This window comes from Trifolium pratense, linkage group LG3 (genome assembly GCF_020283565.1).
Source record: "Trifolium pratense cultivar HEN17-A07 linkage group LG3, ARS_RC_1.1, whole genome shotgun sequence".
In the NCBI taxonomy this organism is placed as follows: Eukaryota; Viridiplantae; Streptophyta; class Magnoliopsida; order Fabales; family Fabaceae; genus Trifolium; species Trifolium pratense.
Genome location: NC_060061.1, coordinates 21,195,661 through 21,337,468, shown reverse-complemented (window position 1 = coordinate 21,337,468; position 141,808 = coordinate 21,195,661). Strand labels below are relative to the sequence as shown.

General features: G+C 34.2%; 14 protein-coding genes, 3 long non-coding RNA genes and 1 pseudogene across 30 annotated transcripts; 15 read left to right on the top strand and 3 right to left on the bottom strand.

Annotated features, from left to right (window-relative positions):
* The first annotated feature begins 10,697 nt into the window (after positions 1 to 10,697).
* LOC123913114 (protein TIC 62, chloroplastic) lies at positions 10,698 to 15,023 on the top strand. Its single transcript, XM_045963721.1, has 15 exons — positions 10,698 to 11,098; positions 11,183 to 11,294; positions 11,378 to 11,450; positions 12,268 to 12,313; positions 12,394 to 12,570; positions 12,672 to 12,753; positions 12,834 to 12,906; positions 12,997 to 13,107; positions 13,196 to 13,348; positions 13,461 to 13,612; positions 13,701 to 13,889; positions 13,963 to 14,133; positions 14,223 to 14,411; positions 14,610 to 14,695; positions 14,801 to 15,023. Exons 1-14 carry the CDS (start codon positions 10,903 to 10,905, stop codon positions 14,662 to 14,664), a joined length of 1,779 nt encoding a protein of 592 aa, XP_045819677.1. The 5' UTR covers positions 10,698 to 10,902; the 3' UTR covers positions 14,665 to 14,695; positions 14,801 to 15,023.
* A 10,613-nt stretch (positions 15,024 to 25,636) lies between these two features.
* Positions 25,637 to 28,247, top strand: LOC123913113 (EEF1A lysine methyltransferase 4). Its single transcript, XM_045963720.1, has 6 exons — positions 25,637 to 25,835; positions 25,917 to 26,152; positions 26,799 to 26,881; positions 27,018 to 27,152; positions 27,231 to 27,335; positions 28,063 to 28,247. Exons 1-6 carry the CDS (start codon positions 25,765 to 25,767, stop codon positions 28,192 to 28,194), a joined length of 762 nt encoding a protein of 253 aa, XP_045819676.1. The 5' UTR covers positions 25,637 to 25,764; the 3' UTR covers positions 28,195 to 28,247.
* A 4,704-nt stretch (positions 28,248 to 32,951) lies between these two features.
* Positions 32,952 to 43,168, top strand: LOC123913105 (probable E3 ubiquitin-protein ligase ARI1). Of its 3 annotated transcripts, none has more exons than XM_045963710.1 (6): positions 32,952 to 34,116; positions 34,205 to 34,481; positions 34,569 to 35,049; positions 35,220 to 35,780; positions 35,894 to 36,030; positions 43,032 to 43,168. In XM_045963710.1, the coding sequence occupies exons 2-5, from the start codon at positions 34,226 to 34,228 to the stop codon at positions 35,991 to 35,993; spliced, it is 1,398 nt and encodes a 465-aa protein (XP_045819666.1). In that variant the 5' UTR covers positions 32,952 to 34,116; positions 34,205 to 34,225; the 3' UTR covers positions 35,994 to 36,030; positions 43,032 to 43,168. The 3 variants fall into 3 exon arrangements, with proteins under 3 accessions (XP_045819666.1, XP_045819665.1, XP_045819668.1); XM_045963709.1 differs by having other exon boundaries at positions 42,963 to 43,097; XM_045963712.1 differs by lacking the exon at positions 43,032 to 43,168 and adding an exon at positions 36,126 to 36,376.
* Positions 38,964 to 43,610, top strand: LOC123913103 (probable E3 ubiquitin-protein ligase ARI2). Of its 2 annotated transcripts, none has more exons than XM_045963704.1 (7): positions 38,964 to 39,282; positions 39,853 to 39,885; positions 39,984 to 40,260; positions 40,712 to 41,192; positions 41,401 to 41,946; positions 42,031 to 42,167; positions 43,032 to 43,610. In XM_045963704.1, exons 1-7 carry the CDS (start codon positions 38,989 to 38,991, stop codon positions 43,148 to 43,150), a joined length of 1,887 nt encoding a protein of 628 aa, XP_045819660.1. In that variant the 5' UTR covers positions 38,964 to 38,988; the 3' UTR covers positions 43,151 to 43,610. The 2 variants fall into 2 exon arrangements, with proteins under 2 accessions (XP_045819660.1, XP_045819661.1); XM_045963705.1 differs by having other exon boundaries at positions 42,963 to 43,610.
* A 966-nt stretch (positions 43,611 to 44,576) lies between these two features.
* LOC123914753 lies at positions 44,577 to 45,462 on the top strand. Its single transcript, XM_045965926.1, has one exon. The coding sequence runs from the start codon at positions 44,577 to 44,579 to the stop codon at positions 45,249 to 45,251; it is 675 nt and encodes a 224-aa protein (XP_045821882.1). The 3' UTR covers positions 45,252 to 45,462.
* A 4,349-nt stretch (positions 45,463 to 49,811) lies between these two features.
* Positions 49,812 to 51,817, top strand: LOC123913110. Its single transcript, XM_045963719.1, has 3 exons — positions 49,812 to 49,947; positions 51,237 to 51,402; positions 51,541 to 51,817. Exons 2-3 carry the CDS (start codon positions 51,238 to 51,240, stop codon positions 51,586 to 51,588), a joined length of 213 nt encoding a protein of 70 aa, XP_045819675.1. The 5' UTR covers positions 49,812 to 49,947; position 51,237; the 3' UTR covers positions 51,589 to 51,817.
* Positions 51,818 to 52,299: 482 nt separating this feature from the next.
* On the top strand, positions 52,300 to 53,814 carry LOC123914752. The gene is made up of 3 exons (XM_045965925.1): positions 52,300 to 52,476; positions 53,079 to 53,588; positions 53,686 to 53,814. The coding sequence occupies exons 1-3, from the start codon at positions 52,300 to 52,302 to the stop codon at positions 53,812 to 53,814; spliced, it is 816 nt and encodes a 271-aa protein (XP_045821881.1).
* Positions 53,815 to 57,561: 3,747 nt separating this feature from the next.
* On the top strand, positions 57,562 to 63,013 carry LOC123913104 (pentatricopeptide repeat-containing protein At2g35030, mitochondrial-like). Of its 4 annotated transcripts, none has more exons than XM_045963707.1 (3): positions 57,562 to 59,889; positions 61,352 to 61,859; positions 61,946 to 63,013. In XM_045963707.1, exon 1 carries the CDS (start codon positions 57,813 to 57,815, stop codon positions 59,700 to 59,702), a length of 1,890 nt encoding a protein of 629 aa, XP_045819663.1. In that variant the 5' UTR covers positions 57,562 to 57,812; the 3' UTR covers positions 59,703 to 59,889; positions 61,352 to 61,859; positions 61,946 to 63,013. The 4 variants fall into 4 exon arrangements, 3 of the variants coding, with proteins under 3 accessions (XP_045819663.1, XP_045819662.1, XP_045819664.1); XR_006811569.1 differs by lacking the exon at positions 57,562 to 59,889 and adding exons at positions 60,798 to 60,873; positions 61,162 to 61,248 and having other exon boundaries at positions 61,352 to 63,013; XM_045963706.1 differs by having other exon boundaries at positions 61,352 to 63,013.
* Positions 63,014 to 71,087: 8,074 nt separating this feature from the next.
* LOC123913102 lies at positions 71,088 to 75,790 on the top strand. 6 transcript variants are annotated; one of them, XM_045963699.1, is made up of 12 exons: positions 71,211 to 71,627; positions 71,990 to 72,062; positions 72,188 to 72,271; positions 72,648 to 72,761; positions 72,871 to 73,198; positions 73,298 to 73,380; positions 73,474 to 73,856; positions 73,978 to 74,077; positions 74,173 to 74,232; positions 74,324 to 74,410; positions 74,556 to 74,684; positions 75,039 to 75,790. In XM_045963699.1, the coding sequence occupies exons 1-12, from the start codon at positions 71,533 to 71,535 to the stop codon at positions 75,339 to 75,341; spliced, it is 1,839 nt and encodes a 612-aa protein (XP_045819655.1). In that variant the 5' UTR covers positions 71,211 to 71,532; the 3' UTR covers positions 75,342 to 75,790. The 6 variants fall into 6 exon arrangements, with proteins under 6 accessions (XP_045819656.1, XP_045819655.1, XP_045819654.1 ...); XM_045963700.1 differs by lacking the exon at positions 71,211 to 71,627 and adding an exon at positions 71,088 to 71,201 and having other exon boundaries at positions 72,871 to 73,380; XM_045963698.1 differs by having other exon boundaries at positions 72,675 to 72,761; positions 72,871 to 73,380.
* A 191-nt stretch (positions 75,791 to 75,981) lies between these two features.
* LOC123913100 (putative pentatricopeptide repeat-containing protein At3g18840) lies at positions 75,982 to 79,428 on the bottom strand. The gene is made up of 2 exons (XM_045963696.1): positions 76,870 to 79,428; positions 75,982 to 76,611 (listed from the first exon to the last, which is right to left on the bottom strand). Exon 1 carries the CDS (start codon positions 79,199 to 79,201, stop codon positions 77,135 to 77,137), a length of 2,067 nt encoding a protein of 688 aa, XP_045819652.1. The 5' UTR covers positions 79,202 to 79,428; the 3' UTR covers positions 75,982 to 76,611; positions 76,870 to 77,134.
* A 2,203-nt stretch (positions 79,429 to 81,631) lies between these two features.
* LOC123913106 (plastid division protein PDV2) lies at positions 81,632 to 84,678 on the top strand. The gene is made up of 2 exons (XM_045963713.1): positions 81,632 to 82,051; positions 83,686 to 84,678. The coding sequence occupies exons 1-2, from the start codon at positions 81,863 to 81,865 to the stop codon at positions 84,349 to 84,351; spliced, it is 855 nt and encodes a 284-aa protein (XP_045819669.1). The 5' UTR covers positions 81,632 to 81,862; the 3' UTR covers positions 84,352 to 84,678.
* A 3,871-nt stretch (positions 84,679 to 88,549) lies between these two features.
* On the top strand, positions 88,550 to 92,028 carry LOC123913108. Of its 3 annotated transcripts, XM_045963716.1 has the most exons (6): positions 88,550 to 88,739; positions 89,056 to 89,274; positions 89,375 to 89,500; positions 90,789 to 91,022; positions 91,623 to 91,773; positions 91,859 to 92,028. In XM_045963716.1, the coding sequence occupies exons 2-5, from the start codon at positions 89,272 to 89,274 to the stop codon at positions 91,755 to 91,757; spliced, it is 498 nt and encodes a 165-aa protein (XP_045819672.1). In that variant the 5' UTR covers positions 88,550 to 88,739; positions 89,056 to 89,271; the 3' UTR covers positions 91,758 to 91,773; positions 91,859 to 92,028. The 3 variants fall into 3 exon arrangements, with proteins under 3 accessions (XP_045819672.1, XP_045819671.1, XP_045819673.1); XM_045963715.1 differs by having other exon boundaries at positions 91,623 to 92,028; XM_045963717.1 differs by having other exon boundaries at positions 91,609 to 92,028.
* Positions 92,029 to 93,302: 1,274 nt separating this feature from the next.
* Positions 93,303 to 99,148, top strand: LOC123914751 (annotated as a pseudogene).
* A 365-nt stretch (positions 99,149 to 99,513) lies between these two features.
* LOC123913112 lies at positions 99,514 to 100,754 on the top strand. The gene is made up of 3 exons (XR_006811570.1): positions 99,514 to 99,568; positions 99,692 to 99,827; positions 100,693 to 100,754. It is a non-coding gene; the product is annotated as an uncharacterized LOC123913112 (long non-coding RNA).
* Positions 100,755 to 101,562: 808 nt separating this feature from the next.
* LOC123913107 (non-symbiotic hemoglobin 1-like) lies at positions 101,563 to 124,309 on the top strand. The gene is made up of 8 exons (XM_045963714.1): positions 101,563 to 101,672; positions 118,414 to 120,641; positions 121,013 to 121,129; positions 121,643 to 121,805; positions 122,811 to 122,931; positions 123,266 to 123,380; positions 123,491 to 123,607; positions 124,001 to 124,309. The coding sequence occupies exons 2-8, from the start codon at positions 120,624 to 120,626 to the stop codon at positions 124,136 to 124,138; spliced, it is 789 nt and encodes a 262-aa protein (XP_045819670.1). The 5' UTR covers positions 101,563 to 101,672; positions 118,414 to 120,623; the 3' UTR covers positions 124,139 to 124,309.
* A 1,374-nt stretch (positions 124,310 to 125,683) lies between these two features.
* Positions 125,684 to 127,374, top strand: LOC123913109 (non-symbiotic hemoglobin 1). Its single transcript, XM_045963718.1, has 4 exons — positions 125,684 to 125,959; positions 126,487 to 126,601; positions 126,689 to 126,805; positions 127,018 to 127,374. Exons 1-4 carry the CDS (start codon positions 125,847 to 125,849, stop codon positions 127,153 to 127,155), a joined length of 483 nt encoding a protein of 160 aa, XP_045819674.1. The 5' UTR covers positions 125,684 to 125,846; the 3' UTR covers positions 127,156 to 127,374.
* A 1,514-nt stretch (positions 127,375 to 128,888) lies between these two features.
* Positions 128,889 to 135,791, bottom strand: LOC123913099. Its single transcript, XR_006811568.1, has 3 exons — positions 135,557 to 135,791; positions 135,316 to 135,405; positions 128,889 to 130,042 (listed from the first exon to the last, which is right to left on the bottom strand). It is a non-coding gene; the product is annotated as an uncharacterized LOC123913099 (long non-coding RNA).
* Positions 135,792 to 137,671: 1,880 nt separating this feature from the next.
* LOC123913098 lies at positions 137,672 to 138,487 on the bottom strand. Its single transcript, XR_006811567.1, has 2 exons — positions 138,178 to 138,487; positions 137,672 to 138,026 (listed from the first exon to the last, which is right to left on the bottom strand). It is a non-coding gene; the product is annotated as an uncharacterized LOC123913098 (long non-coding RNA).
* Positions 138,488 to 141,808: the final 3,321 nt, after the last annotated feature.

The window sequence follows — 141,808 nt, the reverse complement described above, 5'->3', positions numbered from 1 at the left end:
ATTTTTTTCCCTCCTCCAAACTTCTAGCGCACCCCCCCCCCCAATTTTCTAGCACGCCCCCAAGTTCCAATTAAATAATAATTTTTGTTCCTTTGAAGTATATATTATAAAAATCCATTTTTAATTAATTTTCGTCATACACCCCCTCGAAGCCCAACATAATAACGAATGGTTCATGTATATATAAAGCATACTTGTCAAACATACAATTTAATTTTAAGTTTTATCAATCATAATCACAATATAAATAAAATCTCATACATTAATTATATATATATATATATATATATATATATATATATATATATATATATATATATATATATATATATATATATATATATATATATATATATATATCGATTTTTCTTTACAATAAAAAAATGATCAAATCCAATATCTCATGCATACTATCCAAATTTTTTTCAACTAAACTAACCCTAATTGCTTTTATATGATTTTTTGTTTTATGTAGCATGGTTTTGTAAAATGGTTATGTGATGTTTTACTTAATAACAATGGTTTCAGTGTATAACATCTTGACACTAATGCCCATATGAAACCATTTAACAAAAATAATGGTTTCACATTTTAACTCTCTGAAATCATTTAATCAGCATAATGGTTTCCAGGATTTTTAAAACCATAAAAACACAATATTGATTTTAATAAACACATAAAACCATTTTATAATACAAATGGTTTCACTTTTTAACTCTCTGAAACCATTTAATCAGCATAATGGTTTCCAGGATTTTTAAAACCATAAAAACACAATATTGATTTCAATAAACACATAAAACCATTTTATAATACAAATGGTTTCACTTTTTAACTCTCTGAAACCATTTAACCAGCATAATAGTTTACAGAATAATTGTAACGAAAATTCATACTTATGGTTTCACTGTTGTAACAAAAATTTATATTCTTGAGGAAAACATACAACCAGAGAGAGTGGCTGGCCTCAAAGGGTCTCAAAATATTCAAATAATTTTGTATAAAATTCTGCGAATTTTTCAAGAAATATTAATATTTTTAATAACATTTCTTCCTCATTTAAATAATTAAAAATAGTTACAGGTGTCCAAAAATTCCCAAAGAGATACCCAAATTTCAAGAAAATTATGTATTATTTTTATATAAAATAAAATTTAAAAAACGGATTTCATAGGAGCCACACGCGCCTCAGCTGCGACTGGGTGTAGATGACGCGCACTGTTCATCTCCATCTTCACCCATTTCTGCAATTCGCGGGTCACGCGACCCGGTTTACCGATCCAGTTCGTTCTCTCTTGTTTCTCAACGGGAGACGACGAACCTTATACCGTTTTGATCGTCGTTCGATTTTAGAGAGATACCTTATGTTATTTTCAAAAATAGATGCCTCATGGGAGAGAAAGGAGTGAGCGAACGCACGAGAGAAAAGGTTGAAGAAAGGTTGAAGAAAAGTGGCTAGGATTATTACATGTGTAAGACCCATCTAATGGTTGGAAATGGTTTATGCACCATGCATAAATTTGGACTTATGGATATTAACTTTTGCCGTTGAAATGGTGTTAGTGACAAAACTAACGGAAATGACTAACTAATGTAAATAGTAAAATCATAAAAAAATTGAAATCTAAAATAAACGTAAGAGACCAAATATATAGTTAAACCAATATTTTACGAACATTAAAACTAGTATAACTATTATTATATTATCAAAATTTTAAGGCTCATTTTCAAGATTTACCTTTACTTATTTTCATGAAATTAAATACAAATTACATTTAATTTACTCTTTTTTTCTTTTCCCCATAATCGATAAAAATTCTTTTTACTTTTTCCCATAAAACTTATTTCAAGAAAACGAAAAATCATAATTCAAATTATCATATTTTACTTCTTTTTTTTTCTTCAATAAGTGTAAAAATATTTTTTCTTTTCTTATAATATAGTCTAAGATGCATTCTTTCACATTTCACGACATGCATGAGCATGATTCACACCTTAATAAATTTCTTCCATCGTTCACATTTTTCTTTGTTCAATGTATGTATTTTGGGAGCTGCTATTATTGACAATAGAGGTGTGTTTTAGTATACCAACAATGAAGGATGAGACAAATAATTCAACAGATTTGGCTAAGTAAATGACGGGTCCGGGTGAAAACTTCGTACATATATAATTAACAAAAAAAAGTGTGTTTATTACATAAGTATTTTTTCATAGTTAAATATTGGAACAGGATTTGCTGCGGTAATTTTTTCACACAGTTTCACGCTGTGTTAAATTAGGACCATCCGATCTAATATGAATGGTTCAGATTGATTTGAACTGATTTTGTATAGATACAATATGAACCGACCGATCTGAAATGGACGGATGAGATCTAAAACAGCATGTAACTTTGTGATTTACAACTGCAGGGCATCTTGATCCTTAAATATTACTTATCTTTGGACCGAATAAATTTCCTTCTGTATCATATTATAAGTGATAAAAGTAAAATTCCATTAATTTTTTTATTTAAAGGAATCCCATAAATTTTTAAACAACCATAATATTAATAATGTTGGGGAGTTCGGGGGAGCGCTGAGAGAAACAATGAATCAATGATTTAAGACCACAAGAGACATAGATGCAACATCAAAATTCAACAATGGGGAGATGTGAGAACTCAATTGTTGGATTTTAAGTGAGTAGGGAGATGCAACATCAAAATCCAACAACGAGGAGATGTGAGAACTCAATTGTTGAATTTTAAGTGTGAGTGGTTAAGTCTTACATCGACTATGAATGAGTAAAACGTTTAATATATAAGAGAAGTGACCCATATTAGGCCTTAAGGCATTGGGTGGAGATATGGTGTCTCATTCTATCGTGGTTCTGGAGCATTGTCTTATTTCTCCCTACACTTCTCCGAACTCACCCAACAAGTTGTATCAGTACCCGGTTTGGCTTGGTGTGGAAGCGAGAGTGGATTATGGAATTGGATCACCTATAGGATGTGAGAACTTACACGTATTTAAGGGAGATTGTTGGATTTCAAGCATGGGTCTCATCGATTATGAAGAGATAGAATATTGAATGTATACAAAAGATGTGACATCTCTCTCCCGCTCCCTCTCTCGGTCATGGGACTGCCCAACAAGTGGATTTTGGTATTGGATCACCTATAAGACGTGAGAACTCGTACTTGGGGGGATGTTGTTGGATTTCAAGTGTGATGAGTTAAGTCTCACATCAACTATGAATGGATAAAGGCTCTGTATGGTAAAAATAAGCTATAAGCTAGCTGATAGCTGATAACTTATAGCTGATAGTCGGTAGCTTATAGCTGAAAAACTAGTAGAATAAAATTAAAGTGTTTGGTAAATTTAACTTTTGTAAGTACAAAATGACATAAAAGTATATGGTTACTGAATAGTTATTATAATTTAAAAATAATAATAATAATAATGATAAATATGAAATAAAATGTAAAAAGCTATAAGCTACAAGCTCATACGCTACTTGAAATAACATATCAAAAAACGCTATAAGCTACTCAGATAAGCTTGTTACCGAACACATCCATTTTTATCAAACAAATTTATAAGCTAGTCCAATAAGCTATAAGCTAGCTTATTGGACTTACCAAACACACCCAAAATGTTGGATATTTAATAGAGGTGACCCATATACCTAATGTCTTAAAGTTTTTGGTGGAAATGTGGTGTCTTTTCTCTTGATGTCCTGGGGAATTGTCCTGTTGTTTCTCCTGCGCTCCCAGACACCCCAACAAATGGCATCATAGTCTGATTTGGCTTGATGGGGAGTAAAAACTTAAAGTTTTGAGTGGAGATGTCGTGATCTTAAAGCATAGACATATTATTTCTCCTTAATCACGCTATAGACAAAATCACCTATTTATTATCCAACTTATATTATTTTTTTTTTTTTTTGATTTCAAAGAGGGTTTAAAAACCCAACAACAAGGAAAACTACAAAGAAACCAATCTAGGAGAGGTTATCCCCATTAAGTCAGCAAGTAACAAACTACTCAGCTGAGCAGGACAACAATTATAAAAACTACTACCAGCTCTCATGGAGCAACCAATACTAGCTAGAGCATCCGCACATTTATTTGTTTCACGATAGGCATGATGAACTCTGACCTCCCAATCCAATCCAAGAAGCTTTCTAATTTTTTGAATTATAGCACTTCCACAAGGGCTGCCTTTGCTATCATCTGTTAAAGCTTGAACAACTACTAAGGAATCCACATGTAACTCTACTGCTTGAAAATTCATTCTTCTTGCAAGCTCTAAACCTTCTAACACTCCCCAAAGTTCAGCTATATATGCATTCCCTTTTCCAATGAATTTTGCATACCCTCCCAACCATTCACCTTCACTTCCTCTTAACACACCACCACAACCAATCATTCCATCTTCATCACATGAGCCATCTGTATTTAGTCTAATCCAACCACTTGGAGGAGGCTTCCACCCAATTTGAACCACCTCTTTCGGCCTTGAAGCAACAACTCTGTTCACACTATCAGCTTCCAAATATTCCTTAGCCCTTCCTAGAATATAATTATGTGGACGGTTTGGCCGAACAAAGTTTCCTTCATGATTTTCTTTGTTTCGCCACATCCATAATGAATGACATGCAATAGCCCATATGCTCTTCCATTCCATGTCTCCTTTCCTATGATCAACCTCCCAAAGATTAATATTCACCCATTGCTGGAAGGTGCTCTGGAAGAACTTATCTCTATCATTTGTATTAACAACATTTATCCACACGGCCATAGCTAAAGGACAATCCCTCATAACATGGAGAATAGATTCATCAGTATCTCCACAGTAGTTACATCTAGCTGATCCAATACCCATTCTATTTTTCCTTTCATTTGTTAAAATTCTTCCATGAATCATCATCCAAGTGAAATATTTCACCCTCTCTGGCACCTTTAGTTTCCAAATAAATTTCCAAATTCCATTCTCTTCTTCACTATCAAAACTACATATATTAGAATACATAGCTGCTATAGAAAATGAGTTGGAAGAGCTACCTTTTAACAACCTTTTATCATCACCAGCATCAATGTCGGGAGGAGGAATGGCTGCAATTTTAAGCACTAATTGTTCCGGCAACCAGTTTTGAAAATCGCTCCAATTCCACACGCCATAATCATCAACTAAATCCTTCACTTTGGCATTACGAAATTGCACGGGAATGTCTATGCTCATATCTATCAATCTTGTATCCTCGTCAATCCATTTGTGGTTACACAGATCCACGCTTCTACCGTCCCGAATCGACCAAAAACTAGCCTCCAAAAGCTTAGGCCAAGCTTTTACAATCTCCTTCCATAAACTTGAATCAGTACCTTTAGCCACTACATTATCGTTACCAATCCCTCTTTGATATTTTCCAAATAGAATTTGGCACCATAATTCATTCACACCATTCTGCAATTTCCAAACCAATTTGAAGATACACGCCTTATTCATCTCAGCTAGTCTTCTCAATCCAAGACCGCCATGACTTTTTGGTTTGGTAATTGTTTCCCAACTAATAGCATGGTATTTTCTTGTATTTTGAGTGTCACCCCATATAAACTTCCTCTGCAGCATCTCTATCTCTTCAATACAAGCTCTAGGGAGAATTGCAGTCATCATTGGATATATTGGCAATGCTTCTATGACACTTTTTGCCAAGGTAACTCTCCCTGCAAAGGATAAATGATTTGCTTTCCAAGCCATGAGTTTTGTACTCACCTGATCAATTAAGTAATTATAATCGCTCCTCTTAGGAGCACGACCAACTAACGGAATCCCAAGATACTTGCCAAGGGAACTTGTCTCTCGAAAGCCAGAGATTTGATGAAGTCTATGTTTCATGTCTCGACTTACATTCTTAGAATATAGAATGCTGGTCTTTTCTATACTAACTTCTTGTCCCGACATCGAACAAAATTTGTTAAGAACTCTCATCACACAATTCATTTGAGCCTCAGTTGCTTCACCAAAGAGTAATAGATCGTCAGCAAACATTAAGTGAGACACGTAAGGACCTCTTTTCCCAGCACGAAGAGCCTTCCACTCCCCCTTATTGACAACATGAGAGATTAGATGTGAAAGCTTATCAACACACATAACAAATAGATAAGGCGATATTGGATCACCTTGTCTAATCCCTCTCTTTGGTCGAAAGTACTCATTTCTAGCCCCATTCCACTTAACATTAGTCTCCACGCTGGTTACCATATGCATGATAAGCTTTATCAAATTATCAGGTAATTTAATTTCCATAAGCACCCTCCAAATGAATTCCCAGTTGATTTTATCATAGGCCTTAGATAGATCAACTTTGATAGCAAAGTAGCCTTTATTACCCTTCATTCTCTCCATACTATGCATCATTTCTTTAGCAACTACAATATTCTCATGAATATTACGCCCCGGCACAAATCCTGTTTGAAAGGGGGACACAATGATAGGAATACACTCCTTGAGTCTTGCAACAACAACTTTGCTCACCACCTTATAAATCGAATTACATAAAGAAATGGGGCGGAATTGATTGACATATTCAGGTTGAGAAATCTTAGGAATCAAACATATGTCTGTTTGATTAACTGTCGATATTGCACTTGGATTCCTCCACACTTCTTTGACAAAATCACACACTTTCTCTTTTACAACTTCCCACGACTGTTGGTAAAAACCTGCCGGGAAGCCATCTGGCCCAGGAGCTTTCCATGGTTTCATGCTGAAGATAGCACACTTAACCTCCTCATTGTTAATAGGAGCATTCAATTTATCCATGTAATTTCTCTCTAACATTGGATATGTGATTTCTGATTGAGACCAGTCACAAGCTATATTATTATTACTAAACAAGATTTTATAAAAGTCATTTACCATTTCCTGCAGCTTCTTAGCATCATCCACCCAATGACCTTCACTATCTTTTAGCATCAAAATATTATTCTTTCGCCTTCTGGCTACTGTCTTAATATGATAATATTTGGTGTTCCTGTCACCGTCAGTAAGCCACTTCGCCCGAGATCTTTGATACCACATCAACTCTTCTTGTCTAAGAATTTTATTAAGTTCAGCATGCAACTTCTTTTCAAGTCTACACAAGCCACCAACATTTCTACTGTTATACATGCTCCGTTGGATTCCCCCTAGTCGTACCATTATCTCCTTTTTCGTGCGCATAACGTGATCAAAAGTATTAAACTTCCAATCCTTGATATCTCTTTGGACTTGATTCAAAGATTGAATAACATCTCCATTCAACTTCCAGCTATTCTTTAACATGTTGTCATAAGATTTATCTAACAACCAAGCACTTTCGAATCGGAATTGCTTAGGTGCCACCGGGTGTGGGGCATCGACCGGACAAATAAGGATAGGATGATGATCTGAAAAATCAATCCGTGGAAGGACTCGAACATATCCATCCGGAAAAGCAAGTCTCCACATATCATTACCAATAGCTCGGTCCAATCTTTCATAAATACGTTGCCCTCCTTGATAAATAGGTCCGCGCCACGTAAATTTAGGACCTACTGCTCCTATATCAAAAACATTACAAGCCTCCATTCTTTCTCGAAACTTGTTACATTTCCTCAAAGATACAGGCGCACCTCCTTTCTTCTCATGAGATCCCAAAATGTCATTAAAGTCTCCTGCTAGTAACCAAGAACTTTGCATAGAGTCTGCTATATCCTTCAAATCATTCCACAAGATTCTTCTATTCTCCTCATTTGGGCTAGCATAAGTAGCGGTAAAAAACCACTCTCGCCCCTCAGGATATTGAACCTTCAAATGCATGAACTGAAATGTTTTGTAAATTAAATCCACCATGAAAAGATTCTCCTTCCAAGCAATCACTATGCCACCAGCATAACCATCAACATCTGAAGCTAAAAAACCATCAAATTCTAATAAATTAAAGGTTCTTTTTAATCTATTAGGATCACATCTAGTTTCCACAATGACCACCATGACAGGCCTCCAAGTAGTCATATACTGCTTACAATAACGTAAAAAGGAAGTGTTGGCTGCTCCTCTGCAGTTCCACACAAAAATTCTACTATTTGCACTCATCATTAATAACAACAAATAACTAGCGAAAGAAACAATAACCAAACTATCGGATGGTCCTTTGTGTTTCATCCACAATTTCCATATCTGACTCGTATGAACCAGCAATTCCTTGATCATTGGCATCTTCAAATTCATCCTTCTCTGAATTGAAAATGTCATCATTCTTATTGGGGTTATCTTCACTAACATAGGGTATATGTCCATTGTCTGGTGGTCTAGATAAATTTGGTGTCAAAATTTTATCTAGGCCCATATTTTGGCCCGTATTAGATTCTCCACTATTTTTACTATTCCTCATTTGATTACTCACTTGGGATTCCACTCTCTCGTCAGCTTTTTTACCAAGTTGGATCCCAAGAAATTCTCCCATGTTTTTATTAACCCATGATTTAGCAGCATGTTTCAATGGTGAGGCACTTGGTTTTCCTTTAAAGCTAGCATTAACACGTGTGGATAATTTGGACTCATCTATGCTTTTTTCTTTGTTTTTTTTTGCTGATGCTTGACTTCCTTGCTTTCCATGTATTTCTCTTCCCATCATTATTTTGCTATTATTATCATTATTATTCATATGATTGCTAACAATAATAGCAGGAGCCTTGGTCCCAAGCAAATTTGGTAATTCTTCTGTAACAGTATCTCCATTATTATTTCCAGTATTTGTTTCCAAATTTGCTTCCTCAGATATTAATGCTTCAAATCTGGATCCCGTATTTTTGGTCCCAACATTAAATTTCGGCGGACCTTTGCTACCTCCACCATCACCGGCCGACATGTCTTTCTCTCTGCCTTTTTTCGACCTCTTTGGCTTCTGCACCACCTTCCATGGCCCGTCTACCATATCTCCAGCCATATGTTGTCCTTTGCCTCTTGTCCCAGAACCGTCAGTCCCTCCACCAACACTAATCCGGTCTTCTCCATTTTGATTCTTTTTCTTATCGGGACATCCTTCCTTATAATGTCCAAATCTTCCACAGGTAATACAAAGGAGATGAAGTCCTTCATATTCAACATTATACTTCCTATTTTTGATAGTGAACATTGCCAGTAAAGCATTAGTCAAATCCACCTCTACACATAATCGAGCATACTTCCCTCGTTCTTGAGTCAGAGTGTTTTTATCCACTCTTACTGTCTTTCCAATCCTGTCCCCAATGAAGTGCAAAACCTTAGCGTCATAGTATTCAATTGGTAACCCAGATATACGAACCCAGACTGCAACTTTCTCAATCGTGTCACTAGCCGGATGAAAGTTTGGACTCCATTCTTTCACTGTCAAATAATGGTCGTAGATGAACCATGGGCCATCCATCAAAGCAGCATATTGATCATCTTCATGTGAGAAAGTAACCAAATAATAATCATTACTCAAATCAATGATATTAATCACTCCTCTTCGAACCCACATCTGTTTCAGACGAGTCTCCAGAGCCTTGTATCCTATTCTGCGTCCCAGAAGCTTCACTATCACACCCCGTTTCCAAGGTCGCTGAATCCTCTTTTCCTCATACCGAGATAGAACAATTTCAGGACATGGATATGTACCTAAAACGCGTTCCTCTACCTTCAACCCTTCCCCCTCGGCTTCCTCCATTTCGTCTTCCTCCTTTTCTGAATCTATTTTTTCGCCTTCCACAGTTTCACTTACACCCAATACCATATTTTTGTAAGTCATATGGCCTCCCTTGTTGCCTTCTTGCTCTTCAGAATCCCCAAGATCACTATAATTTACTGGAACTCTGTTAGGATCTGAGAATTGTTGATTTCCAAATTTTGATTTTTTTGTGCTACGTTCTTGCAATTCTTCGTCTTCTTTCGATTTTTCAGTTTCAGGATTTGATTGACCCTGCATAGCGCTAGTACCTGCCATATCCTATGTTTCTCTTAATCTTCTTAAGCAATAACAACGCTGACACAACCTTGCTTCCCCAACCGATCTCCTAGCCAACACTGGTCCCTAACCAAATAGGCCCCCCTGTTACCAGGGGAACCGTGTTAGGACTTTAAACTCTCGTTTGGCTAAGTTATCTATGGAAGAAGTTGTTGCACCAACGTAAGAAAGAAGAAGAAACCTAGTATTCAAAACCCTAGCAGAGCAGAGCCGTTTTTGGATACACAGCAACACACAATTGTAAGTATATTCTCTCTGTATATTTGTGATAATGAGATGTCGATAAAGAGCGCTAGTGTGACTTGAAGACCATAACTTCCTTATTCATAAACCCAATTTAGGGTTAATTATTGGTATTTCTATTTTAACTTATTCCAACTTATATTATTTAGTACCATACTCTATGGACAAAATTCAATGTGATGTGATATATTCTGTATTAAATGAATTTAATTATGCTAAACAGTGTTACCGAGACACTGTTTAAGGAAGCAAATATAATAATATAATATTAAACTTTGTGCAGTTAACGCCTCGAAAATCTAAAAAATATTATTTTCAATTTAAAAATATCATTTTTTGATTTCCTTAAGTGCCCCATGGTCCGGGGGCACCGGTTAACCTTACCCATATTAACATACCAAGTACAGCCTTGAATGCTGACCAATCTTATATAACCCACACCCATACACACAACACAACACAAGTGTTGAAGAATCATCTCTGGTGTGGGGTAGGGCCATGGTATGATATCCACACATAACAGAAGAAGGCACCGCTGCCAATGAGAGAAGATTCTAATGGATAATAATAATAACATCATAACATTAACATGATCAAAACTATTCAACACTTCATATTTATTTCCACATTCACATTCTCACCAAATCATCCTTTCATCCTAAAGCTATGCCAATGGATGTTTTCTCTGTCACCTCAACTACCATTCCCTCCTCTCTCATACGCAAAGATGCTGCAGCAGCAGATAAACCTTCTGGCCTTCTCAAGCTTTCCAAATACTCACATTTCATGAGGTACCCTTTAGCTACAATACCCTGCAAGAACAGAATCCGTAGCAATAGCATAAGAGCTCAAGCTTCTTCAGGTGATAATAAACAATGCTCTGTCTCCAAAACATGTTTCTGGTTTTGAAAACTGTATGAATGTTTAACATGTATTTTCATTTAAGGTTCAACAAAATCTAGTACTGCTGAGGGGATTCCTGAGAAAAAAGATTCCAAGGATGATAATTTAGTATTTGTTGCTGGTGCTACTGGAAAAGTTGGTTCAAGAACAGTCAGGTACATTTGTTACTCTACCACACTACTGAACTTAATCTATCTCTTGAGTTTGCAAAGTGCTGAGCTGTGATAATTTCATGCAGGGAGCTTATAAAGCTTGGTTTTAGAGTCAGAGCTGGAGTCAGGAATGCTCAGAGAGCTAGTACATTGGTTCAGGTAATAGAAACGTTATTTTTGGTTAGGGTCATTAACTAGGCCCTATTTGAATAAAGAGTTTTTAATTAAGCGCTTATAGCTTATAGCATAAGCACTTATCATATGAGTGCTAATGTAACATCTCTGTTTGGCAATGTTAAATTTTGAGCTTATGTCTTATTTATAGCTTATAAGCTCATTTTGAAAAGCAAAAAACTACCGGTTTGGTAAACTTTTCCTTTTTTATGTCATTTCATTTTTTTGAATCAGCCAAAGAACCATATATTAGAAACAGCAATCCAGATTAGCACAAGGTGTGCACAAACTAGATGCTAAGAAATTGTTAAGATACAAGAATAAGCAAAAAGTTAAACAAATAAAAAAGTTACAAATCGGGCAAACCCAAACAAAGTAAAGGGTTAAAAATCCAAAAGCTAAACGAACAAACGCTAATTTCACCAGACACTACAAATTCAATTATCTATCTTATTCGCTATAAGTTAACTTATCAGCTATAAGTTTATCCACTATAAGCTAGCTTATCAGCTATTTTTTGACAAACAGAGTCATTGTTTCTATAAATTAAAAAAAAAAGTAAAATAAAGTCAAACTGTTTTTACAAGTTATCCTGGAGAGCTTATGGAGATTAGTTGAAAAAAGCTTATGCCCATGTCATAAGTTGTTTCCAGAAGCTCTTTCAAATAGTCTCACAAGTACTTATGTCAGTGTATAAGCTCGAAGAAGTCAATCCAAACAGTCCTGAGTAACATGATTAATAATTAGCTTCTTAAAATAGATAATTGGATGTGCATTTAATATATGAATATATCATGTGCAGAGTGTTAAACAATTGAAGCTTGATGGTACAAGTGGAGGAAGTGAAGGTAATTAAGCAAAGAAAGTTATTCTCATCGACAACATGCTGCTTTGTTGGATAACAGAATGTTTTTGGTTTTTAGCCCAGCTGTAGAGAAGCTTGAAATTGTGGAATGTGATTTGGAGAAGCCAAATCAAATTGGACCAGCATTAGGGAATGCATCAACTGTGGTATGTACCATTGGCGCTAGTGAGAAGGAAGTTTTCGACGTTACTGGACCTTTTCGGATAGATTACCAGGCCACCAAAAACCTAGTTGATGCTGGTAATAGAAAAGCTTTCATTATAGTTATGTTAATTTCAGTGATATTTGTTTTAGGCCTAAACGGTGAAATCAATATTTTTGTTCATTCTGTCATGATGCAGCAACTGTTGCCAAAGTTAATCACTTCATATTGGTTACTTCATTGGGAACAAACAAATTTGGTTTTCCTGCAGCTATTCTCAAGTGAGTATGAAAGCTTTCTCGAGTATATGTTGTTTACATCATAAAGCAGTTTAACCGATTTATTAGTTCTATTTCTATAGTTTATTTTGGGGAGTCTTGTGTTGGAAAAGGAAGGCAGAAGAAGCATTGCTAGCAAGTGGAATTCCATACACAGTAAGTCATTGTGATACTAATTTCGCCGAAGCACGGTGCAGGGTCCTAATTATCTTATTATAATGTTATTTTTATGTCACTCTTTTTCAGATAGTGAGACCCGGAGGCATGGAGCGGCCTACCGATGCTTACAGGGAAACTCATAATGTAACCCTATCAACTGAAGATACTTTATTTGGGGGTCAGGTGTCAAACCTTCAGGTACTTATTGTCATGTAATTTTTTCGTGTATATAGCTATCTATTTAAGATATGTAGATATATGGAAGTTGATAACTCTCACAATGCAGGTTGCTGAACTCATGGCAGTCATGGCCAAGAATCGTGATCTTTCGTACTGTAAAATAGTGGAGGTCGTTGCCGAGACAACTGCGCCACTGACACCTGCTGAAAAACTTCTTGCAAAAATACCTTCTCAACGCCCTTACATTTATCCGCCTAAGGTAAGTACTTCCTCATAAAATACATTTTATGATGTATATTTAGAACTTAATCAAACCTTTTTTTAGTACAAACAAGACTTGTTAATTGATTAATTGTTTTATTTCTCCTTAGAAAGAACCAGAACAACCGAAACCAGATACTACAGCTGTTAGTGATCCAAGTCCCTCGGCTGATGTCGTGGCAGAAGTACCTATCATTTCTCCCCAGAAAGAAACAGAACAACAGAAACCAGTGGCAAATCAGCCACTTTCTCCTTATACTGCGTAAGCCAGACGCTAATATTTGTTGACAGTAAATTTTTTAATGTTGTCTATGGAGTCAGAATAACTCATTTGGTGTATGCATTTTCAGTTATGCTGATTTAAAGCCACCATCATCTCCTTCTCCATCTAAGCCTAGTGACAAGAAACAGATAAAGATCGGTGATGCAGTTCCAGCGCCTAGTTCTTCAGATACTCCAAGTAGCATTCCAGCAATAGATGGAATTTCTCAGACAATATCTTCCACAAAAGGAAAGGATGTTCTTTCTCCGTATGCAGCGTAAGCCAGCCACTCGCTAATTACGTTAGTACAAATTATTATGTTTCTTATCTAAAGCTCTTTGCTTCGGCAGCTATGAAGATTTGAAACCTCCCACTTCTCCAACTCCAAGACAAAGTAGTTCCAAGGACAAACCTCTTACTGCGTCGACAGTCGTGGAACCTGTGTCACCATCTACAGAGGACAATGTTGCCGAAAAGAGTCCTTCTCAGGATTCAAATCCTAGTAATTCTCCTTATTATGTGTAAGATCCAATTTCAACTCTCATTATTAAAAACTTTAGCATTTATGTTTGTGGTATCACAACTTTGTGGTTGTTTTTCTTGTGTATAGATATGCTGATTTCAAGCCTCCTAGTTCACCATCTCCTAGTAAACCAATTACATCTTCTGGGGGTGAGGTGCCGAAGATAGATGCAGTATCAAGCAACGGACCAGCTCAACTTTCTGTGGAAGATAAACCTAACGATGATGGACAGCAGCTCAGTGAACCAAAGACAAGACCCCTTTCACCTTATGCAATGTAAGTTGATTTCAATTTTTCTTATTTCTTCTCCAAAGATTCTTGATTCCTTTTTATAAAAGAGAGAACGAGAGCGACACGGATTTCCTATAGTCGAGGATTCCATTTCATGCAGTCATGCAGTCGGTGCATTGGAAGCCGTTTGATTGAAATCGGATGGTCTACATTATGATCTTCTTATGCTAATGAAACTTTCAGGTATGAGGACTTGAAGCCTCCTGCATCGCCATCACCTTCCTTCAGAAAATCTTAGGAACTGCCTCCTGCCTATGGAATCAGACAAGGTAAGAAATGCAAATTATTATATGTAAAGTATAATTTTTATAGACTTGGTTATATACACTATACTGAATTCATAATAACTGTGATATAATTGTTGTCACAAATAGGATTATTGTATTGAAGAGTTTATGCAACAACTCATGGAGGATTGTCACTCAAATGTGAAGATCTGAAGCATCTATGCAAATGGAGATTTTTCAGCCATGCCATTTATTTCTTGATGACCTTTTGAGGATCATTCAATGAGCATTGTTGTTTTTAAATTTTATTTATATAATTTACTTTTCCCATGTTATTACAATTTAAATAAGGAAAAGGTATTATATTTCATGATCAGGTTTTCCATTTACTCTATATTATTTTCATTTGCATGCTGTCCACTCTATGAAAATTATTCCAACCTTTTTTGAAAGCAATTTCAATGGTTAGCATAACTCCTATAAGTTCAGTATGAAAATTATTCTAAATCCCAAGATTTTTTCCAAAAAACACTCAAGTAGCTGCATTACTATCTCGAAAAATATCGTCACAAGCAAAAAGACCATGACAACCTCTAACGGTATGATCAATATTACACTTAATAGTGTAGCAAAGAGGGGGTGAGATGAGTAGCTCAACTGGTTTGAGCTAAGGGTTAAAGACGTTAAGGTGTAAAAGGACCCGGATTCAAGTCTCAATGAAAGAGAAAAATACTAATATTAACAACTAACTACTGACTTTGACCGGTTCAAAAAAATAGTGTAGCAAATAGGAGGATTCCACATAACTTCCTCAATCAAAGAAGAATTTGTATGATGATTATCAACCAAGAAAAGATTTTATCATGCATAATTCTCCACAACAAAAAAGACTTTGATGGAGGAATACATTTAATTCCAAATAGTCTTGTCTTGGCCAAAGAAAATACCTCCTTAAAAGATAGAGTTGATGAGTCTTTCTGGATAGGTAAATTAGAATTGGGATTTTATCAACTGGTTGGATACTGATTAAGGCAGAGAAAGAAGAATTGACCAACATCTTTTTTTTTTTTTTGGTAAAATGGAGGGCCTAAGCCCAGGGAAATTACAAAGAAACATAGTTTGGGAACACTATGCATCATTTGCTACTAACCGACTAATTTGAGCCGGACACGACTCATAATACATCACAGAATTACCCAACTCACAACCTATGTGCACAAGAGCATCCGCACACATATTTACTTCATGATACGTATGACATATTCTCACCTCCCACTCTTGATGAAGGAGTTTCCTAATCTTCTTGCAAATACTCCATCTAGCTGAAGGCATGTCCACCTCTCTGTTAAGCATTTGAACCATCATTTGTGAATCCTGTGGGCCATTCCACACGCCGAAAACCAAGTCTCCAAGTATAGCCAATCCCCTTCATTCACTGAATGAGAAATCATTTGAGATAATTTATCCATACAGATTACAAAAACATACGGTGAGATTGGATCACCTTGCCGGATACCTCGGGGAGGTTCAAAATAGTCAACATGAGCTCCATTCCACTTCACATTCTCTTAACTGATGAAATCCCGTGCATAATAAGCTCAACCATACATCATACTAAATCATAATTCTATAATGTTTTTCCTATTTTTTTTTTCTCATTCTTTCTCTAAACCACCAACCATATCCTCTTGTGATAGTGTCCCTCGTAATTCTATAATGTCTTTCCTATTTTTTTTTCTCATTCTCTCTCTAAACCACCAACCTTAACCTTGCTATCTGCTACCACTCTAATCATCATGTTTTTTAAAATTGTATCCAATACGAGCATTCATACAAGATTCATTTTGGACATTGTTTAAAACACTCATAGTGCGCATCCAGTAGTAGCATCTGATATCATACTCACGGTTTTACTCTATGTCAAAAATTAATAATATAGTTCGAACACATTAATTTAACATATAATAGCAGTGACAAATATCTTGGAAACATCTAAAAGTGATATTCTATTTTCAGGGCCGGTTCAAGAATTTGGAGGTTCAGGGCAAATAATAAAAATGGATCCCTAATAAAAAATGTTTTTTTTAAAAGAACATCATTTATTTAAATTGTAAATAATATTAACAACATCAAATATAGTTACTTATATGCGAAACTAACATAAAAAAAAGTCATATTCCGCAACGTTGAAATTGAATTGATAAATAAAAAATTAAGAGATAATAAATAAAATTAACATTTACACAACAAATAAAATAAATATTGATAGTGTTTTTTTAATAAAAATTACAGTTTAATTTTAGAGATTCATTTTTTATTTTCAAAGAAATTTTTCAATGAAATAACAAAATGTAGTTTTCTTTTTAATAAAGTAGTAAAGTTATTTATGAGTTATAAATTGATTTTATTTATAGAAAAAATTCATCATTTTGTAAAAGAAAATAGTTTTTGAAATAGTTTGATTCATGTAATTTTTATGTTAGTATTGATGGTCATACCCTTATTCAAGGATTATAACACGATGGTTTCTCTCCCGACCCCCCTCATTTCTTTTCTACCCCCTGAATTTCTGTTTTTGTCCTTGGGGGTACTTCGGTTTATACGAACCGAATTTTTTTGTCATGCTAAAAAATTTTGGTTTATATAAACCGAAATATTGTGTTCCAAATTTTTTTCCAACTTTCTTGCATAAATTCTGCATGAGACCCTCAACTTCCACAATTTATTTGAAATATTAAACGATGTCCGATTTGAGTAAATGACCACTCGTTGGAAAGCTTAGGGTGTCAAGAATACAAATATAATTTTTGTTTTGAGGGTTAACTATCCAATTGGTTCAGTTTGACCAAATAATAGGTACTGGTATAGAAACAGAGCATAAACTTTTCTCAAACTTGTAGGTAGATTTTCTCATACTATAGTTAATGAAATTTAACAATTCCGGTGTCAATCTTGTAGTAAATTTTGTCTTCTTTAAACTGGATTAAAAATTATTAGCATACGACTTATATTCAGAGATCTATGATAAATTTACCACAGGTATCTCTACAACATTTTGCAGAAACTTTTCTCAAACTTGTAGGTAGATTTTCTCATACTATACTTAATGAAATTTAATAATTCTGGTGTCAATATTGTAGTAAATTTTGCCTTCTTTACACTGAATTAAAAATCATTAGCATACGACCTATATTCAGAGAGATATGATAAATTTACCACAGGTAGCTCTACACGAATTTTCACATAAATTTTCCTTCTTTTTGGGGGTATATGTTATTTCGGTTTATATAAACCGAATTTTTTTTCCATGTTTAAAAACTTCGGTTTATATAAACCGAAGTTTGTTGACAAAAAATTTTCATACCGCAAGGGGCAAAATGAGATTTTTGGGGGTAGAAAAGAAATGAGGGGGGTCGGGAGAGAAACGTTCTTATAACACAAACGTGTGTGCTAACCACTTGAGCCATTGGGATTTCATGGAAATAAAAACGCAGCCCAAATACTTAACTAATTTTAACATGTTGGGCCAAAAAAAAATATTGAGGCCTAGGGTTATGGGTCTGCTTGCCCTGTCTCTGGGCCGGCCCTATTTATTTTTTCAATTACTAAAATAGTTTCAACTAACGTAATGTTCTGTTATAACTGTAATAACATAAAAGAAGCTATACAAATGATAAAGACGATCATTTAATTGATCGATTTATAGTTCTACTATGTGTTTTCGGCTAGTTGTATTGTCAATTAGGAAATTGTTTGTTTTTCTCTCATATTTGTATGATTGTTTATGTTTCATCTCATTCTTGAACAATGATGCAGGGGATTTGCATTCATGTGAAATTTGTTGATACGTAATGTACTTTCTTAGTTTGTCAGGTCGTTTTCATTTTATCGCATTCTTTTTTTTTGGTTTACAATGAACTGTGGATTGAATTCAGGACCTATAACGTACTACCTAAATCCCTCATCACTAGACCAAACATAGTGGCTTATCTCATTCTTGAATAGAGTTGAAATGAAATCACATTATTGCTCCTAGAATTAAAAATCCTTCCACAATCATGTTTTTTCTTTTTATAGAATAATTGACCAAATTTTGTATTTTTTTTGGTTTTGAAAAGATAAAATGCATTAATAATAATTTGTAAAAAAAATGCATTAATAATAACTAATCCAAACACAAATATTTATTATTTAAAAAATAAGCAAACACTTTCATGACAAACATTTTCAATTTGGGAATTAAAATATGTGATTTTTTTTATATAAACAAAAAGTAAAATTCATTAATTTAATATAAAAAACAATATTTAGCTCTTAAAATATAGAAGCTTTGTTCGTTACCTAATTAATGAGGAAAACTTGTTCAAATAAGAAACACATCACTAATGAACACAAAAACACGGAAATCTCCTATTATTTACATTTTTTTTATTATTATATAGTTTTAAAAATATAAATGAAAAAGTATGACATTTTTTTTTGTCAAGTAGTTTAGTGGCTAGAAATTTCACACTTAAGATAGATAAGTGAGATGATCAGAGTTCGAATCCCGGTGTCCAAATATCTTTTATACATCCCAAAACATTTAAAAAATTTGATAATAAAAAAAATGGAAAGAATAGGAAATGAGAAAAATCCCAACTCCACGTCATTGCACTGAAGTTGTGTTGAGAGAAAGAGATGAATAAACAGAAGAGGAAGGAATATGAATGTTGGGCAGAAGTTTAATTTGATTAGTAGAAAGAGAAGGAGATGTTGAGAATGGGGTTAAGGGGAACAAGGGGTCAGGGGTGTGCATGGTTTGGAAACCACACCACATCACACCTAATTGATGATTTTGGTTATAAACCAAAACCATTTCAATAACAAACCGGTTATTTTTTAAAACTAATTTGGATTTGGTTATTAACCGGATCGAACCAATTTATAACCGGTTTGTAATAAAATTTAAGTTATTCACATGATCCAATTTTAAATAGGTTTTTTACTTAAACTAATTTTTTTTATTAGTTGATTACAAAAAATAGATTTATTAATTATTTTAAAAACATAATTTTTCATTAATTTTATGATTGAATTGGTTTATAATCAACCCACAAAATATTTTTTTTAAACCCAAATTATTTTTTACTTAGCCGAAAACTTGTTTTTTATATTGTTTTAAAAATATTTTTTATTATTTAAAAAAAGAGTAATTTTTAAAATTAAAAAATCTGATTTTTAAATACAAAAAAAACTAATAAATAGGAAAAAAATTAAAATACTAAATTTTTGAAAAACTAAAAACATTAAAAACTGATTTTTTTAATTATTTTAAAAAAAAACTGAATTTTTTAATTATTTTTAAAAACTAAAAACATTAAAAACTGATTTTTTAATTATTTTTAAAATAATTATTAAAAATCTGATTTTTAAAATAATAATAAAATAGTATGGGTGGTTGGTGGTGGCCGGCCGCCGGAGCACCACCACCGGCCGCCGTGAAAGTTGCCGGAGGTCCGCCGAAAAACCGCTGTCCGCCGCCGTGCCGGTCGGAGCGCCGCCGCGCCGGCCGCCGATGGTCCGGCGTTGACCATCGGTTGACCACCGGTCCTCCACCCCCTCTTTTAATTAATTATTTTATTATATAATAAAGAATTTTAAAAAATTGAAGATTGGGCCTGAATTAGCTATTGGGCCTAAATTTTCAAACCAATTCCAAACCAAATTACAAAATGTGGTTATGGTTTATAATTGGTGTTTTTTTATTGGAGTGATGTGGTTTTTTTTTAAATGGATTTTGCAAACTAAAATTGGATATGGATTGCTTAGTAATTTGGTTAAGGATAACCAAATTTTTTGCACACCCCGACAAGGGGAAGAGAGGCCACAAAGGTATAAAGAAATAAACGAGATGGGTTTGAAGCTTTTATTTTACTATTCTTTTATCAAGTTTCAAAATTTGCATGAATAAATGAACTTCTTATCTAAAAGAAAAAAATTGTATGAATAAAATTTATGTGCTTTTTCAGGTAATTTTCTTATGATTTTTAATTTAACTACCAAGATTTTCTCAAATTCACAATTTTTGCAAAGTTTTTTTTTTTTTTTTTGACAATCAATTTTTGCAAAGTTTACAATCATAAAATTTGTATTTTAAGTTATGAATCAAGTAAAAAGTACATAACCAACAACTGGGCGCAGGCAAGACCCGCAAGTCTGGACGGATGTTTGGCCTCTAGTAAAAAAATTTGGTATTTTTAGGAGTTAGTTTACGGCAAAATAAAAAATTTTAGGAGTTAGTTTAGGGTAAAATTGAATTTTTTTTTTATCAAAACTGAGATTTTTAAGGGTTAAATTAGGATAAAATTGAGATTTTATATTGAATTATTTATATATTATGTTACATGTGAAATTTTATCAGACTCTATAATTTTTCTGACTCCGCCGACATAATATGACACAAATGATAGATATTTGTGTTGCTTAATTATTTGGTCCTATGAGACCACCTTTAATTTTTTTTTTAATAAAACCGTGAAAAAAAAGTACAAACAAAATAGTGAAATATACATCGGATTTATTTTTCCTCTATTAATATTTAATCTCATCCATCAATTTTATTAGAGTTATGTTAAATAGTGGTCCAACACATTTTTTTTATATTTTTAAAATATTAAATACACAAATTCTAATACAAAATTTTCTTATTTGTATAATCTGTTTGAATTGACATATTGTTTACCTTAAGAAAAACACAGTTTATGTAAATAAATAAATTTTTATTTATTATTATAACTTTTTTTTTTGTTTACAATGAACTGATGATCAAACCCAGTACCTATAGCATACTACCCAAATCCCTCATCATTAGACTAAACTTAATGGTTTATTATTATTATAACTTTTTTAGGGTAGTTTAAAAAAAACATTTTATAAAAATTTATAAATTAACATAAAATTTATTTATTTGCCTTACCCCTCAAATGGTTTATTAACCTTACCCCTCTCATACTCATTCTTACTTCACCTACCTTTCATCTCTTGAATGAAACAACAACACCTACTACTACTTTCTCCTCTGTTTCATCCTCTGATTTTTCTTCTTTAATATCATGTATTTCTCCTCCAATATTTTCATTTCCATTATGCCGCCATCATCAACCTCGCCACCATCTTCTTATTTGTCTTCCGTGTCAAAATTTGTAGTAGTTTGAATTGTCAAAAAAAAAAAAACATATGCGAACGGAGATGATCATGGATTCTATCACCTTGATGTGCTGCAAATTGTATTGTGGGTTTGAGGAAAATTGTCGAAAATTATGGGTTTTCCAGGTCCTTTTGAAATTATGGGTTTGAGGGAAATTGTATTTTTTTTTGTCTCCATGTTTGCAATTCATTTACACCATTCATAAATCTCAAAAAGAAAATATAGGAATTTTGTATCTGCTAATGGAGACAAATGAGAAGGGATTCCAATATGACGAAGACCGTTAGTCGAGGAGATTGCCGGGTTTAGATCATCTCGTTAATGGAATATGATTCGGCGGCAGATGGATTGATATTGAAAGGGGCGTATTTAGCGGTGAAGGGATGTTGAGAGATGCGGCGAGCTTCGCCGCGGATATTTTTCGGTGCTTATAGGAATAAGGTGGGAGAAGGGGTGTGTGGTCCCGGTGGTTGTGTTGTTGTTGTTGTTGTTGGGATTGAGGAGTTGATGCGAGTGAGATTTGATGTTGAAATTGTGGGTTTTGATTTGGGAAGAGAGAGTGGTGTTGCAAAATAGAGTTGGTGTGAAACCAAATTCTTGAAGAAACATAATTGAAAAATAACAAATCGGAAAAAGATACATCAAGTGTTCTGGCGAACAAATTGGATTTTTCAAAAAAAATAACAAACCGGAAATGATAGGCCTGGGAACAGGCCTGGCCTACGATTTTTCTTTAGGCCTGAGTCTGGCCTGCGGCCTATCAAATGTTATTTTTTTTTGTCTGGCCTGAGCCTTTTAAAAGCCTGGTCTGGCCTTGTAGCCTATTTAAAAGTCTGTGTTACATTAAAGTTTCTCTATATAGTCTTTTTAAATAGGCTAAACAGGTCTTAAAAAGTTCACATTTAAATTTTTATAATTTCTACAACATTAAGAAAAAGCTAATAATATGATTAACACAATAATTAAAAATTAATAAAATAACAAATACGATTACGACAAAGTCGCCATAATACAAATTGTTTGCTAAGTGTAGTCAGCAACAAGCCAACAACCAAAATATAGGATGAGTTGCTACTTGCTCGAGAGAATGAGAGATGCAATGGAGGTAGGGTTTCTATTTTTAATTTATATGCGTGAAATATAAAAACAAATATATTTTCTCTGTTTTGTTAAAAAAAAAAAATTCTCTGCTATTTTGTATTTATATAAATAATATTTTTTTTATAAGATATAAATAATAATTATTATAAACAGGCCGGCCTATCAGGCTTCGTAGGCCTTTTTAGAAGCCTAAGCCTGACCTATTTATGTAAACAGACCGTTTTCTAAGCCTAAGCCTGGCATTTTTAATAATCAAGCCAGGCCAGGCTTATACAGGCCAGGCCGAAAACCCCTGTAGGCCGCCTGGCCTATTCCCAACCCTAATCAAGTGTTCCGGTGAATAAACTGGATTTTTCAAAAAAAAATTGTAAACCGAAAAAGTTAAAAGGGAGGGTGAAAATTGAAGGTATAAAAAAGTTAAACGACAAAAGGGTAAAATTGGAAATTTTGGTAATCTGTAGAGGTAAAGGTATAAATGTTTGGGTGGAAAAAAAAAATTTCCACAAATGGTAGATATTTGTGTTGCTTAATTATTTGATCATATGAAAGCACCTTTGATTTTTTTTCTCAATAAAATCGTGAAAAAAAAGTACAAAACAAAATAGTGAAATACACATCAAATTTATTTTTCCTCTACTAATATTTAATCTCATCCATCAATTTTATTAGAGTTATGTTAAATAGTCGTCCAACACATTTTTTTTATATTTTTAAAATATTGAATACACAAATTCTAATACAAAATTTTCTTAAGCTTAAATACACTTTTGATCCCCCTATTTTCAAAAAAATGAAGTTTTAGTCCCCCTATTTTAAAAATCAACTTTTTAGTCCCCCAATTTTAATTTTTTTTTAGTTTTGATCCCCCATCCCATGTTAAGGCTAATTTTATTGATGTGGCATTGCCACTAATGCATATTAGCGTCCACGTGGACAAATTTAATATCCAGGTCATTATTTATTTTTAATTCAATAAAACTTATTTTATAAAATATTTTAATTATTAAAATTATAGTATTTTTTAAAAAGAAATCAATCAAAAAATAATTCAAAAACATCAAAAATCACACCAAACAATCAATAATCATGTTTCATCATCATATCATCATCTAAAAATCCCAAAAATCCCAAAATTCACAACCTCTAATTTATTAAACCTTAGAAAAAACAAACAATCACAACATGGACATGGTCCTCTTTGATTCAAATCAAACAATTGCGTATTGAAAGCAAGTTTTGTGTTTCAAGAACCTCCAACTTTCATCATCATCCAACTTTATATAAAACCAATCTAGAATTCAACTTCAAACTTAAAACAATTTCTGGGTTTTCATTCAAACTCATCCAAAGTCATAGATAGTTTAAAGAGTATGAGTAATTTCTATTGAAACACAAAATCATCTCTAATTCCTTTTCGTTTTTAAAAATCCAGAAATTGTTGAGTTTGAACGGAAACCATAGGATTGGTGAATTTCATAAGGAATATATGATTCTCTCTGACGGTGAATAAAATTCTAGTAGTTGAAGGTTTGATAATTAGGGTTTCAAATTTCATATTTTATAAGATTTAACAATTATTATTTCAGTTGAATATATAATTCTAATAATTAAAATATTTTATAAATATAGTTTTATTAAATTTGTCCACATGAATGTTGCCACATCATTAGTTATAAGGCCACATCAACAAAATTAATCCCAAAATGGGATGGGGATCAGAACTAAAAAAAAATGAAAATAGGGGGACTAAAAGACTGGTTTTTTAAATAGGGGGACCAAAGCTTCATTTTTTTGAAAATAAGGGGACCAAAAATGCATTTAAGCCATTTTCTTATTTATATAATCTGTTTGAATTGACATATTGTTTACCTTATGAAAAAAAGTTTATGTAAATAAATAAATTTTTATTTATTATTATAACTTTTTTTTTTAAATGAGCTGAGGATCGAACTCATGACCTATAACATACTACTCAAATCTCTCACCACTAGACTAAACCTAATGGTTTATTATTATAACTTTTTAAGGTAGTTTAAAAAAAACATTTTATAAAAATATAATTTTTATTAATAAAAATAAAAATTTATAAATTAACATAAAATTTATTTAATTGCATAAACTATTTTCAAATAATTTTTTTTAAAAATAAACAAAATCTTAACGGCCCTTAGACCATCTCCAATGGTGAGTACTTATTTTTTAAGTATTAGTACCTAATAGGTACCACCATTGGAGCAAAACATAAACGAGTACTTATTAGGTACTAGTTCTACAATAAGAAGTGGTACCTATATAATTTTTATGGGACTCATTTATAATAATGTAGAGTTATTGGAGAAATGTGTTATTAATGAGACCAATTTAGAACTTTTTAAGATCTGTTGGGTTAGAGAGATTGAGTACTTAGTATGTAATATTATTAAAAAAATTAAAATAAGTGATGTGTACACATAAAGCCCAATTAAATACTCAAAAATAAAATGAGTAGTTCCATTGCGGATACTCTTACTTAGTGTTCTGTTTCGGAGAAACACTTAGTTAGACACAAACATTTAAACACACATAAATTAAAAAAATTAAAAGAAAAATAAAATTATCAAATCATCATGTCATTCACTTTAACAATATTTTTTTATTTTTTATTTGTTTTGTCCGACAAATAATATTTTGGCTTATGGGTCTTTCTCTCTGTTTGGTTTTTTGAGAAGCTGAGTTGTTAAGCGGCTGATTGTCCACCTCAGCGCACGCGTGGCTGCCTATCAACATTAGAACCGTTTTATCCGGCGGCGTTAGGGTTTTGACTTTGAACTCAAACTCAATAATGGACGATACGCACCCGACACCGACGGTACCACCCTCAACTGCATCGGCATACCTTAATCCTTCCTACTGGTAACTAATCACCAAAACCTTATCATTCTTTTTTTCTTTCTTTCTGAATTTCTCGAGAATTTAATGCTTTCATTGTTTCAGGGATGAAAGGTTTACAAAGGAGGAGAAATATGAATGGTTGAAAGATTATTCCCATTTTCGTCACCTCATTCAACCTCATCTTACACCCAATTCCTCTGTCCTTGAACTTGGATGTGGAAATTCACAAATGTGTGAAGGCTTGTATATGAATGGAACAACCAATATAACTTGTATTGATCTTTCACATGTTGCTGTTCAAAACATGCAAAACCGTTTGCTTTCTCACAAATTCAAAGGTAAGATGAGTCGAAACCAACTTATTGAGCTTAAGTGGTTAATGAACTTTCCATAGGACGAACTCAATTCGATGCAAACAAGTATTAGTGCAGTCGAACTCTGAATTACTAGGGTTTCTTCGTCTGGGAACAGGAGGGTTAACACACATAAAAAAAAGATGGGAGTGGAGGGTTTTATCAGTGCTTAAGAATGCACACACATTTCTATACTAGGTAGCACTAGCACCGACACTTCTGATTGAAGGCAAGTCAGTGTTTGAAATGTGTTGGTGTCAAACACCAGACCGCCAACACATGTGGTTACATTCAATCACTTCTATCACATTCGTATTTGTGTTAATGTTGTGTTTGTGTCAGTGCTTCATAGGTGCTATATAACAAAATTGTTTGTCATCTGAGCATCACTGCCGCTAATAAAAAGATTCTTGATAATAGTAAATAAAAATGACATCTACTTTGCATGGTTGAAAAGGTGTATATGATTTGGTGTAATTGGTGTTTTGGTAGATATGAATTATTGATTTGTTTTGTATATGATGTTTTCATTGGCTATCAATGTCAACTTTGTCATGATCTGATTCTGTTTTGCTCATTTGTTGTGTGTGTGTTTTTTTAATTTTTTACATGTTTGCATTTCTGTGATTAGACATAAAAGTGATGCAAGCTGATATGCTAGAGCTACCTTTTGACGATGAGTGTTTTGATTTGGTTATCGAGAAGGGAACGATGGTAAATTAGATTGTTTTCCTTTGACTGACCTATAATGGAGTTTTGGCTCGACACTCTAAACTAACAATTATAATTCCTACATTGTTTAAGCTTGAGAGTTAAATTAAATGTGAATATGTTAACTTTGATTTTGAAGGATGTATTGTTTGTGGATAGTGGTGACCCATGGAATCCGAAGCCAGAAACAATGGCCAAGGTCATGTCGACGTTGAAAGGCGTTCACAGGGTTTTGAAAGAAAATGGCACATTTATCTCAATAACTTTTGGCCAGGTTTGAAGAATGAACTCTTAGTTTTGTGTCTTTTATTGGATTCTGCCTTGATTCTAATCTGCTTAAAATTCTTGCCAGCCACATTTCAGGCGACCTATATTTAATGCACCGGAATTTAGCTGGTCTGTTGAGTATACTACTTTTGGTGAAACCTTTCACTATTTTGTGTATGTTCTGAAGAAGGTTAGTCATCCATATAACCTTACATTTAATTTTTTTTTTTTGTGATGATTAAAACATTGTTTCTATATTAATGTGTTTGCTACCAATGCTTGAATGAATGAGTTATACCCTAACTCTCAGATATCATATTATAAAGTTGGTTCTTAGATGATAAATAATATCACCAGTGGCAGTTTTATACTTCTATGACCGATTTGATGTCAGTTTATAGACTAATTTGTTGGCAAAATGTCTTGTTGAAGGCCCAATTTAATATTGTGCTTGTGTATATACTTCACAAAGTTATTGGATTTATAAATAGAGAAATAGAGCCAATATAATTTCACATATATATTTGGAAGTTCAAAATAGACATATACTCTACCTTTTACTATTAAAAAGTATAATCCTATGATTTTGTCATCAAAATAGGCATACGAGTAATATTGGCAGTGATATAGAAAATGGAACATTATATTTCTAATGATAATTACATAGTTTTTATCATAAAAAGTGCCAGTACAGTTTCCCCCCCTCTCGTTTTGTACCTTCTGGCTCTTTATGAGCTTGTTACACATGGGAGTGGATTTATTCAATCTTGGCTCTTCCACCTTTGATGGAGAGTTTGGTTACCACCTGAGTTATCGCTCAAGTTGTTTAATTTTGGTTTTTGTTTAGAGAAGGGTTATGCATGCGGGTTTACTGTGCTGCATCTCTGTTTTATCTATGATAAATGAACATTTTTCAGGGACAGAGGTCATCAAATGAAGATATACAACCTGTTAAGAGTTTTGAAGTGCAGCATTTTAATCTGTTCCACGAGGAGTTAGAAGGTGAAGATTTTGCTTTTCGAATCAATGTTGATGAGTTGAACAATTGAACAGTATTGTATGAAATTTTATTACCAATTTTAAATGCTTTTCCCAGCTGCAATTTTGATCCATTTACTCTGAAGGAGGAATGCTATTGTCTTAAGTCATACTAATTAATTATAGTTTGTTGAAAAGTAAATGAAACAATATTCAAATTGCTATATGAAAAAACTTTTGTTCTACCCTGTTGGACTTATTTGACTGTAGAATAGCAAGATCTTTCAGTGGGACAGAGTACTGAGTAGACCAATGCCCAAGTATGCATGAGGTTTCTTTCTTTTTATTTTAACTAGCTGGACACCCGTGCGTCCGCACGGGAGTCGCGGCGTTGCCGCTCCTCACTTGCTAACATGAAATAATAATTTACTGGAAAATAATTTAGAAGATAAGAAAATAAATAAGAAATGATATAATATTTGGTAAAAAAAATAGAAAAAGAACAATGGTAAAACCATTACAAAAAAACCTCAGATATCCGTATTAGTATAATATGAATTTTGTTCAAAAAAAAATATAAATATAGATAATGGAGAAATCATGGAAAAATAGGCTACCTTATTAATATATTAGTAAAAACATCGTCTTGTAAAAATAACCAAAAACTTATGTCTGTGTATTCAATATATGAGTATAAATATAGTCCCGTAAAAATTATTAGAAAATAGGCAACCTTATTAATATGTTAGTGAAAATATAGGTCTCACAAAAATCATCAAAATAATTAGGTCACCGTATTAAATATTAAATATGAGTATAACCCGTAAAATTGTAAAAAAAAAATAGACAACATAAAAAATAAGTTTCCATGTTAATATTTGAGTATAAATATAGGTTCCGCATATATTATAAAAGAACATGCAAGCTTATTAATATGAGTAAAAAACATAGGTCCCACAAACATTACACAAAACATTAGGTCATTGTATTAACATATGAGTATAAATATAGATCTCACAAAAAATAGTAAAAAATTGGAAACTTTATTAATAAGAGTAAAAGCATATAGCCCTGCAGAAATCAAACAAAAGATTATATCCTTGTGTTAATATATGAGTATAAATATATGTCATGTAGAAATTATGAAAGAATTGACAACCTTATTAATATATTAATAAAAAACATAGGTCTCGTAAAAATCAACAAAATAATTAGGTCCCTGTATTAATATATGATCTATTATAATCCGTAAAATTCTAAAAAATTAATTTTTTTTATTAAATTATGATTAAAAATATAAATCTTGTAGAAATTAAAAACAAAAAAGGTTCTGGTATTAATATATGAGTATAAATATATGTGCTACATAAATTATTAAAGAACGGGAAACCTTATTAATAAGAAGAAAAATATAGGTCCCTCAGAATTTACACAAAAGATGATGTCCTCGTATTAATATATGAGTATAACTCGTAAAATTAATAAAAATATATACAACTTTATTAATATATGAGTAAAAATATAAGGCCCGTAGATATAACCAAAAATATTATGTTCCCATATTAATATGAATATAACCTGTAAATTATTAAAAAAAAATAGACAACATAATATATTAGTAAAACACAAGTTCCGTGAGACTAAATATAAATTCTGCATAATGTATTGGTCAATCTATTTCAAAAGAATGACCAATGTATTGATGACAAGTGAATTTTTTGTTCCGGTAAAATAAAAGGTAATTTATTTCTCAAAAAATTAATTTGTCCTTATATCAACAACAAAATATCTTCCAAAACAAAACTTCTAAAAAAATGTCATTTATTTTTTAACTTTGTATTTAATTCTTTTTTTTTAAACTAAAAGTATCATCCACACAACCCTGCAGAGACCAATCCCCTCGAGATGACGAAGAATTCTTATTGTTTTAGTCTCAACATTTTTTTGGGAGTTTTTCAATTATATTAGTAAAACACAAGTTCCGTGAGACAAAATATAAATTCTGCATAATGTATTGGTCAATCTATTTCAAAAGAATGACCAATATATTGATGACAAGTGAATTTTTTGTTCCGGTAAAATAAAAGGTAATTTATTTCTCAAAAAATTAATTTGTCCGTATATCAACAACAAAATATCTTCCAAAAAAAACTTCTAAAAAAATGTCATTTATTTTTTAACTTTGTTTTTAATTTTTTTCTAAACTAAAAGTATCATCCGCACAACCCTGCAGAGACCAATCCCCTCGAGATGACTAAGAATTCGTATTGTTTTAGTCTCAATATTTTTTCGGGAGTTTTTCAAATTTTCTCCCACCATATTCTGATATTAAATTAATTAAATATAGGACAAAACTTAGAAACGGTTCCATTTTTCTCCTACCATATTCTCATATTAAATTAATTAAATATAGGACAAAACTTAGAAACAGTTCCATAGGTACTGTTGATACTGTTCACCAATTAAAATGCGACACCTGAATTAATTTATTCGTCATTAATAATTTATTAAACTCCGTCAGTTCACCATTATCTAAAAATCTAAAAGTGAAACTGGGTTTTTAATTTTCACAGTTGTTATCAACATTGATTGTATCATTGAAAGTGAAATCAACAATAACAACAGTATAAACATGCCAATAACCCCCAACCATGGAGAGGCTTTGATGAAAGGCCAACAAAGTTAAAAAATCGTTTGAGTCCTCCCATTGTTAAGCCATAAGTTGGGAAGGTGAAAAAGGAACGGAAGAATTGAAGGAAAGAGTAGTGGTGATCTCCATCGCTTTACTCTTCTCTTCCACTTGCTAGACGAAATTCGAATTGACAACGTGAATTTTATTAAAATTGAAATTAGTGATATGGAATAAATTAATCCATGTGTCATGTTTTCAATTGGTCACGGTAAAAACCATTTCTATGGTTGTACAAAAAAAAACAGTTTCTATGGAACTGTTTATAAGTTTTGTTCTTAAATATATTTAGTTGAATTAAAAATTAACTTAATTGAATATTGGCTTGAAGTCCATAAATGAATTTGATATTAAAAAAAAAAATTCAAAAATATATGTGTAGACAAATATAAAATAAACGGACAAATATAACATTAATATTTTATTCTTTTTAAGTAATTAGTATTGCTGGCTTATTGATGAAAACTTTCCATATAAAACTTTTCAAAAAATAAAAAAAACGGAAACATAAAATAAAAGGACAACTATTTTTGTTTTAAGTAAGATTAAAAAAAAATATGTGTGGACAAATATAGCATTAATATTTTATTTTTTTACGTAATTAAAAAAATGGATTTGTAGATAAAAAGAAAAAAAAATGTGGGAGAAGATGTAATTTAGATTAAAAAATAAATAAAAATAAAGTGATGTAATTTAATTTGGGTTACATACAAAAAATTGGATTTGTAGGTAAAAAGAAAAAAAAGTGTAATCTACCTATATTAACAAAAACGTGGCAAGATGGTCGATGCCCATTTAATAAATATGTATAGGATATATCGATGCCCAGTTAATAATTGGTTTTTATTTACTAAAAAATTGAATTTGTATAAAGTGAGGTATTTGAATTTGGGTTACATACAAAAAATTGAATTTTTTGATAAAAAGAAAAAAAGCGTGAAAGAAGTAACAAATAAAGTGGAGTTTTGTGGTTATAACTGGCCATTTAACTCATATTGATTATATGTTGGTTCCAAAAATATAAAAAATTAATTCATATGGCTTAGTGGTAAATGTAATAAGAAGTGTAATTAAAAGGTTAAGGGTTCGAATCCTACATGAGGGTTTTATTTTTACAGGAAAGAATAAATGCTATTGATCAAAAGATATTTGAATGACTTTATAAAAAAAAAAAATCGAATTGACTGAGAATAAATGTTACCAAACAAACTTAACTAGTCATTAAGCAAAGTAAGTTCAATACAAAGAGAATCGACTCAAAGATAGGGTGACTAGTTCAAAAAATGACTGTATTTGCTAAGGAATGAGTAGCCATATCCGCTTCATAGTTAAGAAGGAAAAAAAAAAGACAAATTATTTCTAATACATGAAATTATAGAGCCAAACTCTGAGACTCGTTCTATTAACATGGATCGAGTTTACAAGTAATTGAGAATCACTTTCAACCACAACTCTCTCCCAACCATTATTGATAGCCATATGAATTCCTTGCTTAAAGGCCAAACCTTCCCTTTCGATAATAGTCATAACAGCTTGTTTCCACCCGGTGAGCTTGGATGAAATTCCCTTCACTATCACGAGCATAACACGCCAAAGGGGTAGTTCGCTGATCATTATGGAGACCTGCGTCAATGTTACATTTAAGCGACCCTTGTGAAGGCTTTTCCCATGGCATACTTCCTTCAATTCCTTGCACTCTTGAAACATCGTTACTACTGTTATGAAATTTGTTATGCAAATTATACCATTCCTGCCACATGACATACACTTGCTATCCTAACTGAAACGCTTCACGCTTGTGTGCAATCCCGACTGAAATGACAATATTATTAGACTGAACACGTTCATCCGATTTAAATCCAAGACCTCGTTGTGAGTATTCAGTAGTATTTATTCGATCCCTTGCAACTGCGATCGGAAGGGGGCTGGAACCACTTGATGTCAGAATTGACCCCCGAACCAGATTCAACGGGTGGTGAAAGCTAAAAAAAAAAAACTATCATTTAATAACAATTATATATTTCGTCAAATTACTCTACTACATATTCCAATTTAATGGCATAACATGAAAAAATGATGGTGTAAAATTCATTAAATTCTATAAAATATGAAACTTTTGTCTAATATGTACAAGACAAATTTTTCACCATGCAAAAGTTTGTTTCGATCGTCGGATCATACATCACATCATATCCATTTTACTCAAAAATAAAAAAGTTTAACTCAATAATAAAGTTTATTAATCTAATAATCAAAATAAACATGTGCATGGTGAGGCTTACCGCACACTTGTGTTTCGTATATATGAATACGTAATAAAGCAAAAGCAAAAATCCACACTTCAAATCTTTTAGCTTTTCCTTTCGAGTCTTGGTTGATAAAACACTTGTATTCTTTCTACGATCTTTCTTCTCTCTTTCTACACTTTCTCTAAATTCTGGTCAAGGAAATGGAAGATTACGGCTACAGCGACAATGACGATGATTATCATTTCTCTGATCAAGAAGATTCCGAGCTCGAATTACTCCAAAACGATCTCCACAATTTTCAGTTTTCCTCTTCCAAAGCTCCCATTGCTCAGGTTTTCCCTTTCAATTTGGTTTTCATTTTCTGCCAATCATTTTCATGTGATTGTGACTTTGTGTATTGATTGTTGTTATCTCAATGAAGCGCATTATATTAAGAAGAGAATGAGTGTCGATGAAACTTTCAAGCTTTATAACTGTTTTTTGCTAAATATTTTGTTGAATTCTTGATTGTGTTACATCAATGTTGATGGCTATGAATCACTGACACCAGAAACCGGTTAAAATTTGAGAAAATAATTTAATTGAATGTAAATACGTAATCACATGTGTTTGTGTCAGACACTGTGTTGAACATCGGACATTACCTTCAATCAGAAGTGTCGGTCCGTGCTACTAGGATTGCTCGTTTTAACCACAGATAAGTTGGTTAAACCATAACCATATCCACATTAAGTGTCCAAACAGATCGTAATATGGATTGGATTATAAATCCAATTAAAAAATTTATCCGGATTTTTCATGACCAGATGTGGATGTGGTTATGGTTAAATTATCCGGCGGTTAAATGAACAACCCTAGTGCTGAGTTTGTTCAAGGAATTAGAATTGAGAGTCACCTAATTTTTTGTGATTTATATAGTCTGTAATGTATGGTTATATATATGATCTAACTTTCAAATTGACTTCCTTTTGGTCTTTTCTTTGCACCGACATTTTTCTATTGAACTGCTTTGCCATTTGCAGGTGATTACAAAGGAATCACTCATAGCTGCACAGGTAATTTGAGAAGAAATTGAACTTAATAGTGTTTTTGTTTAGATTTTTGTTTTGTTTTGCTGAGATTTCTATGTGCATTCATATTCAGAAAGAGGAATTGCAGAGAGTGATGGACATGCTTTCTATAAGACAACAAGATGCGCGCACACTGCTTATTTATCATCGTTGGGATGTGGACCATTTGTTTGAAGTTTATGTAGAAAAAGGGAAGGAATTTATGTTTGCTCAGGCTGGTGTTAGTGTGGATGAATATCATGATTCTGACTCGCCGGTTAGTGCTGTAGTAATGTGTGAAATCTGCATAGACGATGTTCCAAGTGATGAAGCAACAAGAATGGACTGTGGTCACTGCTTTTGCAACTCCTGTGAGTGTTTGTTTATTCTGTCATTATTGGCCATGTTTTTTTCTTCTTAAAAATTTCATTATTGGTCATGGCTGTCTATTTTTACAGGTTGGACACAACATTTTTTAGTCAAGGTAAATGAGGGTCAAAGTAAACGCATCCGATGCATGGCTCACAAATGTAATTCAATTTGCGATGAAACTGTCGTAATAACTCTACTCGGTAGAAGGCACCCTGATATGGCAGAGAAATATGAACGCTTTCTTCTTGAATCCTACATTGACGACAATAAGAAAGTTAAATGGTGTCCGAGCACGCCACATTGTGGGAATGCAATTCGTGCTGAGGGTGATGACTTGTGTGAGGTAGAATGTTCATGTGGTGAACAATTTTGTTTCAATTGCTTGTCAGAGGCACACTCCCCATGTTCATGTTTGATGTGGGAGCTTTGGCAACATGAGCATCAAGATGAAGTAGAATCTGATAATTGGATAATTATTCATACGAAACCTTGTCCAAAGTGCCACAAACCGGTGGAAAAGAATGGTGGTTGTAATTGGGTTGGCTGTATTTGCGGCCAACCATTTTGGTGAGTCTTCTTCTTGCATTATATATTCTTATCCAACTTTTATATGGTCGTTACACTTTTCCATGTAATTATTTATGTTTGCTGGTTATATGGATCAGGTGCCGTCTGCGACTGTTCAAGCTAACATGAACTTGTGTTTCCTATCATAATTTCTCCTTTTTTTTGTACAGTTGGTTGTGTGGTGGAGCGACTGGACTGCAGCATACCAATTATAGCATAGCTGGTCATGACTGTGGTCACTACAAAGAACCTGAGAAAACAGTTGACCACGAAAAGAGGGATCTCTATCGGTACAAACATTATTATAACCGATATAAAGCTCACAAACACTCCTTTAAGTTTGAAAGTAAACTGAAAGGTAGCATACAAGAGAAGATTCCTATTTTCGAAAAGAAACATTCTCAACGAAACAAATATCAACTCGGAGATTATAGCTGGGTAAATAATGGACTCTCTAGACTTCTCAGATCTAGGTGCATCCTTTCATACTCATATGCATTTGCATTTTATATGTTTGGAGATGATCTTTTCAAAGAGGAAATGTTAGAAGCTGAAAGGGAAATAAAACAGAACTTATTTGAGGATCAACAGCAGCAGTTAGAGGCAAATGTTGAAAGACTCGCTGAGATTTTGCCGGAGGCTTTCAAATCCTTACAATATGGTAAGGTTATGAAGAGAAGGATGCAGATAATAACTCTGTCAACAGTTATTGACGATCTTTGTAAAAAAATGTAAGTGTTTGTGCTTTAGATAAGGTTTTAGTACGTATCTGACATTTGATCGACATTTTTTTTTTAGACATTTGATCGACATTGATGATTACGAATTCGTATACTTAATGCAGGTACGAATGCATCGAGAATGATTTATTGGAATCTGTTAATCTTGGTAGTATCCACATTATAGCACCATATAAATCAAAGGGCATAGAGAGGGCTTCATAGCTTCCAATTTGTTCGAGCAATAAAGCCAACAATACAGGTAAATGTCTATTGTTAGATTTGGTTTGAATATTATGCATGCGATTTTACTGTTCTGCATCTCGGTTTTAATTACGACAGATGAACATTTTTCAGGGACAGAGGTCATCAACTCATCATATGAGGATATAGAAAATGCTGCCTTTTAAGCTTCTCGAAGAGGAGTTAGAAAGTGAAGATTTTGTTTCTCGAATCAATGTTGACGAGTTGTTCTACAATTAGCCAGAATTGAGAATTGTATGAAATTTTGTTACCAGTGTTTTTTACATTTCCTTGCTGCAATTTTGATCCAATATTTACTTTGAAGAATAAATACTATTGTCTTTAATTGAGTTAGGCATACTGTGATGTACCAAAGTAGTAATTCTTGTTTGTTGAAAAGCTATATGTAAAAGCTTTACTTTATCTCCATTGTCTTGGCTTAGGATTTGGACCCCTTATGAGCCCACTGCCCACGTATGCATCAAGTGTTATTCCCTCTTTAATTTTTTTAATCAAAAAATTATTTACGTGAACATAATTGCAATGACACAACTTGTTGATTTCTTTTTGACAATAACTTGTTGGTTGTTGTAAAGGGGACTTGAAATACTTCCACATACTCCCTCGGATCTTTAATATAAGAGAAATTTTACTTTTTAGATTCATTGAGTATCTAATGTATCTAGTCCATATTATTGACTATATACATTAGATTTTCAATGAATCTAAAAAGTTAAGCTTCTCTTATACTTCCTCCGGCCTCATATCTAAAAAATAAAGTTTCTCTTATATTCCCTCCAACCTCATATAAATATGAAACATTAACTTCTTTTTTTTGTCACCATGGTATTGATACGAAGTTACCGCCGTTAAAATTGACCCATTTTTATTTAAAGTATGAATCTTTTCAATAATCCTTTAAAATTCTGCATTATACTATTCGTTCCTTGTTACTAGCTACCATTTAGTATTTTGATTATAAATTCACATATACACAGAAAAGATTAGTGTTAGTTTTGTTGGTACTTTCTTAAAAGCATAGATGTTAGATAGGATGATAAAAATATCCGTACTCGCGAATATCTGCGGATAAAATTCGCCATGGACACGGAGCGGATAGTTTAATGGATATCCACGGATAAAATAAATGGATATTTCAATTATCCTTATTTAATGGATACAGATGCGGGTTTAATACTATCCGTGCGCTCATATATCCATATCCGCTAATAAATTAGTAAAATTACTTAAATATCCTTATTTAAATATAAACACTAGTATTTTTATCTTATTAAAAAAGAAAAATCTTCTCATATTTTTATGTTTTCTCTTCATATTTAGTAGAGAAAATTTTTCATGAAGTAAAAATTTTCATCATATTCTTACAACTTTTCATTTACGATAAGAAAATATCATAATTTGTCATTTCATCCATGGATATCTCAAAATTCATGGATTACCCACTTAGCAAATACTCGCACGGATATGGAACGAACACATATATCATATTTATCCAACGGAATGAACACAAATATCATATTATCCACCTCCATGATATCCATTTAATGTTACATACATTGCCACTTTAACAATTGGGATAATTTACCCCATCATAAACGAGAATTATAACATATGAGTAAACTTGCTTATAAGACTAATTTTTATTAGTTCCCACGATTCTTTAATATAAAATAATCTATTTAAAAAGGTTAGACATAAAGTACTTTTGAATAATTGTAGTTGTTGTGAGCGATCTTATTTTAAATACTCTTTCCGTTTTTTCAACTGTCTATTAACGTCGGATTTTGTATTTATATTTAACTATCGTTTTGTTATTTTAAATATATGATTTGTCAATTATACTATTTGTCAATTACTCTTATCTTTTCGTCAGAAAAAAATTACTCTTATCTTTTTCAATAAAACTAATTAATTTTATATATTTGAAAAACTAAAGTTTTTTTTTTAATTTTTTTTTACATAACATATTAAATGTTTTTTTACGTAATATATTAAATTTATTGGAAATAGAAATTGTGTGGAAAAAAAATAAATTTATTGCTGGATTAAGATGGGGTATAATAGAAAGATAATGTGCAAAAATACACTTTCTTAATTTAATGTTACTATTCTAAAAGGACACTTAAAAAACGAAGGGAATATAAAATCATAGGTAATTTAACCAAATGTATAAATTTACAAGTGATACTCATAAACTAATTTTTAACCAAAAGATTTTTACAATACTTTTTTAGATTTATAATATATTTAATATATCTTTTCGTAAAAAAATGTATCATCCAAACAATGAAATTCACCTAAAATCATTTGAATTCTCTGAAAACTTTAGTTATTCAACACTCATAAGAAATCTTGGAATAATCTAATGCAACGCAAATTTTTTGTTGTTGACTAAGGTATGTACTTGTAGGCAGGAGAAGTGGAATCAGCAAGACAGTATCATAGTTGTACCCAAACTCAAGAAGACCAAATGATTCACTTATAAATGCCGTTTTTTCTTTTCTTTTATTTTCCGAAAGTGAGGTTTATTCGATGTATATAACCTACTCTCTCCGGTCATATATATATATAAGAGAAAATTTATTTTTTAGATTCATTAAGAATCTAATGTATCTAGATCATAGTATGAATCAAATACATTAAATTCTTGATAAATGTAAAAAATGAAATTTCTCCTATATATAAGACCGGAAGGAATATGCTATAAGTCAAATATATAACTCACATTAATTATTTACTATTACAAGAAGATTTTTACTATATTTTTTAGATTTATAAAATATTTAATTTAATGTATCTTTTCGGAAAAAACAATAAAATCTATCTAGTTTATAATTTGGATTAAATACATCAAATATTTTATAAATCTAAAAAATAATTTTCTTTTTAATAATAAAGATTGTAGAATATTTATCTTTCTTATTAGGATTTTTTAAAATTTTTTCATAATTTTTTTATGATTAGATATAAATATTGTTATTTTGTGAGCAGAAAGCAAAGCAAAAGGGAAGAGTGTGGTAAACCTTCTCCTTCACTTTTCTCGTCGGAATTTTCGCTATTCCCTTTTTCCGATCATCCTATTCGATCCCAATCACCAAACCCTACTTTTTCTATTCTATTCCAAATGGAAGATTACGGTAGCAGCGACGACGATTATCACTTCTCCGATCAAGAAGATTCCGATGTCGAACTAATCGAAAACGACGATCGCAATTTTGAATTAGTCTCTTCTAAGACTCCTACTGCTCAGGTTTTGTTTTCCCTTTCAATTTTATTTTCCCCTTTTTCTCAGTACCAAACGTTTCAGTTTTTTTTTTTTTTTTTACTTTTCCAATGATTAATTAACATGTGATTTTGTGTGTTTATCGTTTTGGTTTGTGACTTTGTGTATTGATTGTTATTATCTTAATGATTAAGCGCATTAGTATATTTCTAGAGAAAAACGGTTGATGAAATTTTGGGGCTTTATAACTGATTTTGCTAAATATTTGTTGAATTTCTGGATTATGTTACATGAATGTTGATGGCTATGATAAGATGAATTAATTGAACATAATTACATGTGTCGGCGATGGATACCGGGCACGCCTTCCATCAGAAGTGTCGGTGCCGGTGCCGAGGAGTTTGTTCATGGAATTTGAATTTTTTTTCTGTCTTAGTTAGAATCTGAGAATCTCTTGTTTTTGTGGTTATGGTTATATATGATCCAACTTTCAAGGGATAATATTATGTTTATTACTTTTTTATTATGTGAAGCTGAATGGTTTGGTCTTATCTTTTGTACCGACATTTTTCTGATTAACTGCTTTGGTATATGTAGGTGATTACGAAGGAATCACTGATAGCTGCACAGGTAATATCAATATGAGAAAAATTGAACTTGAGAGTGTTTTTGTTTGGATAATTTTGTTGTTTTGTTTTGCTGAGATTTCTATGTGTATTGATATACAGAAGGAGGATTTGCGCAGAGTGATGGACATGCTTTCTGTGAAACAACAACATGCACGTACGCTGCTTATTTATCATCGTTGGGATGTGGAAAATTTGTTTGAAGTTTATGTAGAAAGAGGGAAGGCGTTCATGTTTGCTCAGGCTGGTGTTAGTGTGGATGAATGTCGTGACTCTGACTCATCGGTTAGTGCGTTAGTAATGTGTGAAATCTGTATGGACGATGTTCCTAGTGATGAAGCAACAAGAATGGACTGTGGTCACTGCTTTTGCAACACCTGTGAGTGTGTTTATTCTGTCGTTATTGTCCCCAGTTTTTTTTTTTTTTTTTCCTTTCAAAATTTCATTGGTCAAAAAATAAAATTACATTTGAATTGTTAATGTTACTCACTACTCAATTGGTGCCATCTTGTGAGAGAAAAGCAGAGGCAAAATTAATGGACCCTAAATAAATAGTGGCGGGTCCTTCTATAGTTGCTCACGTAGTACACTATTGCTATTGTAAAATGATGTCGACTTAATAGGTAACATTAAAGGATTCATATCAATAGACCATCTATAAACTTTCAACAAGATTACCAGGTGTTAGCCAGATGACATGGCTTATATTGTTTTGAGTGATAATGCAGTAAGCAGTGAGTTAGGAACTGCATCAGCCTGTTTTTACTCCCTTATCAAAGACTGAAAAAGTTTGCATTACATTACATTAATCTTGGTCGTCTATTTTACAGGTTGGACACAACATTTTTTTGTCAAGATAAATGAGGGTCAAAGTAAACGCATCAGATGCATGGCTCACAAATGTAATTCCATTTGTGATGAAGCTGTCGTAAGAACCCTACTCAGTAGAGAGCACCCTGATATGGCAGAGAAATATGAACGGTTTCTTCTTGAATCTTACATCGAAGACAATAAAAGAGTTAAATGGTGTCCAAGCACACCACATTGTGGGAATGCAATTCGTGCTGTGGGTGATGACTTGTGTGAGGTAGAATGTTCATGCGGTGAACAATTTTGTTTTAATTGCTTGTCAGAAGCGCACTCCCCCTGTTCATGTTTAATGTGGAAACTTTGGGAAAAGAAGTGCCGGGATGAATCCGAAACTGTTAATTGGATAACAGTTCATACAAAGCCTTGTCCAAAGTGCCACAAACCGGTGGAGAAGAATGGTGGCTGTAATTTGGTCGCCTGTATTTGCGGTCAAGCATTTTGGTGAGTATTCCTCTTCTTGCATTATATATTGTCATCCAACTTTTCTCTGGTCATTACCATGTAATAATTTATGTTTGTTGGTTATATATAGATTCAGTTAATTTTAAATATGTATCCTAATATGGACCCAGCGCTGTCTGCGACTGTTCAAACTAACATGATCTTGTGTTTCCTATAATAATTTTAATTTTTCCCTTTTTTCGTACAGTTGGTTGTGTGGTGGAGCTACCGGCCGGGAGCATACCTGGTCAAGTATAGCAGGTCATAGCTGTGGTCGCTACAAAGAGCAAGAGAAATCAGCTGAGCGGGCCAAGAGGGATCTCTATAGGTACATGCATTATCATAACCGATATAAAGCTCACACAGACTCCTTTAAGCTTGAAAGTAAACTGAAAGGTCTCATACAAGGGAAGATTACTGCTTCGGAAGAAAAAAGTGAACTCAGAGATTATAGCTGGGTGCATAATGGACTGTCCAAGCTTTTCAGATCTAGGCGTGTCCTTTCACATTCATATGCATTTGCATTTTATATGTTTGGAGATGAGATTTTTAAAGAAGAAATGTCCGATGCTGAAAGGGAAATAAAACAGAACTTATTTGAGGATCAGCAGCAGCAGTTTGAAGCAAATGTTGAAAGACTATCTAAGATTTTGGAGGAGCCTTTCGAAACCTTTGATGATGATGCTAAGGTCATGGCGATAAGGATGGAGATAATAAATCTGTCAACACTTATTGATGGTCTTTGTAAAAAAATGTAAGTGCTGTGTTTTAGATAAGTTTCTAATACATATCTGACATTTGACATTGATGATTGTGAATTATTTTATATTGAATGCAGGTATGAGTGCATTGAGAATGATTTATTGGGATCTATTAGTCTTGGTAGTATCCACAGTATAGCACCATATAAATCAAAGGGCATAGAGAGGGCTTCAGAGCTTCCAGTTTGTTTTAGCAATAAAGCCAACGATACAGGTAAATGTCTATTTTGGATGTGGTTTGAATATTTAGCTGAACACAACTCTTTGCTTTATTCCTTTGCTTATCTCTTTTCAATGAGATAATCATTCGTATTGACTGCACTTTATCAGTAGTCATTCATTGCTATGATTCAACACATACTTTGTAGCCATGTTGAGATAACTCTGTTAACATATGAATCATGCTCCTTAATATTGCACTACACGTATCTTTTTTTTTTTTTTGAAGCTAAATTAGCCCACTCAAATTGGCACCAGAGAGAATCGAACCTCAGACCTCAAGAGGAGCACACTCCCAGGTCCCAAGCCAATACCAATGCACCAACCCAAGTGGGTTGCACTACACGTATCTTGTCTTAATATATATATATATATATATATATATATATATATATATATATATATATATATATATATATATATATATATATATAGTTATATTGGGATAACTCTGTTAACATATGAATCATGTGTGTGTGTGTGTGTGGAGAGATCATAGTTATATTGGGATTGGTTAGTTTTGGATATTAACATTTCTTACACCCTGATTTTAATAAAATCATTGTTAATAAGGTGGGATTTAATTTCCACTATTGAATTGCGATGTTTGCACATGAATGAATATATTGCATCGTGGTGCTTATTCAAGCTCATTATTTGTTATTATTCTTTAAGTTCAATTTTTTTCTTCAAAATGTTTGTACCATGAAAGTTTTGTGCCAAATTAATTTATATGTTGAGCTTTCTTATTGTGTTATGTTATGAATGTTCTTATATATGTTTTCTTCAGTTTGACTTTGTGGATGCTCAGAAATGTTACTGAGTGAAAAGGATTCTTGTATATATGCTGCAAGCGTAGGTGTAACAGCAGAGCTTAATCAGTCAGAAGAGAGTGGATGTTCTTCTCGTAAGCGAGCCCGAAAAGACGGTGGCTTTTTTGATCTAAACTTGCCAGCTGAGTTTGTAGACAGAAATTGACTTTGAAGGAGACGTTATATACATAAAGGCGTACAGGTCTAACATAAATTGCTTTGCTGCTTTTGATGGGATGAATCAACCATTTTGGATTTCACATTCATGCAGTTTACCTCTGCCCTCTTGCTTATTATTATCTATCTTTCATCGATGTCTCTGCCGAGATATGTTTCCAAAGAAATTCGATGTTCCTCATCTCTACATCATCTTTTTTGCTTGTACATAGCCTTGGGGTAACTTATTTGCCGGTAGATCATATAAATGTCTACTTGGGTTTCTAGAAGACAATTTTTAGGATAAGTTTTTATTTCTATCTTAGTATGGAGTTCTTTCTCTCTTTTTTTTTTTTTTTTTGCTACATCGTTAGTAATTAGTATGGAGTTCAAGTGAAGGTAACTTCACTGATTTTTTCTTTTTTGGTAACTTTCACATAATGGTATTTGGTTTTTTTTTTTGACTCCTCCATGATATTTAGTTTTTTTTTTGGGGTTTATAGACAAAGTGGTAAAATACTACTGAAATTCATTCAATGATATTCCTTTTCTAAACAAATAGCAGGAATAATAGTCAAGTGATTGAGCTCAAACAGTTAATGAGCTCCACTTAAGAATAAATCGTTCAGGAGAATTCGAGTTCAAATATTGGGTGGAATAGTTTGTGGTTAGTGTTTACTTATCTTCCGGCCGAAATCTGGATTCCCATTCCACTGGGAATTGGAAAATTAACACAAAAAATATAGCAGTAAACTGTAGTACATTTTAGAAGGATGATTGATGTTGATATTTAATATTATTAATATTATTGTAAATATATTCTAGAGTATTCTTAGCATAGCATATTCCATAGTAAATATTTCTTTGTAATTAATGCTCTTAATATTATATAATGGAATGCTCGTGATGCTCTAACACACACGGTTTTTACCATATGCCTCTTGTGTTCTCTGTCATTTTTTCTATTTCAACATGGTATCTAGAGCCTATTAGGAGGCAACCCTACACCGTGCTTACCCGGTGGACCCACTGTCCTTCAATGAGATTTATTTTTCTTCCACAAACTGTGTGTTAACTCCAGTTTGTCCCTTATTTGCTGTTGTGATTATTCCGGCGATTTTCAGTCAGTTTTCAACCCCTCTCGCCCCTGTCGTCGCTGCTGCCATCCATTCCGGCCACTTTTTTGGCAACCAACCCCACCATCTGAATCGCAATCCCCGATCCGGCCTGTCCCCAAAACTGCGTTAGAAAATGATCTTCCACGCGCACACATGCGTCGTCTCTTTGACTGTCAATTTCGCCCACCTGTCGCCGCTGTGCCCATGCGTGACAGCGCGTCCGGCCACCGTTCTGGAGCCCACCTATCAATACGTGTTCTTTCACAAACAGCCCATATTTATATCGAAGTGCGTGTTGTTTACCTCTTCTGATTACCCATGGCTGCTAACAACACCTCTGATGGTTCAAAAAGTATCTTTACCAACTACATTACTTCTCCTCCCAATTACGATAGTTGGGCCACTGATATCAAATTATGGGTTACCGGACAAGGTTACAAGGACCATCTTACTACGAAGTTCGATACCGATAAACCAAAATGGGAACAGATCGATGCTCAATTGTGCAGTGTTATCAAATCCGCACTTCACCCTGATATCAAACCGATCTTCCGTCCTCATATCACGTGTGAATCAGTTTGGAGTCAGGCTAAGAAACTTTACACTAATGACACTCAGCGCCTTTATGGAGTTGGTCACAAATTGATGAATATCATTACTCCGAAAAAGATAGAAGGCTCTATTTCAACATATCTCGGTAATGTTCATTTTGCACTTCATGATTTTAATGAGCTTCTCCCTCATGTCGTAAGCTCTACAACTGAACAGGAGAAGGAACGTGAACAACATAGCACCTTCTTAATGCTCCTTTCCCTTTATGGTTTACCAGAAGAGTACGCTGCGATTCATGATCAGATTTTGGGTTCTGCAACTGTTCCGGATATGTCTACAACATATGCTATCCTCCTTCGAGTACCTGCAAAACATTCACTCGAGCCTATTATTACCCCTGCACCAGGTGACACTACTGCCCTTGCATCATTTTGGAAATAACAAGAATCGATACCGAGGAGGGCCATCCAACTCTAAACTTCATTCCAATTTCAAGTGTGCGCATTGTCACCAATCCAACCATGATATTGATAATTGATGGGTGTTGCATGGCAAACCTCATTGACGTCGGGTTAATACGACTCAAACTGATCAGTCTCGCATCATTCAGACCAAGCCTTCTCCCCAAGGCTCTCCGGCATGCTATGAAGATTTCCTCAGGTGGTGTTAGAGTAATCAGGACTCCGGTTCTACTACTTCGGTTGCACACACTTGTAACTCATCTGTTTGCCTCTCACAATCATCTCTCGGTCCTTAGGTTCTTGATTCTGGTGCTTCTGATTATGTTACCGGTAATAAAGGTCTCTTATCTTCTCTCTCTACATCTGGTTTCTTACCCAGTATAACTTCTGTAAGTGGTTCTCAAACTCAATCCCAAGGGATTGGTACTGTCCAAATTCTACCTTCAATTTCAGTTGACTCTGTTCTCTAAGTACCTGATTGTCCTTTTAATCTGCTTTAAGTTAACCGTCTAACTCGTTCTCTTGATTATATTGTTACTTTCACTAATAGTAATGTTACCTTGCAGGATAGGAGTTCAGGACGAACGATTGGCGTCAGATGTGAGTCTTAAGGTCTTTACTACCTATCTTTGTCATCCAAAACATGCTCCGCCACAGATTCCTCACTTACAATCCATGCTCAGTTGGGTCATCCAAGTCTTCCCAAACTTCAGAAGTTGGTGCCAAGTTTATCTAAGTTGTCTAGTTTACAATGTGAGTCGTGTCAATTAGGGAAACACACTGGTAGTAACTTTCCCGATCGAGTCAATAAACGGGCTTCTTCCCCTTTTGCTTTAGTTCACTCCTATGTTTGGGGTCCATCTCATACTATGTCTACTTTACAATCAAAATATTTTGTTACTTTTATTGATGATTTTTCTCGTTGTACATGGATATTTTTAATGAAAAATAGATCTGAGTTATTTTTTTTATCTTTTAGCAATTTTATCAAGAAATTAAAACTCAATTTGGTGTGTCTATTCGTACTTTAAGAAGTGATAACGCACGTGAATATTTGTCACATCAATTTCAAAATTTTATGGCTTCGAATGATATTCTCCACCAAACATCATGTCCTCATACACCTCAACAAAATGGGGTAGCCAAACGCAAAAATCGGCATCTCATTGAAACCACACGGATCCTGCATCTCCATGGTAATGTTCCATTTCGTTTTTTTGGGGGGGGATGCTGTCTTAACATCATGTTACCTTATAAATCGCATGTCATCTTTCGTCCTTGATGAAAATATCCCCCATTATGTTCTTTTTCCCAATTCTCCTCTTCACCCGCTGCCTCATCGTGTCTTCGAGTCCACGTGTTTTGTTCACAATCTCTTCCCTGGTCTCGACAAACTGTCACCCCGATCACTAAAGTGCGTCTTTCTTGGTTATCATCGACCACAAAAAGGTTATCGTTGTTATTCTCCTACATTACAACGATACCTTATATCTCCTGATGTTACCTTCTTTGAATATTTCCCATACTTTGAGCCAAATCATGACTCGTGAACCCCTTCAAAATATTAATCTTGAACCCATTCAGGAAGTTACCGTTGTTCCTCTTGAGCCTTGTCCCTGTGTCTCAGCAGATACACCTCTGGATGATCCTCCAGCTTCGAAACCGCTACAAACATATCAGCGTCGTCCAAAACCCTCTGTTGTGCCTGTTCCAGAGGCTGTTGAAGACTCACCCGTCAACGTCATCATCGTCATCGGATCCAGTCCCGCAACCTGAGCCTAATCTGCCCCCTGTATTCCGTAAAGGTAATCGTTCAACACGTAATCCGTCTCCACACTATATAGATTTGTGTTACAGTCGTCTTTCCCCATTACATTACACTTGCTTGTAATCTTTGTCGTATGTTTCTATTCCTAAATCTCCAGGTGAAGCATTATCCCACCCTGAGTGGAGGCAATCAATGATTGACGAGATGTGTGCTCTACAAAACAGTTGTACTTGGGAACTGGTTCCTCTACCCCCTGGAAAGTCTTTGGTAGGTTGTCATTGGGGGATATTTCTTTTTTTTTTTTTTGTTTAATTTTTGTTTTAGTTAGTTTAATTTTATCTATATCATTTTGTGGACAAACGGCTCATAGTTTCTCGTCGGCTAGTCATATCATTTTCACCATGTTGTTAGTTATCATGGATAGGAATGATATGCCAATCGATGAGAGATTTTTTGTGGCCAGATTGGGAACGATGCGACCAGCCGAAACAGGTACTACCAAGCTAGGATATTGGAGCTATGATAGAGATGGAGGCCCGTAAAACAAAAAAAGAGCATGTAGTAATTGAAAAACAAGTGGGACAGTTACATGAGTACAAAGGATGTCAACAGGGGCGAGGGTTGAGCGAATGATATTTTTCCACTCCGTTCTCCACCACCTAAAGTATTTCCCATTCCTCACTTGGGAGTATTTTTTCCTCAGTCTCATCCACGTAGCACAATTCCGCAGAGATCGACAAACTTAAATTTCTATTATTTTCAATAAAATTTGTGTATTAAATATTAAAGTTAGAGTGAAAATGTCAAATACCCCTATGAAATTACATAAGTCGCCTAATACCCCTGAAATTTTCAAAATGTCAAACACCGTACCCTTGAATTTGTAAAAACGTCTATCAAATGCCCCACTGCCCCGTTTACTTCGTCTGTTGTGATGACATTACCGTTAACTGCATACGTAACATCTGCCAACGTGACACCACATCACAGGGAAATAATTGACCAGGATACACGTCACCGGTGAGACAATTGACTAAAATTTGCAAAAATTATGGGATTAATTGACTGAAATTTAATTTGCATAAAAAGAGGGGGGGAGAGAGTAGCAAAGAGAGAGAGATGGAGAGTTAGATAGAGAGGAAAATGGAGAACAACAACAACCTTAACAACAACAACCTTGTGAGGAAGTTAGGGAGTGATAAGGAAAGAGAGAGATAGGGGATATCCAAATTTACAAGGTTGTTGGTATTGTTGTGGGATACACACTCCATCGCTCCATCTCCCTCCCCCCTCTCCCTATCTGCTTCTCTCTCTCTCTCTTCCCCCTCTCTCTTTAACTCTCTCCGCTTCTCTCTCACCCTCTCCCCCGCCCCTCCCTCCTCTCTCCCTCTTTCTCCCCTCTATCTCTTTTTATGGAAATTAAATTTCAGTCAATTAGTCGTTGATTTTGCAAATTTTAGTCAATTATCTTATGTGGCATATATCATAGTCAATTACCCCCTATGATATGTTATCACGTTTGCAGGTGTTACTATGCAGTAAACTGACACATCATCACAACAAACGAAGTACACGAAGCAAGAGTATTTAATAGACGTTTTGCAAATTTAAGGGGATATCTGACATTTTGAAAATTTTAAAAGAATATTTGACTAATTCTGCAATATTAAAAGGATATTTGATATTAGTAAAAAATAAATAAATAAATAAAAAGGGTATCTATATATATAAATCCTAAATAGTATTCCTAGCATTAATCCTAACCCTAATTGTATCAATCAATCATAGCCTTTAATCATTTCTTTTTGTGGATAAATCAAGAGTTAGATAATAAGTGAAACAATCACCTCTTTTAATATTTTTTTAGTGCCAAGCCTTTTGATTGACATTCTCACTATAATAAAAACCGTTTTGTGAATTAATTATTTTATAATATATATGTCTTATATCCCTCCTTATACATATATAGGCATGTGAAATTTCTATTTGGAAGAGTTATTAGTGTTGTAGAAGAATGATATGTTTCTGAAATTTTATGATTTTATTGTATCTTTCTTTTTCTTTGTATTTAACGAGTGAGACTATATTATTGATTTTGCAAGTATATATAGATTTTGATGCTCTTTATTCTATTTTAACACTTTATCATAGTCATTGTATAACCCTTCTACCCAACCCTGTTTTTCATCCTTATTTCTTCATTTCTTTCCCTTTTAATATTCAATATTTATTTTTTTCTTAGCATTCTTATTGTCTAATTTGTGATATTTCTGTAGTGGGACTTTGCATGATATTTACGAACCACTATAAATAAATTGTTTGAAATGCAATTACAAATATAATTCATTTCGTTAATATTTTTAATTAAGTTTTATTGCTAATATTATTTTGATAACATCTATTGTTTCAATTATTAATTTACTATTTATACAAATAATTTTTTGACGCTTCATTATAAAACAACGCATAATGTCCGTGCATCACACACTACTACATTCACAGAGATCGATGCTCCACACATTCCATTGAGCCATTTTGATTTTATGTCATTCCAAGATATTTTGAATTCAACTGAAAAAAAAATAGTTGGTAATGATTATTAGCTTTCGTTTTAATTTAAATCTCATATATTGATTGATATTTTAATCTAAATAATATGTCTATATTTTAATTGTTTTAGATGTTATTGCGCATGTAATTGAAAGAAGTGAATTCAACATTATTATATTATAAAATACCAGATAATACCCCTACAAAATAAAAATTATAAACAAAATAAAAATTGAAGACATTATTTGAATATAGGCATCTTCTCATTCATCTCAAAAACACAAACACACTTTGGCTCTGCGTCTCCTCCTATCAGTCTATCACCACCTCCACTTCCTCTTCTCAATCTCTTCTGCAGGTATCATCATCGCCGCTAGGGTTTCTCTTTTCCTTTTCAATTTTCCTTCCTTAATGTATTTTATATTATTTGATGTGTTAATCTGTTCCTTTATTTGTTTTCAATCAGAGAAAACTCGTAATAGTGTTTTAGTTCTCATTTATTTTTATTCATTTGTTTTAAGCTTTTTTATTTTAATCGATCATATATGATCGAGATCTCAATTTTTTTTTGCTATAATCTGATTGTGTTGTTGTGTTTGGCTATAATATGTTCCACCCCACCGTACGCCACCCTCTCCGAATCCAACATTTCCAAAGCTTCAATTTTTATTTTTTTTTGGCGATTAGGTTCAATTGAACCCTTAGGCAATGATAGAAGATTAGCTCATAGTTAATTAAATAATGGCTAAATTGGATAATTGGTCTCTTAACTTATTTATTGGTTTCATATTGACCCCTTGACTAATTAACGTTAAAAATTGGTCCCTTAACTACTTAATGTTACAAATTGGTCCATTGCCTTTAATTATGTTTTTCATATTGGTCCGTTAGTTTGTTATTGTCAATAGCCATTTTCTAATGTAATTTTTTTTGAGAAAAAGTAATGAAAAAGACCAATAAGACAAACAAAATTGAAGTCAAGGGACCAATTTGTAATGTTAATTAGTTAAGGGACCAGTATGAAACTAATAAATAACTCAAGGGACCAATATAAAATTAATAAATAAGTTGTTTTTTTTTACAATAACAAACTCAAATCATTTTATTAAAATTAATAAGTTAAAGGACCAATTATCCAATTTAGCTTTAAATAATCTAGATATTAGTAAGAAGCGGTATTTTTATGTTATTGGGTTGCTTAATTGGACTTTATGCCTTTAAGTTCATGAGGAGTATTATATAGTATGTTTTCACACACTTGGAAAGAGTGAATGAAAAATGAAGAATGTTTATCTTTTTATCCTAGTGTTTTTCTTAGATTTAGTATAGTTTTCCATAGTTTATAGTTTTGATAGAATTAGAGTCTAATATTCCACTATGTTAACTTTAAAATAATGTTTTTTCCTCTTGCGATATAATATACTCCCTCCGTCCCAAAATATAAGCAAAAGGTGGTCAACAAAAGTGAATGTATTTGGTTCAAATCTTTAACCAAATACATCAAGTTTCTTTGACTCACTTTTGCTTATATTTTGGGACGGATTTTTGTTCTGTTCCACGTAATTTCATGCATTGTTTTCGTCTTTCTTTTTCCTCCTTTACCTAGTTGTGAAAATCATTTATGAGATAATTGTTGGCCATGTGCAGGATGACAGAAGCAACAGAAGCACCGTTCAGACCAAGAGAGAAGCTTCTTGAGAAGCAAAAATATTTCCAGAATATACGCAACCATACTCACTTGAAAGGTCCCTATGACAGGATTACCTCTGTTGCTATACCCCTTGCTCTTACCGCAGCTTCCCTTTTTATGATTGTAAGTTCAATTGTGATATGAATTCTTTTCCTTCATATTTTTCCGTTTAGTGTTTACTTTGTCAGCTTGAAGTTAACACTGCGCATCCACTTGTTTACAGCATATCTTATAAACAATACTTGATGCATTTTTTTTCAGGGACGCGGGATCTATAATATGTCACATGGAATAGGAAAGAAGGAATGACTTGACTATTTCTGATGGAGGAGGTGTTTTGTAATACATACCTAACAGAACCTCCTCATTATGGACGCGATTTTCTTTGTATCCATTCTTTTCTCTTAATAAAATTGCATAATTGCAGAATTTGACCACCATTGTGGGTTTATAACTTGAGTGATAATGGTTCATTGTTTGTTTGATATAATCAATGTTTTATGACTCAATCAAACAGCTGATTTTTGCTGGTTTTTTATTTGGGTCTCGTGCTTGTTTATGCTAAACTGTTCCTTCTAATTTATGTATCTTGATTTGCATGTGCTAGACTAGACAAGCTTAACATTTCAATTGCCCCCTTAGTCAGTAGTGGTTACTGGCTGTAGTATAGGGTGATGGTCTACCAAAGGCTGGCAAATTTTACCTAAAATCGACTGTTTCATCAAAATTTAATAGGTTTATAAAGTTGGGTCTTGCTAACAATTATCCTAAGAGCTTTGGTTAAGGGGGGAAAAATATAGTTTTGTGTTGAAAGGAATAATTTTGAGACTTTAAGGTATTGAATACATCAGACATGTTCAATTATAGTATACACATTCTGTCTGTTCTGTCAAAAAAAACCTGTTTGAGCGCTTGTGATTTGAAACTGAAACTGATTGGTCCATGATTAACTTGCATTGCTTGAGACCATATTGGTGAGACATTACATCATGCATGTTAAGTCAGAATTGGCTTAAAATAATGTGCATGGATACACCAAAAGCTACATTAAATGCTGACAGGAAAGAAGCTGCAGATATTGACAAGCTTATGGAAGATGCATCCAAAATACTGTACATTAATTTGTACAAGCAGGAGATTTTCAACTCTCTTGGAATGAGACTTCTCACAGATGAGTTGTTTGGAAAGATGAACAAAGTTTTGTGGTTGAAAAAATCAAATTAAACGAGTACTCAATTATATCAGCTTTACACAGAGTTAAGTGTTATTTTCAACCAAAATGGTAACAAGAAAACAAGACTACTACCTGAGGGTATGTTTGTGTTGTACTGCTGTTGACAATATATCAAGTTAATGAGGCTTTTTTGTTTTGACTAGTCTCATAAAGACTAATTCAGCCCTTTTCATTCCTTTTGCAAAGTTATGCTTTTTGCATTTTATTAAAAGAAGAAAAATCATATCAATAGCTTTTGTAGAATACTAGCACTATCCTTAATTAAATACAAGTCTTTGGTAAGAGTTTGATATTGTAATCTTAAGATACAGATCTTAAATCTCCTAAGATGTCTTTTACTTATTTCCATCTGGTTGCTTTATAGTTTTGTGGACCTAAGACGTCTTTTACTTATCTCTCAAAATTCCACAACTTCAAAAACGATTACAGCAACAATTTGCGATAAGGCGTGCATTCGAGAAAACATGTTATCTACCTTTTTTACAAGATACTACAGTAGAACATTACATGGAACTAAACTGGGTCTTGCTTCCGACTCTCGATTATGTATATCTCTAAATTTTAGGCTGCAAAGGAACTGATTAAGGAAATTGGAATATTAGAATTAGAAGTCATGTATTTAGAACAATATCTGCTCTTTTTGTATTGGAAAAGATTTGATGAACTCGTTTCATCACTGTCAACCAAAGGAAGAAGATTGCAATCAGCTTCATACATTAACAGAAGTACTTCGGAATTAAGTTGCAATGATTCCATCCTTGACAAACAACGAAGAATGGAATTAGCTTCACACATTAACAACGGAACTTCTGTAGTAAATGTCAGATGTGGTATCTCTGACAAAGAAATTTCAGATCCGCACTCAAGTGATATCGTTTCAAGAAGTAGTGTAGGTGGTTTTCAGCTCAACGAATGCATAAACCAGTTAGAACCAGAATCTGTTTTAGACTCTAGTATTCATCTATGTTACTCTACATTATCTCAACAAACAGCTTGCTCGATTAAAGCTTCTTCCGAGAACATTAGGTCCAAAGCTGCAGAGTCTTACCATTCTCTACCGTTATTTATGCTAGAGGTTATTATAATAAAGAAAAAAAAAAAGAGAACTCGATACATCCTTATAATTCAGTTGCAAACCTCTAATATCTTGCTTTCAAATTTTAATTCACTAGCAAGCTCAGTGTGCTAAATGCAAGTCAACTAGCCTAGCAGAACAATTTGGGAATAGCTACATTGATAATGTTTCAGAGACACCGAATTGGCTTTTTGAGGAGATGATAAAATGCATATCAGCTATATAGTGTGAACTTACTGACTCTGCCGAGATATGTTTCCAAAGAAATTCTATGTTCCTCATCTCTACATCATCCGCCTTTTTGGTTGAACATAGCCTTGGGGCAACTTCTTTGCCAGTAGATCATATAAATGTCTACTTGGGTTTCTGGAAGACAATTTTTAGGATAAGACTCGAGTTCAGATAGAGCACAAGCACAAGCAATAAATAAAATGGAGACTTATTGCCTCTGAGGCTCAACTTGAGTACAAGCCGAAGACAAATGAAACTACTAAAGCAAGAAAGAGCCGCCGTCAAAATTCTACTACAAAAACGATAAGGAGACTCACAAACAACTTAGAAGCAAAAGTGATCCTTGTCAGAAATCTACAAAATCAACAAGGAGATTCACATGCAACTAAACACCAAGAGTGGTCCTTGTCAAAAGTCCTTTAACAAGACCGGCAAGGAGAATATCAAATTCAACTAATTAAGCATAAAGATGAGTTGTCCTTGTTAGAAATCTTTAACACGACCAACAAGAGGATCACAAGCACAACTAAGGAGCAAGAATGTTCCCTGTCAGGATAAGACTCGAGTTCAGATAGAGCACAAGCACAAGCACAAACGATAAATACAAATGGAGACCTATTGCCTCTGAGGCTCAACTTGAGTACAAGCCTAGGAAGACAAATGCAACTACTAAAGCAAGAATGAGTCCCCATCTAAATTCTATTACAAGAACGATAAGGAGACTCACAAGCAACTTAGAAGCAAGAGTGATCCTTGTCAGAAATCTACAAGGTCGACAAGGAGATTCACATGCAAACAGCAAGAGTGGTCCTTGTCAAAAGTCTTCAGCAAGGAGAATATCAAATTCAACTAATTAAGCATCAAGATCAGTTGTCCTCGTTAGAAATCTTTAACACGACCAACAAGAGGATCACAAGCACAACTAAGGAGCAAGAATGTTCCCTGTCAAAAGTCTTCAACGAGACTAACAAAGAGACCAGTGATAAGTATTGTGGCAAGAGGTATGACATAATTGAATCGTGGAGAAGGTAATACTTTTCAAAATCAGTTACAATACATCAGACTACCAACACGGGAGGAGATAATTTCAAATCCATATTTGAGCAACCACAAACTATGGTTGAGTAACCGAAATATGCATCAAGGAGTGTTGAAATATGATGAACATTTCTAGAATCTTCTACACTACATGAGTAACTTGTAACTACTAGTCATTAAGAGAAGATGTACAATTGTAGATCTTTCTAGAATGCTTGAGTAACTAGTAGAATGAATCATTACTAAATTTCTAGGGTAAATAGGGTTTTACTTTTACCCCCTGCAAAATAGGCGAATTTTGTTTTACCCCCTGCAAAATATTTTTTTGTGATTGCCCCCTGCAATATGAAGATTCCATCGTTTACCCCCTGGTCGACAACATGGATGCTGATTGTACAAAATTGATGATGTGGCATGCCTATGTGGCTTTTATTTTTATTTTTTATTTATTTAATTAATGGCATGTTGCCACATAATAAGCTATGTAATTTAAACAAAAAAAAAAAAAAAACTAAGAAAGAAAAAAAAAAGTGCTCTTCATCTTCTCAGATACAACACCTCCTTTTCAACAAATCCAAACCAGAAAAAAAATTCCAAAGAGCAATTACACCTAAATTTCTTTATCTTTTCCAATTCCTCCTCTTCATCTTCAAAAGTCATAAATCTAAAAATATCATATTTCATTTTCCAACAAAAACCCAGAAAACGCGATATAAAATTTTAAGCACAAAACCCGATCAACCAGAAAACACAATTAGAAACGCGAGCAATATCCTCTATTTTCTGCTGCGGGTTCTTCAATTATATAAAATTCCCAACTTAGATAAAATTAGAAAGAAAAAAAAAACAGAAAGTTATATAAAATTCCCAACTTTAACCCTAATTTCCCAATTTCTTATCTTCTTCATCCACACCAGATTTGGAGTATCTAACAATTCTTAACTCCAGATTGGGATTTTAGTTAAAAATAAAAAGTTCTTTTTGGATTAACTGATTTTTGGTTTGTTGTGTTGTGGTTGTTGTTGCTGGATTTTTGGACTATTATTGTTGCTGGTTTTTTGCTTGTTGTTCTTGAGCGACGGTGTTGTTCTTGAATGATGGTAATCATGAGCTATGGGATGAAGACAAATATTAATTAATATCAATTTGTTGGCTTTGGTTCACTGATACTTATTCATCAAGCAGATTCTTCCCTCCCTCACACGAGGCTTATGGTTCCAAATATTTAAACAATTAAATAAATTAGAAATCCATACAGATTGAAATTGGCAATTAAATTAAAGTGATAAGCAATTAAATAAACAAATAAAAATCTATTCTTTGTGTGTTGTGGTGATGAATGAATGCCCAGATATGAGTGAGTTACGGTTGTAAAGACTGAACCGAAGAACAGCAATTTCTGCAGTTACTTTTAGTTTTTTTTTTTGTTCAATTAAGTTCTTAAAGTATTTTTATAGAAATGACAAAAGGATAATGTGATGTGGAATTATTTATCTATGTGGCACGAATTTTTTAATAAAAAATGAATGAAAAGCCACATAAGCATGCCACATAATCACTTTTGTCCAGTCAACATTCATGTTGTCGATCCGGGGGGTAAATGATGGAAGGACAAAACTTAAGCACAGTTCCCTAGGTGCTGTTGGAACTGTTCTCAAATAAGATTGTGACATGTGTATTAGTAAGTCCACGTCACATGTGGTCATCTAATATCCCGTTAATTCCTGAAAAATCTCACGTTAACTTTCTTCCATCTTTGTTAACCCACACATGAGAAAAACAGTTTCCGACTCCCTCACCTCTTGCAACAACCCATGGCAATTGTGTAGATTAAAGAGAGAGCCAATTGGAAATTAATTTTTGTTTTTTCATTCACTTTTGAGTGATATAATAATATTAGTATAGGAATTGTATGGACTAATGTTTCCATGGACGAAGGGGATGTGTGGTTGTAGCGGAATTTTGACCTCCAATAATATGTATCTCATCTTTTTAATCCTCTTTCTTTCTTAATCGCATCCCTTATTCTATCATATTATATTCCACCATAGGTTGAATATGTAACAAATCCCATGTTTAATTGCAAGCGGTGGGTTTTTATCCGGTAACTGATAGGAAAGAGAGTTAACGGAAGATTATATTTTTTTTCAGGAACTAACAGAGTTAGATGACTACATATGACGTGGACTGAGTAATACACATGTCAAAATCTTATTTGAGAACAGTTCCAACAGCACATAGGGAACTGTGTTTAAGTTTTGTCCATGGCAATCACAAAAAAATATTTTGCAGGGGGTAAAGCAAAATTCGCCTATTTTGCAGGGGGTAAAACCCTATTTACCCAAATTTCTATTAGGAAATATCATGAAGGATCTATAATGAATTATCAATTATCTAGAATACCTTCCACACCTATAAATAGACAAACATATGTACAATTGTATTCAAGTCTTTGAGATGTAATGATAATAACAATAAGGCTTCATCATGTTAATTACTAATTTGTTACCTCTTGTTCCATGTTACAAAATACTCTAATACTTTAGACCACTCGAATTGACACCAGAGAGAATCGAACATGAGATATCAAGGAGGAACATACTCTAGGTCCCAAGCCAATATCACCGACCAATTCAAGGGAGTTTAAATACTCTAATACTTGCTCTCACACTATATACTCCTATCTTTCGACTATCAACTAAAGAACACTAACAAACTATTTTTCTAACTATCACTACTACTAACAAATTGATTGTTTTTACTAGAAATACAATTTAAATACTTAATTAATCACCCAATTTGAATTACCAAAGGATACATTAATTAGAATTGGCGTATAAGCATATATGATCCATAATCTGTTATCACATATTCAAATACCATATTTAGAAGCCCCAGGAGCAATTTTCTGTAAATAAACCAAAGGATGCATCAATCATCATCCAAATTTTAATTATGAAGAAGCTATATCATCATTTATTTTTCATTTTGATGCACATTCCCAAGCTCAACAAACACTCAAACTATATCATACATGGTTACCCGTTTCAAAAGAATCTCAGAATCAGGTTCAAATCTATAGTCCCTGTTAGTTTTGAAATGAAACAATGCAATTACTTCATCTCAAAGCTATGTAGAGAAGGCAAAATTGACCAAGCACGCAAGGTGTTTGATGAAATGTCTGAACGGGATACTTGTTTATGGACTACAATGATAAGTGGGTATGTCAAGTGTGGTATGGTTAAGGAAGCGAGGAAGCTGTTTGATAGAATGGATGCGGAGAAAAATGTAATTGTTTGGACTGCTATGGTTGGTGGGTACATCAAGCTGAATCAAATTGACGAAGCTGAGAGGTTGTTTTATGAGATGCCGGTTAGGAATGTTGTGTCTTGGAATACAATGATTGACGGGTATGCGCGAAATGGCCGAACGGAACAGGCTTTGGATTTGTTTATGAGAATGCCGGAGAGGAATGTGGTTTCTTGGAATACGATTATAACGGCCTTGGCGCATTCTGGGAGGATTGAGGATGCACAGAGGTTTTTTAATAAGATGCGGGAAAGGGATGTGGTTTCGTGGACTACCATGGTTGCTGGTTTGTCAAAGAATGGGAGAATTGATGATGCTCGAGAGCTTTTTGATAGGATGCCGATCCGTAATGTGGTTTCTTGGAATGCAATGATTGCGGGTTATGCGCAGAATGGAAGGTTGGACGAGGCTTTAAAGTTGTTTGAGAGAATGCCTGAGAGGGATATGCCTTCTTGGAATACAATGGTCACAGGTTTCATTCAGAATGGGGACTTGAATAGGGCAGAGAAGTTATTTTATGCAATGCCACAAAAGAATGTCATTACTTGGACTGCTATGATGACAGGATACATACAACATGATCTAAGTGAAGAAGCATTGAAAATATTTAACAAAATGCAAGCTAATGATGGATTAAAACCAGCCACTGGAACTTTTGTGACCGTTTTAGGTGCTTGTAGTGACTTGGCAGGTCTTATCGAAGGACAACAAATCCATCAAATTATTAGTAAAACAGTTTTTCAGGAGTGCACTCATGTGGTATCAGCACTGATAAATATGTACTCAAAATGCGGTGAGTTGCATGTAGCTAGGAAGATGTTTGACGATGGGTTATCCGGGCACATGGATTTGATATCTTGGAATGGTATGATTGCCGCCTATGCACATCATGGATATGGCAATGAAGCAATAAGCCTGTTTAATAAAATGCAAGAATTAGGTTTCCAAGCCAATGATGTCACCTATGTTGGACTTCTAACAGCTTGTAGTCATGCTGGTTTAGTTGACGAGGGACTTAAATACTTTGACGAGCTTTTGAAAAACCGATATATACAAGTAAGAGAGGATCACTACACTTGTCTGATTGATCTTTTTGGTCGTGCGGGAAGGCTGAAAGAAGCTTTCAATATCATCGAGGGACTTGGAAAAGAGGCATCATTGTCTGTTTGGGGTGCACTACTAGCTGGATGTCGTGAGCATGGGAACACTGATATTGGGAAGGTCGTAGCTGATAAAATTTTGGAAACTGAACCAGAAAATGCAGGCATCTATTCATTACTCTTAAATATGTATGCTTCTGTAGGGAAGGCGAAAGAAGCTGCCAGTGTTAGGATAAAAATGAAAGACAAAGGATTAAAAAAGCAGCCCGGTTGTAGTTGGATTGAAGTCGGAAATACAGTGCAAGTATTTGTAGTCAGTGATCAATCGCATTCCCAATATGAGATGCTAGGGTATTTACTTCTTGATCTACACACAAAAATGAAGAAGGCTGGGAACATGCCAGATGATGATTTATTGGTTGATGCGGAAATTTAGTAGTATAAATCCTTATTGGTTATAGCAGTGGAGTTGTAATCGAAGTTGATGTAATAATTGAGTACTCATTTCATTTAATTTTTTCAACCACAAAAATCCGTTAATCTTTCCAAACAACTCAGTGAGAAGTCTGATTCCATAAGAGTTGAAAATCTCCTGCTTGTAAGCTCAGATGCTACAAATTAAGGTATTTCGGATTTATCTTCTTCCATTTTGAGACTGTCACTATTGTAGAAGCTTGTCAATATCTGCTGCTTCTTTCCTGTCAGCATTTAATGTAGTTTTGGTGTATTCATGCACATTATTTTAAGCCAATTCTGACTAAACATGCATGATATAATGTCTCACCAATATGATTTCAAGCAATGCAAGTTAATCATGAACAAAGCAGTTTCAGTTTCAAGTCACAAGCGCTCCAACGTTTTTTTTTTACAAAACAGACAGAATTTGTATCCTAAATTGAACATTTTATGTTTTTCCTTGTCAAGTATTATTTGTGTCTTGTTCTCATTTCATCAACTTGTGTTCTTTCTAAACCAAAATAACAGTTTTCTAAAATATCTAGAGTTCTTGCAGTATAAAGAATCTTCATTTTTCACATGAACCATAACAAGAGATTAACAGTAATAGTTTTCATACTTATAAATTATAATCGGTACTTTAAAAAAACAAGGTTCTGTTTTCTTACTAGTTTCAGCTACAATTATAAAAGTGATTCTTTGAGGAAATTCTGTGTTTTAGTTTTATAAACTAACATGATCAATGTTAACATTAACAATACTTTATGCATCAAATCCCTTTTATTTACATTTTTTTTAACAGTTTGGCAGTGATCCAATGAAATGGAGAGTAATGGAAGATGAATTTGTGAACATAAAGGAATCTTCTTATCTGTCTAAAGTGGTATTGACCTTCTTTTCCCTTCTTGCTGCATATTTCTGAGCACTACACTACACATGAAGATTTTTTATATATTTATTTGCTTAGATTTTTGTATCTTCTCATAAAAGAATGACTTTCAGCTTATTGAAGTGAATATTTGTGTGTCTCTAAGTAACTTTTTTCTTTCTTTTTGTTTCATAAATAGGAACTAGGGGAACTAAAGCAAAATATTGAATCCAAGAAGAGGCAGTACAACAACGTGGATCTTCATAGTTCTTTGACTCAAGAGGTACACACTTAAAATATTCATAACTATCATGATTTTTTCAAATCCATCATTTTCTCAAAGTTGGTTATAGCAAACAAATATGTGTTTAAGTTAAGAACAACATGAAAAGAACCAAAGAAAATGCACCTAAATTGTCTTTTACTTATTTGCAATTTGGCTGCTTTTCATGCTATATATATATATATATATATATATATATATATATATATATATATATATATATATATATATATATATATATACACATACGTGTGTCTGAAGATTCTACAACTTGAAAAACGATTGCAGCAACAATTTGTGATAACGCGTGCATTCGAGAAAACATGTTATCTACCTTTTTCACAGGATACTACAGAAGAAAATTCAGTACCCCAGGTATCTTAAACATTTACATGGAACTATTTTTTTTTCCTCCTGTTTTTCAAAGTTTACTGGAATTTGCTTCTGACTCTCAATTATGTATACCTCTAAATTTTAGGCTGCAAAGGAACTGATTAAGGAAATTGGAATATTAGAATTAGAAGTCATGTATTTGGAACAATATATGCTTTCATTGTATAGGAAAATATTTGATGAACACATTTCATCACTGTCAACCAAAGCAAGAGGATTGGAATCAGCTTCATACATTAACAAAAGTACTTCTGCATTAAGTTGCAATGATTGTATCCTTGAGAAACAAAGAAGATTGGAATTAGCATCATACATTACTAACGGAGCTTCTGTAGTACCTGTCAATGGTGCTATCACTGACAAAGAAATTTCAGTTTAGCACTCAAGCGATAACATTTCAACAAGTAATTTAGGTGGTTTTCAAATCAAGGAATGCGTTAACCAGTTAGAATCGGAATCTGTTTTAGACTAGTATTCATCGGTGTTACTCTGCATTATCTCAACAAACAGCTTGCTCGATTGAAGCTTCTTCTGAGGACATTAGGACCAAAGCTGCAGAGTCTTACCATTCCCTACCATTGTTCATGCTAGAGGTAAGTACAATAAAAAATAAAAGAGAACAGGTTACATTCATATGTCATTTGCAGACCTCTAATATACGGCTTTCAAATTTCACTAGCAAGCTCAGTGTTCTAAATCCAACTCAACTAGCCTAGCAGAACAATTTGAGAATCGTTACATTGACAACGTTCCAGCGACACTGAATTGGCTTTCCGAGGGGATGATAAAATGCATATCAGCTATATACTGTGAACTTTCAGACTCACCTTTTCTTTGTCATAAAAATGCTTGTCACCCGGTTATGAGGTACATCTTCAAAGACCAGGGTAGTAAGTGGGGATCACAGTGGAAGAAGCATTCATTATTCAATTTAAACTCCAGTAACCCTTTCCATGTCAAAGGGTAAAATAAAATTTGCGGACCTTATTGTTCAATGATAAGGATTGAGAAATTAAAAGAAAATGAGTACATGCTACGCAGATTTAGGTGAGCCATCTTATAGTTGAAGGCAAAGCAACAAGTAGACATTGTGGAAAACAGATTGCAGCACAGGATCAGAGTGAGTTCCAAATTTTTATTTTTCAGGACCAAACTGAAACTTCATTTTAATCTTTGTTTAGCTTCTGGCATGTTAATCCGTATGCAACTATGTCTTAGACAGTATTTTGTGTCCATGTTTTGTCTAGTGTCCATTCCAACTGTCCCAACTTAGGTCTCAGCCTCAGGTTTGGTAGCTTTCATTCTTGCCATGTGAAAGGGTGTCCATGTTTTGCTGAATAAGGATAAAACTTAGGGATGACAGGAAAACCCAAACCCGATAGACTCACTCGAACCCAAACTCAAGTCAACGGGCGAAACCCGAGTTGACTGGGTTTGGGTTTGGGTTTGGGTTCGGGTGGCACCCGAATATATGGGTGTGAGTTTGGGTAGTATCAAACCCACACCCGAAACTCATTCACCCACCCGTTTATATATTAAATTACCTATTTACCCCTATGTATTTTGCTCCTTTTAAGTTTTTGAATGTTGTATCGGTGCATGCTGTAGTGATGATAACATTTGATTAATTGTTTAATAAAAAAATAAACTATTTTGAAATTTACAAACTATATAATATATTGTCAAATTATGCTACATTTTGCATTTTATCAAATATAGTTCGGGTCGGGTTTGAGCAGATAATCAATTATGCGTGTTCTTGTTACGGATTTTGGGTTTGGGTGAAAAAACCTGAACTCAGCGGGTGCGGGTATGAGTTTCATTTTCCCACCCGAACAACATTTGGGTTTGGGTTTGAGTGACACCCGAATATATGGATATGAGTTTGGGTAGTATCAAACCTGCACCCATGGGCACTTATTGTCATCCCTAATAAAACTGATTGTTTTTACTAGACATACAATTTAAATATTTAATTAATCACTCAATTTGAATCACCGAAGGATATATCAACAGAGCAGTATATCCATTAATGTCTCAAATATCTGGGACATAATTAACAATATGTTTTTACAAATATATATCAGGGACGTTTTTTTTTACAAATATATATATGAGACTTAGCTTCAAGATGTTTCTGAAGTCTTTTCATACTTAAGATGTTTTGCATTTTTTCAAGTTTTCATATATCTTGCATGTCAATGTTAGGAAACCAAATTTTGACATTTTAAGTTGAGTATTAACAAGTTACAATGATAGGCCAAATTTCAATTTTTTGTGTGATTACACCCAGAAAATGCAATATTGGAATTGGACGTAAGACATCCCTATAAGGTATTGTTTGGAAAATAGGAGAATCTTTCGCTTTTCTGAGAGTAGAAAAAAAACTCACGAGTAATATTTTTTTATTTTTTTTTTTGAAAGAATTATAGAGAGAAGCAATGAATATAAAAATGTATTGAAAACTCTCAAAAACCTTCTAGAGCCCTCTTTCCATGGTTTAGTCAAAATTTATGAGTATTGCATTTTTTTTATGTCCTCCATATTAGAGAAACATAAAATTTTATGTTAGGTGGGTGGGGGACTACTCACCCTTCCCTTTCCTCATTAATTCTTATGTCTTCATAGCCCTCCTTTCCCATTTCCTCCAAACTTTCAAATAAATCCTAAGGATATTCTTTTTATTTCAAACACTAAATAATATCTTCATACACATACTCCTATTATTTTAATAATACACACTCTCCTATTTTGAACCTAGTAGCTCCAGAGCACTGCCCACTGGATTCTCTCCGGTTTCAGTAACAGTCATTAGATCCTCTTTTCTCTTCTTTTTATATTTTTTAATTTTTTTATTGAAAGACCATGATTTGATTGGATGGATTGTTCACGGGAGACAATCCACTCCCGAACCTAATAACATGCTTGGGATTATGATTCTTTCCATTCAAATTCCTTACTTATACTTACCGGGTATTTGCAAAAATATCCACAATAGATAGGGGTACGTATACGAAGTATGGATAATTATCCGTAAAAATTAGCGGGTATGGTTACCTTAGTCCCCACCCTGTTCCATACCCGAATTATATATATATATATATATATATATATATATATATATATATATATATATATATATATATATATATATATTTTATTTACATTATTATATAATAATATATGTATATCAATTTAAAAAATATAACACTATTAAACAATTATATATTTATTCGGATGACAAAAAGTTGTTCTCGTGGTTCAGTGGGGATGAGGATTTCTATTTTCATCCAATCTCTTGACTCTTAGTTTGTCTCGTCTCAAGAATAGTTTTAAAATTAAACACAGTACTATTAAAGTTGTTATGTCAAATTCCTTATTTTTTTAACGGATCAAATGCACTAGAAAGTGAAAATGAAAATTGAGGAACAACAAACGAGCTAGTACCTAGAGAAACTTGGTGAACGGAGAAGAGGGATGAGTTAGCTTTGTACTAGTAGAGAATTTTATTGGTTCAAACCATATTTTCAAGTGGGGAGACTAATATTTTTTTAGTAGATTAAAATTCAAAGCATTTTTTTTTTTTACTAAGTCATACATCCACCATTGATGTTTTTAACAAGTTAAATTTTTTGCATCGTCACTCACTGTTTTGTACTCCCTTATAAAAAAAATTGTCTTTAAATGTAAGAACCCTGCAAATTTTGAGATGTATTTGTTATTCTTTTTTTAAATATAATTTTTATTAATACTATTAATTTGCATTAGAATATTAAAAATTAACATTGCATATACTTAATACAAAGAATAATTTAATATCAGTCATTCACATTTTACACAAATTCATTACTCCAACAACTTTTTCTAATATCCTTTTTATAGAGATTTTTTTTTATACAATTTTTATAGAGATTTCTATTATAAAGAACCGAAATGAGTATTAATTATAAGTTCTTGGACAATTTGGCATTAATTTTCTTCTTGCAGCAAGTAGCAACATTTAAGTTTCCAATCTTCTGTTACAGGTTTCCATGCTTTTTGTCTCTCACAGTCTCACACACAATGGAAACAAAACACTCTCAATCTTGCCAATCTCAACTAAAAGGTTCTGTTTTTCTTTGTTGATAGAAACTTCGGTTACCTTCTGACAAGTTTATATAAAATGTATTTTTTGAAGAAAGTTTATATAAAATGTTATCAACCCCAATATGCATGCATTGGTTGCATATATATACTATGAAGCTGGGTGCAATTAATGTTCATCATACACTCTTTAAAAAACATATCACTCTGCATGATTCTTCTAATAAATTTTCATATTGATCTCTGTGCCTATTTCAAACTTTAAAGCCCACTGGCCAATTACAATGCTAGGTGCTTAATTATTTTTGTTATGTTTATTTGACCTTCTAATGATTTTTTTAATACTCTGAAGAGTATGGTTCAATCTCCTAACACTAATTTTAAGGTTTTGAAATTTGTAGAATTTTTGTTGGTTTTGGATTATAAAATGATATATTTGTACTAAGCTTTACTATAGTGTTTTGGGAACATTATTAAAGCCACAAGTATGTTTGTCAGTTTCTTATAAAAAATTGATGATTGTTTTGCTCGATTAGAAGCATCTTTTATGGTTTCTAATTATTGGAATCCTAACATAATAAAAAAGCATTGGTTCAGGTTCTCCAGGTTGAACAATGGCACAAGTCAAACACAAAATTCGTGAACAAATGGCTTCATTTTTTTGAACAAATGTATGTTGTATGTCCTTCCTTTTACAACTTGATGTTAGATACTTTCAATTTCAAAACGATTCTTCATTTATTTAGGTCAAAGGGGGAAAGGGTTGGATTTGGATATGCACAGTCATAGAAGATACGACCGTCTTATTAAGATTGAACGATTAAGATAAATTTAACTTTGATATATGTGTGTGTTTTTAAGTAGGATTATGTCTTGTTTCTAACATAGATTTTAACTGTTCACAAATCATAGTTTAGCCGACAAAAATATAAAAATTGTTAGATCAAACGCTATGACCGTAGTTCGAACACCCGTTCATCCACTTGTTTCATCTATCTAACACACACAAAAAAAATTCTAACTAAAAATTAGGATTTTGAGCTCCAAACTTAAATCTTAGACTAAAAATTTGTTGTTAAATCCACTTTTACATAATTCATCCAAGTATAAGTGTATATTTAGATGGGAGTTTCTTTTGCTGCCCTACCATTTTTTTAAACATCATTCGCTACTTATGTAGTGGATGGTTTTTGTGTTCTTTTCTAAAAATTTTCATTTTATAACATCTGCTACTTAAGTAGCGGATGAGTAAAAATATAGCATGCGAGAAACTCGTAGGGCAAAAGAAACTTCATATTTAAATTGCAATTGACGGTAGATTGATCTATAGTTTTGAATCCAAATCCATTAGTTTGAATCTTTCGGTAGGTTGAACTATTTATACGACCGATGGGGATAACTAATTTTGGTCGGATAACGGGTGAGACACAAGGTACCTACTCCCCTCTTAACCAAATTATTTTCATAGATATAAGTTAGAAATCAAACTCTTAACTACCCGTTTAAGAGATTCAAAACTTTTACTACTTGTCTCAAAAAAAAAAACTCTTACTACTTAAACCAATTCATTATCGACAAATATAATTACATTAATTAGGCTTGCACATGCAAGTATCTATAATGTTTTTGTAACTACATAGAGATATTATTTGATGCTCTTCCCTACGTACGTACGTGTATAGAACCCTATCACATAACAAAAGGCAGGGCACTTTTTCCCACCAAATTCATTGACAATGCAAATATTGGTTGGTTGTATCTAAATTTCCCAACGAAATTAATTAAATAAAATAAAAGAGACAGCCCACCAAAGCTAGTCATTTCATATCAAAATATTAACTTCTTCCTTTGACGATAAACTTTCAGCCCTTTTAAGGGAGGTTCTCTTTTCTTTCTAAGTGCGTCTTCCTTTTTTCTTCCAATTGACTCTTGCTGTATTTTACTCTTCAATCTTCACGGATATGTTGTTAGCATTATCTAGTGGAGGGGTCATGCTTTAGGGTACTATATACAATGTATTACGATAGTTCGGTTGCTGAGTTCAGAGTATGGATGTAAATGGATATTCATGGGGGCGGATAGTATATGATATCCGTGTCCATCCCATTAGATAAATAGGATATCGATGTCCGCTCCTTATCCATGCGGGTATCCGCTAAGCGGATAATCCACGGATTTTAATGTATCATCGCCAAATAAATAATAGGGCAGTACTCCGAAAACATCCCTAGTAATAGTTTAGGGAACGATTATAAGCTGTTCTGAAAACACTGCTGGCAACAGGCATAGAGCGTCGCCTTTGCAACTTTTAGGGGACGATTTTGACATGTTGCATAGAGTGTCGCCTTTGCAACGTTTAGGGGACGGTTTTGACATGTTGTAGTGTATCCATGGATTACGTTTTTATTTTATAAAATTGATTATTGAAAAAAAAAATGTGTTTAGCTTATTTTAAAGACATGAATTTCTTTCTTTTTTTTTGACAAAAAAAATACATGAAAATATTAATACACAGTATTCTTACATTTCTTTTAATTGGAATATTTATCAAATATGAAAAATTGTTTCAAAAGAAGAATATAAAAGTTTTGTCTTAAAAGATTAAAAAAGAAAATGAAAAGTGTTATTTAATGAATATGTGAAAACAAAATGCAAGAATATGAAAAGACTATTTCTTTTACAAGATAAAAATAGTAGCGTTTTTTTTTGTTACATAAAAATACTATATTTTATATTTAAGATTGAAATTTTTGAGTAATTTTACTAATTTATTAACTGATACGGATATCCGTGGGCATGAATACTATTAAACTCGCATTTGTATTCATTAGATGCGGGTAATTGAAATATCCATTTATTTTATCCACGGATATCTGTTAAGCTATCCGTCACGGGTACGAGGCGGATTTTATCCGTGGTATGAATTTTTTTACCATCCCTAGTTCAGAGACACCAAATATATAATTAAAATGTTTAGAGTTCAAATCCTAAGAATCAATATAACTCCCTAATTACAGATGAATCTAATAACATACTAAATAATTTTCAATTTTTTTTCAAAAAAATTATAGATAATATGATATAAACTTTCAATCCAACAATAAATTTTGTAAAATTCATATTTGCTAAAATAATATTCACGACTTGAGTACGGCGTAAACTTGGTCACATGTGACTGACTAGACTAAATAGTACTGATGGGTGAACCCCCGACCTTTTTTCAAGTGAATTAGTTAAGAGTGGATGGTAAAGCTATTAGCAAAAAGTAAAAACGGTTTCACCTTCTATTCTTGGTCTAATATATGACCATGATGATAGATAGTCTAATTAGTTGGTAATTTTGTTTATCTTGTATAAAGAATAAAGAGACATGTTTTACCAAACATTAATTTTGAGAGACCAAACCTTAATTTTTTATAGAGACATGTTTTACATTTACTTTTCTTTTTGTCTTAAACTCATATTAGACTTTATTCAAAAAATGGATTAAGTGCGATCGATTAAAATGGGGAATGGATTGTTTGCAGTGATATCACCATCTAGTGAAATCACGGTCATCCATAAAATTAGAGAAAGAAAAAAGTTGAAGAGAGAGATGATTTTTTATGGTTTGAATTAACACTTGAGAAAATCTGGTGGATTTTCCACGGGAGAGGATCCATTCCCATTAAAATGCAGTCAATGCATCATAGTCTTATGATTAAAATTAGATGCTCAAATTTAATTGCAATTTTAAATTTTTAAAATATAAAATATTAACCTTTAAATTTGAATCGTTTGATGATCTTGATTTTACGCCCAACCCAGATCTCTCTGATTCATATAGGTGATAAAATTAAAATCCTCTCTATCCCTTCTTGTAAGAACTTTAATAAAAAATTACAAGTATTAAGAAATGTTGTTCGAATAATAAATTTGTCTGAGAATAATTTTTATCAACTTAATTAGTAAATTTTTCTCATAAAAAATCGAGGAAATAGAAAACATGAATACTTTTTTTTAAAAAAAAGTGTGTTTATATTGTGTTGATGTCAAAATTTGTGTCAAAAAATCATTTTTGTTTCAACTATAGGTGAGGGGAAAAGAAAGAAAAAATTATGTGATAGGTCATGAGGGACAGTTAGGGAATCATTCACATTGAGCTTAAGAAAAATGATTTTGTGTTGAACATCTCACTTTAATCCAAAACTTTAATATGTTAAGTTTATGAGTTTTTTTACTTAAAAAGTGTTTAATCTCTACTTTTCTAAATAATATGAGACTTAACTCAGATGCCGCAACAACTTTTACCATTTTAAACCAAAGTATAGTAAATGAAATGTGAAATTCATTACATGGGTGTTTGCTATAGTGTTATGGCATAGAAAATAAATGAAGTGCACGAGTGGATTGAAACTCTATGCATTATGAAGGTCCATTCTCCAATAAACCACCAATCACCACCCTGTATTTTTGTCACTTTGTTCCATACTACTAAAAGGTGAAAATGTTTCACTTTCAACTTTTGAAAATTGTTACAAAAAGAGAAAATAAAATAAAACAAATAATGAAGCTGGTTTTGTTTCTTTTAATGCAATGCAAAAAACAAGTCCACCCACATAAAGACTTTAAAGTTTGTGTGTCTTTAAACATGCATGTTGTATCTTGGCATCATTGTTGATTGCATAATCTGCCATAAATATATCTCAGTCAGCCTTCATGTTTGTCATTCCTTCTTTTCTAGTCCTAAAGCTTTACTTCAAAATATGATTTTTTTTCTAGAATAATCTTTAAAAAGTGTGAGTAGTTTATTTGATAACTAATAAAAATTAGTCATATAAAAAAATTTGTTAGCAGAATAAAAGTTAATTCGTGAGTATCACTTATAAATTTCTTTGTGTGGCTATTTTTATTGGTTATTGGATAAATTTCTTTAAGATATATACTACTTTCCTTTATGTAAGCACATTTAATAATTATGGGTATTTGTCGTAAGAAAATATTTTCTTTGTGACACTTTATATATAACCAAAAATTCAGTGTTTAGATTCATTGTATATTTAATGAATCTGGTCTAATATTTATACCAGATTCATTAAATATACAATGAATCTAAAATGTGAATTTTTGCTTATAAAGTGTCACAGAGAGAGTAAGGTTTTAATTTGTGTTCCGACCTCAAATCACATTTTCAAGGTATTGTCCACTTTGAAATCTTGCATAAAATTCTCACAGTTTTATCATTTATAAAAGGCACATCGGTAAATATAAAAATGTGAGCATTGTTTATATATTACTCTTAATTATTCTCAAACAATGTAAGATGTTTCGTGTACCGGAATAATTTGTATGCCATGTTAGTATAAAATTATTTTATACATGTAGTCAATCTCACACATCATCGTATAGATATTTGTGAATATATTTTAGGAACTTGCTTAATATAACAAAGTGGTATCATAGTGTGATTTAATTATATGCATGTGTCAAAAGGATTACAAATTAATTTTAAAAAATAATTAATTATATGATATCATAGTATGATTTAACTATAGTAATATTAAACTCTGTATCTTGAGATTATAATATTACAACTGTTTTCAAAGAGAGATTTGAACTCTGTATCTTGAGATTATAATATTAAACCCTTACCACTAAATTAGAAATAAGAAGCTTATATTTAAGGATAGTGCTGGTATTATACAAAAGCTATTGATATGATTTTTCTTCTTTTAATGAAATGCAAAAAGCATAACTTTACCAAAGGAATGAAAAGTGGTGAATTAAATTAGTCTTTATGAGACTAGTCAAAACAAAAAACCTCATTAACTTCATATATTGTCAACAGCAGTACAACACAAACATACCCTCAGGTAGTAGTCTTTGTTTTCTTGTTAGTTACCATTATGGTTGAAAATAACACTTACTGTCTTTGAAGTTGATATAATAATTGAGTACTCATTTAATTTGATTTTTTCAACCACAAAACTTTGTTCATCTTTCCAAACAGCTCCTCTGTGAGAAGTCTCATTCCATAAGAGTTGAAAATCTCCTGCTTGTATAAGCTCAGATGATATGCAAATTAATGCATTTTGGATGTATCTTCCATAAGCTTGTCAATATCTGCTGCTTCTTTCCTGTCAAGCATTTAATGTAGTTTTTGGTGTATTCATGCACATTATTTTAAGCCAATTCTGACTCAACATGCATGATATAATGTCTCACCAATATGGTCTCAAGCAATGCATGTTAATCATGGACCAACCAGTTTCAGTTTCAAGTCACAAGCGCTCCAACAGGTTTTTTTTGACAAAACAGACAGAATTTGTATACTATAATTGAACATTTAATGTTTTTACTTGTCAGATTCTCATTTCACCAACTTGTGTTCTTTCTATACCAAAATAACAGTTTTCTAAAATATCTAGAGTTCTTGCAGTATAGACAATCTTCATTTTTCACATGAACCATAACAAGAGATTAACAGTTAATAGTTTCATACTTATAATCAGTAAAAAACAAGGTTCTGTTTTCTTACTAGTTTTCATCTACAATGATAAAAGTGATTCTTTGAGGAAGTTCTTTGTGTTAGTTTTGTTAACTTTAATAATACTTTATGCATCAACTCCTTTTTATTTATATTTTTTTAACTGTTTGGCAGTGATCCAATGAAATGGAGAGTAATGGAAGATGAATTTGTGAATATCAGAGAATCTTCTTATCAGCCTAAAGTGGTATTGCCCTTATTTTTCTCTTCTTGCTACATATTTCTGAGCTCTACATATGAATATTTGTGTGTCTGTTATGATATATACTTTACAGAAGTCTAACTCTTAGCAATATTTTGTTTCATAAATAGGAACTGGGATATCAAAAGCAAAATATTGAATCCAAGAAGAGGCAGTACAACAACATGGATCTTCAAAGTTCTTTGACTCAAGAGGTACACAGTTTGATGATTATTTAGCTATTTGTAAACTTTATGACTACAAAGTCAAGTAGGTTTGTCCTTGTTATGCATGACTTAGATAAGTCATGAATCAAAGAATGTAGTATTTGTTTTACACTACTTATGGACAAAATTTATTTGGATTTCCTTAGATGTTTTTACTTTTTCATGCCGTTCTTCAATAAAAATATTCATAACTACCATGATTTCTTCAAATCCATCATTTTCTCAAAGTTTGTTATAGCCACAAAAATGTTTTTAAGTTAAGAACAACACGAAAAACACCAAAGAAAATGCACCTAAGTTGTCTTTTACTTACTTGCACCTGGCTGCTTTTCATGCTATATATATTTTTTCCCTGTCTCTGAAGATTTTGCAACTACAAAAACGATTACAGCAACAATTTGTGATAAGGCGTGCATTCGAGAAAACATGTTATATACCTTTTTCACAAGATACTACAGTAGAAAATTCAATACCACAGGTATATCTTGTTAAACATTTACATGAAACTAGAATAATTTTTCTTACTTTTTTTAAAGTTTACTGGGTCTTGCTGCTGACTATCAATTATGTATATCGTTAAATTTTAGGCTGCAAAGGAACTGATTAAGGAAATTGGAATATTAGAATTAGAAGTCAAGTATTTGGAACGATATCTGCTCTCTTTGTATCGGAAAAGATTTGATGAACACATTTCATCACTGTCAACCAAAGAAAGAAGATTGGAAGCAGCTTCATACATTAACAAAAGTACTTCTGCATTAAGTTGCAATGATTCTATCCTTGACAAACAAAGAAGAATGGAATTAGCATCACACATTAACAAAGTAGCTTCTGTAGTACCTGACAGTGGTGCTATCTCTGACAAAGAAATGTCCATTTCGTACTCAAGCGATAACATCTCAACAAGTAATTTAGGTGGTTTTCAACTCAAGGAATGCAATAACCAGTTAGAACCAGAATCTGTTTTAGACTCTAGTATTCATCGGTGTTACTCTGCATTATCTCAACAAACAGCTTGCTCGATTGAGGCTTCTTCTGAGGACATTAGGACCAAAGCTGCAGAGTCTTACCATTCTCTACCATTGTTCATGCTAGAGGTAAGTACAATAAAAAACAAAAGAGAACTGGTAACATCCTTATAATTCATTTGCAGACCTCTAATATCTGGCTTTCAAATTTTATTTCACTAGCAAGCTCAGTGTGCTAAATCCAACTCAACTAGCCTAGCAGAACAGTTTGGGAATAGTTACATTGACAATGTTCAAGAGACACCGAATTGGCTTTCTGAGGAGATGATAAAATGCATATCAGCTATATATTGTGAACTTTCAGACTCACCTTTTCATAAAAATGCTTCATCACCCGGTTATGAGGTATCTTCAAAGAACCAGGGTGGTAAGCGGGGATCACAGTGGAAGAAGCATTCATTATTCAATTTAAACTCCAGCAACCCTTTCCATATCAAAGGGTCAAAAAAATTTAGCGGACCTTATGGTTCAATGATAAGGATTCAGAAATTATGCACAGATAGTCAGAAATTAAAAGAAAATGAGTACATGCTACGCAGATTTAGGTGAGCCATCTTATAGTGCTTAAAATGTGTGCACAGTATACCATGATTTGGCCGTGTGCTTTTTGGTTTGATTCTTTCTTGAGTCTGAGTTGGAAGAACTTCATATCCTATGCTTTTGCAGGTCACTTGTTTCTCGTCTGCAAGAAATTAATCCGAGAAATATGCAACACGAAGAAAAGCTAGCCTTTTGGATTAATGTGCACAATGCCTTAGTAATGCATGTAAAATTTCTAAATCTCTATCCTGCTTTTTCCATGCAAGTTATTTCTCAAAATACACGAAGCATTCCTAACATCTTGTTGTCTGTCCTCCACAGGCCTTGTTAGTTTACGGAATTTCAGCCAACAATGTCAAAAGAATGTCTACAGTACTCAAAGTAAGTTGGACCAACTTAGTTGGTCACTCATAAAACTTCAAATAGTTAACATGAATGAATTTATGCTGAAACAAGCTAGTTGATATTTCAGGCTGCATATGACATTGGGGGTCATACTGTCAGTGTAGAAATGATACAAAACTTCATTCTGGGGTGCAGATTGCCTAGCACAGGACAAGTAAATATGAATTCCATAAACTTGTACTCAAAGTGTATATCTCATTTTGTATAGCAAAAAAAAATGGTTTAGCTTAATCCAAAAAAACAATGGTTTAGCTGATATCAAATCATGTTGCTCACACACCTTTGGTTTTTTCTCCCAGTGGCTGCGACAGTGGTTTCCTTCTTTGACAAAGCCAAAGGTCAGAGATATAAGAAAAGGATATGCTATACGTCGTCCAGAACCTTTATTACTATTTGCTCTTAGCACAGGAAGCCATTCTGATCCCGCGGTAGACTTCTGGTCCTTCTGCTATTAGTTACGAATTTGTCTATGTAGAAGAACATGTATAAACCTTCATTTTGTGGTTTCCCTCTTCTCTTGGTATTTGGCAACCAAAAAAAATCATTTTCGAATATGTAGATACCAAGTTAAAACATTGTCTGAATATAATGAACTAAAGAAAATAAATTTTCAAATGACTCTTGCATTTATAAAATTACATTTATTATATGATGGAGTTGCAACAAATATAACTTTGTAGTTAAGGTATATGCAACTTTTGACGCCCCCCTGCCCTATAGAAATCATATTATTTTGGAAGGTTACACTGAATCTCAGCTGTGTTTTATTGTAACTTTCTCAGGTACGTTTGTACACATCCAAGAGACTCTTGGAGGAGCTACAATCTGCGAAAGAAGAATACATTCAGTCCAACATCACTATAACCAAGGAACATAAAATAATTCTCCCAAAGATAGTTGATTCCTTTGCAAAATGTTCAGGTCTAGGAGCACCTGATTTGGTGGAAATGGTTAAGCCTTATCTACCTGAGTCTCAAAGGAAGAGCATCCAAGAGTTTCAATCAAAGGCAAGCTGGAAAGGCATTGAGTTAACCCCTCATGACTTCACTTTTCATTGCCTGCTTTCAAAGGAATTAGCTTGGTAATAGCATGCCTTCGTACTATACACGAACTTGTGCGGATGGCATGATTGTCGGTTTATCCAATATATATACTAGACTTATATTTGATGGCAAGCACAGGTGTGATGTGTTGGCAGGAAATGTATCCGGCTCAAAGCATAACCGGTAAATAATAATTGTCTGCCTTGTATGTATGAAAATATTAAGCGTAGGAATAGGATGGCAACACTGCCGGTGAGGGCAGGGAGCAGAGTGTAATGCTACTATGTTTAGCAAGCAACAATCCTGAAGTTTTGGGAGCCTGAACTTCATTATCGTTACTGAATTTCAGGCTCCCAAAACTGAATTTTGGGTTCAAGTATTTTACTATTGCTAAATTGTTTTTCACTTTATGGATGTATCTTCTCTGTTTCAACATCTGTGCTAAACTGAATTTCAGGCTCCCAATCGATTAATGCTAAACACTGTTTTATTGTGTGTCTGCTCAGTGGAAATACTAAGTAGCGCATTCTTGTGTCTTTTTGGTCATACATCATGATCAGGTAGTAAGGGAGAATCGTGAAGAGGAAAAAAAGAAACAGCCACTCCTAAAATTTCTCAAACCTTTCTTACTCCTACAAATTTTAGCAATATAGTTTTTCTTGAAACGTTTAGCAATATAGTTAAAACCAGGTTTTTTTTGTTTTATTTTGATTAGGAATCAGTACATTTCTATCTAGATTAAAATAAAGAAGCAGATATTTGAGTCCTAAATTATTAACTGATGACAAATGTAACAAGAAAATGTATAAAAAACATCTCCAGAAACATGTATATTTCACAAGTCCTTCAGAAACATGTATAGATGAAGAATTCCTGGCTTCACATTGTGGGTGGTATCTGAAACTTAATACCTGCAGAATATCTTACAAGCAGCAGAAGGCTGGACAAACAGCAGAGCCAACCAGCAGCAACAACAAATGATAAAATCAACCAACAAGAGTAAAGGAGCTGACTTTCTCCTGGCTCCTCAATGTGCTTGCAAACAAACCTGCCAATAAGAACCCAGGGCATGCTCCTATATTTCCACTTTACCTGAATTCTTAAAGATGATAGGGCATCCACCAAAAACTTTCATGAATTCATAATTACTGAGCGTTAGTCCTTCTCTGTGTTCCATGTGTCACCAAATATGAGATATTGTCGATCATATAGGATAAAGAACACCTTATTTTTACTTGAATCCGTGCCTTCATAGAACTTATAAGCAAACAAACCTTCTTTGAAAGGAATAATATAGCTTTTCCATATGCGTCTACACAAAAGTTTGCATGGCTACTGATAGTCAAATTATAACTCATCTTGTTAATTTACTGTTCTAGGTTTCTGATTGCAACATTTGCAAAGATGTATGTAATAGAGGATGACAATATTGCATAATAATGTATATGTTTAATTATTCATTCCTACAATGCAGTAGCTAATTACACAAAGTCACAATGGGTCATGAATTGGATATCTATGAGTAAAGGCTATAATGTTATATGTGTAATAAGGAAGACATGGAAGCTACCTGGCAGTTTATCATCACTGCTTCAGTGTCTACGTTTGAATTGGCCCAAAGATGTAGGAGTCTGCTTCTTAAGACTTTCTGACAGCTTCTCTCTTTGTGAGTTCATAAATAAGTATAGTCATCCAATCACTTTCTTAGTACTACTAAAACGCAGATGGACTTATTCAATTCCTTGCTGCAATGGCATCCATAAGAATGCTGCATTGAATGATGATCTTAATATTCCCAGATGGAAAAATAATTTCAATTTTTAAAGTGTTTAGTATCAAAATATGTCTACAAAAACATCACCCCCAATTTCATGAAGTTGCTTCAGTTCTTTCCCATTCAAGCACATCAAAGTTGAATATATTGCATCTGCTTTTGCATGAGATGTATCCCCAGAAGTAAATGCATGAGTACCATTATCCACATATATCCAACTGCAACCAACAAGCTTTTTTGCCTCCTTCACTCTCATTTTCTTCCTTATTCTTCCCATCTCATCCCATTTCCCCTCAGCAGCATAGATATTGGCCAATTGCACAAACCGAGACCCATTATCTGCCCCAATTTTTAATAGTTCCTCTTCTGCTTTGTTGACAAGTGATGTATTTTTGTTTATCTGACAAGCATTAACAAATGCTCCCCAAATTGTAGCATCTATCTGTATGGGAATCTTCCTCATGAATTCTAGTGCCTTTTCTACTTGATTGGCCCTTCCATACATATCAACCATACAGGCATAGTGGTATACCTCGGGTAGTACATTGTAATCTTCTTTCATTGAAATAAAAAATTTCTCTCCTTGTTCTACTAGTCCACGGTGCCGACAAGCAGATAGAAGTGCTACAAAAGTGACTGCATCTGGCTTGACTCTTTTCTTCAACATGTCCTGAAAAAGCTGAATAGCTTTATTTTCAAAACCATGATGAGCATAACCAGCTATCATGACATTGTATAAGATTGCATCTCTATCCTTATCAGTCATTAGTTGGTAGCTTTTCTCGGCATACATGATATTACCACATTTTGAGTACATGTCAACCATAGCACTCAGCAATTTTTTATCCATATTAAGTCTCATTTTCAAGATGTACGTATGAATTTGCTTTCCTAAACAAAGGATGGCTTGCGTTGCACATGCACCAAGCACACTGATGATGATCATTGCATCAGGAATTAGTGCTTCTGTAATTATAAACTCTCTGAAAAGTTTAAAGACTTCCTCACATTGTTGCAATTTGGCATAGCCGGAACATAGAGCTGTCCAGACAACATAATTTCTTTCGGATAGAGTATCAAAAAGCCTTTGGGCTTTCGTCATGTCGCCTTGAGATGAATAGCCTACAATCAATGAAGCAACTTCAAATTGGCTTTTAATGCCAATTCCTTCATATACTGACTCCGCATACCTAATATTCCCACACTTACAGTATAAGTCTACGATGCCGCTGCTAATGAATTGATTTGAACTGAAGTCATTTTTCAACACCCACGCATGGATACACTTGCCAAGTTTCAAACATTTTAGGTTAGAGCAGGCACTTAAAACACTTGCTAAAGTATGTTCATCATGCCTAATACCTCTTTCAGTCATCTCAACAAACAAGGCAAGTGCTTTATCCATATAGCCATTCTGAGCATATCCTGCAATCAATGTATTCCAAGACACAGTATCATTCAATTCAGAATTTTTCCAAAAGACATTTAAAGCCATGTCCATCTCTCCTTCCCTACAACAAGCAGCAACCATTGCATTCTTTGAAACCAAGTCCACCACCCCATCACAACCACTAAGCACATTGCACGCTTCACGAAACAAACCACATTTAGAGTACATGTTAATAAGAGAACTCGATGCAAACTTGCTTAAATCACTTGCAGTTTTCACCATATATGAATGCATCTGCTTCCCATAACACACTACACGTAACTTGGCAGTAAAGTTAAGCATGGTTGTAAGAGTGAACTCGTCAATCCCTTTTGTGTCACGTTCAGATTGCATTCTAGCAAACAAATCGAGTGCCTCAGTTTCATATCCGTCAGCACCAACATAAGCCGACAACATGGAATTATAAGAAACCAAATCTTTATTAGAGGCAGAGTCGAAAACAGCTCGTGCTTGTCTCAAGTTGTGTGCTTTGATGTATGCCCTAATAAGGGCATTCCAAGAGAACACATTTGGGTGGGAAATTTCGTCGAACAGTTTGTGGGCATCTTGAAAAAGACCATGGTTAGAATAAATGTGAATGAGTTGATTACAAGTGAAAATAGTTGATGCAAAACCAGATTTTATTGCTTGGACATGGTCACGGTATACAACTGCATCTCTCACTATTCGAGACCTCATTGCTATTGTAATCTATGGCAATGGTTATTGCTTTTGAAAAAAATTCGTTTTGACCTGTAAAATAAATTAATGTTGTGACTTGCTTCGAGTTTTAAATTATGTTCCTTTGTGTATGTCAAAACGAAATAGGAATGAAGTTGCACAAGAACTTGGTGTTAGTCATCACAAAACCAAATTCTGTGGATTGAAGCACTTCCTTGTTAAACAATTTTTATGTTGGAAAAAACAGTTTTAGAAGATTTACCAAACAATTTCTAATGAAATGTTATTATATTGATTTTTTTAATAATTTTTTTTTAAAAAAAAAAAATAACCTTGACAAAAGAAAATGAAATTGCCCCAACTTTTGAATTTTTTTTTCTAGAAGTCTTAATTTTTGGCTTTAGAGCAATTTAGATTTGACTTATTTTTGAACTTATGAAAATAACTTATATAAGTAAATAAATTTTATATTAATTCATAAATTTTCACTACCAAAAACTGTGTATTTATAAGTTGTTTTTTCATAAATTACCTTCAAAATTTATAATAATACACAAAAGCTTATTTATTTGTATAAAAGGTTTAGTATAATCTATAAAATAAATCAATCCAAGTGGTCCTTGATAGGAGACGTGTCAATGCCACTCATGCGTTTATTGAAGGATTGCACCATTCTCAATGATGCGTGTTTTTTTTTTTTTTTGAAGAAGCTAATTTAGCTCATCCAAATTGACACAAGAGGGAATCGAACCTTAGACAAGAGGAGCACAATCTCAGGTCCCAAGCCAATACCAATGCACCAATCCAAGTGAGTTTGATGCGTGCTTTTTTTAATTAGGTTTAGGGTTTGTGGGGTTTTAAGGTATGGAATTTTGACTTTTAGTGTTTGAGCTAAAATTATTTTAAAAATAAATAACAAAACACTATTAATTTATGAATAAATTACAAATATAAAATCATGTTTACAATATAATGAGTAACGACTATCTATGCCTACCGGCACTGCAATGCAAACGATGAGTGAATGTTGATTTTGTCGAACTATATATCACTAAATTAAGGATACTTTCGACCTCATTGACTTGTCACCATGTAGTTGAATTGATTATATCAAAGACCATTTATAGTCAATATGACTAATCACTAATAAATTTAATTATTTATTTCTAAAAGAGAAATACTTTATAGTTTGTGGATCTTGATAAATTACTTTTAACCTTTTGACCGTAGAAGAAATTTGTTCGGGTAACACACCTCATTTGATTTAAGAGTTAAATGAGTTTTCAAATTTTGATTTAGGAGAAAAAATATCAATATATCAACAATCAATAACTAGCTTTGACTTCTTTTTTTTTTAAAAAAAGCTTTTGTTAATTTCCATCGGCTTCCAAAATATTTGTCTATTTTTTTTCTTTACAACGGAGTAAATAATCAAACTTAAAACCTCTTACATATACTATTTGCTATAGTGACTTTATTTCTAGGCTTAATTAATAAAATGGTCCCTTAAAGACATTTTTGGTTTCATATTGGTCCCTTAAAGAAAAAAAGGTCTAAATAGGTCCCTTAAAGAATAAAAGGTCCGAATAGGTCCCTTAAAGACATATCCGTTAATCAGTTTGGTCCTATTTAGACCTCTTTTTAGGGACCAAACTGATTAACGGAAATGTCTTTAAGGGACCTATTCGGACTTTTTTTTCTTTAAGGGACCTATTTGGACCTTTTTTTCTTTAAGGGACCAATCTGAAACCAAAAATGTCTTTAAGGGACTATTTTATTAATTAAGCCTTATTTCTAACTCTCTTACTCATTAGTGTTGCACTAAAAAAATATAACGAGAAAATATTTCAACATGAACGCTATGTTTGATTTGAAAAGATAAATATTGAATAAAAAAATATATTAAGATATATCTAATTATCTAAATATTTCAACATGAACGGTAAGGTATTAAAAAAATATTTATTTTATCAAAAAAGCAATGTTTATTTCTTTTCTTGTATAGTCCTCCTACAATATTTGATAAGCAAAAAATTATTATCATTTAATTCAAGTGTTTAATAAACTTCTTTCAGAATAAATTATTTAGAAGAATTCAAGTTCAATTTCTAATGAGAGAAATTTTTTTGTTGGTTTTTTTTTATTTTATTTTTTACCACCAATTGAATCTGGTTCGGGGATCAGTTATGACATCAAGTTGTTTCAGCCCCCTCCCGATTGTAGTTGTGGGGGATCGAATTGCAGTCCTCCCTACCAAGTTCAGCGTCAATCACCACTGAACGAACTAACGATTGGTTGTTGTGAAATTGTTTTGTTTTATTGTCTTATATTTATTTAGTAGTTTTTATTTTTAACATATACAGTATATAAAAGGAAATAAAAACAAGTGTCAAAAACTGCGTCCAAAATGGACCATATACGTACGTACATAGATTCTGGGTGGGGGGCAGACAAGAGGAGGAATGAGTGGAGGACGAAATTGGAATTTAAAGAAATTGGAAAAATACTATTTCATGTATTTTGTGTTCATGACTTCATTCATTGTCTTTTACCTACTTGGAAAGTGACGAGGAAAAATTGAGAAAGAGAGATTATATTATTTGCCAAATAAACAACACACACACACTCACTTTCAGTCACAAGAAAGTGAATAGAAAAAACAAACAAACTCAGAGAGAAATGGAAGAAGAAGGAATAGGGTTAGTGTTAGCTAGAGCCACAGAACTTAGATTCAAGATCAACAATTCCATCCACAAACCAACTTCTCCAAATGGCCTTGAAGATGATGAAGATGATGATTCTACTGATAGGCTTCTCAACATTTGCGATGCACTTGAAGCTTTGGAGACTCAACTTTCTTCTTTGCAGGTAGGTACTCATTCACCCCCAAATTAAAATCACTTTATAATTAGGTTTTCAATTTTAGTTTTATTTTTCCACTGTTAGTTGCAAGTTAATGCATTTCAATTGTTGCAATTGCAAATGAAAAATTAAACCTTGCCCATGTTTTTTATTTTATGTTTTTGTTACTTCAATTAGTAAGATTGAGAGTTTGTTCATTGTTATGTTAAAGCTTTGTGGAGGATTTTGAGACGGAAGAGTTTTTGAAAGATTCATTTTTTCTTCACAATACATAATAATCCTCATAATTTGGGGGAACTCAAAAAAAATTATTGCAGGAGGTTTTTGGAGGGTTTATATGAATTCTTCAAATTTAATTTATGTTGTTATGATATTGTTAAAATTAAAAACTTATTAATCAAAAACATTCATTTAATATTCCTTACAAAAACACTCCCAAAAAATGTGGAAGATTTATCTATTTTTCCACTACTTTCCTTCCCTCAAAATCTTCACCTCCCCTCCTAACTTGCAAACAAAGCCTAAGAGTCACAAGTGAACCCACATGGATTGGCCTGGTGGTGAAGGGTTGAATCCTCCCGGTGCCACTTCCTGTGTTGGGAATGTCATCCAGAGAAAAACTCTGGCTTCAAATGGACCACCCACTAGTGGGCGGTAGGATTGGTGTCCGCGGGATCAGTCGGTCTTTGGACCGAAACCGAGTTTTAAAAATAAACAGAGAGTCCCAAGTGGGAAAGATATATGACTTGCATTGTGTTTATTTAAGTTAGATCCAACAAACCGGTTTCGTAGGATTGAATTAGGCTGAACTCAAGTTTTAAGATGTTATTGCTATATCTAATTGTTGTAATTGCAATTGAAAATTGAAACCTTACTCTTTAGCTAAGCATACCCTTTGTGTAGGTTATCTTACAACTAGCAATTCCACAATGACCATGTGAAATGAAACTTAGCTCACTATAACTACTAAAGTAGTTAGTAACTTAACTAGTTTATCCATCAATATAATTCCAGGCTTCAGTGTTTCACACTCTTTGCTACTTTTTGCCATTACACGAATATGATTTTTCATCTCTGCTATCAGTGATGATCATTAAACTTGTATTAGTACTTGTAAGCTGCTTTGTGAATTGTTTAAATTTTTTTTAAGATGGTTTTCTTAATCATAGGATAATAGAGGGCTTATAGTTAACCTAATCTATGAATTATTTAGTTAAAATGTTTTATTTAGTATTTTGATATATTACATGTTATTTTAAATTCATATGTTTTTAGGATTTTTCTTAGAAACTCTGGTGATTACGACACATGGATGGTTAGCATCTATTTAGAATAGTACAGTATATAGTATATTATGAAGTGTAATGTTCCCATTTGGGAAATCAATCAAATGAATGAAAAAGAGTGTTTTTTTTCTAGATAGTTTTTCTTGTTATTCTCCTCCTTAGCTTAAAATCCCTAGTTTTCTTAGTTGAAAACTTCCTAACACAGGACATTATGTTGCAGTTGTTGTTTGGTTTATGTTGTCGGTAATCGGCTTCACTTATGAGAAAAATATTTTAGTGTTGCTGCTATGGGAAAATATTCAAAATATGATTGAGATTACATTTTGGGAATCCTAACTGTTCTGTGTGATACAGGTGCTGCAACAACAACAACGGTACGAAAGAGAGATTGCCTTGGCTGAGATTGAAAACAGTCGCAAAGTGTTAATTAATAAGCTAAAGGAATATAAAGGCAAAGATTTGGAAGTGATACATGAAGCTTCCACTTTTGCGAGTGAAACAGTGGAGCCAAACAATGATCTACTACTTCCTCCTTATCCAAACCGCCCTCCATATTCCATGTCTCTTGACAAGGAATATCTGTCACAGATCCCTTCTGTCAATAAGTCTGGTCGCAATGGATTAATCACACTTGATAACATGATCGAGGCTAAAAAGACTCAAACTGAAAAAGAGCAAAATCATGTTGAAGATGGGGCTAAAAGTTCAAGAAAAGGGTTACGATTTTTTATAACTTCTGCTGCAAAAGCAATGCTCACAGTTGTCGGTGTGGTATCAATATTGACTTTGTCTGGATTTGGTCCTAATATGGGGAAGATAGGTACTCGTTTCAGTGTACATCGCAGACTAGAAAATGACAACGAGAGATCTACCACTAATAATAAGGGTGAGAGACGGTGTCCACCTGGGAGGGTCCTGGTGCTGGAAAATGGAGAGGCTCGATGTCTTGTGAAAGAGAGAGTTGAAATCCCATTTTCGGCTGTTGCTGCAACACCTGATATAAACTATGGATGTGGTTAAGAATAGCATTTGCTCTCCACATTGTATATCACTTCACTCCTTCCCCTCTATTTTATGTTTTAAATTTTGTTGATATGTTATTCAAAAAACTACATTGGTGGTTGATTTTACTGTCTTTTTGTATTAGCTGAGTGATTGTCATGATTAACGGTTGATATTTAGGTAAGTGATGCAGTTGATCTTTAGTTTTTAAAAAATGGGAGAAAATTTCACCTGAAAGATCACTAGAGCAATGTTGACAAAATCAAATGTATACTCATATGAACAACCCTATGATATTTAACAACATACGCGCGATGGATTGCGTTTGTGTGGGATTATCACTTATGATCATACCTGAATTTCTAATCTTTGTTGCGCAAAGTTCAGGTAATGCTGCAAGTCTGCGACTACAACTTTATAAATACATTTCTAACATAAAAAATGTGGTAGTCTTTTTTCTTTTTTTTAATAGATGATTTAGTATAGCCTTTTTTTCCCCTGGTTTATAGACACTCCCGAGCATTCGGTTCAAACTTGGATAAATGCGTTCAATCTAACAATATCGAAATTGTTAGTTGAAAATTTATGCACGATATAATTCTATTTTTATGCATTGATTTAGCTTTTTTAATAATAAAATAGCCTTGTTTTATATATAATTCTGTTTTGTTTTCTAGTAAAAAATATTCTGCTACATTATAAATATATTTTTAACATAGTATTTTTATTTGCTTAAAAAAAAAACATAGTATTTTTATAATAAGAAAAAATATGTAAAGGAATAGGAAAATTAAATAATTCTCGATTTCATTATTAAAAAAACTAAATCAGTTTTAATTTTTTAAAAAATAAATTAAAAGAAGTTAAAGTGATTCATTGGATATACATTGCCATTTTTTTTGTCAAAGAGATTAATGATTAGACTCACTTTTTTTAATCCAAACCATTGGCATTCATTGGATATAAATTGTGAAGAAGTAAAAAAAATTGTGTTCTAATCCAAACCCTTCAAATAATGTTTTTGGTAGCTACCGACTAAATTACATTTACAATAACAATTTTATTATGTAATTGCCACCTTTAATTGTTAGTGCACATTATAATTTGATTTATCCTTGTATTTATAGCTTGTGAAAATATTAAAATTACTTTTGAAAAAATAAAATTGTTTTAAATTTTAACTTTTTTTCCTTGGAAAAGAAAAGCCTAGTCTGACAAAGATCCATTTACAATTAAATAGTAACTCATCTCCCAATTGACACGAATGAGCAACATCATCTTAAATTTCAAACAATGAATGAATCTCACTATAAATTTAGTAACAGAGCAAACTACAATATCAACAATTTCCTACCTCATCCTTTGCCATTGCCAGCTCAATTTAATAAACAAATTTGGAAGAGAACAAGAAAACTGTAGAGGGAAGTGTTGATTTCACAGAAGAGCAAGAAGCTCTAGTAGTAAAGTCATGGAATGCAATCAAGAACAATTCTGGAGACCTGAGTCTCAAGTTTTTCACCAAGTAAGAGATTTCATTTCATTCATTAACTTTTTCATATTTTTTGTTAATTAATTCTCAGCTGGTAATTAAATACATAACATGTTTTTGACCAATTGAGTATATCACCACTTATGACTGATTTAATTCTGATTTGTTAGAATACTGGAGATTGCCCCAGCAGCTAAGCAAATGTTTTCATTTTTGAAAGATTCAAATGCACAACTGGAGTAGTAAAAACTATTCTGAGCGTGCAGGATCTCAAAACAAATTTTAATATCTCTCATAACATTGGAAAAATCAAATTGAAGATAACATATGAAGAATTCCCATAAGCAACCAAGCTATCTAAAGTTCTAAAGACCTTTAAAGGCTATCATAGTTTAGAAGCTAGAGACCTTCAGAGGCAATGACTCTCAGATGCTGAAGAAAGTCATTATTGCCAGATTTATTTAGAAGACGTCACTTATGATTGAAGAATAATCTTATGAATCTCTGACAGTACATATGATTGAAGAATAATCATAGTACATCTTTCTTATCCTTTAGGGGGGGGAGCGTATAATATTATTCTCTAAATGGTAGAGTACTATTTCTTGAAGAACCAGTAGTGGGATTGAATTACTGTTGGGTCATGAAGAGGGGGCAGTCGGGGGATCATCCACACTTATAAACCATTCAACATTCAATGTTTCATCCGACGTGGGACTCAACTCACACTTGAAATACCAACAATTACTTCATTTTGCAAAATATTCAAAATTCCATTATAAGGATTGTATTATTCCAGCTTGCAATCTTATTGGAGTGATCGGGGTTTGAACCCGGGATTTCACATTTAAATGTGTGAGAGTTTAGCCACTAGACTACTTGACAAAAAAAAAACACAATTTTCCAAAGTCTTGTTTTTTTTATCTTGTGTGATTCTCAATTTCTTTAGGTAACTGTATTGCTTAGAGTTCTGGATTGGATCAAGTCACACTATAAATTTTGTTGGATTATGAGGAGACTTTAACTCAAGTCACAATATTTATTCGGTTACTTAATATATCTTAATAAATCTCCGTGTTTAAATCTCAAGTCACAATATTTATTCGGTTACTTAATATATCTTAATAAATCTCCATGTTTAAATCAAGGCACAATATTTATTCGGTTACTTGTGAATCAAGTCAAAATGCAAGCAGCAATCATCTAACCATCTCAAAATTTCACATTCCCAACACCTCACTTATAAAAGTTAAAAATTCAGCCCTTTGTTAAATATACATTCTATATTCTAGTTAAACTTTTGTCTCTTTTTGTTTTAAAAAAAAACTTTTGTCTCTTAAAATTCCCACTTACTTTTGTGCACGTACACCACCTCTTGTGGAGTAGTAGCATCAAATTCTTCTATCACATTCAATCAATTTCACTTTTTGTCATTAATTTCGTTTTGGATTATTGATGCCGTATGTGAGAACCGAGGGTTTAATCTATAAATGAGGGATAACAAACCTTTTAACTCCTTATTAAGGTCAAAATTGAGTGCAGTCAGACATTAGTCTAATTTTACTAATATACTCCCTACGTCCCAAATTATAAGGAAAAATAAAAAAATCACACTTATTAAGAAAAGGTAAAACATGATAATTTGAAATATGTTTTTGTGGGTTTTTCTTAGAATAAGTTGCATAGGAAGATGTAAAACCAATTTTTATTGGTTGTTGTTTATTGAGAAAAGGGAAGAGAGAGAAAATTAAATACAATTTGCATTTAATTTTATGAGAATATAAGAAAAACATTCTTAAAAATGATTTTTTTCCTTATAATTTAGGATAAAAAAATGAGTTTTTTTTCTTATAATTTGAGACGGATGAAGTATATTAACTAAAATGAAGTAAATACCATCACCACCCGATCTTTCAACTCATAGTTCAATCACCACCAATATGCGTGATTTGTTATAGAGGCTTTGTATATATTCCTTGAATTGAATGTTATCTCTCAGAACCTCACGGTGTCGTTTTGGTCCTCCGTTTCCAATACCTTTGCCTCTTCCTGGTTGTGATTTTCTCTCTTGGCGAAATACCTAAAACAAAATAGGGATGGCAATGGGCGCCCACGGGTGCGGGTTTGAGTGATACCAAACCCACACCCGAAATCAACACCCAAACCCAAACCCAAACCCAAATCTGTTCGGGTGGCAAAACCACACCCACGCCCACACCCATTGGGTTCGGGTTTTTTACACCCAAACCCAAACCCACAACACATTTTGTACTACTTTGCAAATTTAAGCAAAACAAGGTAAATTTAAGCAAAAACAATGGAATTTAAACATATTGTCAATCACTTAGCAAAAACATAGGTTTAAAATTACAAGGGAATTTAAAATTACAAAATAGTCTTTCAAGAAATTAAATTACAACTAAACCAAAATTAAGTTCTTCCAACTTTCAAGCAAAATTCAAACACAATTTTGGTTTGTGGTTTGTGAAAAACCTAATTTTACTTTTACACTTATATATATATGTGGGGGTATTTAGGTAATTTTAACATGTTTCGGGTGGGTGTATGGGTTTCGGGTGTGGGTTTGAGTGATACCAAACCCACACCCATATTTTCGGGTGTCACCCAAACCCAAACCCAAACCCAGTCAATTCGGGTTTCGCCCGTTGACTTGGGTTTGGGTTCGGATGGGTCTCACGGGTTTGGATTTTTCTGCCATCCCTAAAACAAAACAAACGGCACATTAACAATCTTACGCTAGTTTGTGAAAAGAAAATAAAAACTCGTTCTTTTTCTTTCTTCTTCAAGAAAACAAGAAACAAAGAAACACGCACACATTGTGGCGTTGGGTGGGTTGTTCAAAGATCAAGAAACTGCTATGCTCAATCTGTGCCGATAATCTCTTATGTTTGCTACGGTAATTTTTTCAATCTTCTCCTTCATAAAATCAAAATCCCTTTTTTTTTGTTGATGAAAATTAGGGTATAAACCCTAGATCAAGAACATTCAATCTTCTACTTGATAAAAGGTATAATAACTCTACCCATTTTTCTCATTCTTGATCATTCAAGAACATTCAATCTTCTGCTTTATAATCGTGCAAAAATGTGTTCTGTGCCAAGATCATGGTTATGATTTATTACCATATGTGATACCGATTTTTTAATTCTTGATATTTCAAGAACATTCGTGGTTTCACAAGCAACTCTAACTTATTATTAATATCTTTTCAGGCAATGGATGAAAAGAAATACAATCCTTAAATTTGTAAAAGAGCAATCTCCCGTCACATTTGCAATTGCTGCAGAAGATGTTCATGTCTCAGATTGCCCTGTCTTTGTTATATCGGGTTCTTACGAGGGTATCTCAGCGAAGGACATGTGGCATGAAATTATGATGCAACATGAAATGCTTACCAGTCTGGACTAAAGGACGATAAACATTCTGATATGGTAATTTGCACAGCTCTGCTCATATGTTTATTTTTTAAAAAAAAAAATATATTTCAATTGTATTTTAACATGTATAGTTCACCTACATGAAATTATGCAGGTTGATATTCCATTATTTACTACTGACGATGACATTCCAGATTCTGGTTTGGGCCAAGCTAATGCTGGTGGACAACAGTTTTCAGATAATCTAACCCTGCTGAGTGTTGATGACATTTTGGGTTCAGTAAGTTTTCCTGTTCATTGATATGTACACACTAATAACAAGTTCGGTTTAAATTAAGTTATAGGGAATAATGAAAAATCTGATTTTTGATTCTTCTCTAAAGTTCCCCTAAAAAGACTTTGATTATAAGATATTTTGATACGCTAATCCAAACACACATCTAGAATTGCACTAGTTAGAGATAAACTATTTTGAGACCTACACCTACAGGTTAAGTTTTGGTCTTTTGGATTGATTTAGCTATTGACATGGTATTAAGGGTGTGTTGGGTACAAAACTCAATTAAGTGCTTAATGAATTTGTGCTTTTCATATAAACATCTATGTATAAGCTATTTATAAAAAAAGTTTATAGACATGTCATGAGCTATTTTTATAAGCTCTCTGAAATTCAGCGCTTATTCTATAAATAAGTGCAGATAAGCTCTTCCAAACGCACCCTAAATCTTCTATGATACTTTTAATTTCTGAAGGATCAAATTAGTTTTCATGTTTTTTCTTAGGAGTCGTGTTTTTAGGAAAACATGTTTGGGTTTTCCCTTATGGAAATATTAACCATTTTGTACCTACACAAGATAACATAAGCTATTGAGGAGAGTCAAGAAAGTGGCTTTCGCATAAAGGTCAAGTATATTTTCCGACCTCAGCACAACTAAACTACAAAGACATAAAGGTACTTTCCTGTTAAGAATCAGAGCAGATGGAAGGATCTCAATGCCCAAAGCTTTTCAAGTTTTGTTTTTTATTAACCTATTAGATAGCCATTAATGAAATGAAAACAGTAGCAGTACCCACTCGATAGTCTAAAGCAAGTTATACTGCAAAGGAGAACAAGGAATTAAAGAATTGTGTTTGTGTTGGTTAACTATCAGAGACTTCTTAACACATGACACAAGCACTAAATCTCCAAAATAAGGAGCCATGTATTGGACACTTGGTCAAACTAAATCACCAAATTCTACTGTTACATTTCTAATATGTTGAGTTCTTGGGTGTCTGTCCATGCTTCACATCCCATGGGACTCAAAATTTTGTAATGTCATAGTATTTGTGTCTTTGTGATGGCTCCGTGTCAATTTCCCTGTTAATAGACATACTTTTTAGTCGGACATTCATTTTACCGAGCTCCACATTTAAATGGTCAATTTGTCAAATGCTGGATCCAGTGTGATTTATTTTTTCTTGATATAATAGAATAAATTCTGTGGTTTGAAAAATATTCTCTTCAACACAGTTCTATTATTAATTCTAAAAAAATAATGAGTTGAAAAATGATATTTCGTCTGCAGGTTTTGGAGACAACAAATCATGTAGGAAGGATTTCTGTTTCAACACCTTGTAACATGCCATATAAAGAAATGGCGTGTCATTATGAAAACCTCCTATCGGGTAAACAACAGAAGATTTTCACGTTCACGAGTACCCATTCATTATATGGAACGCCGTTCAGGATTCCTGCTCCAGAGTACAACAACAATAAGGACGAATCCACAAATTCTAATGTTCAACAGAGTTTTCCTTTGGTACTGCTTTACTTTCTTTAGTTTTGAATTTGGAATAATTGTTTCTGGCTTTGAGATATCTTCATCTCTGATTTATTTTGGGTACTTCAAACTTTATTTTTTTAAGTGAGGACTTAATCATTAAATTTTAGGTTTAATTATCTGCCGGTTCTGAACTATTTGAGAATATCTAAATAGGTAATTGAACTAAAATAGTTTGTAGTTGGGTCTTCAACTTAGTCTTTTATAATTGGGTACCAGAATTTTTTAATAATTTATAATCAGTGACAAGTTTAGAGACCTAGTTACAAATTATTTAAATCGAGTGTTTGAACTAGTTAACCGATTACAAATTATTTAAAGTTAAGGGATTCAATTACAAATTATTGACTAGTTCAATGACATAATTACAGACTTTTGTAGTCAAGAGCCTAGTTAGAAATTTCTAAATAGTTCAGGGACTGACGGAGTAATTAAACCTAAATTTTACACAGACCTAGTCACATATATATTGGATGCCATTGCCATTGTTATGCATGTTTCAGTCTTTCAGAAGCTGAAAGAAACTTATTTCCAATAACAAAATTAAAAAAACTTATTCATGCGGCATTTGAATTGCAGAGTGGAAATACATTCTTGGACTCAAACATAAGCTCTACATCACCTGGAACATTGCCCGAGACTGGTCTAAGGCTTTGTGCCACAGAATATCAGCACCAAGCTTCCTTCTTTCAACTGCCAGCGTCACACCCATAAGCATTCTATAACACAAGTACTTATAATTTCCTCTCTGTCATTTTCTTTCCTACATATTTGCTCTATCTGATTTATAATCGAACCTTGTTGGGAACAACCAGGCTTCTTGATTTTTCAGAAACCTTTAATCTTCGAAAAAACTGAACCTGCAAATTTTGTAAGGGATTGGATTTCTTGATACCCAAAAAATGTTGGATAAATTACTTAATGACTCTAGTCCCTGAATGTGAAAAAGCTAGTTGTTGCCTTAATTGCTACTCAAACAATTGTCTCTATCGGTGTCTTCTTTTCTATTAAAAAAATTTTATGATTTTTTATTCATAATAATGCATGAATGGATGTATATTCTGCTTTGATGACCCTTAGTCCCTAAATTCAATCCCGCAACTGCAATTAAAAGTGATATTACATTATGAACTTAATGACCCTGTCCCTAATGTTTCATAAGTTTTGCACGGGATGAATGCTTCATTGACCTTTGAGGAAAATGCATTGTGAATGTTTTCTTGATGCCCAAAAAATGCTGGATAAATTACTTAAAGACTCTAGTCCCTGAATGTGAAAAAGCTTGTTGTTGCCTTAATTGCTACTCAAGCAATTGTCTCTATCGTTGTTCTCTTTTCTATTAAAAAAATTATGAATTTTTATTCATAATAATGCATGAATGGATATATATTCTGCTTTAATGACCCTTAGTCCCTAAATTCAATTATGCAACTGCAATTAAAAGTGATTTTGCATTATGAACTTAATGACCCTTGTCCCTAATGTTTCATAAGTTTTGCAAGGGATGAATGCTTCAATGACCTTTGAGGAAAATGCATTATGAATGCTTTCTTGATACCCAAAAAATGCCAGATAAATTACTTAACGACTTAGTCCCTGAATGTGAAAAAGCTAGTTGTTGCCTTAATTGCTACTCAAGCAATTGTCTCTATCGGTGTCCTCTTTTCTATTAAAAAAAATTATGAATTTTTATTCATAATAATGCGTGAATGACCCTTAGTCCCTAAATTCAATTCTGCAACTGCAATTAAAAGTGATATTGCATTATGAAATTAATGACCCTTGTCCCTAATGTTTCATAAGTTTTGTAAGTGATGAATGTTTCAATGACCTTTGAGGAAAATGCATTATGAATGCTTTTTTGATGCCCAAAAAATGCTGGGTAAATTACTTAAAGACTCTAGTCCCTGAATGTGAAAAAGCTAGTTGTTGCCTTAATTGCTACTCAAACAATTGTCTCTATCGGTGTCCTCTTTTCTATTAAAAAAAATTATGAATTTTTATTCATAATAATGCACGAATGACCCTTAGTCCCTAAATTCAATTATGCAACTGCAATTAAAAGTGATATTGCATTATGAAATTAATGACCCTTGTCCCTAATGTTTCATAAGTTTTGTAAGGGATGAATGCTTCAATGACCTTTGAGGAAAATGCATTATGAATGCTTTCTTGATGCCCAAAAAATGTTGGATAAATTACTTAATGACTCTAGTCCCTGAATGTGAAAAAGTTAGTTGTTGCCTTAATTGCTACTCAATGACAGGTGCTGTGAATAGACATTTTATGTCGGAAGTAAATGTGGGAACAAGTTTTATTAATATGGTAATTCTATGATTTGAGCTGTCTTTCCCCCCTATATGTATGGTGTAGAATCAGATATAGCTTTAAGTGTGCTTCGGAATGAAGGAAAAGCAGTGATTCAACCATTTTATATGTTTCTCATATGGTATAAAGCAATTAACACTTGCTATCAATTACCTACATGTCGTGCAATTTACGATGCTGCTATATACTTACAACTCTATAATTAGCTTAAGAAGATGACCTTTTTTACTATGTTATGTATTTGGGAGATTGGTGTTTAATGCAGTCTAATTTCGTTTTTGAGAACTTAGTCAGCCTATAAGTTTACTATGGTGTGACGGAATCTTTTTTCATTATCTAAAAATGGGGTGGAGTATATTGCTCTAGTAACCCCAAATTTGACCGTTGGAATCGATGAATATACTTTGTTTTATAAATTTTAACGGATGGATCATAGATGCCTCCATGACCATAGTTCCTGAATGTGAAAAAGCTAGTTGTTGCCTTAATTGCTACTAAAGCAATTGTCTCTATAGGTGTCCTCTTTTCTATTAAAAATAAATTATTTTTATTCACAATAATGCATGAATGACCCTTAGTCCCTAAATTCAATTCTGCAACTGCAATTAAAAGTGATATTGCATTATGAAATTAATGACCCTTGTCCCTAATGTTTCATAAGTTTTGTAAGGGATGAATGCTTCAATGACCTTTGAGGAAAATACATTATGAATGCTTTCTTGATGCCCAAAAAATGCTGGATAAATTACTTAACGACTCTAGTCCCTGAATGTGAAAAAGTAGTTGTTGCCTGAATTGCTACTCAAACAATTGTCTCTACCGGTGTCCTCTTTTCTATTAAATTTTTTTTATGAATTTTTATTCATAATAATGCATGAATGACCCTTAGTCCCTAAATTCAATTCTGCAACTGCAATTAAAAGTGATATTGCATTATGAAATTAATGACCCTTGTCCCTAATGTTTCATATGTTTTGTAAGGGATGAATGCTCTTTGAGGAAAATGCATTATGAATGCTTTCTTGATGCGCAAAAAATGCTGGATAAATTACTTAACGACTCTAGTCCCTGAATGTGAAATAACTAGTTGTTGCCTGAATTGCTACTCAAGCAATTGTCTCTGTCGGTGTCCTCTTTTCTATTAATTTTTTTTATGAATTTTTATTCATAATAATGCATGAATGACCCTTAGTCCCTAAATTCAATTCTGCAACTGCAATTAAAAGTGATATTGCATTATGAAATTAATGACCCTTGTCCCTAATGTTTCATAAGTTTTGTAAGGGATGAATGCTTCAACGACCTTTGAGGAAAATACATTATGAATGCTTTCTTGATGCCCAAAAAATGCTGGATAAACTACTTAATGACTCTAGTCCCTGAATGTGAAAGCTAGTTGTTGCCTTAATTGCTACTCAAGCAATTGTCTCTATCGGTGCCCTCTTTTCCATTAGAAAAAGTTATGAATTTTTATTCATAATAATAATAATAATGATAATAATAATAATGCATGAATGGATATATATTATTCTTTGATGACCCTTAGTCCCTAAGTTCAATTTTGCCCTTCAATTAGAAGTGATTTTTCATTACAAACTTAATTACCCTTGTCTCTAATGTTACATAAGTTTTGTAAGGGATGAATGCCTCAATGACTCTTGAGGAAAATGCACTATGAATTCTTTATTCATAATGTAATAGTGGCTCTGTTTCCCAGGGGGAATGGTTTATGACCACTGCGCGGGGTAGTGGCTCTGCTTCCCAGGGGGAAGTGTCATTCTCATCTTGGAATAGTAAAGTGCAACTCATATTAGCATCCACTTCATATAATGGGACCACTGGTGAGGAAGCGATTAAATTCAACCTTTATATTTTGTTCTTATTGTTTTATTGTTCGTTGGGATGATAATTTTTTTTTGTTTATTTTTTAAAATTTTGGTTTTATTCTCCAGTGGTTTGGGACCTAAAGAAGCATAAGCCAGTGATAAGGTAACTCGATCATCTCTTGCCTTTTGGTTTTGAAAAGAACTCACTGTAACCTTGACGAGCTTTGCAGACTCAGTTAGACGACGGTGCTCAGTTTTGCAGTGGAATCCTGATGTTGCTACACAACTTGTTGTTGCATCAGAGTAGACGGATCTCCTTCTATAAGGGTATAGTCTCTGCAGATTGTCTGTTTATTTTAAAGGTAATGTGTATGTGTATTGACTATATGAGCATGTTGGCGCAGCTTTCGGATATGAGGAATATAATGACACCGATTAAGGAGTTTGTGGGGCACACTAGAGGTAAAGTCAGCCATTCGTTTATTTATGATGTATTGTATTCTGTGTCTGCCTCTAGTTGTCATTATCAATGCTATCTTTTGTTTTTGTTATATTCTTATTCCCTTTCCATGAATCCATTGAAAAAACATATGGGAAACAAACGAGTAATTAGTAAAATATAATTAAAGTCCGACGGCTGTAGATCCCAATTATGTGTGAATTGTATATGACAAGTGATAGAGAGTGCTAGGAAGCAAAAATACAATATAGAGCATGTGTATTTTACATGGGCATGGGGGTTTAGCAAATTCTAGATATTTTAGAACGTAACATAGCTTTGGGCATGGTAAAGAGTATGCGATATAATATTTCTCTTATGGTTTTTAGCAGTTACTTTAATTATATTATTCTTACCTATGGTGTTCTCTTCCTTAGTGCTGTATTTTCCGGCTCTTGCTTTTTGATCAATTATGATGTACTGCAAGATTATTGATTGTTCCTGTCAAATTAATGTGGAGATGGATAGTAGCATGCTTTTAAATGATTTATAGGCTTCCTGGGTGGATCTTAATTTTATAGTTCTTTTAGCTTTTACTGTGAATCTACAGTCTCCATCACCATTTGAAGTTTATCTGACTTTATTTTTTGTCTAAATCTCTGATATTAGGCGTAATTGCAATGTCATGGTGTCCCAACTCCCAACGATAGCTCTTATTTGCTTACATGTTGCAAAGATAGCCGAACTATATGCTGGGACACTATTTCTGGAGAGGTGGTGTTTGGCCTTCTTTTATGGCTTTCACATATTATTTTTTTTGAAGAATTTCAAAATTGCTAGATTTTGCTAGATTTCGCATTTATAGGACATTTTCCCTGTAGTGACAATTTTTCTTTTTTGGTTGGGGGTGGGCACAGATTGCCTATGAATTGCCAACCGGAACTAACTGGAACTTTGACGTGCATAAGTGCATTGGTATTCTAAGATACCTGGAGTAATATCAGCATCTTCCTTTGATGGAAAAATAGGCATATACGATATTAAGGTACATAAATATAATTTGGACTTTTTTTTTGGAATTATGTGGAAGTATACTCTTAACTATTCATTTTGAGACTAATTAGCAAGGAATGATGTGATGAGGAAAATGAAATAGTAGATTAGTTATATTGATTTTTTTTTTTTTGCCTGATTATTATTGGTCACAAGTTTAATAGATAGTTGTGTTGTTATTGTGGTATAGACTGAAGTTGTCTCATAAAGGGTAGAATGAATTAGTATTTCCCTCTGCAATATTTTTTAAAAAGGCTTAACTACACATTTGGTCCCTTACGTTTATTTTAGGTTTTAATTTGGTCCCTTACGTTTAAAAAGTATCAATTTTGTCCCTTACGTTTATTTTAGGTTTCAAGTTAGTCTTTCCGTTAGTTTTGCCACTAACACCGTTTGAACAGTACACGTGTCAGTGTGTCCAAGTGCCACGTGTCAGTCCACATATGCAAATTGGCTGCCACATGTGACAAAATTGACGGAAAGGACTAACTTGAAACTTAAAATAATCGTAAGGGACCAAATTGATACTTTTTAAATGTAAGGGACCAAATTGAAATCTAAAATAAAAGTAAAGGACCAAATCTGTAGTTAAGCCTTTTAAAAATAACCAATTACTGCTTATCTAATTCTCCTTCTCATCTTTTATCACTTCAATCATGCTATAAATTGTAAGATACTGTAATTTGTTCTTGTTCAAGTTATAGACATGGAACTGATCTCCATAATTATAAATTCCACTCGTAAATAAAATTCTTGTTTTTTCCTCTATAATTTCACTTTAATTACTGACTTTTGACTATAAATTGGACTTCCACTTTTGTGAGCATAATAGTGTGCCTTAAATCCTATCTATCAGTTTTCACATATATACTTAGCTCATGTTCTTATTTTAACATTTTGCTTAGAATTCAGGCCTTAATATATCTTTTAGTAGAAGAAAAAGAAGCCGTTGTGAGCGGAGTTCCTTGTTTTAGCTTTAATAAAAGTGATTTTTCTTTGTATTTTAAAAAATGGTTTTTGATGATGACTTAATTAAAAATAGTAATAGTTATTTCAAATTCATGTTTTTATAAATTAATAGAGTGATTTTGACATTCAATAACTTAATAAAAATCATATTTTTTTAAAAAAGATATCTCAAAAATGATTTTTATGACAAGCTATTTAAAATAGCTTCTTATTTTAGAGATGATTTAAAATTTATCATCCAAAAAGTTTGTAACAAAATGGTGAAATACTTAAAATGGCATTTTAAAAGAAGCTATTTAAACCAATTTCTCACTTGAAGCTTTTATAAAAAAATTATTTGTTAATTTTTTTTAACAAAATAACAATACACTTTAAAAATCATTTTTAACAAAAGATAAAACAAACAGTCCCTAAATCCTATCAATCAGTTTTCATGTATCGACTTGGCTTATATTGTAATTTAAATATTTGGCTTAAAATTTTGGCCTTCATATATTCAATTTTTTAGTTGTAGTAGACAAATGAGAAGTGTACACATAGATGGTATAGGATGTTGAATAAGTTATGCCTATTTTGACTTTTATATTTTAGACATAATCTGCTTTCAATACTCCTTCCTGCTGATCCCTTTACTGGCCATATTAATTCTAACACGTGTGGTTATCTGCAGGGTTGCCGTGGTTCTGGAGAGACTGATTTTAGTGTAGGTGATGCTTTAATTATTTAATTCCATCAAATAAGTTACTAACTATAATATTTACTTTCTTATAAATCATCTGCATGTACCATGCTCAGTCTATGTAGATTTTGTTTCTAAGCATTTGGTGGTGTATGCTTGTTTTGGTTTTAATTTTTTTGTTGTTGTGGCATTTGGTGGTGAAATGACACACGCATGTCCTTTATGTGCAGTACCGCTGAGAGCTCCAAAATGGTATAGACGTCCTGCTGGTGTGTCTTTTGGCTTTGGAGGTAAACCTGTGTCATTTCGTCCTAGTGCTTTAGGTTCTCCTGCTGGGGCTTCAGGTGCAAGATTTTAGTACTTTGAGTATATTTCTTTGTCCATGTTCTGTAACCTTTCAGTTGAATTCATCTTATTTATAATTTTCAAGGTTTATGTGCATAACATGGTCACTGAAGACGGTCTGGTGAGTCCTTCAACTGAATTTGGAGCTGCAATACAGAATGGGGAAAGAACTTTATTAAGGGTTTTATGTGATAAAAAGACTCAGGAATCAGAGTAAGTTTTATCGACAAAGCGCAATATCGTTTTATGCTGTTTGCGTTTGATCGTCAGTCCAACAATTAGACTGTGGCTCCTGCATATGTTGAGTGCTTTTTATTGTTATGGCAGGTCTGACGAGGAAAGGGAAACATGGGGCCTTTTGAAGGTTATGTTTGAAGATGATGGAACTTCAAGAACAGAACTTCTCACACACCTTGGTTTTAATGCACCAAGTGAAACAAAAGACACAGTTAGTGATGATCTTTCTCAGGAAGTCAATGCTATCGGACTTGAGGACACATCTGTTAATAGCGTAGGGCATGTGGCTACTAATGAAACCACTATTTTCTCTTCTGACAACGGGGAAGATTTCTTTAACAATCTTCCCAGTCCTAAAGCTGAGACTCCTCCATCTATGGCTGCAAACAACTTTGTTGTTGCAGATAATGCAAATGGTTCAAAGAAAATCGAAGATGATGATGTGGAAGTGGAAGAGAGCAGTGATCCTTCATTTGATGACAGTGTTCAGCGTGCTTTAGTTGTTGGGGACTACAAGGGGGCAGTTTCTCAATGCATATCTGCTAATAAATGGGCTGATGCTTTAGTTATTGCTCATGTGGGTAGTACCTCCTTGTGAGAAAGTAGACGGGATCAATACCTTAAGAAAAACCGATCACCATACTTAAAGGTAGTTGATATTATTACATCTTACAATATATTTAAATTTCAGATCCAACAAAAATTGTCAAATTCCTATCAGATATTTATTTTTTGTAAATCTCTTTCATTTGTGGTTCATTTCTATTTTCAGGTTGTTTCAGCGATGGTGAGCAATGATCTCTTAAGCCTTGTGAACAATAGGCCTCTAAAATTCTGGAAAGAAACCCTTGCTCTTCTTTGCAGCGTAAGTCTCATTGGTCTTTGCTGCTGATCTAACTGTGTTTTAGGTTAGTTTTTAAAGTATGCTCATCATTTTAGTCTTCCTATAATTCTTAAATTGATTAAAAGGGAATACAGAGTTACGTATGAAAATTTTAGTAGTGTTCAGACTCACTTGCTCATTTATTTTGCCCTAGGCTTCTTTCTACCTCTGGTTGTTTTCTGCCTTCATTGCTTCGTTTTTGCCTGTTTTCTGGTTGTTGACCTTCGTTTAAGAGTTTGCATATGCTGTTTTCTGATTGTTGACCTTCGTCTATGGAGATAATTGAGAGATCCTCTATTATCTTGTTTTGAATCATAAATAAATTGTTATTTCAGTTTCATCTAGTTCCAATTAATATTATTCCCATGTTTTTCTATTCTGTTTGCTGCTCTGTTTCTACTGCTACAGGTTCTGGTTTGTATCATCCTATTCCTATTTATAGGCAACATGCCTATGTTGTTTATTGTACGTTGCAACTAACTCAAGTAAATTCGATGTTGTCGATAGAAGATTATGATTGTGAGCCTAAAATCCACCATATAAATATGGCTTTCTAAGATCCACCATGGCCACCAACTTCATTGCGGCAACTCCCATTGTATTGTGGTCTGTCAACTTTCCCTGCCTTGGCACCACCATGGTCAATTTTCAACACTGTCCAACTCCCTAATTGTTACAATTAACAAACTAATTGATTCAACCTTTTGACATAAGTTGTCTACATACTATTGCTACCAATTGTCATATTGAAGTAGTGAAATCTAAGATCATGATGCAATATGTGGATGGTTTACCTTTTTCTTAGCATAAACTATAATGGGACATAAATTTTGATGATCGGGTATTTTTATAGTAAGCTGCCTATTATAATTGTCTTCACATGTTAACAGTTTGCTCATAGAGATGAATGGACTATGCTTTGTGACACACTTGCTTCAAAATTCATGGGGGCTGGTAGGGATGTACGTGGGCCGGATTGGGTTGGGTTTGGCCAAAACCAAAACCCAAACCACATATGGTACTCCGGGTTGGGTTTAGTAAAATAACCACCTGTTATAACATTGGGCCGGGTTGGGTAAATCAACTAATTTCCGGGTTGGATTGGGTTGGGTTGTGGGTTACCTAAATTATTTTTCTATTTTTTTTTAATTAAATATCTAAATATTGAATCATCATATTTTCTCATAAAAAATAACTCAATCAATGTATCTTCTTGAAAAATAGGGTAACTTTTTTTGACTATAAAAAATAATCACCCATTTTTTTGTGTAAATCTACTAATTTACGGGCTGGATAGCGTATTATCCAAATGATTTTTTTGCTTTTTTTAATATCAAATGACTAAACCATGAATCACTATATTTGTTTATGAAAATTATTCAATTTTTTAAAATTTTAAAAAAATAATGCGAAAAGTTATCATATTTGTTTATAAAAATTATTCAATCTTTTTTATTTTCGTAAAATATAGTATAACTCATTTTCAATATAAAAATATTTAATAATCAAATGAAAAAATCTTTAGTATTTTCATAAAAAAAATTTAAGAAACATAACACTAGTGGGTTAGTGGGTTTTTTGGGTTGGGTCCGGTTTTACCCGAAACCCGATTTTTTTAATGGATTTTTCATTTTTGAAATCCATATCCACCCACTTGCCCGACCCAACCCACTTTTTTGGGTTGGATTGGGTGGGTTTGACCGGGTCGACCGAATTTGCCCAACCCATGTACACCCCTAGGGGCTGGCAATACATTAGCTGCAACTCTTTTGTTTTAATATGTGCTGGAAATATTGATAAAACAGTTGAAATTTGGTCAAGGAGCCTGTCAGATGAGCATGATGGAAAATCTTATGTTGACCTTCTTCAGGTAAGATTGATACTCTTATTTGTGCATGTAAATATTCTTGAATGAAATGGTTGAATTGCTTGAAGGACTAAGCCTTCAGCCTGATGTATTTATAATCAAAAGTTTACAATCAAGATCCCCAAATTATAGGGAGAATAATAAGTGCTAACAACATAAAGATGTAATCAAAATATCACATAATAGTAATAAAGGAAACTAAATCAAGGCAATATCTCAACACTCCCCCTCAAGCTGGTGCATATATATCATATGCATCAAGCTTGGTACATATATAAGATATTCGCGGACCTCTGAAAATATCAGCCAATTGATCATTAGAGTTCACAAAAGATGTAACGATCTGCCCAGAAAGAATCTTCTCACGGATAAAATGACAATCAATCTTTATGTGCTTTGTCTGCAATATGTAAGTCTGCCTGGTTATCACAAATGAGACTCATTGACTCAATCTTGCAAAATTTTAACTCGTCAAGAAGTTGTTTCAACCAAATAAGCTCACATGTGGTGAGAGCCATAGCTCAGTATTTGGCCTCTGCACTGGATCTAGCAACAACGGTTTGCTTTTCCAAGAAATAAGATTCCCTCTGATAAGAACACAATAACCAGATGTTGAACGTCGATCACTAGGACATCCAGCCAGCATCTGTATATGCAACAACATTATTGTGACCTCTATTCTCATAAACTATTCCTCTTCCTGGAGACCCCTTTATGTATCTCAAGATACGAACCACTGCATCCCAATGACTATCACAAGGAGAATTAAGGAACTGGCTAACAACACTTACGGCAAATGATAGGTCAGGTCTAGTCATAGTAAGGTAATTCAACTTTCCTATCAATCTTCGATATCTACCCGGGTCTGAAAAAGACTCCCCCTGATTTGGCATAAGCTTGGTATTTGGATCCATAGGTGTGTCAATGGGCTTGCAATCTAACATCCCAGTCTCCTCCAAAATGTCTAGAGCATACTTCCTCTGGGAGATGGCAATACCTGATTTTGACCGGGCTACTTCAATTCCAAGAAAATATTTTAGTCGACCCAAGTCCTTGGTTTGGAAGTGCTGAAACAAATGTTGCTTGAGATTGATGGGTTTTTATACTGATTTATAAATGATTGTGAAGGAATCTGAGTAAAATAATGAATGATAAAGGAAAACAGAGGAAAAGTTGTATTGAAACGATGGATGAGTACAATTTAGCTGTAAAAGACAAGAAAGAGAAAATAACAAATCATAGTGATTACTACCAATCCCAAAGAGCATGTGCTCCCCAATAACCAACAGGTGACCCCACTTCTAGTAATATTCTTATCTGATTATTCCCTGACACCTCTTTCTATTAAATAGTACTAGTCACATGCTTTTCCTTCCTTTCACATAGCCACGTCATTATTCTTTACTCATCTTACCACGTTGCCTAGTATAAACCCAAACTCCTGGTTTTGGCCCAAATGCTAAATCCATTTCCTCATCCAAGTTTCTATCAATTCCCCCCTCCTTCTCAACATCCTTGTCCTCAAGGAAATTAGGAAACTGTCCTCTGATAAAAGCAGTGTCTTCCCAAGTAACATCATCAATAGAACGATTCTTCCATTTAATGAGGCTTTGTGGAACTGAGACACCTCCTCGCATATCCACTCTTGATTCCAAAACCTGATCCGGATACACATCTTCAGCATCAGTCACTTCAAGTTCTTTAGGTAGATCTCCTTGCACTTGATAGTCGCCAACTGCCTTTTTCAACAGTGAAACATGGAACACGGGATGGATCTTAGAATGATCTGGTAATTTCAAACGATAGGCCACCTCTCCCCAGCTTTTCTATAACTTGAAAAGGACCATAAAATCTAGCAGCTAATTTTTGATAAATCCTTTTGACCACATAATTTTGTCTGAGGGCATAACTTGAGAAAAACCCATTCTCCTACCTCAAATGTCACTTGTCTGCGCTTCTTGTCAGCCTGGTGTTTCATCTTCTCTTGTGCCCTTGATAGATGCACTTTAAGTTGATTGAGAGCTTCATCTCGCTCACTCAACTCGACTGCCACAGCTGCCACTTTTGTTTCATTATTTAGAAACCTCAATAAATTTGGAGGATGTCGTCCATATACCACTTCAAAGGGTGTTTTACCGATAGAAATATGAAATGTGGTATTATAAGAAAATTCTGCCCACGAAATCCAATGGGACCAAGTTTTTGGTTGATCGGAAGTGAAACAACACAAATAAGTTTCCAGGCACCTATTTAACACTTCAGTGCCCTGTAATTTGAAAAGCTCCATCCAAAAGTGACTTACAAAGAGTGGGTCTCTGTCACTAATAACTGAGCTTGGAATACCATGAAGTCTGACTATCTCCTTCACGAATAACTCAGCCACAGATTTGGCCGTGTAAGGGTGTTTAAGTAAAATGCCATGGCCATACTTAGACAACCTGTCCACAACAACCAATATTGCTTCAAACCCTTTTGACTTAGGCAGCCCCGTGATAAAGTCTAAAGACAGGTCCTCCCAAATAGCATTAGGTACTGGTAAGGGTTGGAGAAGACCTCCAGGTGTGGTAGAATCATATTTCTGCCGTTGGCAGACATCACAAGCACGCACAAAGTCCCTCACTGTTCTTTGCATTCCAATCCAGTACAAGTTTTCAGCCAACCTTCTATAAGTTCGCAAATATCCAGAATGGCCTCCAGTGGGTGTGCTATGAAATTCCTTAAGTAACATAGGAATGGAAGGTGATTTGGAAGATAAAACCAACCTGTCATGGTAAAATAATAATCCTTGCTTCACATTAAAACCAGGTTTTCCCAAAGGATTGATATTCAACTCAACCACCATCTGTTGAATATCAGAATCATTTGTCACTTCCTGTATCAAATTCTTGCCATCTAACCAGGTAGGATAGGATACCATAGTAGTGAACTCACCATCATTACATCTGGACAAGGCATCAGCAGCCTTGTTCTCCCACACTGGTTTATACTGTACTTCAAACTGATAACCCAAAAGCTTTGCAAGCCAGCATTGTTGATCAGGAGAAGAGAGTCTTTGTTGAAGGAAATGCTCAAGACTCTTATGATCAGTATATACAATGAACTGTTTACCCAACAAAGAATGGCGCCAATGTTGAATAGCTAACACCAATGCCATCAATTTTTTTCGTAAACAGATTTAGATAAATATCCATCAGACAGAGCCTTACTAAAGAAGGCTATGGGCTGTCTTTTCTACATCAACACAGCTCCAATTCCCCTACCAGCTGCATCACATTCCACTTCGAATGGTAAGGAGAAATTTGGAAGCACTAGCACAGGAGAAGTTGTCATAACTTTCTTTAATAGAACAAAAGCTTGAGATGCTTCTATTCCCCACTTAAAGTTATCTTTCTTAGTCATTTTAGTTAATGGCTTAGCTAGCTTGCCATAATCTTTAATGAACTTCCTGTAATATCCTTTAATCCTAAAAATCCACGTACACCTTTGACATTTTTTTGTTTTGGCCAGTCCACTATACATTGGATTTTCTCAGGATCAACAACTACACCTGCTCCAGATATGATATGGCCCAAGTAATCTACTTGAGGACAGCCAAACTTGCATTTCTTTTGATTAGCCACAAAACTGTGTTGTAACAAAACAGTCAAGACCTGCTCCAAATGCAATTGATGCTCAACTAGGTCCTTGCTATATATTAAAATATCATTAAAGAATACTAGCACAAATTTTCTTAAAAATGGCCTGAATATGTCATTCATTATGGCTTGAAAGGTAGCAGAAGCATTCATTAACCCAAAAGGCATTACTAGATATTCGTAATAACCATTGTGAGTCCTAAATGCAGTTTTGTGTATATCCTCCTCAGCAACTCTAATTGATGATAACCAGATTTTAAATCTATCTTAGAGAAAATAGTAGATCCAAATAGTTCATCCAATAATTCATCTACTATAGGGATAGGGTACTTATCTGGAACTGTGGCTTTGTTGAGAGCTCTATAATCCACACAATCCTTCTTTTTTACCAAAATCACAGGACTGGAGAATGCACTCATGCTAGGACGTATAACCTTTGCTTCAAGCAACTCAGTAACTTGCCTTTCAATTTCTTCCTTCTGGTGGTGGGGATACCTATAAGGCCTGACATTGACTGGATTGTGCTCTTCAAACAATTTAATGCGATGCATTTGAGACCTTTCAGGAGGCAACTTGATACAATCTTGAAAAACTTCACGAAGTACATAGGTACCCAAGGTTAACTTGTTCTCCTCGGTACACCTCATAGCCTCAAAGACAATCTCAACTTCCTCTATCCACTTGACAGCAGCTTCCGGAGCATAGCCTCCAGTGAAAAGCTTCGGATTATGCTTCATGATCCGCTCCAACCTCATCTCATCTTCCCTCCCGGGTTGATGATCTCTAGCCACGATGTTAGTCAAGGTAGCTATTGCATCTGCCATCTGATTGTTACCTCTTCCATTACCCCTTCCAGCCATGATCTTGAACAACCAACCAATCCAAGAACAGACTTAGAAAATAATATCAACAGTGTTGTCTCTACACAAGTTGAATATATAGGCAACTGATCCTAATTCGTTCCACATGAACCGACCTTGCTTTGATACCACTATTGTAACACCCAAACCCCTTAACGCGATTTCATTGAATATAAATAAATAAAACACTTAAGAAATTTAGGCGTCACGATTATACTACAAAACCACGGCAGAATTAAATCATGCTAGCACAACGGAAATTAAAAACAAATATAGTTCATTGTGGTTTATCATACAATAACCATATTGTTCACATAAATATCCCTAGGCTCTAGACCATATCAACAACAAGGATATCATGTTTACAACAAAAAGATAAGGATTAGCAAAGTCAAATATGCCATCACAGGCTTAAGTACAATTCAAGCGAATAACCCGACACGGTAAACACCTAATCAGAGTAATTCTATACAACCCATAAAAAAGATATACAAAATATATCTAAAGGAGTAGTCTAAGCTAAACTCCTCACCAAAAAGTGCGCTACCACAAAGCACGAGCAAGCTCTCTAACTCTGAGCCGGATCCTCAACCTGAGTATCTGAACCCCCAACGGTCCAGCACAACATAACACAAAGCATGAGAGTTAAATAACATAATCAAAATATAAGTGTAAGTAAAATGGTATTTAAACACTCCTTTAATATACATGCATAATTCACAATTATACATATTCATCAACATATGTCATTCAATTATAAGTTCTTAAAACACATATAATCGAATACTCAAACATCAATCATCAACTATCACAATTAGTCAAGCATGTGTCACATCACTTATCACATAAATGTACACATAACCTAATGCATTCTAATGCTTCAACTTCATGCAATGTCACCCTAGACATATCTAATGCATGTGGTACCGTTTCGTCTTTATTAGAGTATCTCACCTCTAATATTCGTCTTTATCGGATAAATATAATTCGATATCCGTCTTTATTGGAATATCCAATATACAACAACAATTCATGAATGCATGTATATGTTTTTCATGAATTCACTCACAATTATTTAGCATAAAGCTCGTCATTTACTATGTGGAACACTATCCAACATACTTCATTATTAAGATTAACAAAACCTTAATATTCTTCATTTATAACTTCATACACGATTAACAATCATTAACGATTAGCAATGAGCATTATAAGCATCAACAATCATGTAAGAATACCATTAAACCATGTTACAAGTGTCTAATTATACTTACAAACATCAACAAAAGTTGCAGTCTCAGGACTGTTCGCTTAGCGAACTGTAGCGAGCATCAGCGAACACTACCAGAGAAATACTGATTCATGGCGAGAAGTAGCGATCTGTTCTCTGAGCGAAGGCTCAACGAGCCAAAGCGAACCACACCTGCTCGTGGCGAGCTGCAGCGAGCTGTGGCGAGCCAAAGTGGAACACCTGCTCGTGGGGAGCTGCAGCTAGCTGTGGCGAGCTGTTCGCCACCAGTTCGCTGAGCGAAGGCCTAGCGAGGGCCTCCTGTCAGGAAAACTCAAAACCTGCGTTTTCACTCCAATCACCCAAAAATCTCATTTTTCATGTTATAAATCCCAAATGAGTTTGTATTCAAGTATAACAAACATGGATAAACACAAAAGGACAGTTCATTTCTTAGATCCACATCATAAACATCGAAAAAGTAAGGATTGAACACTTTTTCATCAAAACTCTCAAGAACACAAAGTTCTTGAGTTTAATCTTTCATAAACCTCATATTTAACCATTAAATTCGTTCATTCATCATGTTAAAAGCATGTTAAGCATGTTATGAACCTTAGAATCGATTTCTATCAAGAAAATCCATTCACAACTAAAACGAAAATGGGGTGGAGGAAGTTCGGGTGAGGAGAAATCGACATTCTCCCCTTCCTCGAGTCACCCACGATTATGAAACCTACTCTCATACTTGGATTCGAAGAAAACACGACGATTGATCTTGAATCCCTTGCTTTCCTCTTGCCCTAGCTTCTCTTGAGCTCTCCTTTCTCTCTAACCGCTCACAAAGAACATGAGAAATGAATGTTCTCTCCCTCTCTTGGCCATATGGCGCCCCCTACTATGCTCATAAGGCCCATTGGGCCTCAAGCCCATTAGCTTGGCCCAATTCGCGTTAACACTCACTACTCGCTTAATAACCAAAGTACTCGATAAATAGCTAAAGTTATTAACTTAATTAAAATGTCACGTTAATAAAATATTTTAACACACAAAAACGAATAAATGAAAATTGGGTCGTTACAACTCTACCCTCCTTGAAGAATTTTCGCCCTCGAAAATTATCTGGAAATAACTCTGGATACGAACTCATCATCTTACTCTCCAATTCCCAAGTCGCATTCTCACCAGCGGGTCCTCCCCATACCACCTTCACCGAGGCGATATCTTTGTTTCTCAACCTTTTCACTTCTCTTCCTTCAATCCTCAAAGGCATAGTCTTATTAGAGATACATCAACAGATTATAAATATAGCTTAGTTAAAGTTTACTCTATGTGTAATTAGCTGAGTCAAAGCTTACTCTCTGTGTAATTAGGCAGTTATGACAGCTGGCAATTAATGGACAGCTGGCAGTCACAATTAGGATAGAACCTGCTATAGCAGGTCATAGTTCCATCTACTATAAATGAGGAACTTGTAACTGCCTGTAACTAATTCAATTCAATACAAGAAAATGAAAATTCAATATTCAGTTTCTCTTTCATCTTCTTTCAATATGGTATCAGTAGTGTAGTTCGATCCATGGCGGCACCAACTACACCACCGCACTCCTCCGCTTCCGGCGTTGCCGGCACCTCTGTTTTCTCTTCCGATTCGCAGAAACTACAGTTTTCTCTCAAGATCTCCGAGAAACTCACCGAAGACAATTTTCCTTTGTGGCGGCAACAGATCGAGCCGTATATCAACGCACACAACCTCACTGAGTTTGTGGTGTGTCCTCGCGTTCCACCGCAGTTTCTTACTGATTCTGATCGCGCCGCCGGTGTCACAAATCCGGCCTATCTCTCATGGCGTTCTCGCGACGGTATGCTTCTCTCTTGGCTTCAATCCACTTTATCGAGTGAAATCCTCACTCGCATGATTGGATGCTCCTTTTCACATGAACTATGGGATCGGTTATTCGCTTACTTTCAGAAGCAGATCCGTGCAAAAGCACGTCATCTTCGTGTTGAACTTCGCACTCATACCTTAGCCGATCGTTCCGTCAAGGAGTATCTTCTCCAGATCCGGAAGACAGTTGATGCTCTCGCCTCCATCGGCGATCCGCTTCCTCCGTCGCATCACATCGATGTCATTCTTGAAGGCTTACCCTCTGATTTTGCTCCTGTAGTTTCTGTTATTGAAGGATGTTTTGATGCAATTGATCTTGATGAAGTTGAGGTCCTTCTCCTTGCTCATGAGTAACGTATGGAAAAGTTCAAGAAGCGTGTAATTTCTGATGTTGCGTCGCTTAACCTAACTCATGCTTCCAGCTCTACTGCACCTGTGACCAATGGTGATTCCAACGAAACTCCTCCTACTGAATCACCTCCCCTGCCGTCTCCTGAATCGGATTACAACTCCTTCCGTGGCAGTCGTGGTGGACGTGGTGGCCGTGGTAGAGGTCGGAACTCTGATCTGCAGTGTCAGGTTTGTGCTAAATTTGGTCATTCTGCTCTCAATTGCTGGCATCGTTTCAATCAACAGTTTCAAGGCAATCCTGCACCACCTGTGCCTCAGCCTCGCTATGGAAATCCCTATGGTAATCCCTATGGTAATGCTCCACCTCAAGCTTTTGGCTATGCACCTTTTCCTCCTCAAAACACATGGATGCGTCCACCAGCTCAAGCTCAGTTAACTATGGCTCCACCTAGTGCATTCCTTACCAATGCTGCACCATCCACCTCCAACTCATGGTTCCCTGACTCTGGAGCGTCGTTTCATGTCACTGGTGACTCACGGAACTTGCAGCAACTCACACCTTTTGAAGGTCACGATCAAATTTACATAGGAAACGGTCAAGGTTTGCCTATTCTCTCTTCTGGTTCAAGCACTTTTCCTTCCCCTACACACCCTCACCTAAACCTTACACTCAATAATTTACTACATGTACCTCACATCACTAAGAACCTCATTAGTGTCTCTCAATTTTGTAAAGATAACTGTCTACTTTGTTTTTACGTCTAATGAGTGTCTTGTAAAATCACAGGCAAATAATGCTACTCTTCTCCAAGGTCAAGTTGGATCTGATGGTCTTTATGAGTTTCCCGCTATTAGGCTGCATACTGGCAAGCCTCCCCTAGTACCTAAGTCTCTTTCTTCTAATAGTTCCATGTCTGTTGCTAAATTTCCTTCTGTTAATTCACTTACTGTTGCAAATAATCCTGTGTGTATTACACAGACTACTGTTGCAAATAATCCTGTGTGTATTACACAGAATAGTCAATATATGTGGCATCTACGCCTAGGTCATCCTCACAGTAATACTCTTAAGCTTGTACTTCAGCATTGTAAGATTCCTTTCAATTCTAATAAAGATGTTTCTACTTTTTGTACATCATGTTGCATGGGTAAAGCCCACAAGTTACATTCATTACCCTCACACACTCAATACACTCATCCTCTTGAATTGGTCTTCAGTGACCTGTGGGGACCATCTCCTCAACCATCTACCCTAGGCTACAACTACTATATAACCTTTGTAGATGCATACTCTAGGTTCACTTGGATTTATTTGCTTAAATCCAAGTCTGATGCGTATATTATATTTAAACAATTCAAAGCTATGGTAGAGTTACAATTTGGTCACTCCCTTAAAGCACTTCAAACTGATTGGGGAGGGGAGTTCAGACCTTTCACTAAGTTTCTCAAAGACCTGGGGGTTATACACAGATTGATTTGTCCTCACACCCATCATCAAAATGGGGTTGTTGAGCGGAAACATCGACACATTGTGGACCTCGGCCTCACTTTACTTAGTCAGGCTTCTTTACCTCTTTCCTATTGGGACTATGCTTTTCTCACAGCTGTTTACCTCATCAATAGACTTCCCTCTGCACCCTTGGATTTTAAAATACCCTATACACTTTTATTTCATCAAGACCCTGATTATAAATTTCTCAAAGTTTTCGGATGTGCCTGCTTTCCTCTCCTCAGGCCCTACAACACCCATAAACTTGACTATAGGTCTCATGAGTGTCTTTTTCTAGGATATTCCCCCTCTCATAAAGGGTACCAGTGTCTTTCACCTAATGGTAGACTTTTTATTTCCAAGGATGTTATTTTTAATGAGTCACGTTTTCCCTTTATTGATCTTTTTACTTCTCCTCACTCTGTTGTCCCCTCTAAGTCCTCTGCAGTTACTTTATCACCATTGGTCCACCATCCATCTCACAGTCCTTCACCTACCTCTTCACCAAGCCCTTCAATACCCAATAGTCCCCCACCTTCTGCTAGTTCACCAGTTGTATCTCCCACCTCTCCTCCTGTCACATCTCCCGAGTCACTGTCACCTCCCAATGCTCCCCCTATCCCTCCTAAAGCTAAACCAGTTGTCCACAAACCATCTAATCTACATCCCATGCTCACAAGAGCCAAAGATGTTACACAGCCTCGTCTTGAGCCCAGATTACTTCTTACTCACATTGAGCCTGCATCTGTTAAACAAGCTCTTCAGGTGCCTGAATGGAAAACTGCAATGCAAGCTGAATATGATGCCTTATTGGCCAATAACACTTGGACACTAGTGCCTTTACCATCTGATAGATCTTCAATTGGCTGCAAATGGGTTTTTCGTGTTAAACAAAATTCTGATGGCACTCTCAACAAGTATAAAGCACGCTTAGTTGCCAAAGGTTTTCACCAACGACATAGGATTGACTTCACTGAGACATTCTCCCCAGTTGTGAAGCCTGTTACTATCCGGCTGATTCTCACCCTTGCCATCACACAAAAATGGTCCTTACAACAGTTGGATGTCAACAATGCCTTCCTTAATGGGCATCTTACTGAAGAGGTCTATATGCAACAACCTCAAGGTTTTGAACAAGGTGACTCTTCTCTGGTCTGCAAGCTCAATAAAGCTCTCTATGGCCTCAAGCAGGCCCCTAGGCAATGGTTTGAGAAACTGCAAGCTACTCTATTAAAGTTGGGTTTCAAAGCTAGCAGATGTGACCCGTCCCTGTTCATTTACTCAGCTTCCGGTCATGTTCTCTATTTCCTTGTTTATGTGGATGATATTATTCTCACTAGTACATCTCCCTCTCTCATCCAGTCATTTATTACTCAACTTAATCAAGCATTCTCTCTCAAGCATCTAGGTGATCTGGACTATTTTCTTGGGATTGAGGTTAAGTCACTGCCTGATGGGTCTCTTGCTCTCAATCAATCCAAGTACATTAGAGACATTCTCACAAGGACCAAAATGCTTAACTGCAGCCCTGTCTCCACCCCTATGCAGTCCTCTTGCAAGCTCAGCAAACTTGGTTCTAATGCCTTAGCTGATCCGTTCATGTATAGGTCTGTAGTGGGTGCTCTGCAATATGCCACCATCACCAGGCCAGAAATATCTTACTCTGTTAACAAAGTTTGTCAGTTCATGTCCCATCCATTAGAATCTCATTGGACTACAGTGAAACGCATTTTGCGTTATCTTAAGGGCACTATGGATCACCATCTGCGCCTTCACCCTCTCTCTTCTCATCAGCCTCCTTCCATCAAGGCCTTTTGTGATGCTGATTGGGCTTCTGACTCTGATGATCGAAGAAGTACCTCTGGTGCTGCTGTGTATTTTGGTCCCAACCTTGTCTCTTGGTGGTCTCGTAAGCTGCCAGTTGTGGCCAGATCTAGTGCAGAGGCTGAATATCGAAGCCTTGCTCATGTCACTGCTGAGATCTTATGGATTCAAACCTTGCTTCAGGAATTGCTTGTGCCTTCCACCACTCCCCTTGTGTTATGTGATAATCAATCGGCAGTTGCTCTCGCACACAATCCTGTTCTTCATGCTCGAACAAAACATATGGAGATTGATCTTTTCTTTGTCCGAGAGAAGGTCCTTGCTAAGCAGCTTCAGGTGGTACATATTCCTGACACTGACCATTGGGCCGATCTATTCACCAAACCCCTTTCCTCTGCTAAGTTTCTTGCTCTCAGACCCAAGCTCAATGTGGGCTCCTCCTCTCACCCACCCACCTTGAGCTTGTGGGGGGGGGGGGGGGGGGGGGGGGGGGGGGGGTATTAGAGATACATCAACAGATTATAAATATAGCTTAGTTAAAGTTTACTCTATGTGTAATTAGCTGAGTCAAAGCTTACTCTCTGTGTAATTAGGCAGTTATGACAGCTGGCAGTCACAATTAGGATAAAACCTGCTATAGCAGGTCATAGTTCCATCTACTATAAATGAGGAACTTGTAACTGCCTGTAACTAATTCAATTCAATACAAGAAAATGAAAATTCAATATTCAGTTTCTCTTTCATCTTCTTTCAATAAGTCTCGACGGTTAAGTCATCCCTTACTTGAACATCATCCGATTCAATCACATGTAACGGGTCTCTTACATACTTCCTCAATTGTGATACATGAAACACATCGTGCAAATTCGTCAATGATGGCGGCAAAGCAATCCTATACGCCACCTTCCCCACTCTTTTCAGAATCTGATATGGACCAATAAACCTCGACGTCAACTTCCTCGATTTTAAAGCACGTCCAATTCCGGTAGTCGATGTAACTCTTAAGAAAACATGATCACCTTCTTGAAATTCAATGTCCTTCCTCCTCTTGTCATGATAACTCTTTTGAAGACTTTGAGACGCTTTCATCTTCTCTCAAATCATTCTAATCTTTTCCGTAGTCTCTTGCACAATCTCCGGACCAAGAATCACACTCTCTCCGGATTCAAACCAACAAAGCGGCGTTCTACACCTCCTCCCGTACAAAGCTTCAAAAGGTGCCATTCCAATACTCGAATGAAAACTATATTTGTACGTGAATTTGATCAACGGTAAACACGAATCCCAACTCACTCCTTGTTCCAAAACACAAGCTCTCAACAAATCTTCCAAAGATTGTATTGTCCTTTCCGACTGGCCATCTGTCTGAGGATGATAAGCCGAACTCAACCTCAACTTAGTCCCCAAAGCCTCTTGTAAACTTTCCCAAAATCTCGAAGTAAACCTCGGATCTCGATCCGAAACAATGCTCGACGGAATACCATGCAACTTCACAATTTGCTCCACATAGATCTCGGCCAACTTAGGCACCAAAGTACCTTTCTTAATAGCAATAAAATGTGCGGCTTTCGTCAAACGATCTACTATCACCCAAATCACTTCGTAACCTTTTGTAGTCTTGGGTAAACCTCCCACAAAATCCATAGCAATACTATCCCACTTCCATTCCGGTACAAACAAAGGTTGCAACAAACCAGACGGTTTCTGATGCTCAATCTTCGACTTCTGAGAAACTAGACAAGCATAAACAAACTTAGAAATTTGCCTCTTCATTCCTGGCCACCAAAACAACTTCTTCAAATCTTGATACATCTTGGTTACTCACGTGTGAATACTCATTCCGCTTCTATGACCCTCTTCCATAATCATCTTCTTTAACTCGGGTACATCGGCTACACACACTCTTCCATGAAACCTCATAACTCCATTCTCATCAATTTTGAAATTAGCCTCTTTTCCTTCCTCAACGACTAGTGCCAACTTCTCCATTAACTTCTTATCCGTCTTTTGACATTCTTTGATATTCTCTAGAAAAGGATTCGTCAACTTCAACATTCCCAATTTCACACTCTTAGGAGTCACTTCACACACTAGACTTAAATCTCGAAATTCTTCGATCAACTCCAACTCCTTCACCATAAGTGATGACATGTGCAACGACTTCCTACTCAACGCATCGGCCACCACATTAGCTTTTCCGGGGTGATAACTCAATTCAAAGTCATAGTCCTTCAAAAACTTTAGCCATCTTCTTTGTCTCATATTCAACTCCTTCTGATCGAATAGATACTTCAAACTCTTGTGATCACTAAAGACTTCGAACTTCGATCCATACAAATAATGCCTCCACACCTTCAATGCAAACACAACTGCGGCTCTTGTTCAAAAAAACACAACTGCGGCTAACTCAAGATCATGTGTCGGATAGTTCCTTTCATGAACCTTCAACTGTCTCGACGCATACGCTACAACTTGACCTTTTTGCATAAGTACACCTCCCAGTCCCATCTTCGAAGCATCACAATACACGACGAAAGATTCTTTAGCATCCGGTAAAATCAACACAAGCGCAGTAGTCAACCTCTTCTTAAGCTCTTGAAAACTTTCTCACACTTCACATCCCAAACAAACGCTTGATCCTTCCGAGTCAATTGCGTCAAAGGCAAAGCCAACTTCGAAAATCCTTCAATGAACCTTCTATAGTAACCGGCCAATCCAAGAAAACTTCTTATCTCAGAAACAGACTCCGGCGTTCCCCATTGCAATACGGCGTCAACTTTCGATGGGTCAACCGCTATTCCTCCACTTGAAATCACGTGACCAAGAAAACTTACTTCCTTCAACCAAAAGTCACACTTCGACAACTTCGCGTACAACTTCTTCTCTTTCAAAACTTGCAAAACAATCCGCAAATGCTCTTTATGTTCTTCTTCGGATTTTGAGTAAACCAAAATATCGTCAATGAACACCACTACAAACTTGTCCAAGAACGAATGAAAAATCCTATTCATGTACTCCATAAAAACACCAGGTGCATTGGTCACACCGAAAGGCATCACCGAATACTCGTAATGACCATACCTCGTCCTAAAAGCAGTCTTTGGTATATCCTCCATTTTCACTCTAATCTGATGGTATCCGGATCTCAAATCAATCTTACTAAACACGCAAGCTCCAACCAATTGATCCATCAAGTCGTCTATCCTCGGAAATGGATACTTATTCTTGATCGTCACTTTGTTCAACTGACGGTATTCAATACACAACCTCATACTCCCTTCTTTCTTCTTAACCAACAACACAGGTGCACCCCACGGCGATACACTAGGTCGAATAAACTTCTCAAATCAATCTTACTAAACACGCAAGCTCCAACCAATTGATCCATCAAGTCGTCTATCCTCGGAAGTGGATACTTATTCTTGATCGTCACTTTGTTCAACTGACGGTATTCAATACACAACCTCATACTCCCTTCTTTCTTCTTAACCAACAACACAGGTGCACCCCACGGCGATACACTAGGTCGAATAAACTTCTTCTCAAGTAGTTCCTCTAGTTGCTTCTTCAACTCATTCAACTCTGACGCTGACATTCGATACGGTGCCATAGATATCGGGCTAGTACCAGGTACCAAATCAATCGTAAACTCTACTTCTCTTTTCGGAGGTACATTTGACACATCTTCCGGAAATACATCAGGAAATTCACAAACAACCGGTAACTCTTCCATCTTACCTTCACCTTCAAGTTTCAAGGATGCAAACAACGCATACACCTCCACATGTTCCTTCAAGGATTCTACTACTTCCTTCTTACTCATCAAATGCAAACTCTCCTCCGGTTTTGGAAACACAACAGTCTTCTCACAACAGTTGATATGGACTCGATTAAATATTAACCAGTTCATACCAAAGATAACATCTATTCCACTAAGTTGGATACACACTAGGTCCATACCAAAGTGTCTACCAAACACGGTTACGGGACAGTCACGACATACAAGACGGGTAGTTACAGAACCATTAGTAGGAGTTTCTATTTCCATACGACCAGACATTTCAGACACAGGTATACTAAGACGCTTCATGCAATCAACGGATATAAAAGAATGTGTTGCTCCCGGACGAAAATGCATCCTCATCACAAATCAAAACTAATCCCAGTGTGGCCTTGGAGACAACTACTCATCTTCCCATTACAGGACACAAACTGAATGGGAACAACTACCTCCAATGGTCACAGTCAGTCTTGATGTTTGTCAGTGGCAAAAGAAAATATGAATACCTCGCTGGTGAAACTGTTGCACCAAAAACAGGAGATCCAACCTTCAAACTATGGAAGACCAAAAACAACATGGTCATGTCATGGTTAATAAATTCCATGGCCAATGAAATAGGTGAAAATTTCAATCTCTACACCACAGCTAATGAGATCTGGAATGATGCAAAAGAGTTCTATTCAAGCAAACTCAACACATCAGCCATCTTTGAGATTGAGACAACGCTGCAAGATCTAAGGCAAGGAGATCTCTCAGTCACACAATTCTATAACACCCTTACACGTCAGTGGCAACAGCTTGATGTGTTTGAAGAGCATAAATGGACCTGCACAGCTGATTCCAAGAAATACAAGGAGATCGTGGAAAAGAAAAGAATTTTTAAGTTCTTGATGGGACTCAACAAGAACTTGGATGAAGTGAGAGGAAGAATACTTGGATCCAAACCTCTACCAAGTATTAGAGAGGTATTTTCTGAAGTGCGTAGGGAAGAAAGCAGGAAGAAAGTGATGCTAGGAGAATCCTTTGTTCTGCCTGTAGCAGAACAGTCAGCACTAGCAGCTCGTGGAGTCCATAATCATGCTGGTGACAATCGTTTGAAAAATACGAAAAGACTATGGTGTGACTATTGCCAAAGATTTGGTCACACACGAGACACATGTTGGAAAATACATGGAAAACCAGCTGATTGGAAGCCCTCAAAACATACTAGGGACAAGGAAAGTCGGGGAAATCATGTCTCAAGTGAAGAGGGAAGTCATGCTTCTCAATCCAGTCCTTTTAATCAAGAACAACTTGAAGCTCTTCAAAAGATGTTCTCGCTGATGTCCTCCCAAAAAGGTCCCAAAGTTGCATCACTAGCACATAAAGGTAATTTCTTAAGTGCTTTTACTGTTAAAACTGGACATCTGAAACCATGGATAGTGGATTCAAGAGCTTCTGACCACATGACAGGGGATAAATCACTATTCCATCATTATAGTCCATGTTATGATTGATTGTCTGTAAAAATTGCTGATAGGACACTCTCTAAAGTGGCTGGTACAGGTTTAGTCATTCTCTCCGAAGATATAGAGTTAATGTCTGTTCTACATGTTCCCAATTTGGATTGCAATTTGTTATCTGTGAGCAAGCTCACTCATGATCTTAATTGTATTGCTAAACCTGTCTCTAATTTGTGTGAATTTCAGACTTTGGATTCGGGGAGGATGATTGGCAGTGCTAGGATTTGCTCAGGACTCTACCTACTTGAAGCAGATCAAATTCCTCCAAGACAAACTCACAATGCAATTCGTGTTGAGTCGTCGAGTCAGTCAAATAAGGATAGTGCAATTATGTTATGACACTATCGACTAGGTCATCCCAATTTCTTGTATCTTCAGAAAATGTTTCCTTCATTGTTTGCAAATAAAAATCCAAAGTTGTTTCAATGTGAAGTTTGTCAATTTTCTAAACATGTTCGTCATTCTTACTCTATGCTACCTTATAAAGCTTCTCATCCATTTTCATTGATTCATAGTGATGTGTGGGGTCCATCTAGAATTAAAAATATAACTGGATCCAGATGGTTTGTGTTATTTGTGGATGATCACTCTAGGATAACATGGTTGTTTTTTATGAAAGAAAAATCTGAACTTGGTCACATATTTAGAAAATTCAATACCATGATCCAAACTCAGTTCCAAACTAAAATCCAAGTTCTAAAAACTGATAATGCAAAAGAATATTTTGAATCATCTCTTAGAGAATATTTGGACAATCATGGGATAATTCACCAAAGTTCTTGTGTTAACACCCCACAACAAAATGGGATAGCAGAACGAAAAAATAGACACATCCTAGAAGTTGCAAGGTCTCTAATGTTCACCACACATGTGCCTAAATTTTTATAGGGTGAGGCTGTCTCAACAGCCACTTACTTGATAAACAGAATGCCCTCCCGTGTCCTTAAATTTCAAACACCTTTCCAAGTCATTTCCAACTGTTTTCCTCAAACTCGAGTCTTATCCACACTTCCCATAAAAGTCTTTGGTTGCTCTGTGTTTGTCCACCATCAAGCTAGTAAACTTGACCCAAGGGCTCTCAAATGTATATTTGTAGGTTACTCTCTAAACCAAAAAGGATACAAATGTTATTCTCCAAGTTCCAGAAAATTTACAACTCTATGGATGTTACATTCTTTGAGAATCAGCCCTTTTATACCAAAACTGATATTAAGGGGGAGAATTTTACTCAAGAATATCAACTTTGGGATATTGATACCTTGGAGTCAACCTATGGTGAAAGTTCTCTAAATTTGTCACCACCAATAGATCAAACTGATCAAACTATGGTCATCTCCTGTGATAACAATGTTGTTGACATAAACAACAAGATAAATGCATTGGTTAGTAGATGAATGTGTATAAAACACTGAATGGTCGGCTTCGCTATGGACCATGCCAAATTTATGAAGAACTGAACTTAATCTACCTAGCCATGCTCTAGGACTCTGCTTCAGACCATATAAAGCTTTTCGCAACCTACAAACAAAGCCACGAGACTCCCTGTTTACGTGGAAATTTGGTAAACAACCTATATTTAATTGATAAGTACCAAATTTATGTCCAACACTCCCCCTGAGCAACAAACCCGGGTGGTTGCTCCATATAGACCTCTTCAGCTATATCACCATGTAAAAAAGCATTTTTGATATCCAACTGATGAAGAGGTCAATTGCGCATAGCTGCCATAGATAAGAAAAGACGAACATAAGTCATCTTTGCAACTGGAGAGAAAGTGTCACCATAGTCCAAACCAAAAATTTGAGTATAGCCTTTAACTACAAGACGAGCTTTCAATCAATCAATTTGACCATCCGGTCCTACCTTGATGGCGAATACCCACCGACAACCAACTATAGATTTCTCAGAAGGTGAGGGGACAAGAGTCCAAGTCTGGTTAGATTCTAGAGCTGTCATCTCATCAATCACAGCTTGACGCCATCCTGGGTGAGAAAGTGCTTCCTGTACAGTTTTTGGAACGGACACGGAGGAAATAGCAGACACAAAAGCATAATGGGAAGGAGATATGCGATGATAACTCAAACAATTATAAATGGGATAAGGGTTTTGAGTACGAGTACCTTTGCGAAGAGTTATTGGTGGGTCTATAGGCGGTTCAACTCGGTCCGAAGCAGGTTGAAAGATTGGAACATGAGATGAAGCATTGGTCTCTTCAATGACGATTTCCTCAACTTGTGTAGGACGGGGACGACACTGATAAGTAATTAAAGGAGGAGCTGAAGGGATGGAAGAATCTGGAGGGATGGAAGACTCTGGAGGGATAGAAGACTCTGACGTAGACTCTAGAGGGATCAAATTTTCCTTTGGACCAAACTCCTAAGCTCAGGCCCCATGCAATGTCTGTCTTTCTCATGGTAATCTTGCTTAACACTAATTAACATCCATTAATTAATTAGTACCATTGAGGTTTAGATAATGACCTTGTAACTTTGTCGAGTTAAACTAGAATGATATTACTACCAATCATTAGTCGGTCCAGTGGTGATTAGCGCTGAACTTGGTAGGGAGGACCACAGTTCGATCCCCCCACAACTGTGATCGGGAGGGGGCTGAAACCACTTGATGCTAGACCTGACCCCCGAACCAGATTAGGCGGTCCAGTGGGCTGGATACTTAGTGGTGAAAACAAAAAGAATGATATTACTAACCAACCATAAATTAATTACATAAGCTCAGCTGTGTCTATTATGATATGTCAATTTATTCTGCTTTTGTTATTTTGTAGACATGTGAATCAGCAGCTCAACTGCGCAACGCTGGAACAGTCACAGTCAGAGAATCAAATTTGAAGAAGTTGGGTGCTACCCATTTCAAAACTGGTGTTCAAGATGAGCATTTTGAGGTATGAACATGCAACCTTTCAATATTATGATTTATGAGCATAGTTGACAATTATGCATTGCTTATTTGTGACATCTATTCATATTTGTTACATTCATTTTTACATTATTAATATTTGACATAACGTTATACTAAAGTTCTACTGAAAATCCTTACTGAGATCGGTGGTTCTCATTGACCCTGTAAGCGTTTGCAAAAACAGAAAAGATATTTGAACAACAAATTTAGACAAAAATATGACAACAATACCTTTTGGCTATTTTTTTAAATATTTTTTCACATGTCTTTGGCTGCGTGCACAAACTCAAGAGGTGTATGGTGTCTATACGTTGTTTGGAAAAAAGTTGTTCGGATAGCAGCTCTCTTACAAAAAATATGTATAATGAGGGAAAATTGAGAAACAATAATGTTGAATTGTGAATGCTTTTTTACTTTTGTTGGATTATAATTTTATAAAGACTACTTTTGTAGAAGACTAATGTATTATTTGACAATTATTTTTGTTTTTGTTAAGGTAACAAAGCAAGCACTTTTGGAGACAATAGAAGAAGCAGTGCCTGAGATGTGGTCAGCAGCTATGAGAAATGCTTGGGGAGAAGCTCATTATCAACTAGCCAATGCCATCAAAGCTGAAATGAAAGACGCTCATGATCAGCATTCCAATGCCAATTTGATAAGTAATTTTAAGTTAAATATAGTTTAATGTTCTGATAGCTTTGTGACATTAATTTTATTTTTAGTCCATATGAAATAGGGAGTAAATACAACTCTTTATACTTCAAAATGAGTTTAGTTGGAATTCCAAAGCAATAATCAAATTATGATTTGGGGGGATGAATAAAAATAAAAAGCAGAACAACATAATAACAGAATATATCTACAAAAAACTAAAATGAAATTTCAAAAAGAAAAAACTAAAATGAAATTGAAAGTCTTAGAAACTACTAAAGCCAAAAGGTCGACTTGATACTAGAAGATATCTTTCGGCAGAATTTACCTACCGGAAGATATATCTTTCGGTGGATGGGGGATTCTGAGCAATTCATGAAGGGGAGAGGAGCGATTATTCTGAAAAATTATTCCGAAGTGGATTATCCATCCTTAAAAAAAATATAGTTTTGTCCGGATTTATCCATTCGGATGCGAGAAAAAAGTGTTAGAATTGGTAAATTTGGAGTTTGTGGTTTTTAAAGAAATGAGTGATCTGCAGGCCTCACTATGTATATTGGAATTTGTTTTATAGTTTTATTTGTTTTCTTGTTCTTTACTTTGTGTTGTTTTCTCTCCTGCTTTTCATAGAAATTTTATGTTAAAATTAAAACCTTATTTTAACATAATAAGACGTGAGACTAATTATTCACAACTACAACCGTGAGGGGCTAGAACCACTTGATGTCATAATTGACCCCCGAACCAGATTAAGCGGTCCAGTGGGCCGGATACTGGTGGTGAAAACAAAAACATAAAAGTGTTTTAAAATTTAAACAAATATAATACTCCTAATTTTTTGGAAAAAGCACAAGCTGCCAAAGTGTAAAATAACTCCCCATTGACACCAAGAGCCAACTTAATATTCAATCATTGAATGAATCTCACTATACCATATAAACTGTATCATAGCAGAAGCTACAAAATCAACAATTTCCTAACTATCCATTGACACTGTTACCTTTAATTAGTAGCTGTTAACATGGAAGAAAACAAGGGAAATTGTTTCACAGAGGAGCAAGAAGCTCTTGTGGTGAAGTCATGGAATGCAATCAAGAACAACTCTGGAGATCTCAGTCTCAAGTTTTTCAAGAAGTAAGTCATTCATTTCATTTATTAGTATTCACTTTTTCAACTCTTGGTTTGTTTTTTGAAAAAAATAAAAATAGATGAGATGACGCGGGTCTCTTCTAGGTTAACTAAGGTCCTGAATTTGATTCATGAATCAGGCATGCAGCAACGTTAAAACTTTTAGGGAGAGTTTGCTGCTCATTTGAGTCTCACAAGACTCGAGAGATTACTCTCAGCAGTTGCGCGTAGAAGATACCTGGTTAAAAAAAAAATAAAAAAATATTTTAAGCTGATAAGATAGATAACATTGTTTACTAACATAACATTATTTTTTGAACAATTGATTATGACATGTTAGAATACTGGAGATTGCTCCACCAGCTAAGCAATTGTTCTCATTCTTAAAAGATTCAAATGTTCCTTTGGAGCAAAATCCTAAGCTCAAGCCTCATGCCATGTCTGTGTTTATCATGGTAAGCTTATATGGTTATTTAACAATTAAAATCCATTAATTTATTAATGATGAATTACTATTAGTCTCTTCATATATCAATTTAATTGGCTTAATTTTGTTATTTTGTAGACATGTGAATCAGCAGTTCAACTGCGGAAGGCTAGTAAAGTTACTGTTAGAGAATCAAACTTGAAGAAGTTAGGTGCCACTCATTTCAAAACAGGTGTAAAAGAAGAGCATTTTGAGGTAATAGTATAATAGTACTAATTTAACTTTCATTATGAGCTATGAAGCACCGGTCGGTAGACACAGACATCAGACACAACACTAATATATTCGTGTTAATTTATAAATGTCATAATTAAATGCAATCACATGTGCTGGCATCATGTCAGACACTAGACACAAACATGTTCGGATATCAGATACATCTTCAATCAGAAATATCGGTACTACAGAGGACTGTAGAAAACAATATATCAGGAGAAAAATAAAATGAAAACTACTACATGTATTTAAGCACTCTATATACATGAGTTTAATCTTGCAATATTGTGAGTGCTGTTGTCTATAATAGACCGTACTTTTCTAGAAGATCAATGATATACTAATTTTTTTTCATTGTTTTGATATGTTAAGGTAACAAAGCAAGCACTTTTGGAGACCATAAAAGAAGCAGTACCTGAGATGTGGTCAGCTGCTATGGAAAATGCATGGGGAGAAGCTCATGATCAGCTGGCCAATGCCATCAAAGCTGAAATGAAAAAAGAGCACTGATAATGATCAATATTGAAGACAAATCCAAACCCTCCTCTCCTCTTAGACTCTCTTTTTCTATCCGATTATTATGTACTATTTTCATCTTTAAATATAAGATTTTTTAAAGATTTTTCTTTGTCCTTTATAATTATGTCCTTTCCTCATAATTTCAATAAGATTGTTTGAGTAGTGTTTGAGTCTCGGTGTTTTCATTTGTTTCGAACCAACAATTAATTCAAACAATTATTTTTTTTTTCTTTTTTTTCATTGCTTTCTAGATTCTTTTCTAGATTATTAGATAATGTAAAATTCAAACCATATGTACTCTCTCTTTCAAATATTTTATTTTTCATTTTATTATTATCGATTTGTTTTCATCAATTTTGGTTAGAAATTCTAAGATGAATAAGTGGAGTTCGGAATTTGTACCTCGACCTTGCATAAATATGTAATGTCCTTACCAACTAAGTTAAGTTCACGATGACACTGCATTTCATTTAAACTATAGTATAAAAGATTAGATTAATTAAAAAAAATAATTGGTGTTATTTTACACGAGTATCCTCTAGTTCATTTGCCATCTAATTTTAAAAAGAGTCCACCACAATCAGCTAGATCCGAAGAATCCTTGTAAGCTCCATCACAGTTAAGCTTAATCCACCCTTCTTGAGATTTTCTCCCACGAATAAAAATAGTATCAATTGCCAAATATTCAAAGATGGTAGATGCACTTTTTTATGTCTTCAACCATCTTGAAGACATGTGGAAATGGAAAAACAAAATAATTTTTGAAGATAATTTTCAATATCTAACTCACCCAACTTACATGATTTTCTCTTATAATTTAAGCAAAATAAAAGTTATATTGCATCCTGTCAAAAAGCATAAGTTAGTTAATCATCAATTATAATTATAACAGTAAAAAAAAAAAATTATAACATTCAATATGATTTGGTAATGGCTTACGCAAGAAGTGGTCAACTTTATCTTCATTTAATATGAAGATATGGCAGCAGCACCTGGTTTTTGGGTACCTGGTATCGTACTTTAGTCACCCGGTCTGCCAATATTGTTGTCTCTACTGTTTTGGAACATACCAAACATAGATAGGACAAACCACTATTTGTGATACTCAAAATATAATTTATTATCATATATTAATTTTCAAAGTTTGTTTTTGCCGGCTCCGATTTTTTGTGCGCTGTATTTTTGTTCACCTATTACTTAAGTATCATATGAGTAAAAATGAAAAAATTAAGAAAAAAATGTCTTCGCTATTCAAGTAGTAGATAGTGTTTAAAACATTAATAAAACGGCAAAAGAAACTCTCATTAATTTTTGAATGTATCAAAATTATAAATATATTTATAATATAATATCTATAAAATTCCTATAAAAAAATATGTTGAATAGGTAATTAAAATTTTGATACAGTAAAGTAAGGATAAAATGGGTATTTTATCCAATTAATAATCAACCAAAGGTGGTATTGAAGGAAATGAAATTACAAATTAAATATATTTTATAAAAGTGAAAGTGGATAACCTCATCTTTGCTTGCACAACATGGCATCCAAATTATGGACTCCCCAATGGCATGAAGGGTCAATTTTATCTTCAATCAATCTCACTATAAAACCTTTATTACTCAATAGAATTGTAACATCATCTAACCATTTTCTCACTCACATCACAATTCACAAGCAGTTAACAACAACCTTCAAAAAATGGGCACTTTGGAGACAAAAGGTTTCACAGAAGAGCAAGAAGCTCTTGTGGTAAAGTCATGGGCCGTAATGAAGAAGAATTCTGCTGAGTTAGGACTCAAGCTTTTCTTGAAGTAAGTACCTTTTTCTTTAACATTTGTATTTCATTTTAATTTAAATAGGGATAATAGGTGGTGTTTATTATGTGAAGTGTGAGCGATTTCTTTTTACAACTTGTAATATATTTTTTTAGTTATCACCAGTAATGTGAAGATTCTATTAACCTATTACATGGGGACGGAATCCTCACATTACATGGAATAATCGAAAAATTATATATTACACAAGAGTAAATCAGAATTCTCTCGCATGTTAACCCATTTAAATATGATTTTAATCCCAAAAATTATAACATTTATTTACTTTAGTCTCTAACATCAATTTCTTGGATCATGTGACGCGATTACATTGGTCCACATAAACTGTTGGGGCTAAAAACAATAATTTTAAATTTTGCAACCCAACAAAAAACAAAAAACTTAAATTAAATTTAATAGAGATTACAATAAAAAATACTATAATTGCTAGGACTAAAATTAAATTTAAACCTTTCATCTTTGTTTATTCGAAAATTGAACTAAAGAACTTCAAAATTTTGTAGAATATTTGAGATTGCTCCATCAGCTCAAAATCTATTCTCATTCTTGAAAGATTCAAAAGTTCCTTTGGAGCAAAACACCAAACTCAAGTCACATGCAATGTCTGTCTTTCTCATGGTAAGTTACAATGAAAACAAATTAAATAAATTTAGTGAAACAAATTAACTCTATAACACATGCATTATCTTATTTTTGTTATTGTAGACATGTGAATCAGCAGTTCAACTGAGGAAGGCTGGTAAAGTAACAGTCAGAGAATCAAGCTTGAAGAAATTAGGTGCTAGCCATTTTAAAAATGGTGTAGTAGATGAGCATTTTGAGGTATGTAGTGTATGTTTGGTGGTTTGTCAGAATACCCGCTGCGATTTGTTAAAAGCTACACTCTGTAGCTTTTGCAAAATCACGGTGAATCATCGTGATTCTGACATACTCACTGTGATACCAAACATAGGCATAGTATTTTTGGAAGGGTATATATGGTATAGTAATTTTGTATAACACAATGTATAATTTTATTTTTTGGTTTTGTGAAGGTAACAAAGTTTGCACTTTTGGAGACTATAAAAGAAGCAGTGCCTGAAATGTGGTCACCAGAAATGAAGAATGCATGGGGAGAAGCTTATGATCAATTAGTCAATGCAATCAAATCTGAAATGAAACCTTCCTCTTAGATTCTCTTTCAGTTTATGTAGTTCCTTTCCTTTCTTCCCAAATTGAATAAGACTGATAGAAAGTCACTTGGTTTTTGTTATTAAATAAACTATGAGTTTTTTGGTCTGTGTTTTTCTTTTGTATGAATATAATATACTTTGTGTAGATATTGGGTTTGCTAGGTGAAGTGTGTTTGTATTTTACAATTCAGTAATTGAAGGAAGGAAATCTTGTGACTAGCAGTTGTCTTTTTAATTTTTTTAAGTTTTGTATTCAACCAATAACCGACTAATTTGAAAGATTAATCATTTTATGAGTATCAATAAATAGTCTATATTTTTTTATTATATTTTTAGTCCTCGAATTTTTTTCGTTTGCATTTTTAGTTCATGCTGTTAATTTTGGGTGATTAGACTAACGGCAGACGCCACGTAGGACGCCACATAGTTTCGGTCTACATTATTTTTGTTATATTTTTAGTCCTCTAATTTTTTTCGTTTACATTTTTAAGCCGTGCTGTCAACTTTGCATCAAGTCTCTCATTAGTGTACCTCCTCCAAACTTTTTCTTGAAGTTGGTAGCAAAACCTATGCTCAAATCCACCACACATTTCATCAAAAAAAATGATGACTTTGGCTTAAGTTTGAACACCACATTATTGATTAGAAAGTCAATAATCGTTGTCAATCAAGATTTGGGAACTCTCTAAACATCGACAAGATACAAGTGTTATCAAATAATATTTGTTAGAAGGTAAGCACTATTGAAAAAGAAAAAAAAAACTCAGTTATGATCCCAGCACCAATGGAGATATACAAGCTGGTGAATAAATGTTAATACATGTGTCAGTAGAGATGTCGTTGGATATCCATGAGCGCAGATAGTATGATATTCGTGTCCACTCTATTAGATAAATATGATATCCGTATCTGCTCCATATCCGTGCGGATATCCACTAAACGGGTAATCCGTAGATATTAACAGATATCCATGGATGATAATGTTTTTTTTTTATTTTTTATCTTTCTAATTACCTAAAATTTCTTAAAAGAAGTAAAAAAAAAATATATTAACACATAATAATATTCATACATTTCACTTTCAATTTATCAACAGTGTCACTTTCAATTGTGTTTTTAACAACAATTATCTTAGGATTTATTTTTTAATATATTTTTTTTAAATCATGATTTATTTATTTTTCCAAAAAAATCTGTTTCTAGGAAAATATTTTTTTTCAAAAGAAATAAAGAATAATTTTTTTTTTATTAACTCTAAGAAAATGCGTTTCGAAGTTTTTTTATTAAGGGTAAAATTGGATTTTGGGAAAGAAAAAATATGTTAGGGGAGGGGGAAGAGAAGTTTTCTAAATTGATAGCTATAATGGTGAATGGCTTTTAGTCAAATGTTGATGATATAGTTTGCTTTTTAACCAATGTTCAAAATTATGGTACTAAAATAACAAATGGTTACAACTTTATATATTTTATTTTTTATTTTAATTGACACCATCGGTTATACACATATAATTACCATAGTTATGCAAAAATGAACTTATACGCAACGAGCACACTAAGCATTATTTTATCAAGAAGGACTTGCTCTTGCATATCTTGTACAAATTTGGTCTGATTTATTTGAACTTATCTATTATCTATTCACATATATTGTTGAGATACTATTTGACAGAGTTTATGGCAAGTTATAACAACTTATGATATATTTTCAATTAAATTTCACAAGATTTATAAAATAGCTTATGAAAGCACTTTATTGAGATAATATCCCTAACAATAGAGAACTTAATTACTCATGAGAAATTACAAATAATCAAGAAAAGTGGAAGAATTACATATAAGATCGATGTTGAGAAGCTTCAATTCCAATGTTTGTTGTCGAACAACGACTTCTCTCAAATCCTAGCAGAGTGTTTTTCTTAATTATATGTAAAAATCTCATAACCCTAATAAAATATGACTTTTGGGCTTATATAGACATTAAAAACGCAGGATCTGCGTCTGGGCGAAGCAGAGTGGTGCCTGGGCGTGGCTGACGTGGCAAACAGAAATCAGATCTATGGCTAGGCGTGATAGAGTGGCGCCTGGGCATGACAAGGCAGTGTTGAATCATGTTGGAGTGACCAGAGTTGCGCCTAGGCGTGGCAAGATAGCGCCTGGGAGAAAAACGAAGAATTGAGTTATATTTCACTCCGAATTGGAATTTCATGTCTTCATGAGAGTTGTAGCTATGGATGTTAGCTTTCATTTGCAACTAGTTTGACTTCATTTGAAATTTTTGTTGGATTTTTTGTTGACTTTGGAACAGTTGTTGGAGACCGGATCTGAGGTCATCATGGAGGTGAGGTAATGAAATATGAGTGTTGGTGAAATATGAGTGTTCATGGATGGTGGAGAAATGTATTGGCTCAAGTGTGGTGGTGGAGTGTTGATGTAGGTTGAGTGTTGATAAGCTTGAGGTTTCAACAAGGTATGAGCTAGTGTTGATGATAGTAGGATCATAGTCAAGGTAGTAATGGTAGGGAGGGGAATTCATGGAAATGAGAGCACCAATTCTTATGAACAATTTTTTAGTTGTTCATAAATGGAATGGATGATTGCTAAAAATTATTAACAAACTACACTAAGCTAACATAACTAACTCTTTTCATTTATTTTGCTTGATCATTATATTCACCTCATGCATTTATTTATAGGCTTGGTTAATCCTAACAAACTAACCAATAACTTGTCAATTCATTTCATCTAGATCATTCTAAAACATGATTAATCACCTAACTTAACTAATGAAACTTGGATTATTATATTCTTCGGGGCCTATATATGATTCATTACAGACTTGCGCAAAAACCCACATATAATCCCAAAGCCCATGGTCTACAATAACAATCTCCACTGTAACACCCCGAACTAACTACCCTTAAAAACGTGATCTTAAAAACTTTTTAAAGATAAGTAGCCGGAGCGCTACGGAAAACATTTTCAAAAAAACGATCGTGCACACGACACGAAACGTCGCAGCGGAAAACATTAAACATAAAGGATTTTCAAAGCAATGAACAAAATAGTTCAAAAGATAATTCATTAACATAAAACATAAGTCAAGATGTTCGCATCGATATACGACGGAATACAAACGATCCCCGACTCGATGTTACAACTACCAGAGCACTAATATACATCACAACCAAACTAACTTAACAAAACTATACAAAGGTAGCCTACACTAGCTCCTCACCAAAAGTGCTCCACACCAAAACGATCTACAGCTAAAGCTCGATCGAAACCTCGACCTGAATACCTGAACCCCCAAAGGTCCAGCACATAACAAATAGGTAGAGAGTTAGTAAACATAATCACATACATACGAATATAGAAACGCACCTATATTCAACCTATCACGTATTACTAACTCACACACATACATAAGCAAATAGAATAAAACAAGTAAACAATTACTCGCAAATACACAACCAGATAGTTTCACGTCGTTTCGGACAACACAAAGAACTCACATAACACTTACCAAATAAATGCACATTTACTTAAACGCGACTAATGCCAAACATTCAATGTCATGCCAACCTAGACACGACTAATGCATGTGGTACCATCGTCTTTATCAAAGAACCTGACCTTTGATATCCTCTTTATTGGGCAAGCCCAATATCCTCTTTATCAGACAAGTCTGAAATCCCTAAATAATGCATGAATGTATGAATGTCATGCAAATACCAAACATATGGTAAACTCACAAATGGATAACCTAATCCAACTTACTTCTTTATCAGACAAGCTGATATCCCTCTTTATTAAAGTATACAAACCTTAATATTCTTCTTTGACATTTTATATAAATGCCATTACACAACACAATTATTAAACATATAATAATTCCAAACCAAAACGAAACCAAATACATGGATACACACACTTTACAAACATTAACAAAATTGCTGTCACAGAGCTGTTCGCTGAGCGAATCCGTAGCGAACCCGTAGCGAACACGTAGCGAACACGTAGCGAACACGTAGCGAACACGTTCGCTGTAGCGAACAGGTAGCGAACAACATCAGAGGGTTACAGGTACATGGCGAACATGTAGCGAACTCGTAGCGAACTTATTCGCTAAGCGAATCCGTAGCGAATCCGTAGCGAACTTATTCGCTAAGCGAATCCGTAGCGAATCCGTAGCGAACTACACCAGAAAATATCTGTTCTTGAGTTTCTAAGGCGGTTTAACATTGATTCCACTCAAAAATACATCTAAACATGTTATAAATGCATAACAAGTGATCAATCATGTATATACCATACATATATACATGTATCAACAATCAAAAACACCAAAACACATCACACATACAAAATCATGTCAATTTCTTGCAAAATAAGCAAAGTTGCATAAACATGCAAAAACATCATCAAACATATACATATTCCCTCCTAGATGTTCATTAAGCATACTAAGATGAAAAGACATGTTTATGATAAAGAAACTTCACCCAAACCCCAAAGAAATTGGATGAGAGAGTTTAGGAATGGAGGCTAGACACCTCCCCTCTCTTGGATCACCCAAGCTTATGCTTAACCACTCTCACCTTGGATTGAATGATGATTCTTGGCCTCTAAATCTCTTCTCCTTGCTCGAGTTCTTCTTCTAGCTCTCCTAGGGTTCTTGCTTTGCTTCTAAGCTCACAAACTTCAAACTTCTCATGAAAAATGAATTGTGATCCTATTCATGGGTTTGACTTGGTACTTATACTACTCTCCAAATCTCTTGGTTCAAGCCCAACTTGCCTAAGCCCACTAAGCTTCTATCTCACGCCCAAGCCCACTAACACGACAAAGGTTTCGCTCACAAACTTAAGTTCGCGCTAAATAATTATAGGTCGCGTAAATAAATATTTAACACTAACCCAAAATATATGCAAATATATAAAATATCGATTTACTAAAAAATCGGGTCGTTACAACTCTACCCCCCTTAAAAGAATTTCGCCCTCGAAATTACCTAAGAGATAAAACAGAGAACGAACCCTCAACGCGGCATCTTCGGTTTCTTGCATACCGGACTCTTGTGACCTTCCTCGCCACAATTGAAACAAAACACTTTCACCCGACAAACATCGGCCTTGTGCCCAAACTGCCCACAATTGAAACACTTGTCGCTTTTCCTCGGGCAATCATATGACATATGACCCCGCTCTCCACATTTGTAACAACTTCCACTTCCTTGCTTCTTCTTTCCACTTCCATTGCCCTTGTTCTCATACGGCTTACCACGATCCAAACCTTTTCCTTTCCTATCATTCAGAACCTTATAGTAGTTGGTCTTAGCTTTGCTATCTTCATCACAAATCCTTGCCTTGGTCATAAGGGTCGGAAAATCCCTGATTTCAGAAAATCCAATCAAAAGCTTGATATCCGGACGAAGTCCACTCTCGAACTTGACACACTTATCCTCTTCGGCTTCCACCGTGTTGTAGTGTGGACTAAACACACACAAAGCTTCAAACTTAGCCGAATACTCGGCGACTGATAAATTTCCTTGCTTGAGCTCCATGAACTCGATCACTTTCTTATTCTTCACATCAGCCGGAAAGTACTTCCTTAAAAATTCCCTTTTGAAAGTTTCCCAAACGATAGCAACACCGTCCACTCCTATCCTGAGTCTCACATTCCTCCACCAAACGATTGCCTCCTCTCTAAGGGCATAAGTTCCCAAAGTAGTCTTGTTCTCCTCAGAACAACACATTGCTTCAAAGATGATCTCAACCTCATCTAACCACTTGATAGCCCCCTCCGGGTTATAGCCTCCGGTAAACAGAGTTGGTTTATGCGACATAAACCTTTCCAATCTTTTCTCACTATCCCTTCCCGGGTCATTATCCCTTACCACCAATGTAGTCAAAGCAGTCAAAGCTTGTGCAATCTGAGCGTTGGTCCTAGCAGCAGCCATGATTCCTGAACGAATCACAACTCGACGTTAGAATGTATTAACAGTGTACCCAACACATGCTTCATACAAGAGAAAGAAAATCCTAATGGCTCACATGAACCGACCTGCTCTGATACCAACTATTGTAACACCCCGAACTAACTACCCTTAAAAACGTGATCTTAAAAACTTTTTAAAGATAAGTAGCCGGAGCGCTACGGAAAACATTTTCAAAAAAACGATCGTGCACACGACACGAAACGTCGCAGCGGAAAACATTAAACATAAAGGATTTTCAAAGCAATGAACAAAATAGTTCAAAAGATAATTCATTAACATAAAACATAAGTCAAGATGTTCGCATCGATATACGACGGAATACAAACGATCCCCGACTCGATGTTACAACTACCAGAGCACTAATATACATCACAACCAAACTAACTTAACAAAACTATACAAAGGTAGCCTACACTAGCTCCTCACCAAAAGTGCTCCACACCAAAACGATCTACAGCTAAAGCTCGATCGAAACCTCGACCTGAATACCTGAACCCCCAAAGGTCCAGCACATAACAAATAGGTAGAGAGTTAGTAAACATAATCACATACATACGAATATAGAAACGCACCTATATTCAACCTATCACGTATTACTAACTCACACACATACATAAGCAAATAGAATAAAACAAGTAAACAATTACTCGCAAATACACAACCAGATAGTTTCACGTCGTTTCGGACAACACAAAGAACTCACATAACACTTACCAAATAAATGCACATTTACTTAAACGCGACTAATGCCAAACATTCAATGTCATGCCAACCTAGACACGACTAATGCATGTGGTACCATCGTCTTTATCAAAGAACCTGACCTTTGATATCCTCTTTATTGGGCAAGCCCAATATCCTCTTTATCAGACAAGTCTGAAATCCCTAAATAATGCATGAATGTATGAATGTCATGCAAATACCAAACATATGGTAAACTCACAAATGGATAACCTAATCCAACTTACTTCTTTATCAGACAAGCTGATATCCCTCTTTATTAAAGTATACAAACCTTAATATTCTTCTTTGACATTTTATATAAATGCCATTACACAACACAATTATTAAACATATAATAATTCCAAACCAAAACGAAACCAAATACATGGATACACACACTTTACAAACATTAACAAAATTGCTGTCACAGAGCTGTTCGCTGAGCGAATCCGTAGCGAACCCGTAGCGAACACGTAGCGAACACGTAGCGAACACGTAGCGAACACGTTCGCTGTAGCGAACAGGTAGCGAACAACATCAGAGGGTTACAGGTACATGGCGAACATGTAGCGAACTCGTAGCGAACTTATTCGCTAAGCGAATCCGTAGCGAATCCGTAGCGAACTTATTCGCTAAGCGAATCCGTAGCGAATCCGTAGCGAACTACACCAGAAAATATCTGTTCTTGAGTTTCTAAGGCGGTTTAACATTGATTCCACTCAAAAATACATCTAAACATGTTATAAATGCATAACAAGTGATCAATCATGTATATACCATACATATATACATGTATCAACAATCAAAAACACCAAAACACATCACACATACAAAATCATGTCAATTTCTTGCAAAATAAGCAAAGTTGCATAAACATGCAAAAACATCATCAAACATATACATATTCCCTCCTAGATGTTCATTAAGCATACTAAGATGAAAAGACATGTTTATGATAAAGAAACTTCACCCAAACCCCAAAGAAATTGGATGAGAGAGTTTAGGAATGGAGGCTAGACACCTCCCCTCTCTTGGATCACCCAAGCTTATGCTTAACCACTCTCACCTTGGATTGAATGATGATTCTTGGCCTCTAAATCTCTTCTCCTTGCTCGAGTTCTTCTTCTAGCTCTCCTAGGGTTCTTGCTTTGCTTCTAAGCTCACAAACTTCAAACTTCTCATGAAAAATGAATTGTGATCCTATTCATGGGTTTGACTTGGTACTTATACTACTCTCCAAATCTCTTGGTTCAAGCCCAACTTGCCTAAGCCCACTAAGCTTCTATCTCACGCCCAAGCCCACTAACACGACAAAGGTTTCGCTCACAAACTTAAGTTCGCGCTAAATAATTATAGGTCGCGTAAATAAATATTTAACACTAACCCAAAATATATGCAAATATATAAAATATCGATTTACTAAAAAATCGGGTCGTTACATCCACCGCTGCATGGTGGCGCCCCATATAGTGAACAATGACGACCTACGACCGAACAACTTTCTTTTGCGTTTTTCATCGGGAATATTACTGCAAATTAATGGCAAATGCATTATTTAAAGTTAATTGGAAGGAACCAATACATACACATTAATTTATATGAACCCCTATAAAAAATTACGGTATATATATATTGATGAGAAATTAAAGATGAATATATAGGAAGTTAAAATATACATACGGAATGCGGTAAGCAGGAAGACAGCGAAAATAGCGAGCTTAACATAAGCCATTGTTTGATCAAAAGAAAGAAACAACTAGAATTGTTTGTTTGTTATTAACAGCTTAATTATATTCAATTTGTGTTGTATCAGTTCATTCTTGCATGCAACAATTTATAGAGAGATGTCCATATACTATCACTGCTACTAATATCCTTCCTTATTTAATTGAGAAGAAGGAACACGAGTTTAGATATAAATAATCATAAATTAATTAATTAATTAATTGTTGATGGAGAAGTTTATTTTTTTTAAAATGTCTTGTATCTTGAACCCGGCCGCGGGGCATATGAGAGTACGATATAGTAATCGCATAAGATTCTATCTTATCTTTATATTGCTTGAAAATTCCTATAGTACCTTTCGCATACTTAAAAAAGAGATGTTTTTAGATGGTCACATTACCAAGAAATTTATATTTGATCATACTCACAAAAAGATAAATCAGTATTTAAAAAAAAATTAAATAGTCCAAAAATCATAACTTAACTAACAAAAATGTTGAAATTGTTAGTGTCGGGCGTCATGACAGTGTTCAACCCCGGTCACTCCACTTTATGTGTGTGAGTTTTCAATGGTTTTGTCATTTCGTCTATCAACAAAAAAAAGAATTAAATAATGTTTACTTTTCAAATTATTTAAGGATTATGATATATGTGTTAATACTTTTTGTGAGTGTGACCAAATATAATTTTTTTGGTCATGTGACCATTTAAGCAGGGACGGACATAGAGGGTGGCAAGCAGGGGCTGAGGCCCCTCCCTCATCTATATAATTATTATATTAATATATTGATAGATTAGAATAGTTATCAACTTATCATATTCATACATTGTTTGATTAGTAAAGGCCTAATAGTCGCTATCACTTTCAAAGAACTACCAGATTTAATTAATATTTTGATTATATATATATTTATTATACTAGTTTGCTAAAGTCCAAATTTAAGATGAATTTTATGAAATGAAGTTAGACGTTTACTATTAAGATAAACAATGTAATATTGTATTTAATTATTATATTTTTTTTTACTAAATGTAATATTGTATTTAATTATTTGTTATTGAATATATTTAACTATTATATATTTATTTATTGTCGTGTTAGTACATATCAATTGGTAGTTGTAGACATTAACTTATGGAGGGATTGAGATTTAAATTTTAGGTTCTCCACTTTTCCACACTTACTTAAGCACTTAAGGTGTATGAATCTAATCACTAGACTATTTGACCAAAAAATAAATAATTCTTTTATTATTTTAATTTTCGGCCCCCTGTTACATAAGTTTCTGGATCCGTCCCTGCATTTAAGAATATTTCCTTTAAGAGACTACTACTCACAATTGTATATATTTATTTTGTTGGTCTATGTCCTCCAATTTTGTTAAGTGACGGTGTTATTTGCATTGTTAAGTGACGGTGAATATTTGCATTTTTAAGTGACGGTGTTATTTGCGTTGTTAAGTGACGGTGTGATTTGCGTTGTTAAGTGACGTGATTAATTGCGTTGTTAAGTGACGGAGATTATTGGCGTTGTCAAGTGACGGTGATTATTTGTGTTGTTGTTGCTGCATTTGTGTGCTATGTTCCTATAGTGTGTTTCTTTATATGATTGATGACGTGTTATCCGCCTACCTTTTTGGAAAAATAAATAATTATATATTTTTCTAAAATCTTTTGATTGGTGAAGTGTTTTATTATTATTTTATGACATTTTCTTACGGTGAGTATGATTCAATTTGGATAAGGAAATTGACTCTTACATTTAACATTTTAGGTACTGAAGGAGATGCTTGTTTGATGTTTTGATTTGAAGCGTGTACCGGGCAACAAATGAGTTTTTATAAATTGAAAACTTTATGTATTGAATAGTCCGTTGAGACACCCATTTTATTTTAATTATGTTGTGAATAAAGTTTTTTTAAATGATTTATTTATTTAAAATTCGGGCTGTTACGGTAGTAATGGTAGGGAGGGGAATCCATGGCAATTAGAGCGCCAATTGTTATGAACAACTTTTTAGTTTTTCATAAATGGAATAGATGATTGCTAAAAATTACTAACAAACTACACTAAACTAAAATAACTAACTCTTTTCATTCATTTTGCTTGATCATTACATTCACCTCATGCCTTTATTTATAGGCTTGGTTAATCCTAACAAACTAACCAATGACTCGTCAATTCATTTCATTAGATCCTTCTAAAATATGATTAATCACCTAACTTAACTAATGAAACTTGGATTATTATATTCTCGAGGGCCTATATATGATTCATTACAGACTTGCGCAAAAACCCATATATAATCCCAATGCCAATGGTCTAGAATAACAATCTCCACCGCCGCATGGTGGCGAATGAAATACTGAACACAAAAGACCCATGTCCGGACAACTTTCGTTTGCATTTTTCATCGGGAATATTACTGCAAATTAATGGCAAATGCATTATTTAAAGTTAATTGGAAGGTACAAATACATACAAATTAATTTATATGAACCCCTATAAAAAATTACGGTATATATATATTGGTGAGAAAGTAAAGATGAATATATAGGAAGTTAAAATATACATACGGAATGCGGTAAGCAGGAAGACAGCGAAAATAGCGAGCTTAACATAAGCCATTGTTTGATCAAAAGAAAGAAACAACTAGAATTGTTTGTTTGTTAACAACTTAATTATATTCAATTTTTGTTGTATTAGTTCATTTTTGCATGCAACAATTTATAGAGATATGTCCATATACTATCACTGCTACTAATATGCTTCCTTATTTAATTGAGAAGAAGGAACACGGGTTTAGATAAATAATCATAAATTAATTAATTAAGTAATTGTTGATGGAGATGTTTAATTTTTTAAAATGTCTTGTGTCTTGAACCCGGCCGCGGGGCATATGAGTACGATATGTTCATATAGTAATCGCATAAAATTTCATCTTATCTTTATGTTGCTTGAAAATTCCTATAGTAACTTTTGCATGCGTTAAGAGGAGATATTCTTAGATGGTAACATGACTAAGAAATTTATATTTTGCCATAATAATATTTAAAAAAAGATTTAAATAGTCCATAAATTCTAACTCAATTGACAGAAATGCTGAAATTGCTAGTGTCGAACGTCAAGACATGGTTCGACCCCGGTCACTTCACTTTGTGTGTTTGAGTTTTCAATTGTTTTGTCATTTCGGTTATCAACAAACAAACAAAAAACAAATTAAATAATATGTTTACTTTTAAATTATTAAATGATACTGTGTTAATATTTTTTGTGAGTGTGATCAAATATAAATTTCTTGGTCACGTGACCATTTAAGAATATTTCCTTTCAGAGACAACTACTCACGATTGTATATATTTATTTTCTTGGTTTATGTTCCCCTAGTTTTTGTGTATATTTATTTTTCTTTTTTTAATAATAATATGAGCTATAGGTGGAGGACGGAAAAAAATAGGATGTCAACAAAGTTGACATGTCTATCACTACCTTGATGCCTAGATGCTCTTAATTTATCAAAAAAAATACTACTCATGATGCCAGATCATGATTTTCTGCAGTTAAGCTTCCATGCAGTTTCACGCGGTAATGAATATCAGCTGTTGATTTGAGATTGTATAGGGATTAGGAAATCTAATTCCCACTATATGCAGAGTTTTAAAAATCTAATTTGGGATTGTATATATGGTTGATTTGGGATTGTATAGGGTATGTAGCTTAGCTATTGTTTCTTCTTCAGATTTTTTGAATTAGAATTTAGAAACAAAGTTATAGCATATTTTAAATGATGTGAGATACCATCATAGGGATTTTTACATAATTGCCACACTTTGAAACACAAATTCCCAATATGTGACACTTAAAAAAAAATCCCCAAATTCAATATTAGCACCGCCATAGGAGGTGGCGGTATTCTAAGTATACTCTTTCTTTGTAACTTCAAATTTAGTGGCGATTTGATTATGTGGAAAGAGAACTCGATTACGGTCATTTCGGTATCCGTTTGGTGAATTATTGATCCAAATTGAGTTGTGTGTGAAGCTTTGAAGTTGTGACTCGAAAGGAGAATTTTAGGGGGGGGGGGCAAAATCCAAAAAAATTATAAAATAGAGGGGGTAAAAATCCGCGTTTTAAAACAGGGGAATAAATTTCCGATTTAATCAAAACAAGAGGGGCAAAACTGCATTTAAGCCTTTTTTTTTATAATAGCCACATTGGGTGGCGGTATTTTAACCCTCACTAACCCTAAACCCAAAAAATTCTAAAAATGTATAAAATGATTAAAACTGAAAATAAAAACCTTAAAGTATTAACAAAAAAAAAATGGTATTAATTAAAAACTAGTAGAACACTCAACATTTAAATATCTTATTTATTTAATTATAGTTATACTTTAATAAAAAAAAAATTATTTTGCATTGACATAAATCTATCTAAGTGCCAATGATGGAGGTTGATGATTTCAATGGCGTAAGCGGCAGCGTGTTTGCAATTGAAGAACCAATTCTTCTTCTTCTTCTTCTTCTTCTTCTTCTTCTTCTTCTTCTTCTTCTTCTTCTTCTTCTTCTTCTTCTTCTTCTTCTTCTTCTTCTTCTTCTTCTTCTTCTTCTTCTTCTCTTCTTCTTCTTCTTCTTCTTCTTCTTCTTCTTCTTCTTCTTCTTCTTCTTCTTCTTCTTCTTCTTCTTCTTCTTCTTCTTCTTCTTCTTCTTCTTCTTCTTCTTCTTCTTCTTCTTCTTCTTCTTCTTCTTCTTCTTCTTCTTCTTCTTCTTCTTCTTCTTCTTCTTCTTCTTCTTCTTCTTCTTCTTCTTCTTCTTCTTCTTCTTCTTCTTCTTCTTCTTCTTCTTCTTCTTCTTCTTCTTCTTCTTCTTCATTTTTTAGATCAAATCTCTCATTTTGTCCTGAAGATTGTGGAATGGCAAGACTACCTTGCAACATTTCAGTTTGGATTAGTATTTGATTCATGGACAAGTTGTCGGAGAAAGTAATTGATGACAGTCAATTATATGATGTTTTTAGTAGTATTTTAGGATAGTTTTTAGGGTAAATTCTAATATGGACCACTTCATATCAAGTGGTCCATGGTGGACCAGTCATGAATAACATTATAACGAATACGAATTTTACAAAATCCACCGTTGGATTGAAAGTTTACATCATATAGATCATCCATAGAAAAATTTAGAAAAATTGAAAATCATTTGATATATTATTGAGACACATCAAGATTAACGGTTTATTAAATAACGTAAATATTGTTGGGTCTCAATAACATATCAAATGATTTTCAAAAAATTTTCAAAAATTTATGGATGATCTATATAATATAAACTTTCAATCGAATAGTGAATTTAGTAAAATTCATATTCGGTAGATCACTTGTCCACGGTGGACCACTTGTGAAGGTGGTCCACCGTAGCATTAGCCTAGTTTTTAGTAGTTTTAATAATGTTTGAAGACCAAATCGAAGCAAATACCTAAAGTTACGAAGTTACTTGACCAAGAAGCAAGAAAAGAGGAAAATGCATTAAAAGGACAAAAAAGGAAGAAATGCGTACGCTCAAACCACGTCGTACCAAAAACGCCATAACTGGAACTACGAGTGTCGGATCGAGGCATGTGACCATGCGTTGGAAAGCTAAGACAAAGAGCTACAACTTTCGTGTTGGATAAAAAATCTAATTATGCACGACATCACGCCACGATGGAAATGCTGAAAATCTGCACAGAATTAGAAAATCTTGTGCGCCAAGTAAAAATCTCATCGTGCCACGATGGATATCATCGCGGTACGATGGTGCGTGCAGCCCAAGTCCAAAAACACTATAAATAGAGCTCTCCTCCTTCACAATTATTCATTCAAAAGTTTAGAGAGCTATAAGCCTCTAAGTAGCAAAGGAGGAGGTGCAAACACTAGTACAGAAAACACTTTTTACATTTGGCCAAAACCCCATTTTACATCTGAACCCAGTCAGATGTAGACGTACAAGAAGTAGTAAGTTTATGCTTTTTACATCTGACTTATGCCAGATGTAAAATGTACATTTTTTCACATCTACCTAAACTTTCAACAGATGTGAAATCTTCACTTTTTTTTTAAAAAAAAATCTTTTTTTTTTTTTTTGAAATCTTCATTTTTTTTTTAAATCCTGCGTTTTTTTTTTGTGGAAGCTGAACCCATTATATGAGGCATCCTTGTATAACATTAAT

What these genes read in the sequence shown, in the direction of transcription:
- LOC123913113 (XM_045963720.1), top strand. Translation starts at nt 25,765, where the DNA reads ATGGACGATACGCACCCGACACCGACGGTACCACCCTCAACTGCATCG. An exon ending in TACCTTAATCCTTCCTACTG is followed by an intron (nt 25,836 to 25,916) that starts GTAACTAATCAC and finishes TCATTGTTTCAG; the next exon opens with GGATGAAAGGTTTACAAAGG. An exon ending in TTATCGAGAAGGGAACGATG is followed by an intron (nt 26,882 to 27,017) that starts GTAAATTAGATT and finishes TTGATTTTGAAG; the next exon opens with GATGTATTGTTTGTGGATAG.
- LOC123913110 (XM_045963719.1), top strand. Translation starts at nt 51,238, where the DNA reads ATGACAGAAGCAACAGAAGCACCGTTCAGACCAAGAGAGAAGCTTCTT. An exon ending in CAGCTTCCCTTTTTATGATT is followed by an intron (nt 51,403 to 51,540) that starts GTAAGTTCAATT and finishes ATTTTTTTTCAG; the next exon opens with GGACGCGGGATCTATAATAT.
- LOC123914752 (XM_045965925.1), top strand. Translation starts at nt 52,300, where the DNA reads ATGTGCATGGATACACCAAAAGCTACATTAAATGCTGACAGGAAAGAA. An exon ending in TGTTTGGAAAGATGAACAAA is followed by an intron (nt 52,477 to 53,078) that starts GTTTTGTGGTTG and finishes TCTAAATTTTAG; the next exon opens with GCTGCAAAGGAACTGATTAA. An exon ending in TACCGTTATTTATGCTAGAG is followed by an intron (nt 53,589 to 53,685) that starts GTTATTATAATA and finishes TTAATTCACTAG; the next exon opens with CAAGCTCAGTGTGCTAAATG.
- LOC123913104 (XM_045963707.1), top strand. Translation starts at nt 57,813, where the DNA reads ATGAAGAAGCTATATCATCATTTATTTTTCATTTTGATGCACATTCCC.
- LOC123913109 (XM_045963718.1), top strand. Translation starts at nt 125,847, where the DNA reads ATGGGCACTTTGGAGACAAAAGGTTTCACAGAAGAGCAAGAAGCTCTT. An exon ending in CAATGTCTGTCTTTCTCATG is followed by an intron (nt 126,602 to 126,688) that starts GTAAGTTACAAT and finishes TTGTTATTGTAG; the next exon opens with ACATGTGAATCAGCAGTTCA. An exon ending in TAGTAGATGAGCATTTTGAG is followed by an intron (nt 126,806 to 127,017) that starts GTATGTAGTGTA and finishes GGTTTTGTGAAG; the next exon opens with GTAACAAAGTTTGCACTTTT.
- LOC123913102 (XM_045963697.1), top strand. Translation starts at nt 71,533, where the DNA reads ATGCATGATATAATGTCTCACCAATATGGTCTCAAGCAATGCATGTTA. An exon ending in TACATGCTACGCAGATTTAG is followed by an intron (nt 73,857 to 73,977) that starts GTGAGCCATCTT and finishes ATGCTTTTGCAG; the next exon opens with GTCACTTGTTTCTCGTCTGC. An exon ending in GATTGCCTAGCACAGGACAA is followed by an intron (nt 74,411 to 74,555) that starts GTAAATATGAAT and finishes TTTTTCTCCCAG; the next exon opens with TGGCTGCGACAGTGGTTTCC.
- LOC123913114 (XM_045963721.1), top strand. Translation starts at nt 10,903, where the DNA reads ATGCCAATGGATGTTTTCTCTGTCACCTCAACTACCATTCCCTCCTCT. An exon ending in GTTGGTTCAAGAACAGTCAG is followed by an intron (nt 11,295 to 11,377) that starts GTACATTTGTTA and finishes AATTTCATGCAG; the next exon opens with GGAGCTTATAAAGCTTGGTT. An exon ending in CTTACATTTATCCGCCTAAG is followed by an intron (nt 13,349 to 13,460) that starts GTAAGTACTTCC and finishes ATTTCTCCTTAG; the next exon opens with AAAGAACCAGAACAACCGAA.
- LOC123913103 (XM_045963704.1), top strand. Translation starts at nt 38,989, where the DNA reads ATGATTAGATATAAATATTGTTATTTTGTGAGCAGAAAGCAAAGCAAA. An exon ending in CTAAGACTCCTACTGCTCAG is followed by an intron (nt 39,283 to 39,852) that starts GTTTTGTTTTCC and finishes TGGTATATGTAG; the next exon opens with GTGATTACGAAGGAATCACT. An exon ending in CAATAAAGCCAACGATACAG is followed by an intron (nt 42,168 to 43,031) that starts GTAAATGTCTAT and finishes CTGCAAGCGTAG; the next exon opens with GTGTAACAGCAGAGCTTAAT.
- LOC123913100 (XM_045963696.1), bottom strand. Translation starts at nt 79,201, where the DNA reads ATGAGGTCTCGAATAGTGAGAGATGCAGTTGTATACCGTGACCATGTC.
- LOC123913107 (XM_045963714.1), top strand. An exon ending in TTCCAATGCCAATTTGATAA is followed by an intron (nt 121,806 to 122,810) that starts GTAATTTTAAGT and finishes TTTAATTAGTAG; the next exon opens with CTGTTAACATGGAAGAAAAC. An exon ending in CCATGTCTGTGTTTATCATG is followed by an intron (nt 123,381 to 123,490) that starts GTAAGCTTATAT and finishes GTTATTTTGTAG; the next exon opens with ACATGTGAATCAGCAGTTCA.
- LOC123913106 (XM_045963713.1), top strand. Translation starts at nt 81,863, where the DNA reads ATGGAAGAAGAAGGAATAGGGTTAGTGTTAGCTAGAGCCACAGAACTT. An exon ending in CTCAACTTTCTTCTTTGCAG is followed by an intron (nt 82,052 to 83,685) that starts GTAGGTACTCAT and finishes TGTGTGATACAG; the next exon opens with GTGCTGCAACAACAACAACG.
- LOC123914753 (XM_045965926.1), top strand. Translation starts at nt 44,577, where the DNA reads ATGGCTGCTAACAACACCTCTGATGGTTCAAAAAGTATCTTTACCAAC.
- LOC123913105 (XM_045963710.1), top strand. Translation starts at nt 34,226, where the DNA reads ATGGACATGCTTTCTATAAGACAACAAGATGCGCGCACACTGCTTATT. An exon ending in TCACTGCTTTTGCAACTCCT is followed by an intron (nt 34,482 to 34,568) that starts GTGAGTGTTTGT and finishes CTATTTTTACAG; the next exon opens with GTTGGACACAACATTTTTTA. An exon ending in GACGATCTTTGTAAAAAAAT is followed by an intron (nt 35,781 to 35,893) that starts GTAAGTGTTTGT and finishes TACTTAATGCAG; the next exon opens with GTACGAATGCATCGAGAATG.
- LOC123913108 (XM_045963716.1), top strand. An exon ending in TTGATGACATTTTGGGTTCA is followed by an intron (nt 89,501 to 90,788) that starts GTAAGTTTTCCT and finishes TTTCGTCTGCAG; the next exon opens with GTTTTGGAGACAACAAATCA. An exon ending in TTCAACAGAGTTTTCCTTTG is followed by an intron (nt 91,023 to 91,622) that starts GTACTGCTTTAC and finishes TTTGAATTGCAG; the next exon opens with AGTGGAAATACATTCTTGGA.